At 36.6% G+C, this 123,117-nt stretch overlaps 2 protein-coding genes and 2 pseudogenes across 9 annotated transcripts; 3 read left to right on the forward strand and 1 right to left on the reverse strand.

The window, feature by feature from the left end:
* Nucleotides 1-17,618: 17,618 nt before the first annotated feature.
* Nucleotides 17,619-72,771, forward strand: ACMSD (aminocarboxymuconate semialdehyde decarboxylase). Its single transcript, XM_039874533.1, is given in 10 exon segments — nucleotides 17,619-17,801; nucleotides 24,123-24,167; nucleotides 36,184-36,280; nucleotides 41,725-41,958; nucleotides 45,282-45,326; nucleotides 45,328-45,379; nucleotides 47,907-48,002; nucleotides 49,146-49,318; nucleotides 68,932-69,030; nucleotides 71,676-72,771. Coding segments are annotated over 8 exon segments (837 nt in total). The 5' UTR covers nucleotides 17,619-17,801; nucleotides 24,123-24,167; nucleotides 36,184-36,205; the 3' UTR covers nucleotides 71,739-72,771.
* LOC120611931 (pterin-4-alpha-carbinolamine dehydratase 2-like) lies at nucleotides 57,946-58,324 on the reverse strand (annotated as a pseudogene).
* On the forward strand, nucleotides 63,099-64,014 carry LOC120611930 (KRAB domain-containing protein 1-like; annotated as a pseudogene).
* A 7,180-nt stretch (nucleotides 72,772-79,951) lies between the features above and the next one.
* Nucleotides 79,952-117,634, forward strand: CCNT2 (cyclin T2). 8 transcript variants are annotated; one of them, XR_005655325.1, is made up of 10 exons: nucleotides 79,952-80,457; nucleotides 81,241-81,322; nucleotides 101,119-101,247; nucleotides 103,034-103,094; nucleotides 104,837-104,899; nucleotides 107,805-107,891; nucleotides 108,016-108,380; nucleotides 109,680-109,843; nucleotides 112,952-113,022; nucleotides 113,450-117,634. XR_005655325.1 is itself a non-coding variant. In XM_039874526.1 (10 exons), exons 1-10 carry the CDS (start codon nucleotides 80,300-80,302, stop codon nucleotides 114,772-114,774), a joined length of 1,998 nt encoding a protein of 665 aa, XP_039730460.1. In that variant the 5' UTR covers nucleotides 80,263-80,299; the 3' UTR covers nucleotides 114,775-117,634. The 8 variants fall into 8 exon arrangements, 6 of the variants coding, with proteins under 6 accessions (XP_039730460.1, XP_039730459.1, XP_039730463.1 ...); XM_039874526.1 differs by lacking the exon at nucleotides 107,805-107,891 and having other exon boundaries at nucleotides 80,263-80,457; nucleotides 108,016-108,061; nucleotides 113,450-114,605; nucleotides 114,707-117,634; XM_039874529.1 differs by having other exon boundaries at nucleotides 80,267-80,457; nucleotides 107,805-107,898; nucleotides 108,016-108,061.
* Nucleotides 117,635-123,117: the final 5,483 nt, after the last annotated feature.

Raw genomic sequence — 123,117 nt, forward strand, 5'->3', positions numbered from 1 at the left:
TATTTGTGAGGTGATGAGAAGAAAACACCATGGTGAAACCTAGACAGGCAGATAAGAGGTGGCCACACATGGCGATTTACCTAGAGGTGCTATCACCTCCAATTTTTCCTGCAATAGTTGCTTCTTTTCAATGCATGAAGCTGAATTATTCCCTGTTTGTGTATTCTTAGCTCTATTCCAGTCTGTTCTTCAGTCCATGGACATGTGACTCAGTGACATGAGCCTGGAGAAAGTGGGACAGACTATTTGCATGTTAATTTGACATTGAAAAATTGAAAATCTTTTTTTTAAGATATGGGCAGATGCATTTTTTTCATTGCGAGATAAAACATATGTTTTTGAATAAGAACAGATTGTATTACTGATTCACAAAATTTGAGAAAATAACAGCTCAAGAATTTACAGTTGTCTTTACCACCATTCTTTGTCCAGTGAGACAAGCTTTCTTTCCAAACTCCCTTTTGTAAAAAAAAAAAAAAGAAGAAGCTTTTTGCATAACGCTTTATATTTTTTCAAAGAATTTCATTCATTCTTTCATACATTAAAACTTAAATATAAGTATAAAATATATAACATACAAAACAATTCTATAGAAGGTCTGCTCTGACCAAATGGTATCAGACAGACACTAAAGAACTGAACCAAACAGAGTACCTCTAATCTAATATTCTAGTTGGGGAGATAGATAAGGAAATAGCACGCTAGATAACTTTTCACAGGTAATTTCTCTCTCTTGACTCTCTCAACACCCTGCGCAGTAGGGTAGTTATGGTAGAATGACTCCCCAAAGAAGTCTATACCCTAATCCCAAAACCTGTGATTATGTTACCTTACACAGCAAAAGGAACTTTATGTATGTGACTAAGTTAAGAATCTTGAAATGGGGAAATCATCCTGGATAATCTGGATTGGCTCAATGTAATCACAAAGGTATATATAAGAGGGAGACAATAGAGTCGAAGTTGAAGATGTGGCAATGCAAGCAGAGGTTGGAGTGATGCAGGGCTGTGGACCAAGGAATGTGGGAACCTTGAGATCCTGGAAGAGTCAAAGAAGCAAATTCTCTCCCATGCCTCTGGAAAAAGTGCAACCCTGCCGACACCTCCATTTTAACCCACTGAGACCCATCTTGGACTTCTGCCTTCCGAAGTTAAAAGAAAATAAATTTTTGCTGTTTAAAGTTACTAAGTCTGAGGTAATTTATTATAGCAGCAACTGGAAACAAGATAGTCAAGCATCATTATCAGTCCTATTTAACAGATGAAAAAATGAGTGAAAAGTTCGCATGACTTAAACCTCACATTCTAGAGGAGTACAAAATAATATAACCCCATGGAGGATACTCTGGCACTAACAAAATCACCAATGCATTTACTCCACTTACCCCAATCCTACAGATTTACCTACTTGCATGAAATGACACATATTCAAGTTCATTCGCAGAAGCATTGTTCATTAGAGCAAAATATAAGAACAATCCAATTCTTTATCTTTAGGGGCATAATAAAATAAACTCCATGGTGGAATAGTATGTAGCTGTGAAAAAGAATGAAGAAGCTCTTTACATCGTGATATGAGATATATTAAGTGAAAAAAAGCACAGTCCACAAATATATATAGTATATATGTATAGTGTACCTCCTTTTCTGTATGGAAGAGGAAAAATAAGAATATATTCATATTTGCTTATATTTGAATAAAGAAATACCACAAGAATATACACAAATTAACAAAAATGGTTACCTATAGAAGATAAGGCTGTGTGAAATGAGGTGGACAGGAAAAGGGGTGAGAGAAAGATTTTTCAGTATATATCTTTTCACATTTGATTTTTTAACTATGTGAATGTGCTACCCTATTTTTTTCTAATTCATTTTAAAATGAGTTTAAGTAACTTGTTGGTCTAAGGTAGCACAACCAATTATACCAGTAGCAATAAGAGTAAGAACAGCAGTAGCGGCAGCAGCTACCCCTGATTGAGCACATATTGTATGACAGGCAATTTCAGGTCTCCCTTATTAAATCCTTACACTACTCATGCAAGGCTGGGATCATTATCTTCTTTATAGATAAAGAAACTGAAGCTCAGAGAGGTTGAGAATTGCTTGAAGTTGCTCAGCTTGTTAGTAGAATAGTTGAACTCCTAGCCTGGGACTCTGACTCCAGAGCCTATGCTCATGGCCACCAGGTTACAGAGCCTAGAAACTACATCTTTGATGTCTAGAGTTAGTGCTCTTCATACCACAACACAGTATATCACATACAAGTCGTTGACAGACTAAAGTGAGAGCCAAGCTAGCTAAGTGAAGTCTGAGCTCTTTTTATTTATTTATTTGTTTTTTTGTTTGTTTGTTTGTTTGTTTTGGCTAGGCTCTTTTGTAAGGCTTTGGAGAACTTACTTTTTAAATATGTAATATTAGATAGTCAAAGTAGTATCATTAATGTTTGCAACATGAAATTAAATTCACAGCTTCCTCCTTTTAAAAAATTTTTTTTTAGTTTTTCAATTAAAGTTGTTATACAATATTACATTAGTTTCAGGCACACAACGTAATGATTAGACATTTATATAACTTACAAAGTGATCACCCCCGATAAATTTAGTACCCATCTGACACCATACATAGTTATTATAATATTATTGACTCTATGCCTTATGCTATACTTCACATCCCCACAACTCTTTCGTAACTACCAATTTGTACTTCTTAATTTCCTTCCAATTTTTCACCCATCCTCCAACCCCCTCCTATCTGGCAACCATCAAAATGTTCTTTATATCTATGAATCTGTTTCTATTTTGTTTGTTCATTTATTTTGTTCTTTGGATTCCACATATAAGTGAAATCATGTGATATTTGACTTTTTCTGTCTAATTTACTCCACTCAGCACAATATCCTCTGGGTCCATCCATGTTGTTGCGGATGGCAAGATTTCCCTCTTTTTTATGGCTCAGTAATATTTCATTGTATATATGCACCATCTCTTCTCTATCCATTCATCCATTGATGGACACCCATGGTGCCTTCATATTTTGACTAATAATGCTGTAATTAACATATGGATGCACATGTCCCTTCAAAGTAGTGTTTTTGGGTTTCTTTGGTTAAATACCCAGAAGTGGGATAACTGGGTCCTTCTTTGTCCCTTTGTTATCACCTTTGTTTTAAAGTCTATGTGTGTCTTTTGATCTGAAGTGAGTCTCTTGCAGGCTGCATATGTAAGGGTCTTATTTTCTCATCCATTCAGCCACCTTATTTCTTGATTGGAGTACCAAATCCATTTACAAAGTAACTGTTGATAGATTTATAGTTATTGACATTTTATTATTCATATTTTTTATCTTTCTTCTTCTCCTTCTTCTTCTTCAAGTCCCTTTGATGTTTCTTGTAACATTGGTTTGGTGGTGATGAACTCCTTTAGCTTTTTCTTGCCTGGAAAATTCATCTGTCCGTTGATTCTAAATGATAGCCTTGCTGAGTAGAGTAATCTTGAGACTCTGGTACCTGCCCAGTCTGCCCTTTGGGTGTGCTGCTTGTGGAGGTGGTTGGGTGGTGTTCTGCTGTGGTCTAAAGCTGTCCCCTGGGTGTGTTGGTTCTGGGGCCTCTTGGGAGGAGCTCTGTTGTAGGTAAAATTCAGCTGTTGTCTGTGCCCTGCTGGGAGGCCACTTAGTATGAGCTTGAGCACCATGCTGGCACCAACACTGTGCACCTGGAAGTGTGCAGCAAGCTTGACATCAGGCTCAGCTACCTTGTCAGGTCTTTGGTAGCTTTTACTTTATGTGTGGCTTGTTTTCTTAGCTATTCAGCCACCTTATCTTTTGATTGGAGCATTTAATCCATTTGGTAGCTGAAATAGGCATGGGCGATGTCTAAGTGGCCTAGTGGAAGCGCATCCTGCAAACTCTTCGAAGTAGCAGAGGTAGCAACTGCACGTTGAACACAAAACAGCATGCCCTTGCCTGACAGCTTCTGCAAGTAGCTGCACAACCCCACTGGCTTCTGCCCTAGGCCCACGCCCCTGCCTCCTCCATGGCCCTTGTCCCTGCGGCCCAGGGTCCTGCATCACCTGCTGTGTGCGCACTGCAGCCCCGACAGATTTTTTTATTCCCAGGCCAAGATCAGCCTCTTGAATTTTTTACCTGCCCACCAGCCCACATCAGTTCAGGGTCTGGGGCAAGGATATAAATGGAGACCTATGTGCCACATGTACGACTATAAGTTGTAAGCCAAAGAAACTGTCAAGATATATTTTACCTACCTACCTTGACAAATACACCTTCCAAACTATGTAGAAGGCCAAGTTTGAATTTAAAATTCTTGAGCCCCTAGATATTCTGTGCCTAAACATGATATTGCAAAGAGCTCAGGTCCCTGGCCCATAAACTATGCTTTTCCTCTCCTCACTCCTAGTTCCCCCTTCCATGCCACAATGGGCCTCAAACCCCCAGCCCATGTATCTAAGCTCCATTTACACACTCCCATACAACCAACCATTTGCCACTCTTTGGGCTTAGGGATGTGCATTCAGTGGCACATTCTGTCTTTGGGAAGATGGACCAAGACAAAGCCCACACAGACTCCAGAAGCAGATCCAGGGAGTTCCAAATGGTCTAAATGATGACGGAGAAGGCTACGTGTGGGTACAGTCCCTTGGCCTCTGGGACTCCTCACCCTGCGGGGAGGTCTAAGACCAGAGGAGAGGTAGAGCCAAAGTCCGCTAAGCAGTGGTCCCCAACCTTTTTGACACCAAGGACCAGTGTTCCTATGAGAATCTAATGCCTGATGATCTGAGGTGGAGCTGAGGCGGTGATGTGAGCACTGGGGAGTGGCTGCAAATATAGATGATGCTTCGCTCACTGGCCTGCCACTCACCTCCTGGTGTGTGGCCTGGTTCCTAATAGGCCACTGACTGGTACCAAAGCATGGGGCCCAGAAAAGGGAGCCCTCTACTCCAGCCCAAGAGAAATACTGCCTACCCCTAAAAGTGTTCACAAAAGCAATCCTGGGAGATGGACAAAATTCATGGCTGAAGCCCAATCGATCACTTAGTGAACAGGAAAGAGTAGTAAGGAGAAAGAATCACATGGTTCATGATAAATTCATGTGTTAGACAAGCAAACAGTGGGATAAGCAGTTAGACTAGATCCAAAATTCCAGAGCAGTTGGGGTGTTTTGGATATATCTAAGCTCAAATGAAAATTTACCATCTGCTTTTCTATTGTTAATGTTATCAGAATATTTACGTTCCTTCCGCCTCACATTTTTCACCTTAGAAATCATTTACTCCTGGTACGAAAGTCCACGTCCAAGTTGTTTGGACTCTGTTGATTACAAAGAACTGAATGTTCTTCGGGTACCTAAAGAAATAGGGGTTTGTTGTGACGCTGTAGTGAGTCAGATTATTAACAGAGGATCCAGTCTGGGCCTGCTCAGGCTGGTCCTCACCACTGTTCTGCTAAATCGGACCTTTTGAATTCTGTAATGCACAAGTGGAAAAAAAGGAAGAGGAGAAAAACTAGAAATCCAAAAGCTGGTGCTGGGGAAGAACTAGGGGCATGGGGCTTTATGTGAAAAAATATATATATTTAAAGAAATTTTGGGTCTATGTGTTCACTTCATGGGGTTTTTGAGAAATACAAGTGGGAGACTCGAGTTACTTTGAAATTACATTTTTTGCTGGGATACATTCTGTAGGTAGTGACTTGGTAATGCGATGCCATGGGGGAAGGTTTCAGGAGCTTATAGGTGTATGTGGGAATAAAGATCTTAGGAATCTCATAGGGATGTGGGAACAGTCATAGCAACACATCCATGGTGAACAGAACATAATGCAACATCCTTAGATGTGTTTCAGGACCAAAAGCAGCTTCAACAACCATCAACGACCATTGTCAACCATTATAAGACTATATACATCTCTGTCTCTAATTGCTCTTGCCACTACTAACCAACCAGCCAGAGTTTCCTAGTTCACAAGTCTGATGTTCTCATGCCCTTTGCGTGCTATTCTCTTTCTGTGTTTCTTTTTTAGTTTCAGCTTCTGTGTTGTCTTCAAAGAAAGACTTCTGACTCTTTTTCTAAGAAAATGATGATTGTTTTTACCTGCTCCACTAGAAGTTATATGTGAGCATATGATATTTTTTGGCCAGAGAAACTGAGTAGAAGTGACACATTTCGCTTCCAGTGGAAACTTTAAGAATCAGGGTGTGCTTCACCCTGGTCTCCCCATTCCTTCTGACCTGGTAGCCAAAATGTTCCAGAGAGTGGCTACTCCATCGGTCTGGGTCTTGGGGAAAGGAAACTGGCATTGTACAGTAGAGTGCCCAGCTATGTTCGCCAAACATGTGGCCCAAACAAGAAATAAACTTTTGTTTCCTTCATCCATTGGAGCTTGTTTGTTACTGTAGCATAATCTAACCCAGTAATCCTCAAAGTGTGGTCCCTGAATCTAAAGCAGCAGCAACACCTGGAAATATGTTAGAAATGAAAATTCTTGTGTTGCAGCCCAGACCTACTGAATCAGAAACTCTGGGGTGGGGCACAGAATTCTCTGTTTTAATCAGCTCTGCAAATTATTCTACCTCTTATTGAAGTTTGAGAGCCACCGATCTAACCAATTTTGATTGATTCTGCTTCCATTGCCAATCATCTGACTCTCTGTATCCAGAAATAAAATATACACAAAGAGAATTTGTCTGGTCTAATTTAATTACCATAAACTACTGGACAGAACTCTTGTACCACACCACCTCATAGTCCATTGTCCAGACTATAAATTGACAGTCTTGGGCCATGTGCCTCCCTCAAGTTCAGTCAATCCTGGCCCTAGTAGCCAAAGTTTGGAAGGGGGCAAGGAGGGGCACTGATGCAGAGCATGGCTACACAGGCCTGCATAACCGCCTAGAATTGCCCACTCAGCATCAGCCAAGGGTATGGTTCAGAAGTGGCTGTGGATTAGGAGGCACCATGTTCTCAATAAGTTATAACAAATATAGAATAATATATAGAATATAGGACAACAAAAGAGAAGACTTTAAAGGAGTTGCAATGGGTTCTACTGACCCGTTTCAACAATTATTTCCCATCCTCCTTCCTGTTTTTAGTTTGTATTCTGTCAACCTGTCTATGGAGGAGGCCTTTTAAGGTTTAGCTCAGTGTTTCTGAATTTTGGTGCACATTAAAATCACCTGCAGAATTTTTAAAAAATAGCAGACCTGTTAATTCCAATTCTATTGGGAGTTGGGAGCTGCCAAATTTAATAAGTAAAAATACAGGATGCACAGTTACCTTTGAATTTCAGATAAATAATGATTTTTTTAAGCATAAGTATGTCCCATGCAATATCTGAGAGATACTTATACTAAAAATATTATTCATTGTTATGATTTTAAGTAGGAGTCCCTGGACAGGTGGCGCAGGAACAGGGACTGGGGAAGTGGGGAAGAACATCAGTATTTTTCAATTCCCCCAAGTGATTGTTATTTGGGGTTTAAAATTGAGGATGCCTGGTTTTGCCCAACCCATCCTCAATCCCACAGGAAAAAAGTTATTATTTTCTATCATCAGAGCTCTAAATCTAGAGCGGAATTGGTTCTTTTTAAAATACACTTTAGGTAATGGAATTTCACATTCACTTATTTCTGATTCTCTCCATAGCACTGTAAGAGCGTACAATGACCGACAACCCTAGCATTGCGATTATGAGTGAATAACCATAACCCATAATCCCCCATTATGTAAATACCTACCACCTCATTTCTGATTTAGGCATCAATTATGGCAAAAATGAGTGAAGAGTCTTAGTCAAAGAGGAGAGCTGATCTCTGATTCAAAGTTACAGTGGAAAAATAAATAAAATTCAAGTTTACCACTAGCTTTTAGGTTGCCCCTTATAAATCTAATTTAGAGTAAGCCAATCATATTTTTCCTGAGTTCCAGTAGGCATAGTGCTTTCTACCAGTATAGAATCTTTTCAGGTTACTTTGATGTGGCAAATGCTAATGTAATCAGAAGAGATCCTGGATTGAATCTTACTTCTTTTTTTTTTTTTCCCTTGCAGCAAAGAAAGTGGAAGTTTATTTAAGGAAATGGAGCCAAGCCTGGAGACATAGGTGAGCTAGTGCTCAAAGACCTGGCTCCTGAATCTTAATTCTTGGTTGCTGCATTTGATTTTATATAATATGGCCTATACATGGTGGGATTATCAATCCCAACCTTCCCTCAAAACCTCCCTATCTATATAATAACACCTCGGGTTCCTAGTCACGCTTGCAAAATTTTCAGGTGTGTCACTATACAAAAGAATGAAAAAAATCTAAGTTTTTTACTTTTCCATAATGCCTCTTAATTATTCATATAAGTCCTTATGCCATCAGATGGCAAAAACTTAATTTCAGTTATTCCAGGATTTCTCTTAGCCATAACATTTTCTTTGAAATTTTATCTAAATTCTGGTAGGCTTACATGACAATAATAATATGGAAAACAAAAACTGACTCTTACATACCACTTACTCTGTGCTAGGCATTTTTTATGTGCCTTCCATGTCTTAACCCATTTAATTCTTACAACAGCCCGAGGTAGTTTTTACCATTCTCCTATTTTACATATGAAGAGATGAGTACATAGAGATTTAAGTAATTTGCTCAAGGAGACAAAGTTCGTAAATCTATGTGATAGTCCATGCTCTCAACCATTACCTCAGACTCCCCTTAATCGCCTTTGTAGCCTAAGGCACTAGCAGGCAGAGGCAGTATCTGGTTTGGGTCCCTATCTATGCTGGTATCTATTGAAACAGCTTCCTTCCATCATCAGTACACACAGATACCTGCTGACTCAGCCCTCATCCCTCACTCACACCAAGGCTCCTTCATGACTGGCTTGCTTTTGTGCCACTTCAATCCTCCCTTTGGGATGACTCTGTAGCTCCTTTGCCTTGCTAAACTTTGAGTACTCTGCCTACCTATCTAAAGCCTTCTCTGTCCAGGTGCAACTTTCAACCACATTTCCTTGCCACCTTCCCAGGCACTGACTGGGAACTAAGGCACAGGTCCCCTCTAAAACCATATCAACATCTCAAGACCAATCTGGGGTCTTCCCCCATCTCACCCCAGGCTTGACTGTGGAAGGCAGGGCATATGGGTGTCTTCCTCAGGACCCTGTAGTATCAGCACACTCCCCTGTCTTTCTCTGACACCCCTCTGCTTGACCTGGGAGGTCTTTCCTCAGTCAGGAGTGGGTAAAAATTTATATCAGCATGGATCCTCTTAAGTCTATGGCTTAAAGACTTTTCATCAACCACTGAGGCTGAGGCTTTTAAAACTCAAAATTCAAGATCTTGCTTCTGTTATTACCCTTGAACACCTAATTTTCCAAATATAAAAAGGGTCACAGTGTTCATAAAAATACTGAGAATGGCAGCTGTTGCTACATGATATTGAATAAAGATTGAAATCTATCACATAACAGTTTCACATGAGACTTAGATAGAAATGTTCCTGAAAAAGACATTTTATCCACTTATTCATATTTATTTATTTATTTATTTATTTATTTATTTATTTGGGCATCAAGTATTTATGAAACATTTATAAAGCATTGTATTAGTCAAGGTTTCCTGAGAAATAGAACCAATAAAATGTGTGTGTGTGTGTGTGTGTGTGTGTGTGTGTGCGTGTGTGTGTGTGTAGAAGAAAGGGGGAGAGAGGGAGAGGGACAGGAGGGGTGGGGAGGGGGAGGGAGAGGGAGAGGAAGAGGGAGATAAAGACATTTCTGGGTGCCAAAAGCTAGAGGCTGGGGAAAAGGTAGCAGAAAGGGACTCTGTTATCTTTAAAGATGAACTTGAAATCATTCACAGCTTTGTCAGAGTCATTCCTGCTCACTCATACTCACAACTTACTCTTCCAGGAAGGGGTGGTTCCCTTTTACCATTTGGCGGTGGATAGTCAAGGGAGGCTTCACGGAGGAGGTGATGTTTAGGCTGAATGTTCAGTGATGAATAGGTATACACTTGGCACAAAAGACAGGGAAAAGTCCCTCTAGGCATTAAAGGTCAAAGAATCCATAAATAAAGACAAAAAGGAAAAATGCATTACATTTGGGGAGACACCAAGTATTCCCTGTGGCTGGGGCACATAGCACAGTGGCAAAGCACAGAGACCAATGAGGTAGACAAGTATATATGAGGCCTTGTTTCCCATGCATACTTGGAGTTGGCAGTGAGAAATCATGAAAAGTATTAAACTGGAAGGGGATGTGGTCATTTTGTGTTTTAGAAAGGTCACACTGGCCAAGAGTCCTCAGAATGGATCATAGCAGACCAAGACTGGAGTCAGAGACCATTGAGATATAATTGGATTATGTGTCATGGTATAATTCATTAAACGACCCTGGAGAGAGATGATAAGGCCTAAAAGTGAGATTAGAAAAGTAAGAATAAGGTTGGGAGATGCAATGGGATTAGAATTAAATCAATCAATCAATCAATCAATCTGGTGATTTATTGGTTGTGGCAGGGAAGCAGGTGGGAGAGAGAAAGAAAGAGAGAGAGGTAGGGAGGAGAGAAGTTTGGCTTGTCATTCACTGATAGAAAACACAAGAACAGGAGCAAATGCAGGGAGAAAGAATTCCATTTTGGAATGAGGGCCTCCAGGAGTGGTCCTTTCAACCACTGGAGCTGCCCACCTTCAAAGGGCAGGCCTGGCCAAGGAGACACATAATCACGGTGACTACCACAGTCTCCCATGCCCCATGCCATGCCCCCACCCCACAGTCTGGGATCACATAAAACCAGGCTTCTTATATAATCCATGAAAGAGAGAGCAAGGTCCCTCAAATTAATACCAGACTTCCTGCCAGTCTTTGCGTATGATAGACTAAGATATAATTGGATTATGTGTCATGGTATATTTCATAGATGATAGTTTTTTTATCATTCAAGCTAATACAATAACTCTATGAGATCAGTTCTCTTATCATCCCTATTTTACAGAGAGACCACATAACTTTCCCAGAGCCATCTAGCTAATTAGCAGTAGAGTCAGGGTTGAACCTTGGTATTTGAGCTGATTCATGGCTAGCAGATCAGAGCCAGGAGGAAGGAGCTACTCAGACTTAGTCTAAACTATTTTTATTCTTATATAATTCAACTGCTCAATAATTTAAGGATCTCTTGCTTTTTCCACAAAGAAATGCCAGTATAAAGCTCATCCAATTTATAATTCGTTTTTTTAAGTGTGAACATGAGATCTTATACAATTTTCCTTTTTGTTGTCACTTTTCCTAGTGCTGTAGTGGGAACTGAAAGAGTGTTACCTGTTTGCTCGCGAGGAACCTATGACTTCCTACCCATTTAGCCAAAAAGTTTGCCTTTATAAGCAAAATTAAAAGCACTGCTCTCTTCTTCTGTTATAGGTACATAGAACATTCACGACTCATTAGACGTCATTACATATGCAACATTTAAAATTTTCCACTTTCTCTTCAGTACTGTGTGGTGAAGGTCATCTTTCTCCTCCCTTTGGATGAAGACCTGTGCAGCCTCCATGACATTTCTACCCACTTTTAGACAATAAAAATGTGTCAGTTAGCTTTAAATTGCAAGCCCAGTCTCAGTTAAAATAGTAAAAATGCCCAGTATAATATATTAATAATTCTTTTCAATCCTCATTGAAAGGTAAGGCTTCTCTCCCTGAAGGTAGGCACCCGGCCTTTTCTTCTCCTTTCCCAACTGGAATCTCTCCTACTCCCTGAGCTTGATCTCCTTCCCTGGTAGGGTCAAAGCAGAGAGAGGGAAGAAATGTTAGGGCTATAGGCCAGTTGTTATTTGAATGACCCCATGGTAAAGTGGCTTAGAGCTCTGTGGGTAGGCTGGACTTAAAACGTTCTCTTTTTCTTTCTCTTATGGAATGCATTTGAGGTTTTTTAGTGATTCCCCAGCATTGGGGCTCTCCTCTGCAGCTTCCTGCAGATAATTTGTCTGATTGACCTGTTAATAATTGAGAGCCACATATTGGAAGATTCGTCAAGTATATATATATATATACTATATGTGTGTGTATATATGTGTGTGTGTGTGTGTGTGTGTATATATTCACACACACACACACACATACACACACACACACACACACACACATATATATACATACATATATATATATATATGTATGCAATGTGTGTGTGCATTATATAGTTTGAGGCAATTTGTTGTACCAAATATTATGGCTTTGTACTTAGTTGAACGTTTTATTATTATATAGTGATCCTCTATTGCCCTAATATTTTTTGTTTCGTAGTCTCTTTTATTTAAACTCCCCTAAAGTGTTTATGATACACATGGCTATCATTGCTTTATTTTGGTTAGAATTTGCTTCTTTTCTTTTCTTTTACCTTTTTACTTCAAAATTTATGTATCCTTACAGTTTAAATATGTTTCTTATAAACAACAAATAGCTTGATTTTGTTATTTCTGCCATTTTATTTTTGTGCTTTCTATTATATTAGCCTATTTTTTGTTTCTTTTTTTACTTCATTGCTTTCTTTTAAATTGTTTTTTTTTTTCTTATCTAGATTAACTAGATTGGAAGTTATATACTATATGTGTATTCTTTTGTTGTTACTTTGAAAATTTTACCATGACTAATTGTAGCAGGCTGAATAATGACCCTAACTCAACCACGTCCTAATCTCCAGAACCCGTGAAAATGCTATCTTACATGGTAAAAAGGACCTTGAAAATGTGATTATGTTAAAAATCTTGAGATGGGGAAATTATCCTGAGTTATCTGGGTGGGCCCATTTTCATTACATGAGTCCTTATAAGAGACAGATGGGAGGCTTAGAGTCAAAAAAAAAAAAAGTGATATGATGACAGAAGCACAGAGGATTGTAAGATGTTACACTGCTGGCTTTGAAGATGGAAGATGTGGTCCAAGCCAAGGATGCAGGCGGTCTATTGAAGATATAAAAGGCAAGGAAACAGATTCTTTTCTAAAGCCTTCCTCAGGAATATGGCTCTGCTGACTCACTGTAAACTTCTTACTTCCAGGACTATAAGAAAATAAATTTGTGTTGGTTTAAACCACTATATTGCAGCAGTAATTAGAAACTAATACAGATTTTGGTACCTGAAAGTGGTCCGCTGCTGTAACAAATAAAAAATGTGAAAGTGGTTCTGGAATTGGTCAGTGGGCAGAGGGTGCAAGAACTTTGAGGTATGTGACAGAAAAATCCTAGGTTGCCTTGAATAGACTATTGGTAGAAATATGCATGTTAAAGACACTGCTGGTGAGAACTCAGAAGGAAATGAGTAACAGGACAGCAAGTGGAGGAAAGGAGATCCTTGCTACGTAGTGGCAGAAAATTTAGCTCGGTGGTGTGTCCTACAGCTGCGTGAAAATCAGAACTTATAAGGGATGAAATTGAATATTTAGCTGAGGAGATTTCCAAGCAAAGTGTTAAAGGTTCATCCCGGTTCCTTCTTGCTGCTTATAGTAAAATACAAGAGGAAAAAGACTGAAAAACTGGTAAGAAAAAAAAAAACAGGACTTGATAATTTAAGAAATTCTCAACTTATCCAGATTGCAAAAGATATTAAAATTACAAGATTCACTGTCAGGAGAGCATGCCTTGGAGAGAAAAGCCAAGAGTATGGCTGGACAACGTTTTGCTAGTGCTTTAACTCCTTAAAACAGACACTATTACTATTTTAAATATTTAATGTTATTTAGATTTACTTATGATTATTAGTTTCTCTGATCGCCACTCAATCTTACATTTCAGACCTTCTTTCTCGAGTCATTATCCTCCTTTCTGGAGTACAGGCATAACTTGCTTTACTGAGCTTCACTTTATTGTGCTTCTAAGATACAAATTGAAGGTAAGACCCACAAACAGCAAAAAGATTATAATTCACTGAAGGCTGAGATGATAGTATTTTTTTAGCAATAAAGTATTTTTAACTAAGGTAAATGCATTGCTTTTTCAGACATAATGCTATTTATTGCACACTTAACAGACTATAGTATATTGAAAACATAACTTTTACATGCACTGGGAAACAAACAAAAAAATCCGTGTGACTCACTTTATTGTGATATTCTCTTTACTGTGGTGGTCTGGAACCAAAACCACATTATCTCCAAGATATGCCTGTACATTATTAGAAATTCCTTCAGGGAGTGTACATTAATAGCAAACTTAGTTTTTATCTGAAAATATCTTTACTTCTCCCACATTGTTAAAATAAAATTTTACAAGGTATATAATTCCAGGTTGACAGTAATGTCTCAGCCTTTTGAGCACATTTTCTATTGTCCTATGGCTCCCATCATTGCTGTGAGAAGTTGGCTGTGAGTCTAATTACTGAGTTTTGAAGGCATTCTCTTTTCACCTAGCAGTTTATAGTATCTAATCTTTATTATCTGTGTTCTATAGTTTTACTACAAGGTTTCTAAAAAATGGAGCTTCTTTTGTTAATCTTTCATGATATAGGTTTTGAGTTTTGGATTTGTTGGCTCATCAGGATTAAAAAATTCTCAGCTATTATCTCTTGGAATATCTCTCCTCCAATTTCTCTCTCCTCTCTTTTAACACTTTGATTAGACTCTTTTTAGACTTTTTTATTCTATTTTTTGTACTTTGTGGCACTTTTATATATGCTCAATCTCCTCATCACTCTGTGCAAGTCTCTCTTCCAGTTTATTAATTCTCTTTTCAACTATGTCTATTCTGTTGTTGAACCCATCCATTGAGTTTTTAATTTAAATTATTATGGTTTCATTTATAAAAGTTCTGTTTTGTTATTTTTCAAACTTGGCCAATAATTTGATAGTTTCTCTGTTAATTTTTAAATAGTACTTTTCAAAGAAATTCTCAAGGAAAAAAAAAACCCTGTAATGTCTTCTCTTCTTTTTCTTCTTTTCTCTTCACCATAGTGAAGACATTTCCTTACAGACTCCCTTTGTTTGACCAGTGGATTTTATTTTTCTAATCTACATTTTTACTAGGAGTTTAGCCCCTTCAAGAATTTTAGCTTAAAAAAATAAATGAATGGGACTATATCAAACTAAAAAGCCTCTGCACAGCAAAAGAAACCATCAACAAGACAAAGAGGCAACCAACTGAATGGGAGAATGTACTTGCAAATAAAGCCTCCGATAAGGACCTAATATTCAAAATATACAAAGAACCCATACAACTCAACAACAAAAAATGAACAACCCAATTAAAAACGGGCAGAGGACCTGAATAGACACTTCTTCCATGAGGACATACAAATGGCCAACAGACATATGAAAGGATGCTCATCTTTACTAGCTATCAGGAAAATGCAAACCAAAATCACAATGAGATACCATCTCACACCTGTTAGAATGGCTATAATCAACAAGACAAGTAATAACAAGTGTTGGAGAGGATGTGGAAAAAAGGAACCCTCTTACACTGCTGGTGAGACTGCAAATTAATACAGCCACTATGGAAAACAGAATGGAGGGTCCTCAAAAAACTAAGAATTGATCTATCATATGATCCAGCAATCCCTCTACTGCGTATTTACTCAAAAAGCTCGAAAACATCTATCCAAAAATATATGTGCACATCGATGTTAATACCAGCGTTATTCATGGTGGCCAGGACATGGAAGCAACCAAAGTGTCCTATGATAGATGACGGGATAAAGAAGCTGTGGAATGGAATATGACTCAGCCATAAGAAGAGATGAAATACTGCCATTCGTGAAAACATAGATGGATCTTAAGATAATTATGCCAAGTGAAATAAGCCAGACAGAAAAAGTTGAAAACCGTATGATATCACTCATATGTGGGATATAAATCTAAAAACAACAAACGAACAAAGAGAAACTCATAGACATGGACAGTGGACTAGTGGTTACCAGAGGGAAGGGGCAGGGGAGGAGAAAGGTAAGATAGAGGTAAAAGGGGTCAAATATTTCGTGAGAGAAAGAAATCTAACTATGGTGGTGAACACACAATGCAATACATATACAACATACTGTTGAATTGTACACTTGAAACTTATGGGATTTTGTTGATCAATGTCATAAAATAATAATAATAATAATAATAATAATAATATTAATAGAATTCTAGCTTAATGAGGGAATCAGAGTTTTGATCTACCACATGCATGTGAAATTTTAATCCTCAAAGCTCTAGGATGCTGCATCCACACTGCCTGGTTTCAAATTCTAGCTCTACCCCTTATTGTGTGACTTGGATAAGTTGCCTAACTTCTCTGTGCTTCAGTTTCTCGTCTATAAAATGGATATTAGTAGTTCTTTCCTCTCGGGACTGTTATGAGAAATAAATGAACTGATGTGAGTAAAATGCTTGGAACAGTGCCTGGCTCATATTCCTATGCTCTAAACGTGCTTAAACTGACTTTAGGTATTGGTATGTGCCTCCAGGTTAGTTTAAGTCTCATTTCATTCAATTTTATCTCATTGAACCTTTTTTTAAAAAATAATCTTGAGGATTTCATTTTCTTTCAAGCTGAGCAGCATTTAAAATATTTGTTATAACTTATCTAGAATCTAGTTGAATACCCTTGTTGGAAGGCTTTTTAAAACTACTTAGTCTCTGTATTGTGGATAGTGAGCTGAAGAAGGAGGCTTCCAAAAGTAGGTTCAGGGCTTGCCAGGCCCCTGCATCCCTTGAACATTTGAAGGTTTCCAGGAATAGAAAGGGGGTAAATATAGAACAATAAAGGGCTGCTTTGTTGCGAGCTCTTTTAAGGCATGACCATGAGCCCCACTTTAGGCTCCAATGGAAGCCCTCCCCAAATTGCTCTGAGAACTCTTGATGGAAATGGCTACTTTCTTTTTTCTCTCCACACTTACGGCTGTGTACAATTATCCATTAAAACATGTGTATCAATTTATCTCATTCGACCTTTATCCTCCTCAAGTAGCGGTTCTCAATAAATGTTTGTTAAAGGCCTGAATTAACGAATGAAAAAAAAAAAAGGCAATGGAGGAAACATGTATAATGAAAGGGCTCTTTCTATGATTTTAAAGTAAAGTTAAAAACTTCCCCTTCAGAGCAACTGAAATCTTCTTGCTCCCTGGCATAGGTCGTCAGTTTGGCTCAAATAAACTCTAATAAAAAATTTAAAAAAACTTCCCCCACAACTTTTCGACATGCCAAATTTTCATGAACAAGACAACTGCTAAGTATTGTTTAAAGACATGGGGGTAACTAACTGAACAAAACAAAAACGTTAAAGTTGTTTGCTTCGGGGGAATGAAACCAAGAGTAATAAGTGATGAGTCAGGGATCGGTTATTTTTCTTTAAAAACCTTCTGTACTACTTGATTTTTAAATGTGTATTATTTGATTTTTTACTATGTATATCTTGATAAAAATTGAAATATTTGAAAATAAACATTAGTCCATTTGGGGCCTGCAATGACTTAAAAGCAGCCTGTAATATGTTTGACCTCATAGCATTTAGTAGTCTTTTTTTTTTAATTTTGCGCTTAGTCCTGATTACCACAGTTGTTGACCCAAAGCAAAGTTCACACATAATAACAAACAGAAGTTTGAACTTTAATATGGCAGTTCCAAGGGACCTAGAGTGGGCCGTGCAGGTCGATGACCAGTGCCTGAGGGTAGCCATAAAGGGACAAAATAAATCAATTAACTCCATGGTTTTCATGGAGATCTCTTGATAACAAAACTTCTTTTCTTATGTGCTTCTCCTCTGATCCTGTGGAGATGAAAATTGACATCCATAGTCATATTCTACCAAAAGAATGGCCAGATCTAAATAAGGTAAGGGCGATTAATTTGCTGAACTATTTCTGGAACGTCTCTGGGGCTTCTCAAAGCCTCTGTTATAAAACTCTCTTCTTTTGCAAATTAGATGCTAAGTTTCTCTGCTTCGGAAGTGGTTTAAAATTATTTGGTAGCTCTGATTTCCAATTTTTTTTTTAAAATAACTTTTATATTAATTTCGAAAGAACATTGATCAAAGAAATACTTTCTCAAAACCCCCTTTTCCCCTTAAATTAAGCATTCTTTAAATTTTCTGGACAATTTAAGTCAGGCAGTTCTACTTCCATTTAAATCTCATATTCTGAGAAGATATGTGCCAACAGAATTCAAAGTTACAGTTTCCAGTAAGAGACTATTAAAAAATAGAACGTGATAGGTTTCCAGGATTTCTAAAACATCTCCTATCCAAAATGTTTAAAATAAGTTTTAGAAGCACCAAGAGGTAGAGGAATTTTTTTTAGTCTATTTTAGGACACTGTCTGAAACCTTTCCTTTTTGATGTTGTTTAAGCTGTAAATCCTTGTTATGAACTAGAGAGAAAGAAGGAACATCAAAAAAACCCTAGAGGAAATGACATGAATCCTTTGCACAATGAGTGTCTCTCAAGACTAGTCTCTGTATTTCTTATAAGATGGAAATTTTCTCTTGTCATTAAGAATCGTTGAATGAATACTAAAAGAGGACGGTGGGAAACATGAAAGAAATTTAAAATTGGCTTGAGCTTTGTTCAGGCTAAGTGTCAGCTTTAAGCCAATCTTCAGCCTTCTCTAGAACTTTCACACCACTGATGTTTCATCTTTTTTCTCCCATGTAAGGAAAAATGAATTAACCTAAACTCTCATTAAATAGTGGTTCATTGTGCAAGTACCTAAACCTATTTTCTTCTCATTGTTGTCTCCTGGGAAAATGTTCATCTTGTTTCTTTGTTCATTGGTATTTTAGGTAAGATGGGTAGTACACATTGTAGATTGAAAAATACAAATGATGCTGAAACATCTCTGAAAGGCTTGCCAATACAGCTCATAGTGAAAGCTAATCCCATCAAACTAGCTCCTCCGAAAGGAGTCTAAGTGCCTACATGGGAACTTGCTGTTCTGAATACTGTTGTCCTCATCATATTTTATTAAAGTGTAAACACCACTTCACAATGTTAGTGATGAAGATCCAGAGCAACCTAAAAAAGTGCCTTTTCTTTGCCTTCTCTATGATGCTGCCTAGTATCCTGTGCTACAATCCCAACTCTCATTTCTTGCCTCCCACCCTAAAGCCTGCCTCCAGTTTGAACAGAGAAATGGTCACCAAGAGCTGACAAATTATATATATAGACATTGTTAAAACTGCTTAGGTAGCTTAGGGATGCAGAGCATGAGGAGGCTATAGCCATAAATGTGTGCCCTGGAGACTTCCCAAGCACACAGAACATGTTCTACTGGCTCTTTATCCCACCTCCCTTTCCTATCTTCCAGCTGTCACCTCAAAATAGGGGAGGGGTATTTTGTCCTGATATACCAGGCTTCGATCTAGCAGTTTCACATGCTGCAAGCAGATAACTGATACACCTAATGATGATGATGAAGATGAGAGTAATAATAATCAAAATGCTCTTATACTTCCAGGGAGATAGATAGATACTATATTTATATATCTATATATATAATTTGATTTACGTAAAATCTTGTGAATTGCAGATAGGATTTATATTACTAACCTTGATGGACAGATGAGGTACCTGAGACTCAGAAGTAAGCCTAGGATCCCAGAGCGACATGGGACTGTGATAACCTCTCTCCAGCACTACCACCACACCCAACTAAGAGCTGGCCCAAGAGAATGCCACTATTATAAGAGATGTCCCCACTTTCTTCTGTCCCGCCAGTGTCTCCCTGGACACTGGCCTGCTTCCAACTCCCCAAATCCCCTGAAGGCTGCATCGTGGGGTCATTAGAACCTGGCTTCCAACCCACAAATCAAGCATTTGAATCTGTTGTACAGCAGAAGTTTTCATCTGAGTGTAGGCAAGCCAGTGATGAAACGACCAGTATAAAGCAGTTCTGTGTTTTCAAACTGGGAGGAGCGAGGTAAATAAAAACATTATATGGTGCTGTGATCCTTCTCCCTCTCTCCCATTTCCAGCTTATATGGTCAGAGTAAAGTGAGTAGCGACAGTAGTTAATAGCAGACTTTTGGAGGCGTTCACAGAATAGCAGATTTTCCTTGTCTTCAAATTGTTTCTTAGTGGGTAAAATATTATCTCAAAACGACAATCTCTGATCTTTTCTCACCATTTTTTTTTCAAATTTTCTAATAAAAGAATTAAAAGAATAAGCCAATACTAGTTTTATATTAGAAGATAAAGCCTGTTGGGAAGAACTAATATTTCTTTTCAAACTCGCCTTTCTTTATTGAATATTACTAGACACACCTCAATAACCTTGACCTCCTTATGTGACTAAGAAACAAAAATAGAATCAGTATGCCTGGCTTGAGGATTAATTAATAAATACAAAGGACTGAGATTTGAGAAAGCTTTTCATTCTCACTTGCCAATAATGATTTTAGTCAGAGTTACAGTTAAGATCTCTGGAGGGAAATCTATCTGAGGTGGAAAGAGAGCAGATTCAGGGGGCACTTTATCAAACTGTTTTTATTAAATCAGGACTCATATTCTCTGCCATCACAAATAGGAGGATGGTGGTCCAAGAAGCCATGGTGAAAGTTGTTTCAGGTTGATCCACAATGAGGTAGTCATAGCAACAATGATGACAATAAGGTTTCGGCTTTATTGACCACCTATTATACACCCAATAGTAGGTCTTAAAAAAGATTCTTCTATTTTTAAATGGGGTCAAAAATTCTTTAGCGAATCTTTAGGCCTTTAGGCCTTTAGTGAAAATTTTATACATTTATATCTTCTTCTGTTAGCAATAATTTAATTGTACTTGATCACTGCATGATTTTAGGAGACAAAATCCCAGACATAACTTACTTTTAAACAACCTCTCTGAGGAAATAGACACTATCTTTCATCACCCCGGAGGTTCATTATTCACCTCATAAAAGTGTGAGGTCCCCAAGACATTAAAGATGTCATTCAGTTCATCAACCTCTGATTCATATATACTCATTTCAGAAACACATCTTTCAAACATAGAACTGACTTCCCTTAAATTTTTAATTTTTTTATTTGTCACCCTCATAAATGCCTATAGAACACTGGTCATTGTCAGTCAAACATTTGCAGACTCTATGCCTCCTGGCATATGCTCTGATGAAAACTACTCTCAGGGTCACAAATTTCAGAAGCCAAGTTTCATTCGACCTAGGATGAGAACTGGGGGACTGTGTAGATCCCAGACTTCACGCAGAATTAAACTGACCCAAATAGGTTAGGTTTTTGCAAGGGGACCAGGGGAAGCACAAAGTTTTCAAATTTTGTGCTTGCCAAGAAAGGGAAGGGAGGAACACGGAGAGACAAAGGACTCCTTCCTTCATAGCTCTCCTTCTCTCCTCATGATCCCAAGGTATGTCTTATTTCACCACATAAGGATGGAATAGGCTGTCATCTCTATCCTACCCCCACTGCCATCACTGCCTATCACCACCATCACTATCATTGGTACCACCACTGCCACCAAACTCACTACCACAACCATCGCCACTACCAGCTCACAACCTCCACCATTGCCATTACCACCACCACCATCCCTACCAAAACCACCATCACAATCACCATTGTTGCCACTACCACATCCACCTCCACCATCATCACTGCCACCATCGCCATCATCATCACTGTTAGCACTGATGAGGTCCTTTCTATAAAATAGGTCTGGTGTCAACAGCTTTCTATGAATTGTTTCAGTTAATTCCCATAAAATCCTATGTCACAGCTACTGCTGTTAGCCTCATTTTACACATAAGGAAACAGTGACTTCGAGATGTTAAGCTATCCCAACAAAGTCAAATATCTTGTAAGTGGTTTGTCATATGTGACAAGAGCCCCCTGTTCTGCCTCTGTGCCTTTCCCCTGATAGAATACTCTCTAACATGCTAACTTATGAGTTAAAATCCCATAGGAAATTAAGAAAAAGTAAGAAAGAAAGAGAATGAGGAAGGAAGGGAGGAAAGAATGAAATAAAGAAAGTAGGAAGCAAAATACAACCTTTTCTTCTACATTAAGGTAAGATTTCAATGGCGAATTTTCAGTTTGAGAGAGAGTTTAAGTTTACTCTCAAGGGTAACGATCAAGGCCATATTCCACACCCTCCTCCAGCATACATCTCTGGGCAGCCTTATCCAGAGGAAGAGAGGGAAAAAGCACGAGGGCATTGAATGCATGAAGGGAGGAGAGTGGGAGGCCACAGGCAAAGGAGAAATTGGGTGCAGGGGGGAGGAGTTGGGCCCCTGGTCCACAATTTCCCTTGCATGCCCAGCCTACCAAGCCTAGTCCTCTGATGTCACTTGGGGGTAGACAGATAGATTTCCAGAGTTAAGATGATTATTTGGAGCTATAACTCAAGAACAAACCTTATGCTCAGGTAGAATAAGGCTGCTATAAAACTGACCCAAATCTTCGAAAGTCTGTTGGGGCACACCCTGGGCAAAAAAACACAGAGACACACAAACGCCACTGTGCTGCAGACCCAGACCACCCTTCTCAGTATGGAGGGGAGAGCTGAGCAAGGAAGACCTTCTAAGACCTGACTTCCTCAAGACAACCTCACTGTCATGACCTAAGAACCAATCACAGTCAGCTGGTCTCATCCAACTATAACACGTGAGAAGTTGTGCCTGTCTTCAGCTTCTTTAACTCATCTACCCATCATTACTGACATGAGCTGTTGGGGAACTAGTTGTGGCCCCTAGCCCTTTCCTTACATCACACTTTGAGAGCCCCTGCTTTGGAACATGAGAACACTGAGCACTGGAAGTTCCTCTCCAATATGACCATGGACGACCATTTCAACTTCTCTCCCCCAATACCACCTACCCCTCCTCCAGGCTCCCAGAGAATTTGTGCATCATTCTATCACAGCATGTCTCACACACGATTACAGCTCTTCAATTACTTTCTCGCCCCAGCCCCACTCTCTCCAGATTGTGCTCCACACAGGCTGGAACTGTTCTTCACTTTTATTTATTTTCTGTGCCCTAGTAAGGCCCGCCATGGGTGGGACTCCAGGAGGGTTTGAGGAATGAGTGAATGAAATGAGATTTAAAAACCTATAGTTACATAAGTCATATATACCTGTGTTGTTAGGCAGAGACTTTTTATTCATAGCCCACCAAAAGAAATATATTTTATATTGTGACTCAGTACAAACATCCATATATAATGGAAACAAGAGTTTCATAAAACAAATAATTACTACATGGGAGGTATTCTAATCTATTCTATTCCATTCCATTCCATTCCTTTGCTATCTTAGTTTGGGTTTTCCAAAAAAACAGACCTTGAGACAAAGATTCAAGTGCAAATAGTTTACTTTGGAGGCGATCTCAGTGAACACCAATAGGGAGAGTGGGGAAGCGAGACAGGGAAAATAAGGCAGCCAAAGAAAGTATAGAATATGCGCCTCGTCTCAGCATCTTGCTGAACTAGTGTATTCAGTGTATTTATATACAAACATCATCAGTCATTGATTTGGGACTGCTGAGGGAAGGCGGGACATGAATTTCCTGGTACTTCTGACCTGCTAGAAGGGCCTGACCAAAGCAAGTTCCTGTGGCAAGAGGGAAACCTTTGTCAAAGAAAGGCAGGTGCTGGCTCTAGGAGGACTGATGTGCACAGAAGTGTTAAGGGGAAGGACTACAGGAGAAACACCAACACCATCTGCTACACATAATATCTCATGTTTTTAGAACATCTGGGTCACTGTGCACTAAACTGATTTCATGATCTACTTGTGGATCACAACCCATAGTTAATGAGCAGTGTTCTAAGATGGCATTTCCTAAAGAGTGGTCCTTACAGTCCACGTACTCCTGGTGGTCTGTGAAATGATTTAGGTGGTATGTGAACAAATACTTTTTAATGTAAATCCTCATTTCGAAATTGCAACCTGAATGAGGAGACAAGGTAAAACTAGCACTTCTATGATATAGAATTTTCTTCCTGAATAAATACATTTAAAGAAAGAAATATATCTAAATTGATTTAAATATAAATATTGAATAAGCAATATATGGGTATGAAGGGAAAATGGGAAGGCGATGCTTGAAAGGCTGGAGCTCAGGATCCTTTGCTCTAGAAATGCCCCTTTATCACAGTTCTCTCCACTTTGCTCTTCCAGTCTAACTGTGCCTTCCCCCCAGCAGAGATTCAGCTACGGAGGCTGGGTACAGCTCCAACATCACAGCAAGGTGAGTTCTTCCCGAAGCATGAGCATGTCTGGGACCCAGGGACATCTTGAGACGCCAGGGAGCTCAACATTTCTGCTCTCCTATGGACTTTGCAGTAGTCAAGAAAGTAGCACTGAAGTTTCTCAAAATTATTAGAAAAAATAAAGGTAACTTCAAAAAGCAGTATTTAGGAGAGTAAAATTAGAATTTGAGAAGTCATTAAGAAATCTTTTTTTTTTTTTTTGGTCCTAGATTTTAGCATTTATTACTCTGCTTCAAGGAAGTGACCTGGCCTTCTCCACCAATCATTACAGTATATTAAAGCCAACCAAATAAACAGAGCAGTTTAGGTTTGAGCACAAGCTAGAGAAATTAAACATCAGAGACAACAGGGAGAAGAAGCTACTGTTATTAAGGATTAAGTTTGGTAAGAGAAAAAAGTGTAAGGAGGCCTGAGAGTGAGCTCAAAGTCTAGGGCTGCACAGAGGTGGGAAGTGATCAGGTCTGACTTCATTTTCAGAGGTAGCATATGCCTTTGTGGAGTTCAGAAGAAACATTTTTGAGCTTCCAGCTATAACACAGACATGAGTAAGGCAGGCCCTGGAGGACTTGTGGTCTGGAAAGACGCAGTTACTATGTGTAGGGGTAATGCAATGCAGTGTGGTAAGGTTAGGACTGCTTTTGCACCAGGTGCTGGGATACATAGATTTGGGCACTAAGGATTGGAGAAGGCCTCTTGGAGGATTTATCCCCATTCTGAGTCTTGAAGCAGGGTGAAGGCTTGCCCAAGGAATAAAGAAAGCAAGTTCCAGAAAGAGAAGACAGGTAGAAAAAGCATAGAGATAATAAATACATGTGAGCCCAGAATATAAGCACCTGGCTATGGCTGGTACCAGCATTTCTCAAAGAGTGGTCCCCAGACCAGCAAGTTCAGCTTCACCTGGGAACTTGGGAGAAATGTAAATTCTTGGGTCTCACCCCAAATCTACCAAATCAGGAACTCTGAGGATCTGGCCAGCTGTGTTTTGACAAGCTTCCAGGTGATTCTGATGCTCACTTAAGTTTGAAAACCACTCACTGGCTATATTCATTCACTCACTCACTGATTTTTTATTGAGACCAGTTTTATGCCAGGCCCACCAGTCTAGACACGGAGAATATGCTTGTGAACAAAAAAGACATGCTTCATGCCATCATGGTGCTCACATTCTAGGGGGAGACAAACAAATGTGATCGCTTTAGAGAACAGAATGAAAAATGGTGCTGTAATAGGGAGTGACTAGGGTAGATTCATTCAGGCCAGCTGTACAGGCAGCTAGTTAAGACTTGGAAGAAAGGAAGGAATGACTAGAATAGGTCCCTGGCTGAGGGAACAGTTGCAAAGCCTACCATATGAGCAGTTGCAAAGCCTACCACATGAGAAAGAGCTGTGTTCAAGGAGCAGAAAGGAGGGCAATATAGTTGAGATGTATGAAAGGCGGAGATGGTAGAACACAAGGCTAGTGAAGTAGGCAGGGGCCAGCTCATGGAGGAACCTGAAGCACGTGCTAAGGAGTCCAGACTTTATTTTTAATGCAATACAAATTCTTTGGAGTATCTTAATGGCTTAAAAAGATCACTTCAGCTGTAAAGAAGGGAGAGAGGCAGTCAAGAGTTTGGAGAGCAAAGTGATGGGAAGAAGTTGGAGAAGTGGGCAGAAGCCTCATCAGATGGAACCTTGGAGAATGTGGTTTAAGCCTTTGTCCTTGACCCTGAAGGCAGAGGTAAATCATTACAGAGCTTTCAACATCAGAGTCTCTGAGGCAGCTCATTCTCACCTTCATCACAGAATACCCACCAGGCACAGATTTAGATTCTGGGCTGTACTCAGCCCATGAAAACTGCTAATTCCAAGCATGAGAGCTTGTGATCTAAACTGGCCTCAAGTCTCCTCAAGAGAGAACGATCTGAGTGCAGCTGATTACAAGGCTACAAGGAAGCCCCAAATGAAGGGATGAGCAGCCTATGATTTTTTTTTTAACTTCATGTCCCAGGCTTCAGTTTTTAACCTTGCTTTGAAGGGCCTTCATTTCATTTTGCTTTCATGTCAAGGGATCGCATAAACTTAACAGTAAATCTCAAGGAAAATATTGCCAATCAAATCTACCACCTACATATTTCCAGCAAAACTGGATATAATGGTAGTGTAATAGAACGAAACAGCAATTCTCTCCTACCCTCTCTCTCTAAAACAAAACAAAACAAAACAAAACGGAATCAAATCTGTATTTTTCACAATTACAGTGGTCAGGGATTATAGTCACTGGACCATAACATACAAATAGTACACAACTATTCAAATTAGGCTAAGAGCAATGAGAAAATCCAGTATTTAGAGGTTGAAATTTCTTTTTATTCTCCTATATTCCTTTGGTAAACAAATATTTTCTGTCCTATGTCTGATTTATCTTAGAGATTCCTGTTCTCTGAAAGGTCTTTCCAAAACATCTTTGATATGCCCTATTTGTTTCTCTTCTTAACCTTTGTTTTTTTCAATGCTTTTGGAATGAATAAAGGGGTATTTGTTTGTCACAGTAAACAAATTCGTTTGGAATTGAAAAACACCATTTGTCCTTTGGTTGAATATTTATAAAAGTTTAGGCAGCAAGCCAGTTTGTATGGACTCCTCTCAGGAGATGCACGGGGTGGGGGAGAACTGAGTCCTGATGCCGAGAACACTTAGGAGCATTTCAAAGAAGGGTAGACACAGGGCCGTTTCAAATCTGTGGGTCGGCAGCATCTAGAAATATCCAGTGAGTGTTTTCCAGGCCCTTGGGAATACGAAACACACACACACACACACACACACACAGACACACACACACACACACACAAATTCCATCACGCTTAGCATTTTCACATATACACTATTCTGTGTAATCTCCAATCACTGGTTTCAAAATTATTTCTCCCTCACTAGGGAGCCAAACAGACACCTAAAAGGATAAAGAACATACGGATTGTGAGAATTTTGTACTGGGCAAAAGACACAATAAATAGTAAGGGAGTTCAGAAGAGATGGAAAGCCCAAGGCAGGGGGCAGTTTTCATGAAGCTAAAGAATCATTCAACTATAGGGCAAATGATCGTCTACGCCAGTGTTTGAAAATATGAGTTAAAACCCAATAGTGAGTCATTATAACAATTCAGTAAGTTAGGACAGCTTTAAAAATAAAATAGATGATGAAAGAAAATAGCAGAATGCATTGTTCATGGTAAGAGTAAATACTGATTCATGAAACCTCTGTCCCAGTTTGTAGCTGTATTAATAGATGCATATAGGTCTACTGGATCACAGCGGAAAATAAATTTCTTCATGTGGGGGTCACAGTCAAAATTGATTGAAAGCCATTAATCTAATCCAGTGCTGTCATTTCATATTTTCATTTTTAAGGTTAACTTTTCATTGCATAATACCAGAATAAATTCTACTTTTAAAATTTAAGCTACTGGAGATAAAGCTATAGTTCTTTGGAACTATAGCACTCCTCATCCTCAAAAGTAATATCAATAAACAGTCTGGTGGGTATCTTTCCAGCCCTTTTCCTATGACTTTATTTATATAAACATGCACCTATAGAAACACATAGCATTATTCAATATATTTACATACATGTTTTGCTAAATCAATCAGGTTCCAAATGGAATATAAACGGTGCGCTTAAATTATAATACTTTGAAAAAAGTTAACAAAGAGCCTATTGATAAAGGTGTAGGCATGTGATGCAGTTGTAGAGGTAAGTAGGGGTTAGGTCATGCAGGGTTTGACAGACCAGCTTAAAAAGTTTGGACCGTACCTTCGGGGCAAAGGGAATCCATTCAAGAGTTCTAAGTGGGGCAGCGGCAAGATCTGATTTTGGGTTTTAAAAGTTTTACCCTGTCTGCTTTGTGGAGGCTGGTCTGGAGAGGAGCAAGAGTGAAAGCAGTAAGAGATTGGGCTGGAGGCTGAAGCAGTCCTTCAGGTGAGAGAGAGTGGAGCTTGGACCAGGGCTAGAGTAGTGGAGATGGAGGGAAGAGGACCACTGAAGGATCTACTTTGGAAGTTGAATTAATGGTATTGGGAAATGGACTAGATGGACTAGATGTCAGACAGAAGGAAGTAGAAAACTGATATTGTCTCAGAGGAATGAAAAAGATAATGCAGGCCTCAAGGAAAGAAACAGTCATGCCAGGAGGACAAGTAGATCTGGGAGAGAGATGGTCCTAGTAGGATCTCATGTGGAGCTGTCCTTCAGAACCTTAGAATGTGAAAATTGAGAGGGATAACAGGTTGTTTCCTGGTGACAGTGTCTGGGCATTTCTGACAACTCTGCACCCCAAACCCGACCAGCATGATAGCTTGCATGGTCTAGAGGGATAGCCTGAGCGGGCACTGGGGGTAAGGAGACAAGGATGGAAATCTGATGTGAAGTACTGAGTTTGAAAATAATTTTTAGCATGCAGTATCGGACATTCGAAAGACTAGCCACATTTGAACTTATTTGCAGATAGAATTAGAACTAGAACTTAAGGATCACAAGTTACTTTCTCTGGGAAGCAGACTCTGAGACAGAGATTAGTATGCAGGAGGTCTGTTAGGAAATATTCTTAGAATGGGCACCAGTAGAAGGAAAAAAAAAAAAGGAAGCATGATAGAACATATGGCAAGGTTAAGCTGTGATGTAGTCTCAACAGAGGCCTCAGCTGACCCTACGAGGATCTCTAAAGCTTCAGAGTTGTCCCAAGTTAGGGAGAGGTTGGGGGGCCAATGTAGAAAGGCCTTTACGTTTCCATGTCAGCCAATCATTGGAAGTGGGCTGCCCAAAAAACGAGGCAGGTCCTTGAGGGAAGTGGCTATCTTTGGCCAATGCAGTCTTCTTATCTCCCCATAGAGGCATACCGCCAAGGTCTGTCTGCCAACAAAACACCCAGAAGCTGGGAGAGTAAGTCCTTTATTCCTAAAGGGAGATATAAATGGCATATCACACTATCTTGGGAAGGAATTTAGATATCACTTACTCAAAGCCCTTCTAGTTGTACTCTGAGGTTCTGGAATAGTAAGTGGCTTACACATAGGATCCAGGTTTCCTGACTCCTGTAGTACCACGACTTCCACTACACCATGCTGTTCTGGCTTTAAAAATATTTGAAACAGGTTATCTTAGTGACAAAGGTGGGTTGAGGAATTCTTTAATTAAAAATAAAAACTTTAAGAGGGAAAAAAATGGCATAGATGATAGAGAGTCTGTTTATCTGGTGACCTCTGGTGACCAAATCAAAGTTGTGACAGAAACAAGGAGCAAGCAGCAAGGAAAAATCGCCTGGGATCTTGAAGTCACACAACTAGGGAGAAATCCAAGAAACCACCCTGCAATGGCAGAAAGTAGGATGGGGCGAGGACACGGGGCTGCCCAGTCTCGAGCGGCTGAGTGAAACAGAGGCTGCAGCAGCAGCAGCAGCAGAAGCCTCTTAAAGGGGCTGTATCTTCGAGTGGATTGTCATGGACCTGCTCGCTCTGAGCACCAGGGCTGATTAGGCTGTGGGCAGGGGGCACCAGGGGCTTACAGGGAGACATTGTCAGAGTGAGGGTCAAGGAGAGAGTGCCCTATACAGAAGTGCCAGCGGTATCCATTGTTCCTCATTGAGCCCTCCCCCCTCCCATGTGCAGACACAGTGCCGCCATAGCTGTGACTTCATCAAACTGGATGACAGAGGTTGCTCTGCCCAGAGCATTCTATGAAACCCTGCCTCACCCAACTCGTGGCCCCACCCAAGCCACATCCAGGTATATCCTCAGCGAGTCAGGTGCTCCTCGCTGAGCAGTGCCTAGACTCACACTGGAGGCAGCTGGCCTCAGTTTCTGGTGTGGCCTTTTAAGTAACTATAAGCACAGTATCTGTGGATTACTTGCAGAATCTTAACAGGTGGCTCCAGAGGAGTAGAGGCTTAGGCTAAATTTGGCCTGCAGCTGAACCCCTCTCAGAACTGTGCCACTGGACACTTACTTCACAAATCCACACTAATAAGACCGAGAGACTTAGGAGTTTTGCTTGGTACATAGAAACAGACACGGAAAGGTAGCCAAAATGGAAAGACAAAGAAGCAGAAACCATATGAGAGAACAGAACAGAGATCCAGATATAATGGAGTCAAGTAATCTAACAGATGCAGAGTTCAAGATGCTGGTTATAAAGATGCTCGATGAACTTTTGGGAAGTGTAGATAAATTCAGTGAGAACTTCAACAAAGATAAAAAAACATAAAAATGGAAATTGAAATTATAAAGGGGAACCAGTTTTAAATGAAGAACACATTATCTGAGATAAGAAGTATATTAAATGGAATAAACAAAAGAATAAACAGAGTGAATAAAGAAAAGGATCAAAAGCCGTATCTAGAGGACAGGAAAGCCAAGGGCATTCAATCAGAATGGCAAGAGACAAGATGCCGAGACTATAAAAATAATTTAAGGAGCATATGGGACGCTACTAAGGGTCCAAATATCCATCTGAAGAAAATCAAGATGTTGAACAGCTGTTTGAAGAAATAATGATGGAAAACTTCTCTAACCTGGTGAAGGAAATGGACATAAAACCCCAGCAAACTCAGAGAATCCCAAAAACCAGGGATCCAAAGAGTCCCATACCAAGACACATCATAATTAAAATGCCAAAGGTTAAATACAAAGAAAGAATATTAAAAGCAGCAAGAGAAAAACAGATAGTTACCTATAAGGGAACACTCATAAGACTGGCAGCTGAATTCTCAAAACAAACTATGCAGGACAAAAGGGCTTGGCAAAAAATATTTGATGTGATGAAGACCCAGGATCTACAACCAAGAATACTTTATCCAGCACAACTATCATTTGGAGTTGAAGGACAGATAAAGAGCTTTCCAGACGAAAATAAGCTAAAGGAACTTATTACCACTAAGCCAGTATTACAGGAAATGTTAGAGGGACTTCTTTAAGAAGAAAAAACATATATCAAAAACAAGAATAAAGAATGGTAACAACTACATTCCTATGAATAAGTACCTCAAATGGAAAAGAATTAAGTGTTCCAACTAAAAGATAGAGTGGATGAATAGAAAGGAAAACAAGACCCCTACATGTTGCCTATAAGAGATTAACTTCAGATTAAAAGACACACACAGACTAAAAGGAAGGAGATGGACAAAGATATTGCTTTGATGGACCTAGAAGGTATTTAAGTCAGACATAGAAATATAAACACTATATGATTTTGCTTGTGTGTGGAATCTAAGGAATAAAAAGAACAAACTAGTCGAAAACAGACTTACAAATATAGTGGACAATTTGGTGATGGACAAAGGGGAGGTGGGGTTGGGGAGCTGGGAGAATGGGGTATAGGGTTAAAGAAGTACAAATTAGTAGCTGATGGATGGTCATGGGGATGGGGAGCGCGGCATAGGGAATGCAGTTAGCATTAATATGTTGGCTAGGTGGAGGGTCAGGGGACAGAGGGAGCAATTGGGGAGATCGTTTTATGATCTATATAGATGTCTAACCAATACACTGTATACTTGAAACTAATTAAAATAAATTATAAAAAAGAAAAAAGAAAAAAGAAAAAGAAATAAAAACTTTGTTTTGAGAGTTTAGGAAAAAAACCAATTTGTTTCTGGGCTGAATAAATTATTGCAGCTTGCTCAAATTACTTGGTTATTATTTTAGTTTAAGATGTTGGTTGATATTGAGGTAAACATTAAAAATAGAACCTAAGAGAGACACATCCTAGTTCTTCTCCCAGCAGCACATGCTGACCTCTGAGGCACCTTTTCCCTGTATGGATATGGGGTTCCTGACTATAAAGTAAAAGGGATCAGGAACTGATTCTCTACGATGGCTATCAGGTCCCAAAATTCTGGCTGAATAAACAACAAGAATTGGGAGCCTATTATAGGGGCATAGCTGGTCTGTGATAATTTTCACTGAGAGTTCCACTGACAGTTGCTGTCATTCATTTGCCCTACTATAATAGATCCAGCATTAAGGCTATGGAGAGAGAAATTCAGTGAGTCTGATTCTCCTGCCACATAATGAGGGCGACCCTTGTAAAAGACTAGACTCTTTAGGAAATTATAGTAATTAAACTTTGCCTATTAGATAAACACTAATTACCAAATATCAGCCTGGTGGGATGGAAATGGCTTCATAAACCTGAGTTCTTATCCCAGTTCTATACCAACTATAATAAGTATATGACCTTGGACAAGTTATTGCACCTCATGGACTCACTGGTAAACGCAAGAGTTGAACTAAATGATCCATTTCTGCTTAAACATGCTCTGCTTTATCTGAAGCCAAAACTTACTCATGCATATCCAAGAGCAATTTTTCCCTTGCGTGAATATAATAGCCTCTCCTTATCCACAGTCACCTGTGGTCAACCACAGTCTGAAAATATTATATGGAAAATTCCTGAAATAAACAATTTATAAGTTTTAAATTGTGCAATGTTCTGAGTAGCATGATGAAATCTTGAGCAGTCCCACTCCATCCTGCCTTGGACGTGAATCATTCCTTTGTCCAGCATCTCCACACTATTGCATATGCTCCCCGCCCATTAGTCATTTAGTAATATTCTTGGTTATCAGATCGACTGTCTAGATATTACAGTGCTTGTGTTCAAGTCACCCTTATTTTACTTAAGTATGGCCCCAAATTGCAAGATTAGTGATGCTGGCAATTCAGACATGCCAAAGAGTAGCCATAAAGTACTTCCTTTAAGTGAAAAAGTACAAGTTCTAGACTTAATAAAGAAAGAAAAAAAATCATATGCTGAAGTTGTTAAGATCTATGGTAAGAACAAATGTTCTATCTATGAAATTGTGAAGGAAAAAGAAATCTGTGCTAATTTTGCTGTCGCATCTCAAACTGCAAAAGTTGCAGCCCCAGTGCATGATAAGTGCTTAGTTAAGATGGAAAAGGCAATACATTTATGAGTGGAAGACAGGAACGGAAAGAGATGACATTCATATAACTTTTATTACAATATATTGTTATAATTCTTCTATTTTATGTTATTTTTGTTAATTTCTTACTATGCCTAATTTATAAATTAAACTTTATCATAGGTGTGTATATATAGGGAAAATATAGTATTTATAGGGTTTAGTACTATCCTTAGTTTCAGGCAACCACTTGGGGTGGGGAGCGGTCTTGAACCGTATCTCCCATGGATAAGGAGGGGAATACTGTATATGGTGAAATCTGGCCATAATTGATTAAGCATGTTCTCTGGTCTAGCGTTAAGTTCTTTAGAAACATTCTATCACTTAATCTTCTGAACCACTCGGTGTTCTTAGTTGCAAACAGAATCCACTCTAGCTAGTTTAATCAGAAAAGCAGTTCACAGGCTTCCTGGAAGAGTTACAGATCAAGCTCAGAGGCCATGCTAACATGCACAATGCCCAGCGGTACCTAGGGGGATGCTCCAGCAAAGACTCGAGTGCTGCCACTCCTGGTCACACACAGGAAGCTCATGCTCACGCTGATGCTGCTGAGACTGCAGACCAAAGCATTGCCATTTCTTCTCCAGCCATGTCTGACATTTCAAACAACACCCTGACCAAAAAGTACAGTCTCCTCACAGTGCTCACTGCTTCCTCACAGTGCTCACTTCCAAATCAAAGTCACACGTGGGGGCCTCTGACAGAGCCTAAAGCACTTGTCAGTTCCCTCACTACAAGGGAGGCTGGGAAAATGAATTCAGGATTTTCTCTCAGAAAGGGGGGAATCATAATGTGAAAATTTCTTCACATATAGAATATGTTCCAAGGATGTTAGGTGGCCACAAACATGGCAATATAATGGTCCACATTTTACAGATAGAAAAAGTGAGGCTTAAACTCAGAAGGCCCATAACTTAGCCACTTATACTGCTAGGAAGTAATTTAATGAGATTTAAACCCAGTTCTGTCAGTATGCAAAGACAACTCTCTTCAGCACTCTGTTATTCTGGGTATTTTACAGTGATTAAGCTTTCCTATTCAGGAGCAAAAGAAAAATAAAACTCCTAATTTGGCAAATGAAAGTTTGTTTCCTGACTTTTTCTCTTTTCACTCCCTTCTTCATCAATAGCAAGATGTGTTCCTATATTCTACTTATGCAATCAGTGTCATTCAGGACTCCCTGCAAACAGCAGAAACCAACAATGGTTAGTTAAGCAGAAAATGAATTTGTTGCAAGTATTTTAAGCCCCTCAAGAATTACAAAATGCCACACTCATAGGGAACCACACTCATAAAATGTACAGGCAATTGAAGCCACAGCCAAGGACACACCACAGGAACAGCCTTCTAGGAAACCACTGCCTCCAAGCTAGACACTGGACACTGCCACCACACCAATACCACTGACAACAGACACAGCACATGGTCACTGCTGGAATCAATGGCAGAATATATTTGCTGATCCTGTCTTTTTGCATCACTTGTTCTTGATTAAAAACCAAGCATCGATTAGCCAAACTTGGGTCAAAGAGAGCAAATAGTTGGGCTTTGGGGCTTTATTAGAGGGAGGATGGGCCCTGCCTCCATCAAGACTCTCGCAGGAGGTTGTTCAGATGCTGGCAGGATCAGCAAAGGATGAGAACTGAGGCAAATCAATCCTGATGTCCTGATGTCAGAGACTTGGCTAGGCTTGGATGTAGACACCTGTCACAGTTACACAAGTCTCTCATTTACTGACTTTTTCTCCCAGTCCATGAAAACTGAAAACGTGGATCTGAGGTCTTCCTCATGCAGGCCAGATGTGAATGGGCTGCCAAACCCGAAGGTGAAAAGTAGTCTGCTTTCTCCATGCAGGAGATATAAAAGGTCTTGTCCAGAGAATTGAAGGATAAAGAAGGAAGCTTTGTCAAGGCCTGGGTGCAACCCATGATTAAGCCAAGAGGAAGAAGAGATGGGCAGAGGGCTCCACCAAGCACAGCTCAAGGGCTTTGATCACCACATGCCCACTTGGCGATCCCATCGGGCCCATGGGCAATCTTGAGGCTCTGAAGCACCACTGGAGGTGGTGTGCCCTCAAAGCAGGGGAACATCAGGAGATACTCTAGTCTCTAATTAGCCATACATCATTCACAACTAATACTTAGACACTTAACATGTGTCAGCTACTCCACTAATTGTTCTATGTGGATTATTCCATTTCATGCTCACAAGATCTCTTTAAGGTAAGTTGTATTATTATCCCTATTTTAAATATGAGCAAACTGAGACTCAGAGATGTTGTTTAACTTGCTAAAGACCACACAGTAAGTGAGAGCATTCAGGGATTCGGACCTGAGCAGTCTGATTTCAGGGCCCCTGGTCAGAACTTTTCCCTTTTCTTTAGGGAATCACAAACTAGAGGTCCAATTTAGAGGTCACTGCCATGCTTTGTACAGCCATTTAGTTTAGCCCCCTCCACTGAGTATTAAAAGGTTGTATACACAGGTGGGCATGCTGCCTGGTGGCACTGAATTTCATACATGCTGCTAGACCAATTCATTTTATTCCTCCTGCAGGTGTTAGACAGGGCCCTGCTCTGTTAGACAAATCACTTATTCTCACTATTCATCTGTTGCTTCTCTATAAAACAAGAGGGTTAGACTAGATGGTCTATCTCAGAGGTCCTTTTCAATTCTAAAATGTTACAGATCTATAGTTTTCCAGACACTGGGCCTTCCTCCTAGGGCTTATATTAGCCAGTGGTTCAGGTCAGCAAGGTGACCAGCCATCTTCAGTCATGCACCCCCAAAAGGTCATGACCATGACCTTGTTCTCTGTGTCCAGCCACTGACACCCACAGAGTACAACCTGTAACTCCAGGCCAATATTAAGTCATGAGGATGAAAAGTTGAGTTCCAGTAAATGAACATTTTTCTACTTCTTTGAGAATTAAGTAAAAACTCCTAAAAATATTAGGGCAAACCACATTCCAAAGCATACAAGGAAGAATTAATCTAAGTAAGCTTAGGTTGTCTTTTGTTGATGTGCATTTTCTGCCCTAGGGAGAAGCAAAGATGCTGAAGGATGGAAAGGTCTTCAGAGTGGTGCAAAAGAGCTGCTGGGATCCAGAAATCCGTGTTAGAGAAATGGACTAAACAGGTACTTATGACAAGAAATGCTACCAATGACTGCGTCTGCTATAAAAGCCATGTCTGCCCCTAAAGTCCATTGACCACTAGACATGATTTATGTGATGGCGACCTCCAATCGCCTTTATCCACTGAGCCAGGCTGCTCTGCCTTCATTGAGGGAAGGATGGGACCTTCCACTACAATGCTTTTAGAGTGTGGATGAAAAAAATTTTTTTTAATTAGGTACACCCTGTTTTAAAGTAGAATGCTATATCATCAAAAATATAAAAGTGGCATTATATTATTTTTAAGTTCGACTGCATAATATTTACTTATTATAGAGTCAATCAAAACAGTTAAAATTAGAATATAGAGTAAGGATGCCAATTTCCTGCTTAGTCAGATTCAAGATCCAATTTCTTTCTGTAGTTTGTCTCAGTGCACAGTACACAGAACATCTCCACTGACACATAAGGGATGGAAATGGGAGCAGTTAGAAAAAAAAAGTTAATTGTGAATCTCAGAATACTCCACAATAAAACTAATTTAGAAATTTGAAAGAAGAGAATTAGAAAATTTTTATTTCAAAAATGAATCACCAATGATTTATAAGAACTGCTTGCATTCCTTATATTTAAAAAGCAAACAAGTCTCCACAATTATAAGAATTTCAAAGACTATCTAAAATATGGCATGATGGCAATGTTGCGCTTGTGCTTGTTACTGCCTGGCCAACTGTGCTGCCCAAGGACAATGTGCTCCAAGAAGAAGCATGGAGCCTTCTGGATGCCTGTGGGCTGTTCTTAAGGGGAACTCACCACTGTGATGGGGAACTCACCACTATGACACTGTCAGGCCTAAATTTTGACATCATTGGTCTAGATTTAAACTAAAAAACAGACAATTAATACAAATAAATGAAAGAGCGTTAGAACTCTTTCTTAGAACTACAACCTTTTTAATCAAAAACAAATTTATAAGCTCACAGAGATGGCAGAAGACATTTTATTCCAAAGTCTGCACAAAATGAGTTAACCTGTCAGCCCCAAATGAGGAGGTAGTCTTCTGGCATTTTAGAATTTGGTCTAGGATACTTTGGGCCAGGTATTGCTTTATAGTTTTTTAAATAATTAGAAGTATATTTAAATGGCATTTAAATCGAACTTGCAGAAGGCCTGAAGCACCTCTGCAGACCATCTGACAGAACACAGTAGGTATGTCCCTGTTCTAGAAGTATTTGGGGGTGGGAGAGGAGCTGGAGAAAGAAAGAGCTTCTCAGACCTACAGCAAAGAGCAAGGTTTTACTCTAAATGTGAAGCTCAAACAAGAACTTCCCCTTTCAAGAAGAAAATTAGTGGAAATGAGATTCGGATAAGTGGTATCAGTTTATATGAATTGTGTCTCCTCTAGTTTTTGCTGTGTGTTTTATTCCATGGTTATCCTTGAAAAAGCAGTCATGACTAACCCTTGCTGAACACTTACTTTGTGCCAGGCACTGTTCTCAGCACCTAACATGTATTACTCGCTTGATCCCTATAACAACCCTATAGTAAGGTAGCAACTATTATTATGCCCATTTTACAGATGAAGAAACAGAAGAACAGAGAGTAAGCAATTTGTCCAAGATCGCACAGCTTGTAGGGAGCAGAACCATCATTTGAACCCAGGCAGTCTGGGCTCAAAGGCTTAACAACTACATACTATCACCTCTGTGGCAGTAAGAAAATAAAATGATGATGGTTCAACACAGATTTTGGCAATCCATACAACCTCTGCAGGGAGGGAAGTGTAACTGGTAGCTTCCGGGTCACTTCATCACAAAATCCAACATAAGAGCTAAGAAAGACCAAAATAATAAATAACAACGAGATGATATACCTGTGTCTCTTAAGTCCTAAACTAGGTTGAGTTCCTATTGAAGCTGGTTCTGTAGCAGACCCAGAAAGGTCAGAATTGGTGAGAGATCCAGACCTGGTGAGGGCTGGGGTTGGGAGCTCAGTTCTTTATGCAGGAAGGAAACTAAGAGGCCCCACAGGAGTCAGAGAGATGGTGTTTCACAAACCTGCTCACATTTAATCCTCTCTCAACACGTCTATGTGGCAGGCATTGTTACACCTATTGTTACCCTTTTAAGGGGGCAAGGAGGTTAAGGTATTTGCTCAGGATCACACAGCTAGTAAATGGCAGAGCCAAAATTATAGGTAGGGTTCTCTTATTCCATCACAAAAGTGTCTCCCTCAGGATAAAGATCGCCTGGAGTACTCATTAAAAATTTTTTTCAAGTCCCATCTACTGAACAATTTCCAAAAGAGGGCCTAGGAATTTGTTTAATTATGTTCTTCCCTCAACCCCTGATTTTAATCAACAAAAGTAAGTTTGAGGAACATTATGCTATGTCATATTATTAAAACCCCCTCTTTTAAAAAATACAAGCTCTAATTGCATTAGCCTTGTTCCTAGAGATCAAAGAATACGTATCCAAACTATCTAACACAGAAATAACTCAATTTACTATGTCAGTATGAAATGTGGTGACAAGTGATGGCCACTGGGATGTAGGAAAGGAGCAAGGCTGGACAGGAGCCTCCTTTCACCACTTTCAAACCATATAACCTTTGATCTAATCTATAGAGAAATGAAATAGAGTAATGTAAGTGAAAGTATTTACATAAAATGTAAAGATTTTACAACTGAAAGATATTCATTTGTTTGATACTAATCATTGAATGTAAGTATCTTGGGACAATGTTTAACACTCTCTAATCAAAAGCTGTAGTCTTTAGTCCTTACTAAACAATGATTCATTTTTTTATTGGGTATTTTTCATGCGCCAGGCACCACTCTGGACGCTGGCAATATGGCATGGACAGACAGGCTCATTCAGTGTTTACATTCAAACAGGGAAAGGCATAGAATAAACAAATAAACACAGTGATGACAGACTATAATAAGTATTAGAAAAGGAAAAAACAAAACAATAGGATAGAGAGTGGCTGGAGTTGGGGAAGGCCTTTCTAAGAAGGTGACATTTGAACCGAGACAGTAGAGTAAAATGGAGCCCATCCTGTGATGAACCAAAAGAAGAGCATTCCAGGCAGGTGGAACAGCAGTGCAAAGGTCCTGGGGCAGAAAAGGGCTACAAAGTACAGATAGGAGGCCAAGAAAGAATTATGTGAGCCCTGGGAGAGACAATGTGGGGCCACATAGACCATGTTCAAGTCTGGATTTTACTCTTAAGTGTGAAAGAAAGTCCTTGAAGTTTTGAGAAAAAAAAAAAAATGACGACCTCAGTTTTAACACCTTACTCTGACTTCCAAGTGGAGAACAAGCTATAGAAGGACAAGAATGGTAATGAGACCAGCTTGGAGGCTTCTGCAGTTGTCCACATAGGAGACACTGGTGGCCTGGGTCAAGTAGTGGCAGGGGATGGGGAGATGTGGGCAGGTGAAAGGAATTGGAATAGATCTAACAGGATTGGATGTGGGTATGAGAGGAAAAGGGGCCACCCCCAGTTTGGGAGCCTCTCTCCTAACACCCTGGCTTCGAGAGCTTGAAAGCAAGAGATTCTAGGCATGCTGGATGCTAGATTCTGGAGCCAAATCCGGAGTCCCTAAGCATTCCAGACAGTGGGTACCAGACCCACTTAGGAGCTGAATTAAAAGGGTGGGGAAGGTGGCCGAGAACTACACTTTATCACATGTGACCTAAGATGAAGAGCCCTGAAAAAATTAGTGGGGAAATGTCTTACCTCAATAAAACTTCACAAGATGGAGGGTAGAAATTGGGTCAATTAGTTTTTCTTGAATTATTTGACTTTTGTCCAGCCTTTATTCCTCCTCCTAGAATCTGATGCTAAAGGTTGAGGGAGGCCTGGGACAGAGAGCCTGAGAGAAGGGAGACAGGGAGGAACAGCGAGGGAGGGGAGAACAGGAGAGGAGTTTGGAGACTTGCTGGGCTCCTTGGCCCTGGGAAATGCAGGAGTGTCCAGGCTATTCTTCTCGCCAGCTTTGCTTTTCTTTGTGTCTGTCTCTAGGAGTGACAGTGCAAGCCCTTTCAACAGTTCCCATCATGTTTAGCTACTGGGTGAGCGTGAAACTTCAAACCATCTCTTTGGTGGGCAAAGGCTCATGTCTAGCTCCCTAGCAAGTAGGTAGATGACTCAAGTCTTGATACTGCCTCCTCCACATCTCCTCCTTTTTAGAGATCAGTGGGGTTTCACAGCACCTCACACTGCAGTGTGCAATCCCAGGCCTGTCTTCTAAGTTCTGTCCTTGCTCTAGACCCACACGGTCCAGTATGGTAGCCAATAGTTGTACGCTGCTATGTGACTGGCGTTATATTTCTACTGAACAGCGCAGTTCTAGACCCAACTTTAATCTCCATCAGAATTTACCTTTCTGATGACTCATTCCTGCAGTGCCTTACTCAGTAACTGATAAGCCAATTTATTGTGAGGTGATAATTATTTTGAGGTGGGAATGATAATAATAGCCTAATATAGTACCTCTCCCAGGGAAATGATACAATTCAAAATGATTTCTGGAGTTGGTGGCCTTTCCCCCAGTGATTAAGTCTCGATTGTTAAAAGTACATAGCTGGGGGTGCGCTAAGCACCTGATGAAACCAGTAAATGTTCATGCATGTTGTGATTTTAGGAGCAATGGATATGCCACCTGCTCACACACACTTCCCACCTGTGCTCATAATTCCAGTACGAGTAATTCAATCTTTATCTGTTCCTGTGATTAGATTCACTACTTAAAATAAAAATGCTCTAAGACCTCAATATGCCTGAATTTATCAGATTGAGTGTCATTCTGACTAGACAACTGGGATTGCAGGAGAGTATCAAATTCCTGGCAGCCCAGGGTGGGATGATGTTGAAAGGAAAGAAAATAATGAAGATGGAAAATTTAGGGGAACAAAAAGCAAACTTCATCTGCATCAGCATTTTGCTAAAGTAACTCTGAGTGTCACTGCCAACAGGAAGGACAAGGAGAAGGACAAACAGGGACAGGAAAGGTGCATGAGTATCCTTGGCATCCTGCAGTGAGGCATGACAAGGAGGTGCCCTGAGGTTCTCTGATGGTGACGTCAGACACTCCTGTGTGGGAGGTAGCTCAGGTGCATAGGTGTGCAGCCCTGCAAGCTCCTGTCTGCAGGTGGTGAGGCAACCCACCCTCATTCCACCTCCACCACAGGATGTCAGCCCAGTAATTGTGTCCGTCCCATTAGATTACAGCCTCAAATTTTCTATTTGAGCAGCAATATTAGCAGTTTTCTTTGCATTTGCAATGGTTGGCTTCTGGGTCTCCTGAGGCCAATGCCTATCTCAATCTGTTCCTCAGCTTTCTGAGGGTTAAAGCCACCGATAGTGACAAATGATTTTGCCCAGGGGAGATGTTGTTCAGAATAGATATCTAGAGAAGTAAGTTTTGAATGATGTGATTTTCCCTTACCTGTCTCCACTAGGCCAAACCTCAGGACACTTTAAACCTGTGCCAGCTTTTAAACGACCTAGCTGCAACCATTGCAAGCCACCCCAAGAGGTCCGTGGGTCTGGGGACGTTGCCCTTGCAAGCCCCAGAGCTGGTTATTAAGGAGATGGAGTACTGTGTGAAGGAGCTGGGCTTCCCAGGGGTCCAGATCAGCTCCCACATCAATGAATGCGACCTGAACGTGCAAGAACTCTTCCCTGTCTATGCAGTGAGTAGGCGGTACTTGTTCAGGGAACACATAGCAAGGCTGGGCAGTGGCTGGGTGCTAGCAGGAAGAAGATAAACGTGCCTACTTTACTGGAAGGGAGAAAGAGATGCCTGATGACATGGTAGACATTGGAGGAAATGTGGAAAGAGCTCCCCAAAAGGAGTGGATCATTTCACTAGACAAGGGACAGGTAGAAATGCTTCCTAGGCCAGCTTTGAGTTAACTCAGTGAAATCTCTCTTCTTTCTATTCCCTATACTCTCTTTTTAATCTTTCATTTGGATGCCAAAGTATTACACTCATTGCAGACACTACAAAACAACCATGTTAATGACATACAAAAAAAGAAAAGCATTTTTGGAAAATACAGAAAAGTATAGAGAGAAAAACAAAATAACCTATAACCCACCACCCAAAGATAACTAACCACTGGTATAGTATATTTCATTTATATTTCATTTGTTTTTTATTTGCATATATCTGCATATAATTACATTTTAATGAAATAATTCTATTATATACATGATTTCATATCCTAATTGAGAATTTTCAATCTAAATGAAAATTCTCAGTGATTTTTAAATAACTGCATAATACTCTAACATATGCATATGTTTTATTTAATCAATCCTCAATTAAGATAAATTTTAAGCCACGTATTTTGAAAATGTATAATAAAAATATATAACAAAAAATGCCATCCGAATGTTAACATTTGATGCAACTAGATAGTGAGTATATGAATGTTCACTGTACTATTATAAATAACTTTCTATATTTGAAATATAGCATAACAAAATATATTTTCAAAAATTCAGTGCCAGGTATTTCACAGTCCCATGGTCCTCTCCACCAGTCTTCCTCTACCTTCCGTTCTTTCTGCTACTAAACCTGGCTTTCATTAGTACCAGGATTCAAGATGCATAATTCTATATTTGATTACATTTTCTACATCCCTCCTAGAATTATAACAGCATTGTTTCCTATCATTTTCACTGTAAACGCAAACTCTTCAATAATGAATTAAATAGATGTTGGTAGACTCACTATGCACTGTAATCACCGATCGTTTTATTCATTTAATCTTTATTGAGCTCTGACTACATGCAAAATTTTTCCCATGTTTGTTTCTATGGACACTGCCCACTAGTTGGGGGATTGCCTGTTAAATTGCCTCCTAATAACCTGAAAGATTTAATGTTCCTCTAAATATTGAACTTCCTCAAGCTTATTGGCTGCAGTGACTGAGCTGATGCAGTGTATGTTTTCTAGAAATTTTAATGAGCTTTGAAAGAGGATTTACTTACTGGGCATCCGAGTTGTTTCAGCACAGTGTGAGCAAACCTTCAGCTGCAATTCATTTTATTATTCACTGGAATTGGAATTATGAATTACTAAGGGTCTCAGAAAGCAACTGGTTGGGGTCCAAATGGATGGTATTTTCATTTGTTTGACTAGCTCGACCCATCCATCATTCTAACTAGGCTGTTTGTGGGCTGCAGTCTCTGAGGGGATTCAGGAGAGCATCCTGGCCCCATTTGATTTGTGATGTCCTGGGACTGACAGCACATTTGTTTGGTTAGCAAGACTTGCCAGCCGCACTACTCTGTAAACTGCGTCAGTAAAGTGCTGAAACAGGTGAGACGGTTACCATGAGCCAAGTTGGCTTTGTCATTTCAAAGCTGTCCCCTTTATCTCCTAGACTTCGCTTTTCAGTGAGTGAACCCAACAATACGCATTCAGGTCAGTTCAGTTTTCAGGCACAAAAATGACTTTGTTAGGAGTATGAGGCAGACAGAGTAGTAGTGGCAGACTGCCTATTTCTACCATTTATCAGCCACAAGACCTGAGAAAGTTACTTAGCATCTATCTGCCTTAGTTCTCCTCTTTCTAAGATGGAAGTAATACGAGTGCTCATCTCATAAAGTATTAAACTAGTTAATAATTGTAAAATTCGTATAACAGCTTTGGCACATAAGTTCTCAGTTAATGTGAGTTATAATTTTGAGAGTATAAGTGATTGCTTTTTGTTTTCTCTACAATGCCTCATATACAGAAGGTAACCAAAAATATTTGTTAATTTCATTTGAATAGACATGAACCAGCATAGGCTATAGAATCAAGTTTGGTCCTAAAGAAAAATCAAGTCTCATTGAGATACTGTGATCAGTGCCTTTGTCAAGCCCAACCATCCCGAGAAGCCAATATTCTCTTTCTAGCTTGCATCCACTATCAGAAACCAATTAGTTCCTCTCCTGTTAAAAGATTTGCATATCTCCTGCTCCTCAGAACCCATTAAATTAGAAGTCCTTTCTCTGATCTACCTTTGGCCTGCCACTTCCAGAATCCCTTGTTGTCCCAGAATTGTTTCTACCTTTTAAAAATGCTTATGTACAGAAGTTGTATTGCATCAGCCTAGTTAGCCCACATATTAATATGTAAGTCACTCCTGGACCCCAGTATATTTGGAAAAGAAATGTGCTAAGGAAAATCTGTTTTGAACCTAGATAAGTACTAATAATACTCAATGCCTGTTGAGGGGACTTTTTTGAATAAAGGTCATTTCATCCAGATGGTATTTCCATTTCTCAGAAGGCCCTGGAGCAGGTTTGCCCATGACATTTATCTCAGTACCTGCCTGCCTGAGGCATTAAGAGCTCTTTCCTTTCTAAAGTCATTTCATTCACACAAGACTATTCAGGAACTAAGCTGGGCTCCTGAGGCATTGTGAGAGCTTGCAGACCCCAGAAATTGCCACCCAGTATCAGGCTCTGAGTAACTGGAGGTCTTGGGCCAGGCCAGCCTACTCCAGCCTGGTCCTGAACCCCTGGCTCTCAGCACATCACTTCCTTGCTTTCCATATCCTCAGGATTCCAGGTGGAGGAAAGGAGGGAATACTCCAGTTCTGACTCCAAAGATACAAAATTAGCAGTTGTTCTGAAAGAGTGGACCAAGTAGGTACCCACAGGAGAAATGCCCCCATGCATTTGAGATGCAGGATCAGTCCTTAAGCATTTTGCTCTCAGCCAAAACATTTGAATGATGGATGTTTCCTGTGACTTTTTTTGCCAAACAGTATATTAAGTTAATCAACTTCAATGGTAACTCCACCGATCCCCTTGTTAAATCTAAGTGTCCTTTTTATTTTACAAGCACAAGCAGAGTTTATCAATGACTCTCACAGTGATCAAGAAACAACTTCGAAAATATTTAAGTTTATTTATTCAGATCAATGCAGACCTAGAGAAAAGCAATTTCCCAAAATCAGGACCCTGTATTTGCTGGCTCATCCAAGTAACTCTCTCTCTCACTGTTTCTTTGAAGGCAGCTGAAAAGCTGAACTGTTCCCTATTGGTGCACCCGTGGGACATGCATGCAGATGGATGGGCGAATGGCCAAATACTGGCTCCCTTGGCTTATAGGTTTGTGTCAGACCAGGGGTCTAGAAAAAGATGAGAAAGTCTTTGTTTTTTTCCAATTATCTGGAAAAAGTATAAATTAACAGGACTGTGAGTTATTGAGCTCTTACTCAGATAAGTGCTGCATATATTGCTTGTTTTGTATGGATTATGATTCTAATCATATCCACACAAAAGTCTACAAGGTTGACATTATAATAACCATTTTACAGATAGAGAAACTGAGTCTCAGAGTGGTTAAAAAAGTTGTCTAAGTCACACAGTGAACAAGCACAAATAGAATTTACACAGATCTGTCTGTCTCCAAAACCCCCTCACTACACATACCTTAAAAAAGCTCCAAAAATAAGTAGCCATGCTTATGTAATAGATTTTTTTAAGAAACCAATAACAGTATCAGCTCTTACAAATAAAAACCCTGGAGTTATGAGTAGTAGGTCACCTTCTACCATCCAAGGAACTGAGGCCTTACATTATAGATGACCCAGGCTTTCAATTTGCTGGGTATCTGCTCCTCTCTTCTGCTGTTTGCCTCCTGGTCTAGTCATTCATGGTGCCACATGAGGGTAAAAGGAAAAGAGGAGACACCTCATTTTGGCCTATCCAATCTCTCATATCATCTCTGATAAGAAGAAGAAATGGAGACAAATGTAAAATTCTGGGGTCACAAGTGAAAAGTGGAGCTCATATACAAACCCAAGGAAAAGTGGTCCCCAAATGAATAGCATTGGATTTACTCTGGGGAGGCCATCATCCATTCTCTTCTCAGCCCAATTAATACAAGTAATTATGAAGTAACCATCATGAAGAATTAAATGGAGTAATATATTGAAAGTCAATCAACTGAATTTCAGTTCCAGCTAGTCTCTATTTTTCTGTATAACCTGTGGCAAATCACTTTACTTCCCTGGGCCCAAGTTCCTCAACTGTAAAATGACAGAGTTGGTCTGGATTCTCTTTCTGCTCTGATAGTTTATGTCCCTGGTATTGCTTTTGAAGACCAGTGTATATAGTAAGGCATCTTCCTATCCATCCCCTATCAAATTTTTGAACAACGATTAGTAGAAAGAGATAATCTAATAAGCCCAATGCTTTCCAGCTTCCTAATTCATACAACACTTCGATAAGTAAAACAAACTTATTTACATTGCAACTTCTCAGAAAGCATTTGCAAAAAGGGTCATTTCATCATGCATTTATGCAGCATATATCTCCACCAGCATGTCAGGCCTGTACGAGACATTGAGGATATTGACACAAACACAACCTCTGCCCTTCTGAAGCCTACATTCTGGTTAGAGGAAAAAGAGGATAAACAAGTGTATAGATCATAAACAAACAAACAAACAGGCTAATTTCAAAATTCTATTCTGGATGCGAAAGTGGTCACTGGCAGATTGGAGAATTCTCAGCAAGGGAGAGCCATAACCCAATTTACATTGTATATTCTACTTTGGCTCCTGTATGGAGAATGGATAGTGGGGTTATAGTCCAAGTAATTAATGGAAAGCAGAATCATGGGACCAAAAAGAGTTGATGCTGTCCTTCTCCCTGTCTCAGGAAGCTTGGCCCACTTCCAGATGCATATGAGTCCATCATGCTTCTAAGAGGTCAAGGAGCCAAGTCATCTCTGTCCATGTTGCAACAGGGCAGGATGAGCATTCAGTAAGCCCCACCTGGCAGCCAGAGGGTCAGGCCTTTCCAGAGGTGCAAGGCTCTGCTGTGGAGCCCCCAGAGACTTTGTAATCATAGTCTGAAAAGCAGTAATCTGAAAATGTAGCCCGGACTGACTCCGTGGAGGTAAAGGAAGGCATTGAGTATTAAATATCTCCTTCTTCTAGGAGCACAACACACTTGAAATAATTCATTTTAATCCAGTTATTTTCAACCTCAGCTCTAAGAAGCAAAATTTTGGAATGAATAATAATATTACTATTTATTGAGCACTAACTAAGTGGCAAAACTAATCATTATTATCCCCCATTCTACAGATGAGGAAATGGAGGCACAGGGAAGCAACTAATATTTGTTCAGCACATCCACTGTGAAGTTCTGGCCAAGAACTTTCTGACATAATTATTTGCAAGGCTCTACATTACCCTTGCAAGATGGGCAATACTGTCCACGTTTCACAGGTGAAGAAGCACAGGCTCTGGGGCATTACACCTTATCAAAGGCTGGAAAGCAAAAAACTGGAACAGTTAGGGTTCAGCCCAGACTCAGTGTACTCTCTTGCCCCCTTGCATCCAAAACTGAAGCTGGGGGAATCAAGACAAAAGCCAGGTCCTCTGGCTCCTTGACTATTCTAGCTGTTAGATGACTCCACCTGCAAGCGGCAAATAGGAAGCGTCAGATTGTCCTGCTTGCCAAAGTAATAGCTGTATACAACCAAGCCATGCTGGGACACAGAGACCCCACGTTTCTCAGCACTGACAATTACAGCAGGCTGCTTCTCCCCAGCCATCAGCATCACTGAACTTCTTGTTTGAGGTGACAAGCCCTGTATCTTGTGACCATTTCGTCTTTTCAGGAGTTCCAGCAGAGACCATCATAGCCATTTGCTCCATGATCATGGGTGGAGTGTTCAAGAAGTTTCCTAAACTGCAGGTATGTTTTGCACATGGAGGTAAGACTCCATCTATATTGGTCAGCTCAGCTGCCGTAACAAAATACCGCAGACTGGGTGGCTTACACAACAGAAATGATGTTTTCACAGTTCTAAGAGTTCTAGGATTATGGTGCTGTCAGAATTGGTTTCTAGTGAGGCTTCTCTGCCTGGATTGTAGAAAGCTACCTTCTCACTGTGTCCTCGCATGGGCTTTACTCTGCATGCACAGATTAGGGTCCCACTTTAAGACCTCATTTAACCTTAATTATCTCCTTAAAGGCCCTGTCTCTAAATACAGTCACCTTGGAAATTAGGGCTTCAAGATGTGAATTTTAGAGGGACATAATTCAATCCATAACATTCTTCCAGTCATCATTGTAATCATAAAGTATTTGATGGTTCAGGAACCAAATTCCATTTTTACAGACAAGTTGTTTGGTTGGCACAGTTTTTGCTTTATTTTGTTTTGTTTTTTATTTAAATCTCTCATTTTATTTGATTTTATTTAAATTTTATTTATTTTATTTAAATCACCAGATCACAAGCCCTCCAGTTTGCAATAGTCTCCACTATTCACCTTGTTAATAAGTAGACCTATTTCATTCATTTAATTTCCTGCTTGGTCCCTGTAGGTAATAGAGTTCATGACTCTTAGACATATATAGGCACAAACAGAAACACAGACACACACACACATAGATACACACAAACATACACAGTCAAACTCAACATGCTGTTATCAGATCTGTTTTTCCTTCTCACCAGCATATGAAGACATCTTTCCATGTAAGTACAGAGCTCCTGATTTTTGATGGTTGCTTGCATGGCAATACATTTATGAATATGCCAAAATTATTTAGATATTCCCCGACTGATAGGTTGCCTCAGTAATTTGTTATTACAACCATGCTACATTTGAAAACTTTGACTACATAACTTTACACACTCGTCTTCTCTCTTTAGGATAAATTCTTCGAATCTGAATTTCTAGATGAGTTCATGTTGTTTCTTCTGGGTCACCTCTCAGCATTTGGAACCCAGTCCTTTGTAAATACTGCTAACCAGCTGGACTATAGTAACTTCTCTTTGCACACAATATGAGGATTAAAAGGAATCCTTTACAATCAAAGCCAGACCTTCAGTAATAGGTTTTATTTGCAGGTGGAGTCTTCCCCTTCACAGTAGGAAGAATCTCCCGTGGATTCAGCATGCACCCAGATCTGTGTGCCCAAGACAATCCAATCAACCCAAAGAAATACCTTGGTTCCTTTTACATAGACTCCTTGGTTCATGATCCTCTGGCCCTCAAGCTGTTAACATATGTCATAGGAAAGGTAAGCCGGGTCTGCCATTTAGATGGCTTGTAGGGAGCAGAGTACAGGTTCAGCAACCAGTCACTTAATCTCTCTTCAAAAAAAGGGGATGGAAGAAAAGGCATTAGAAGAAAGGAGAGGGACAGTGAGGTTTGGGATTAGGTTTGCTTGTACAAGGAGGGGATCGCATGTAGAACATCCTTCAACATAGAGTGTGTATCACCAGGGAACCATTATATATGCCAGAGAAATCCTAGATAATCCACATGACTGAATAGTTCCCCAGGTAAGATCCTCTTCCTCTGGGTCATCTCTGTATCTATCAAAAATGATATATTGTGATGTGGTAAGCAGAAAAAGCCACCAGTTTTGAAGTCAAATTGACCTGGGTAAAAATCCAGATTCTACCACTTTCTAACAGAATAAATTGTGAACCTAATTGTCCTCATCCACTAAATAAAGAAAATTGGAACATTAAAGAGGTAGGAAATGGCACCAGACAGGGAGGCAAAGGAGGATAATGAAGAGTTTTGTGTACCACCTGAAATTTCTTTCTGGAATAACTCAGCCTTTGTTTTGAAAATGATTCTTTCACCAGGCAAAAAAAGACCAGCATGGTAGTACTTTAAACTTCATAGGTACTTCTTTCCTCTGTTGTGGTCTGCTAGCAGGTCTCCCTGTTGATGGTATTTCCACCTTTAAGTACTCTTTGAAAATACTAACTCAGCAAGTTAAGACAATTTTTAGAGCAAAGGCCAGCCTGATTTGTGAAAAGTCTAAAATATTTAGTATTTCAATTCCATTTTATTACAGACAGATAACCATAGAAGTTGTCTAAATTTTTGCAAAGGAAAAAATATCTGAGGTTTTCTAAAAGAATATGGACATCCTTAAAGATTTGCAATAAGGTACTTGGATTGAGAGTAGACACAAAGGCATGAATAATCTTGTTTGGAAGAAAAAGAGGTCCACCATTTGAAAGGTACAAGTAGTGTTCTATCTCCAGAATGGAAGTTTCATCCCACTTTAACGCTGACTGCCTCTCTGATTTGAGAAACTCAGTGATGTTAAACATTCTGGTTTGGTAATACATTATGTGACTGAGATGTGTTTCTGAGGCTTCAAGCTTTTGTGTCATTCCTGCCAAAATGAGTGTTTGCCAGTTGGTCATGACCTTTAATTGTTTTTGGTTTGGACAAAGGGACTATGGCAAGTATGTAAGCAGGAAACTGCACAGAGTTTGAGAAGCTGAAAGAGACTGTGAGCTCTGGACTTTGAGCTATGAAGAAGGGGGAGTGGGAAAGTAGCATGGAATTGGAGAAAGGTTCATTCTTATTACCTCTCATCAAGCCTAGTACCCCTGGTTTTCTTGGAAATGGCAAAACCAGGAGAAAACATCCTTGGCAAATACAACACCAACCTTATGAGGGATACCATCAGCAGCGAGGAGTATTATCGGCACCTTCAAACAGCATTCAGGACAATACACATCCACCACAGGGTAAGAGCGAAAGCAAAAGAAGGTGGCACAAGCCTTGTGGATAGACTAGTTAGTAAGCACATGTGAGTATACCCCTTTTAGGGATCCCTCAGAAAAACTCAGAGAGAACTCTGCAAAGTTAGTGGTGCTGAGATCTTCATTCAAACTGTGAAGACTTGAGCCATTATATGACCAAAGCAAATGTGACCTCATTTTATGTGACCTCACAGGCTGGTAAATCCAGAACATATAAACAGTATAGATTAATAATTTAGGATTCGCTTTAAAATATTAATGCCTCCTCATTCTAGTTACATTCACATGAGCAAATTCTCTCAAAAACAATCCACAAAGCAGAATGGCTAAGTAAAGTCCTAGCATGGTGGCCAGGCTACAGAGCAACTGTCCAGATGAGAGCAAGAGGACAGAATGCTGTGGAGGGAGGTCTCTAGGACAGGAAAAATGGAACTGATTGAATATTTGATATGTTTGAGAAGTTGAAACTACGACTGCTAGGAATTCAACACATCTGCTGATGCATTAGGAATAAGCAGTACATATATAGAAAATTAAGCAAATGAAAGAAAAGGAAATAATTAACTCCAAGAACACAAACATCCATATAAAGGCATATAATCATCGTACATTACTTAATCAGCAGTAAATAATATCTATAGTGTAAATACTAAGTACTGGTTTAACTGAAAATTGTAATTCTACTGAGAAAATGGAGGAGAGAAGTTGAGGTAGTAAAGAAGTTGTCAGTGATCATAATGGGAAGTCAGTAAACACTCTTTAAAGCTAATAAATCAAGAAACAATTGTATATGCTTTTTATCTGGAGTTATGAAGGTAATTACCAAAAAATGCAGGTTAAAAAAATCAAAGTAGCTGCCTTGTAGGACAAGAGTTGGGAAACTGGGCACAGGACTGCTTTTGATAAGAAAGGTATAATATTTAATTAACTATGTATAGGAATTACTTTGATAAATCAAAATTTTAAATACTATAATAGACATCTCATATATATATAAACCAAAATCATTTGTTGAACACTTACTCTTTCTAATACACTGTGCTAAACAGAGAACTTAAATTACATAATCTCTTAGCTTCCTTCCATCTTAATATGCATTGCTTTTAATTTATGTCTACTCATTTTTAAAGACTAATACAAAGAGTGCTAGTTCTATGTGATCACTCTATCACTGTGAAAACTATGAAAAAAAGAAAACCTATTGCCTCCCTATATTAACATGAACATAGAAAATTCCCTTTACATATTTAGGTGAATAATTTTTGAGAGGTCAGTCATCCTCCCATTATGATTTTATCATAATTTTGGCTGGATCCACTGGTAATCTATTGTTGCATAAGTACTTGTGCCAACTCATGGCTTAAAATAATAATAAGCACTAATTATTTCTTGCAGCCTCTGTGTGTCAGGAGTTTAGAAACAGCTGTTTCAGGATCTCTCATGAGGTTACAGGCAAGTTGTCAGTCAAGGCTGCAATCACCTGAAGGCTTGACTAGGGCTGAAGGATTTATTTCTAAGGTGGCTTTTACACATGACTGGCATATGCTGGGTTTTGGCAGGAGGACTCAGTTTCTCCCCAGCTGGGACTTTCTTCTCTCCACAAAGCTGCTCGAGTGTCCTTACAACAAGGCAGTTGGCTTCCCCCTAGAATGAGTGATCTGAGAGAGAGAGACAGGGGAGGGAGGGAGGAAGGGAGGGAGGAAAGGAGAAAAGACAGTGGAGGGGAAGAGAGGGAAGAGAGGAGAGGAGGGAGGGAAGGGGAGAGAGGGGAGGAGAGGGGAGAGGAGAGGAGAGGAGAGGAGAGAATATCAGACAGAAGCTACCCTTCTTTTTATGACCTAGCCTCAAAAATCATGTAGTATCATTTCTGCCTCATTTTATTCATTAGAAGCAAGTTGCTATCTGGCTCACATTCAAGAAGTGGAATGTCAAAGAATTTAAAGACATGTTTTAAAACCACTGCATTCCACACATTGGCCACAAATTATTTCCATTCCTCCTAAATGCAAAATATCCTCACCCCTCCTATGATCACCCCAAAAGTCTCATCCATTTATAGCATCAGCTTAAAGTCTAGTATCTCATCATTTAAATTAACTTATGGATGATGCTCCCCATGTACAGTTTTTCTCAATCTGAAGACCTATTAACTGAAAAGTTCTTTGCTTAACATACAGACAGGCAAAAGATAGTTGCTATAGTATCGCCATTCCAAAGAGGAGATAATGGGAGGTTCAGAGACATCACTAGTCCCTAGCAAATCTGAAATCCATCAGACACATGTTGGCAGTTCCTTGATTAGAGCTCAAAGCATAGGAGTAATTCTCCATTGCTCTTGGTTCAACCCTCTGAGTCATCCCTCTTTTTTCTATGAAAGGTAGCCTATGTTTGTGGCTAAGTAGTTTTTACAGACTGCTTCATGACGGTACAAGTTTTGAAGTCCAAAGGTTTCTTTTCATTTTGTTCTATCTGTTCTTTTCAATCCAACCTGGTGGTGTTTCTGCTAATACAAATGTCTTAAAAACTTTGTGAGTCTTTTATGAATCTTATTAGGTTTCACACCATTAGGCAAAAGCCTTATCCACAAATCTCTGAGAAAGCCCTTCTCTACGCTAGGTTTCTTAAAAGGCTGCTGAGAGACAACATTCTTAAGCCATCTACAAGTCCTTATTGATTAACAGAATAGTTCTCTAAGGCACTGCCTTAAATCTTTTGAGGTCATAACAAAGATATTACAGTCACATCTTGACTTCATTTTCAGACTATAGTTTTTCTAATTGTTTCCTGGATTTAATCTTTGCCAGAAATCGAGCTCTAATTTTTAGCATTATTTGTCATTAGAGGGGTTGGGGATTTTCAAACCCAACAATTCTTGGCTCCTTTATATTTAATAATCCTTCCATTAAGGTACTTCCCTTGCATTTTACTATAAATAGGAAGAAGCAGCCAGTTAGTACTTTCAATACTCTGTAAACTTCCTTAGCCATATCACCCAGTACATTAAATATGTTTTCTGCTTTTCATATTACTCTGACAGTGTTGCTAAAATTTTTGCCACTACAGAGCAAAGATATCCTTTCCTCTAGTTTCCAAAAACATTTTACTCATTCTCCCTAACGTCCTTACTGATAGCCTTCCCACAGGCCAGCAGGCTTCTAATAAGTCTTTACAAGGATCTTTAGTCTTTCACTATTTTCAAGGTCTTTCCAACTTCCTCCCACTAATCAGTTCCAAATTCATTCCTACATTATGTTTTCAATATGGCAACATCATGCTTCCTGGTACCAAAATCTGTATTATTTGTCTATTATTACATAACAAATTAACCTAAAACTTAGTGGTTTTATCAACAATGAGCATTTATTATCTCATTCAGAAATTCAGGTAACCCATAGTTGGGCAAATTCTGGTTCAGAGTTTCTCATGAGATTCAATGAGATGACTGCAGTCCACCAATATCTATCTATCTATCCATCCATCCATCCATCCATCCACCCACCTACCTACCTACCTACCTATCATCTATTTTTCATCCATTTGTTCTTTCACTCTTTTTTTGCACACTACTTACACTAGCTTAACTCTAAACTCTCCACCAATTTTATAACTCTCCTCTCAGTACATTCAAAGACATTGGGTACAGCAGTCTATTAATTCTATCTTCTTGAAGAAATACCTTCAGAAGTCATTTGACTTGCTCCAATCTAGACTAGCTTGCTATTAAGATCTGCGGCACAGCTGTCATCTTGAAATTTCCCTTTGCCCGCTTGTGCTCGTGTGTGCTCTCTCGCGCTCTCGCTCTCTCTCATTGAATTCGTTGTTTCCTGAATCCTTTGATTTTCCAGTTTCTTGGTGGAGAACATCGCCAATAACTTTCTGAAAAAAGGTGTATAGGAGATGAAATTTTTGAAACTTCTATAAATGTCTTTATTCTTTTTTCACAATGAGTTGTTTAGCTAGGTATATAATTCTAGCTTAAAAACTGTTTTCCTCTATTAATTATAAAGATATTTTTCCATTGTATTCTGACTTCTATTGTTGCTGTTGAGTAATGTAATGCCATTCTAATCTTTGAACCTTCATATAAAACATGCTTGTCTCTCCTCCTCTCCCAAATCTCAAAAACTAAGATTTTCTTTTTGTCCTGAAGTTTCACAACAATGTTACTTGATACAGGTCTATTTTCACCCATTATGCTAGCCACTTGGTAAGCCCTTTCATTCTGTAAATTTCCTTAATTTGTTGCTTTAATGACCTCCTTCTATTTTCTCTTTCTGGAATTCCTATTATCTTAAAATTCAACCTTATTTTTTTCTTCTTTGATCTTTTGCTTTACTTTCTTGGAGATTGCTTGAACTTCATTAGTAAATCCTTCTATTCAATTGGATTTGTTTAATTTCCAAGAGCTGCTGTTATTGTTCTTGTTCTCTAAACTTTTTTTTTTCACATCTTTTCTTGTTGGGTGGATACAATATATTTTCTTACCTTGCTGAATATATGAATAATTTTGAGAAATTTATTTCTCTCTGCAAATCTTCTTCCAATTGGCTTTTTTCTCCTTTTAAAAAATCTATGTTTTTCATATTAAATGCTTTCATCAAATGCCTGTAATCCTTTGCTGTCTGCTTATATTTAAGTGTGGTCACAAAAAATAAGATTGGAAGTCTCTGCATACTTATGGGCCTATCAAATATAATCTTCTCTTCACTGCTGCTGCTAGTCTTTGTTTGTAGTTTGTATTTTTTAGTGGTTTCAGTTAGTTTGTTGATTTGTTTCTGCATGCCTGAGAAATATGCTGGAAAATGATAATACAATTAAGTGTAGAAACAAAAATAAGAGTGAAGATGACATGAAAAAAAAAAAAGTCCTGGAAATTCCGTTCTTCTGAAGCAAACAGTGAATGATGCTTAAAAATTTAATGCTGCACTACTTAGTCATAGTTATGAAAAATAGATCTTAAGTAAATTATTTGATTTGGTTAAGCCTCAGTTTCCTAATCAATAAAATAGAGATGATAATAATAGTACCTAACTCTTAGGGTTGTTGACAGGGTAAAATAAGATAATCATGTAAAGTATATAGCAATATTCCAGTTCCACAGAAAGTGCTCAATAAAGTATTTGATAAAGGTGCATATAGACTTTGAAGAATGAAACTATAGTGAAAACCACTGTGACAATATCAATTAATTTACAAGATTTTTCAATCATTTTGAAATGTTAGCAACTTTATAACTATAAAATCACGAAAATTTGAGATAAAGGAAAAACTCCATCTAGATTAAACTTCAGAACAAGCAAAACGTGTCGCTGTTTGAAGCAATGTTGTAAAAATAATGCTTGGATCCTCTATGGAGATTTAATTAAAAGTGAAGAGGGAGAGAGTAAAAAGAGAAAAGAATCTAGAAAGTCATGCACATGTCCAGAGAAAGATGCATGCTCAGAAAAGCCATGATAAGACTCTAAGCTTTAATCTCTAGTGGATCAGTAGAGATCAGCAGGAAGTAAACACTAAGGCATAGTTGTAAATGGCCTGGCTAAGTGCTAAAGGAATGATCAACACAGAACCAATCTGCAAAGACTGGGAGAGTATTTTTTCCTTTTCTTTTTTCTTTTTCTTTTCCACTTTTTTTTTCTTTTTGTTCTCTTTTTGCTTTAGGCATTTAAGGAAATCTTTATCAAAACGTGAGCTGATCACATGTTTAAGGAACAGAGACTTCAGAGGCCACATATGACAAAGAATAAGTCTTTTAAAAAAATAGTTTAGAAAAGTTACTAAATAAACAACCACAAAGCATAGCAAGGAACAACAAACACTGAGGAGAAGGAAACATCTGGTTACCAAAGTTAATACATTACGATGTGGTATTCAAAATGTCTAGTTTTCAACAAAAAATTAAAAGGCATGCAAAGAAACAAGAAAGGGTGGCCCATTCACATGAAAAAATATCAAAAGAAATTGTCACTGGAGAAACATTGGACTTACCAGAAAAAAAAAACTTTAAATCAACAGTTCAAAGAGATAAAGAAAATCAACTAAGAACTAAAGAAAACCAGGAGAACAACTATTGAACAAAAAGAGACTATTAATAAATATAAAGAAATTATAAAAAAGGAACCAAATAGAAATTCTGGAGCTGAAAAGTACAATAACTTTAATGAAAAATTCACTAACGAGTCACGTACCTAATAAGGAACTTGTATCCAAATACATAAAAAATTATTACGATTCAATAATAAAGACATATAACCCAATTAAATTATGCCAAGGATCTGAATAAACTTTTCTCCAAGAAAGACATATAAATGGTCAATAAGCACTTGAAAAGATGCTCAACATTAGTGGTCATTAGAGAAATGCAAATCTAAACTACAATGAGATACCAATTCATTCTCACTAGGATGACTATAATAAAAAAAAAAAAAAAGTTGACAAGGATGTGAAAAAATTGGAATTCTTGCTGGTTGAAATATAAAATATCCACAGTGCAACCACTGTGGAAAACAGTTTGGTGGGTCTACAAAAAGTTAACGATAGAATTAGCATGCGTCCCAATAATGCCATTCCTGGGTATATATCCAAAAGAATTGGGAACAAGTATTCAAACAAATGCTCATATACACGTTTGTAACAGCATTATTTGTGATAGCCAATAGGTAGAAACAACCCAAATATCCATCAACAGATGAATGAATAAGCAAAATGTGGTATATCTGTACAAAGGGATATCATATTCAGCCATAAAAAGAAATGAAATACTGATACATGCTACGAGTGAATGGACCTTGAAAACATGCTAAGTCAGACACACAGGTCACATATTATATGATTCTATTTATATGAAATATCCAGTATAGGTAAATCAACAGAGACAAAAAGCAGAAAAGTGGTTGCCAGAGGCTGGGGGCAGACTGGACAGGCAGGAGAAGAGGGAATGGGAAGTGACTGTTTAATGTGCACAGGATCTTCTTCGGGGGTGTGAAATGTTTTAGAACCAGGAACTAGATAGAGGTGATGGCTGCACCAAAGTGTACACTTTATTTTTTTTCAAAATTAAATCATTTTGTATTTGAGCACTGATTTTACAAAATGTGGCATAAAGGTGAACTAAATTTACACCTTAATGTGTTCATGTAAATTGCTTTCAAAATACATTGCACCTAAGATGTATATAAGATTTTACATGCATTTTGGAAGAAATCACACAGAAGCAGCTGCTTTTTCAATAAACTTGGCCAGTTTCACATCTCTTTTGGTCAGTCCACCACAGTCATGAGAGGTAAGAGTTATCTGGACCTTGTTTTACACGTTGAACCATTCCAGGTAATGATTCATCTTCTCTGCTTGTAAGGCAACTCGGGACATAAAGCCAAATGCCCCAACTTCCCAAAATGTCTTTAAAGCCAGCTACTAGTTTATAGGCAGATGCAGTGGCTCAGTCAGGCACAGGCAGCGGAATCAACAGTTACGTTCAAACAAGCAAAGGCAAAACGCTCCATAATTTACAACCCCCAAAGTGTACACTTTAAAATGGTTAATTTCATGTACGTGAATTTCACCTCAAGTTTTAAAAAAAGTGAAGAGGCTTTTCTCGGCAAGTTAGCCTTTCAATCACTCTAACCAAAATATCTATTCATATGTCCTTTTCTTTATTTTTAAAGAGAAACCAGAAATTCCTGTTCTGCAAAATACAAAGTATATCTCACTGTAAAAGAAAAGGTTCACTTTCAGAAGTAACAATGTCATTTTAGGCATTTTATGCCTCAAATTTTTATAATAAGCATAAATGTGATCTTGTGTTGGGCATTTGATCTGTTAGATGGGTTAGAATATGAACCTAAGCTGGAAACCAGTCAGGCCCAAAGGCCAAAGCTTCTTCATCCCTTTTCCATGCCTTCTTTAACAATCAGACTACTCTATTCAGGGGCTCTAAAAGTTTAGGATGATCTAGAAGCAATAAAAACGTCTTTCATCACCAAAGACAGATTTTGTGATTTATTGTAAGCAGTGGAGCATACCAAATCTATTAAAAATATTTCCACCTGATTTGGAATTTAAATAGATTTTAATACTTTTGTTAGTAGCAACTTCTCCAATCTGTATTCTGGTAAATGATGTTTTCCTGTGCACTGCTGTCTTCAATAGAGTGGATTCCTTTTTGGTGCCTATAAGCTTCCTGGGAAGATTACTACCTCCTCAAGAAGTTGTGATAAATGAGAGAAAGTTCAAGTCCTGGCTCTTCCACTTGTTAGCTGGGTGACCTTCAATATCAAGTCATTTTCTGCCTGTTTCCTCAATTGGAAAATGAAGATGATAACCAGGCATAGTTGATGTGAGGAGCTAATACAGTACGATGCCAAAGGACTATACAAGTATCAGTAATTTATATTTTCCAGTGCTTTACAGATAGTAGGTGTTAAGTTAATGTTTGTTTAATTGAATTGTGTGATCTTGTGGCTATAAGGCTAATCTTATTTTGCACTGATTGAGTTAAATCAGGCTCTTTCTGTAGGAAATCATGTCTCGGAACAAACTGAATCCTTGGTATACTAGAATTTTTTTAGTTAGCTATGTTATAACAGAGTTATGTTGTATTTACTGCAAAAGCTACTAATGGAATATGCTAATGATAAGATAGCTAATTGTTCATTTTCCAGAAGACAAATGAATTCTTTTCCAGTATTTGAAGTTATTTAGTAAGCCACATCTTGCAGTGTTCAAAGCATTCCCTGAACATGTGAAAGAGTTAATGCATCCCAGCAGGTGAGCGGTTTATTTTCCTTTCCTGGCAGGAATATTAATCACTATTATTATCAGCTCAGTAAGTCTTTGGCCTCATAGGGAATGTGTGCTGCTGGCTTTGGAAAGGGAAAGATATGTTGGGGCAGTGTTGGTGCTGAGAAATCAATCAGGATTATCCACCACTCTATTGCCTAATAAGGAAAGCTAGTGTCTGTCTAGGAAGTATAATTTCAGAATCTCAGAAGAGGCAGCCACAGTACCCAACATGCCCACTGTTAGAATTACTCCTTTGGATTTAATAGAGTCTTTAGAAATGTCCTCCTAAAATGTAGCTATTGTCAAGTGTTACGTTTGCACTTTGTGAAAATGGCTTTGTGATCATGGTCGATCCCAAGGGAACAGATTTCTAGATCACAGACAAGAAGACAGGAGAAAGTTCCAGCTTTTGGGGGGCAGGATCAGGTATGTTACTTGATGAACCTGAGATGTCACCAAGAGTCTTAGGTACCCCAGGTAGCTTGAATCAGTGGGAAATAGGCAACTGTCATCTCAGACCACGTTCTATGCCTCTTTAAGCAGGATTCTGCATGTAATCCATTGAAAACATAATCAATTTGCAGTTAAGAGATAATAGGTCGTAAAAATAGCAATACAAAAAGTATTTTTAACTTAAGAAGTATTTATTAAGCATCAACCAAGTAGAAACTGGTATTAGGCAATGGAGTATGTGACCTTCATCCTACAGGACCATATGACTCTTGAGGAATCTGTTCTCTTTGCCTTTTCCCTGTACATCCCTCCTCCCTCTGAAAAAGAAAAGCAATTAATAAGAACTTCATTTCCAGTTCTTTTATGCCTACATCCCTCTCCCTTATGAAACTATTAACAAGTTAAAAATAGGCAAAAGTTTACCAGAGTTATCAATAAAAAGTGCACAGATAGGAGTATAAAAAATTTACAAACCAGATTATTGCAAGAGGATAATACTCTCCTGTAGAGAGGAGTTGTGAACAATAGCTACAAATAATAATGAAATACTGTCAAACCATGAGTTTGGTGTTCTGCAAAAGGCATCCAAAATCAAGTTAGGAAAGAGAGCAGGAAAGTACCTTAACCAGGAAGGATGAATTGATGAGGAGCCATTTTCATTTCTTATTTAAAATCATTTGCTTTCTCCACATTAAAACAGAACAGATCCCTCTCCCTCTTAAAATGTTTTTATGTCCTAGAAGGCCATAACACTGGGAATGAAATAATTCCAGACAAGAAGAATTAATTTCTAGATTTCAATTTCATGTTAATGTAGTTTACAAATGTAAAGTAAGCATGGGACTTTTAAAAATTATGTTGTCTTTTGGAATTGTAAAAAATTAGCAAGAAGAGTAGAGATGCAGACAAATGAACCTCCAGTGAATACCAAGCAGGCAGTTCAGAAAGAGATCAGCTGTTGGCACAGATGTGAGTACATAACTTTGTGTCTTTAGAGCCTCTATCGGCAGATATAGTTGCTTGGTTTTATAAAGTAATGAATATAGGAATCTAGAAATAGTTGTTAGTCTATCATGTCCTTCCTCTAAACTTTATCATACATTTTCCCATACTATTTCATGTAAATGTATTCATAAAACCTAGGAAATTTTTTTGTGTGTAGAAATCAAAATGTAGAAATCAAAACTTATCCCCAAAACAGTTTGAATTTAGAGTATATAAAATACATTTAATATTTAAGGCCTAGTAACAATCAGACTTCTCTCTTTCATACATTCAAGCATTCATTCCTTCAACACATACATTTGTTACAGCAACTCTCAGATTGATTATAAGCATATGTCAAGAGTTTAATTTCCAACTTGTTTCAAAAGAAGCAGCTTTCTGAAAAGTCAAAGTCAAATATTCTGTCTTAGCAGAAACATTTTATAGGGGAAAATGGTTATTGTAAGACTGGAAAGAAGAAGGAAGTAGAGGAGGAGAGGGGGAAGGAAGAGAATAAGAGGACGAAGTAGCGGTAGTAGCAGAAGTAGCAAAGGACAAATCGCCTCTTTATATTATTGGTTAAAGTTCTTAGACTAGTTTCAAAACTAATAGTTAACTGAATGGGTTTCCTAAGAAGGATTCTTAAGCTCATTAAAGTCTATAAAATATTGCTCAAATATTTTATCAAAAATGCTAATTATTCCACAGGAAAAGCAGCTAGACACATCAGACCACAAAGTTCTGCCCTAGCTCAGGTTTGGGACAACTTTCTTTCTCACATTTATTGGGGGCAATTAATGCCATGCTAAGGAATTTGGGCTTTACTTTCTGTACAATGAGAAATTATTGAAGGATTTTAAGCAGAGATGTGGCATGATCAGATTTGTATTTTTAAAATAGCATTCTCTCCAGTGTTAGGTATTGGTAGAAATGGATGAAACTAGAGAAATCAATTAGAAAACAATAGTAGCAGCCCAGTTTAATTCAATAAAAATCCACTGTATACCAGGCCTTTGGCTCAGAGCTTGAAAGACATTGTTTCTGTCCCAGTTCTTAGCTGAGTGGATGAGATGGAGACACAGCCTACTTCCACCACATACTAGCTGTGCGACTCTAGGCAAGTTAGTTATCATCTGTTTCTTCATCTGTTGAACGGAAATAATAATAATAGATCCTATTTCATAGTAAGGCTGTGAGGATTAAATGAGTTAAGGAATGCAAATGGCTTATAACAGCATCCTGTACATAGTAAGCAATTAATAAATGTTAGATACTACTATTATAATAAGAAATTACCTCATAGCGATATAAGAAGTGCTGTGAATCAAAGTATACATAGAGTGCTTCAGAAGTACAGAGGTCACACTTGGCTGAGCTAAGAGATAAGAGCTCAAGTTAAGGGAGGAACTAGAAAAGTGGACAGCGAGTGATGGAAGCAAGAAATGATACAGAGGTAGAAGCAAAAGGCTTAGTGACTCATAAGATCCAGGCCCAGACATATCCATGTTTATGGATCAAAAAACTCTATATTGTTAAGATGTCAATTCTCTCCAAATTAATCTATCGATTCAACATAATCTAAGCTTAGTCTAAAATTTGTAGAGAAATGCAGAGGACCAGGGAGCCAAAATAATGTTGAAAAAGAAAAATGAGTTGGCAACTTGCACTATCGGACTTCAAGAGCTGCTATAAAACTATAGCAATCAATACAATGTGGTATCAGCATATTGACAAATAGGTTGATGGAACAGACTGGAAAGTTCAGAAATAGACTCACTCTTATATGGTCAATTGATTTCGACAAAGGTGCAAAAGCAATTAAATTGGGCTAAGAAAGCCTTTTCATGCTGAAACTAGCAGATATCCATTTGGGGTTTAAATAACGAACCTTGACTCTACTTCACACTATACATGAAACTTAATTAGAGGTTGTTTTTAATGCGTGAGGGTTTGGTTTGTAAGGACCAGCAAGTGGTGCCCAAAACCTCTGTTCACTAGAATGCAAGGCCACCCAGATCTCACGTTCCTGAGACTTTCACCTTTTCTCAAGAAGGGAATAAAAGAAGTCAGATGATAACAGCAGTGTCCTTAAAACCAGGCCCCAGAAATCAGTGACTTTTGAGGACATGACTGTGTACTGCACTGAGAAGGAATGGGCCAGCCCAGTGCCTGCTCAGAGGGTTGTGTACAGGGATGGGATGCTGGAGAACTATCCAGCTGTAGCTTTCCTAACATCACCCACTTCCAAACCTGCTCTGATCTCTCAGCTGCAGCAAGGGAAAGAGCCATGTTTCATCCAGACACAGGGAGCCCCAAGGCAGAGAAGCAGGACAGCAGGCCCTCCCTATAGAATACATCTCAAAAATAAGATTTACCTTCTTAGCTAAAATAATGTCATATGCAATATTTAAAGTTCCTCAGAATCATCAGTTTGGGGAAGACAATACAAAGGCTTAATTCTTTACTTTTTAATACCAGTTTTCAAAGTAAGTAGCAAGTAGATTTAAGAGCCATCTTAAATGATATCAGATACAAATTTTCTTTTTCTGTAGACTAATGGATTTCCATAGATTTGATATTTTTCAATAAAGTTGTTCATTCTGACGTACCAAAAAAAGTTAATTTGAGAAGGATCATACACCTAAACATGAAGCTGAAACTATAAAGCTTCAAGAAGAAAATATAAGAGAATATCTGCTCAAACTGGAATCCAGCAAAAATTTATTGAGCAAGACACAGAAAGCAATAAGCATTTTAAAAAGTTAACAAATTAAAGTACATCAAATTAAATACTTCAGCTCCTCATAAGAAAATTTAATTAAATGAATAGGCAAGCCACAGAATGGTAGAAAACATTCATAAAAACATATATATGATGAACGACTTATACCCAAATAACTACTACAATTCAATAATAAAAAGACAAACAACCCAATTTAAAAATGGACAAAAGACTTAAATAGTCACTTTCCAAAAAATATACAACTAGCCAATAAACATGTTTAAAGATGCAAGGGGAAATGAGTAAAGGTGGTCAAAAGGAACAAACTTCCAGTTATAAGATAAATAAGTTCTGGGGGTGTAATATACAGCATGATGACTATAGTTAACAATACTATATTGTATATTTGAAAGTTGTTAAGAGTACATCTTAGTAGTTCTCATCACAAGAAGAAAATCTATAACTATGTGAGGTGATGTATTTCAACTAAACTTACTGTGGTGATCATTTCACAATATATGCACAGTAGTTCCCCTTTATCCTCATTTTCAATTTCCACAGTTTCAGTTGCCCATGGTCAACCATGGTCTGAAAATATTAAATGAAAAATTCCAGAAATAAATAATTCATAAGTTTTAAATTACACACAGTTCTGAGTAACATGATGAAATTTTGCACCATCCTTCTCTATCCCCCCCGGGAAGTGAATCATCCCTTTGTCCAGTGTATCCGTGCTGTACATACAGTATAATAAGATATTTTGAGTGAGACAGAGAGAAAGAGACCACATTCACATAATCTTTATTACAGTATATTGTTTTATTATTCTATTTTATTAGTTATTATTGTTAATATCTTACTGTACATAATTTGTAAGTTAAACTTTATCATATATATGATATATCTCTCCAACGTAGATAGATTGTTAGATAGATAGATAGATAGATAGATAGATAGATAGATAGATAGATACTGTGATATATATGGGAAAAAAAACATAATATAATACAGTTTGGTACTATTTGCAGTTTCAGGCACCCAATGGGGGTCCTGGAATGTATTCCCAGCAGATAAGGGAGGGAGGACTACTGTATATATCAAACATCATTATGTTATACACCTAAAACTAATACAATGTTATGTTAATTATATCTCAATAAAACTTAAAAAAAAAAGAAAAAACTAAATGGAAATATGTTTTTTTAAATGGTAAAAATAAAAAAACAAAGATGGTCTTCATCATTAGTCATCAGGGAAAGGCAATTTAAACAACAATGAGAAACCACTACCTATCACTAAAGTGGCTAAAAACAAAAAGATTAAAAACTCTGTTGGGAAGGTTGTGGAGCAACTAGAACTCTCATACATTGTTAGTAGAAGATACTACTACCCTATGACCCAGAAGTTTTACTCTTAGGTATTCACCTAAGAGAAGTGAAAATATATGTTCACAAAAAGACTTTATAAGAAAGGATAGGAGCTTTACTCAAAATAGCCAAAAACTGTAAATAATTCTAAATAAAAGAAAAAGAGAAAATTTTCTGGAGTGATGGAAATGTACTATACCTTGATAGGGGTGTGAGTAACACACATGTATGCATTTGTCAAAACTTATCAAATTGAACACTTAAGAATTTTACATTTACTCTATGTAATTATTACACTAATATTGAATTCTAGCTAGTAATTTTGGTTTTTGCAGCAGTATGTGTTAGCAATTCTAAAAATACTTCCTGTGCATGCTAGGCTCAAGCAAAATGAGTAAATAAATTTAATAAAATGCAGCTGTCTCGCTGTTGGAGAAGGTAGATATATATATATATATATATATATATATATATATATATATATATATATATATATATATATATATATATACACACACACACATACATAAATATAGAAATATAAATGTGTCTATGTGTATATACACACACATATAGTTTCACATCAGCAATAATTATCACATCTAGTGCCCAGATCTTGATTTCTAGATCCCATTTTCCACTGTGAAGAAGCTGGGCTGCTTGGAGTAAAGGCTGATTTCAGGACAAAGAAAGTACAAAATGAGCTAGAACAACTTCTTGTGCATGAGAATAAGGAAGTATTCAGAATAATGGTATCCTGCTTAATGGCAAAAGACTGAAAGATTCTGTCCTCACCGCTTCTATTCAAAATTGTACTGGAGGTTTTAGCCAGGGTGATTAGGCAAGAAATATAAATAAAAGGCATACAGATTAGAAAGGAAGAAGCAAAATTATTTGCAGATGTCATGACCTTGAATATAGAAAATTCTAAGGAATCCACAAATAAACTATTAAGGCTAATAAACAGATTCAGCAAGGTTGTAGGATACAAAATAAAATATAAATTTTATAAATATAAATTATTTATATATAAATATTAATAGGTAAAATCAACTATTTATATATACTAGCAATGAATAATTTATAAATGAATTTGAGGAAACAATTTCATTTACAATAGCATCAAAAAGAATAAAATACTGAGGAATAAATTCAACTAGAGAAGTACAAGATTTAGATACTAAACTACAAAACATTGTTGAAAAAAATAAATGGAAGAAGACCTAAATAAATGAAAAGATATCCCATCGATTGGAAAACAATATTGCTAAACGACAACACTCCTCACATCAATTTACAGATTCAGTGCAATCCTTATCAGAAACCCAGGTGCCTTTTTAATTTTTTTTGCAAGAATTGACAAGCTAATCTTAAAATTCATATGAAAGTGCAAAATAGCCAAAACAACCTTGAAAAAGAAGAATAAAATTGGAGGACTCAAAACTCCCAATTTTTAAACTTTCTACAGAGATACAGTAATCCAAACTGTGATACTGGCATAAGAACAGACATAAAGATCAACTGATTTTGAATTGAAAAAAATCAAATGATTGTCAATACAATTCAATGAGGAAAAAATAGTCTTTCTGTACTATTTAGTCTTTCTGTACTATTTAGTCTTTCTGTACTAATAGTCTTTCTGTAAAATAAAGTTGGACTCCTTCTTTACACCATACACAAAAATAAACTCAATGTGGATCAAAGACCTAGCTAAAATACAAACTCTTAGGGAAAAAAAAATAGTTGTAAATCTTAGCGACCTAGGATTTGGCAATAATTTTTTAAATGTGACACCAAAAGCACAAGCAACCAAAGGAAAAAATAGATAAATTAAACTTCGTCGGTATTAAAAAATTTTGTGCTTCAGAAAACACAACCAATAAAGTAAAGAAACAAACTACAAAATGAAGAAAGTATTTGCAAATCATATACCCTATAAGTCTCTAGTATTCAGAAAATATAAACTCTTACAACTAATAAAAAGAAAACAAATGGGCTTGAATAGAAACAAGAGATCTGAATAGATATTTTTCCAAAAACATTCAAATGGCCAATGAGTACATCTGTTCAACACAGTCATTAGAAAAACACAAACCAATGTCAAACATGGACTTACCATATGATGCTACAATTCCACTCTTAGATATATACCTAGGAGAAATGAAAACATATGTTCACATAAAAGCTTGCACACAAATGTTCAGAGCAGCATTAACATAATAGCTAAAAAATGGAAACAACCCAAATGTCCATTACCTGATGAGAGGATAAACAAAATGTGGTATATCTATACAATGGAATATCATTCAGCCTAAAAAGAACTGACTCAGGCTACAACATGAATAAACCTTGAAATCATTATACTAAATAAAAGAAGGCAACCCATTACCTGATTTCACTTATATGAAATGTCCAAAATAGGCAACTGCATAGACACGGAGGGTAAATTAGTGTTTTCCACAGAGCTGGAGGGAGGAGGTAATGGAGAGTATGTGCTAATGGGTATGGGGTTTACTTTGGAGATGATAAAGTTCTGGAATTAGATAGTGGGAAGGATGATAGTGACACAAATTCATGAATATACTAAAGACCACTGTATTGTATACTTTCAAAAGGTTAATTTTATGGTATGTGAATTAGATATCAAAAAAAGAAGGGGGATCTCCTGCACCCCCAAATCCTACTCTTCTTTCCTGGAGGCAACTGTTACTTGTTCCTTGGGTACCGTTCCTAAAGTGGACTATATACATACAAACATGTATTTGTGCATCTATACTAATTCAGGCTACAACATGAATGTTAAAGACAGAAATATGAGTATAGCAGATACATTGTCCTAGACTTTTTTTCTCTCTTTACAATATAACTTCAAGATCATTCCACTTTACAATATAATTTGGCGATTGTTCTATTTCAGCATAAGTATCCCTCATTCCTTTTTATTTTTGGACATGAAATAATTTAGTTTGCCAGTATTCTGCTGCTACAAATAACATTGTGATTAATTTCCTTGCATATATTTCCATTACTGCATATAAGTGGGACACGTTTCTAGAAGTAAAATTCTAGTTGAAAATATACTTTTCTCATTTTATTTCGATAGACTACCATTAATTTAATGTAGCCCTTTCATACTAGATTATGAGTTCCCTGGGGACAGGAACCATTTCCCTTTTGTTGGCCAAGGTAATCTAGGTTCTAGCACATTGCCTGACATACTGCTTTATATATTTGTAGATGGACAAGGCTGTGTGCTTTAATGTACAAAGTATCAAAAGGATATCTGAAGTTACATCGTACAAAGAACAGACATTGATCATCCAGTTTATAGAGATAGGAATTGTTTGGGGGTTGGTATTTTGCTTGTTTTGTTTTTTTTCTTTTTATCCAATTTTCATTTTTTCCTTTTCAACTCTTGTATGTTTTCAAAAATTGTGGGATCGACTGCAATGTACCATTTTAAGAAATACAGAATCCTTAATTTCATCTGACGACAATAGCATGTTTTATTAAATATATGCCTACTTTTTATATTTGAGTATCTTTTACTTCAGTTATTGAAAAAAAAAAGGGAGAGTGGGGGTTTATTTCCAATTTTAAGAGACCTAATAGCGACACCTGCTGGAGAAAATGTCAGAATAAGTTCTGAATCCATTAAAACTTTTAACATTTTAGATGTTTATTTCTATTAATCAGGAAGAAATTTGATATTTTACCATAGAACTGCTTGTAATAATTAAATACAATTAAGTTTACAGGAGGTTCTTTGATGTTCTACAAAATTATGGATAAGAAATATATGTTTTTTCTTCAGGATAAAGTCATTTTGGGAATGGACTACCCCTTTCCACTAGGTGAGCTGGAACCTGGAAAATTGATAGAATCCATAGAAGAATTTGATGCAGAAACAAAGGTATATGCCTTTTACTTCATGGTCTTCTTTCTTAGTTTTCCTGCTCTAATTATGTTTGGTTTCAGAGCACTTTGATACATAACAAAGAATAGAAATATTATACTTAATATTCCTAGAATTGTTACTAGATCTCTAGAAATAGCTGAACTATTAAGGAGAAAAAAAGTTAAAAAGCTTAAAGTCAACCTAATACAACTAAATTCATGAACCCAAGAAAGAAAACTATAAAGATGCATATCATAATAATATATTTGTTTTCACGTTAGATGAATAAAAAAAGTCTAATTTTTTCCCTTTAATATTTGCTGCAAATCTACCATTCTCAAAAATTGTAATGATTCTAGTAATATGAATATTGAGACTAAAGTCTTGATTAACAAGAACCCAAGAAACCAGAACCCTCATGTAACTGGAATTTTTTTCTTTTGACATTTGACTTTTAGGGTGGGTAAGTGTGCCATCATGCTGCCACTGCCTATTCTACTCCATAGGCTCCTGAACCAAGATGAGTTAAAATGAGATGCATTGTCTTCAGATTCCCTTTCCTTTGCTCCCTTTCCCATCTCACCCCCGTGTCTCAACAAAACAAGTTCTTCCTGAGAACTTTACCACCAGTCACTACCAGGCGCCGAGGATGGCCAAAAATAAAAACGTGAATATATAAACTCTTAACAAATTTAACAAAAGTCTTAGTCATAATTCTTTTGCATAATTCTTGCTTTCTTCTAAACTAGAATCCAAAAGTTCTCTTGCACTCTAATTCTCTGCTTTAATCATTAAGGATATAGCCCATCGAATCTTCTCAGCAAGCTTGAAGCACATCAACAGATTGCCAAGAAGAGTCCCTTCTGATGTTTACTAGTTGCAAGTTATTAACTGGGAAACCTCTGACTGCTTTATATAGGATGTGTTCTCTTTGGCACTTAACCACTGTAAGGCACTGAAAGTCTTGAACTGTTAAATATTTACTCATTAAAGTAGGAAGCTGTAACAAGAATCGAAATTAAACTGAAACCAGATACCCCAAGTATTCTAAGAGTTCAATGGGATAATAATTATTTTATGCCTTTTAATTTTATGCGTTATCACTTTCAAGTTTTAAAAAATCTTGCATAAAAGTTTTACACTGTCACAAATTCAAAATGACATTTTGTACAAAGTTACTCACTGTAACACCGTTTATAATAAAAGACTGAAAACAAAATACAGGGGAATAGTTACATAATACATCCATACAATGGAAACTATACAGCCATAAAAAAATACAAAAGATCAATTTTTGTATTTTTGTATAGTGAGTTAAAAAGCAAGGTGCTAAACAATGTGTATAGTATACTTCCATTTGTGTATAGTATACTACCCATCTGTGAAAAAAAAAACTACATACCTAAATATAAGTATTTGCTGATATATGCTTAAAATATCTCTGGAAGAACAGACAAGAAACTGATAACTCTGGGAAAACAGTATCCATTTTACACCTTTCAAATTTTGAGCTACATGAAGGTAAACTGCACAAAAAATTTTTTTTTTAATGAAATAAATCTACTTGAAGAGCACAACACTTGGAGATAGACGGATGCCTTCCACAACGTAGATACAGAGTAGGAAAACAAGACTTTGTAGTTCAGTGATTTGCCAAAAGTGAAACAACTGTTGGACTCAACCCCAAATCTCCTGACTTCAGGAACAGGTCTTCAACCAACACACCAAAGAGTCTCTCCTTCAAAGGGTATTTGGCACCAACCTATTTTTAAAAGTTAAGGGAATGGTCTCTAAGAACAGCAAGTCGCTTCCAAAATCTTCCTTTAGAGATGGCCCAGGTGTGAATGAGGGAAAATCCAGAATAAAAAGTCCCTACCTCAAATCACCCATTCTTCAAGGATATGTAAAAATCCTGAATTGATTATGATATATAGATATGTGTTAACGGTATAGATGTTATACAATCCTCTATGTGTTTCCTTCCACCCTCAACTACATGCCTGCCCTTTGCAAGCTGGACATATATCAATTAGGGTATCACAAAATTACCCCTCAAATCACAGAACTGCTTTCTGTAAAACTGATCTAGTCTTTAGCTGGGGAGAAAGTGAAATTTTGGCAGTCCGTCTCTCATGCAAAATTGATAAATATACATATTTATATAATATCCTTAGACACTTCACCTATGTTACATTTCTTGCTCCAAAAGAGCTTACTTTTTATTTGGAGCCATGTGAAAGGAAAAAACATATGCCTAGAAGCTGGCGGGCAGCTAGATGACTTCTGGGCACTTTTCCCAGCTCTCTTGTCCCACAGTCCTAAAACGTACCTTTTCTGTTTTGGCTCCAAATAGTCCTTAAAATCCACTGGAGAGTCTTGCAGAGGTTTCCAAAGACGGGCATTTTCCACTGGGGCTCTATCCCATGATAATTCTCCTTTCCTCCTATCGCCAAGTTTCAAACTTAGATTTCAAATAATGGGGCAAAAAAATGGGTCAGGAGGATTTTGGTAAAAGATTTATTGTTTAACCTGTTAATGTTTTTTCTCTCACATTGGGAAATTGATTTTTTTTAAAAACCTGATAAAGACACTCAGTAAAGTACTTAAAAACAACCACTAAATAATGCTTTAAAAATAAAACCTTTTCTTTTCTTTTTCAGGATAAACTCAAAGCTGGCAATGCCCTAGCATTTTTGGGTCTTGAGAGAAAACAATTTGAATGACTGAATTTACTACAAAGGCAATCTTTCAAGAAGATATTTTATTTTTGTTTTTAAACATGTATCCAACATGCATTACTAAAATCGTATTTTGAACTATTTTATCCAGAAATAGAATATTCCTGAGTATCTTAAATTATTCAAAACAAAAATTACTCACATGTGCTTTTACTCTGAAAAGCAGTATATTATTTCATGTACAAATCAAAAATGATTTTCTCAGCACTTTAAAAATTAATGGCAGGAATGAAAATCAAGATGTCACTAATGCTTTATATGGAGAAAGACCAAAACCAGATTCATCTTCCTAGAGGGCTCAAGTAGGTTCTCTACTTTGAGCAAGTATTTGTGAATAGGGCCCAAAGAACCTGTTTTTATTTACTTCAAACACCTTTCACTAGCCCAAAACTGGGCTGGAAATGCTTTAGATTCCATAAAATAAATGATGTACATATTCCATAAACTCTAGAAAAGTATAATCCAATTAAGGAGGCAAGACACCTGTTCATTCATAATTACTAAGCAATACAATATGAGTGTCACCAAAGTTTCAGTAAGAAAAATTCATCTGGACTCAAACTGTTAGGAAGATCTCCCCAGAAGGTGGAACTTGGGCTGAGTTTAGAAGGCTAAACAAGGCTTGTTTAGAGTTGGAGATGGTAAATATATAGAAAGGCAAAACTATATTAACATAGGTTTCAGACTGAATGAGAACTTTTCTATTCTGGGGAAAAGTTCTAGTCTATAATTTACTTTTTATCGGAAGCTCTTTTAATTTCATATACGGAGTGGAATGTGTAAAGAAAGCTATGGAGATGCAGCAGGGCAATACCAAAGTAGCCTGTTCTACTCACTTCATTAATGGTCCTACCTGGGCTGCTGAAAGTGAACTTGGTCCTAGGAGTGGTGATGAACATTTGTGGTTCATGTACATCTGGCTGAATTCTAATATCAAATATAATTTTTCAAAATCACTCTCTTGCCTTAGATTCATTATTACTTCTTTTCCCTTCCATTAGCCCAAAAAATCAAGAGAATTGGTATACAATTTGTGCTTTTGCCAAATTATGCCCATCTCATTATTTTCACTTTAGTTCATTACTTTTTTCTTGCTCCTCCTGTTGCTTTCTAGAACTTTATCCACCCAATACTCTGCTTATTATTCAAATCTGCTTAAAAAGAAAAACAAAGTTGAACAAAACAGTGACATATTCATAGAGTGTTTATGTAAAGTGCCAGAGCTGAAGGACTTACTGGTCCAGGTACTGAGGATATAGGAGTAAATAAAAAGGATAAAATTCCTTCTCTCAGAAGCCTACAATCTGGAGGGTAAGAAAAATAAAGGAGGTAGGGAGGAAAAAGAAAGGAGGAATAGAGAGAAGAGAAAGAGCAAAGAAAGAAGGAAATTTTTCTTATATTAATAAACACTATGAAAAAAATTAGAAACAGAACTGTATAGAGTGGCTAGGGGAAGGGTAGGGAATAAAACCTTAAATAGTGGGGCCAGAGAAAACCTCTTTGAAAAGAATTTTGACCTAAGACTTAAGTGATAGGAAAGTCATAGTTAGAAAGCCTTTTTCTACATCTAGATTAAGGATGAATTTACTCAGCTTTTCTTCTAGTGCCTGCATTGTTTAATTTTCTTATGGTTAAATCTTTGATTCAATCGATGATGAAGTTGTCCTTATGTATGATGTGGGAAATTACATGATTTTATTGCAGCATTATTTGTAATTGTAAAATTTTGAAAATTATATGTATTGTCCAAATATAGGAGATTGATGGAACAAACTATAGTGCACACACATGCACCCACATGCACACACATATGCAGATAACTAGGAGTCAACGTGGATTTATTTCTTTCCTTTCCTCCCTCTTTCTTAAATTCATTCAATCAAGTGCTGTCGGTTCTACGTACCACATCTCACATCCCCATCCTACCAATCGTACTCAAGTCACCATCATTTCTTGCCTAATCTTCCTACTACCATTCTTGACCCCCTTAGGTAATTCTCTACAGAACTGCTAATACGGTTTTTTTAAAAAAATAAATAAGTTGGGGCATATCGCAAATCTATTTTAAAAACTCCAATGGCTTCTTATGAAACTGAATATAAAAATCTAAACTCTTGACCATAGCCTACTTATTCAGCTTCATCTCCTACCTCTTTCCTCTTGGCCACAAACTCTGCCGCAAGCTTTTTCCTGCCTAAGGTCAATAAGGAAACATTGGCCTTAAACAACACATTACACCAGATATACACCGAACATTCCATCCAAAAGCAATGTGTTTACAGAATACACATTCTTCTCAAGTGTACATGGAATATTCTCCAGGAAAGATCGTATGTTCAGCCACAAAACAAGTCTTAATAAATTTAATAAGATTTAAATCATGTCAAGAACCTTTTCCAAACACAATGGTACGAAACTAGAAATTAATTACAAGAAGAAAACCAGGAAATTCACAAATGTATGGTGATTAACAACATGCTATTGAACAACCAATGGTTCAAAGAAGAAATCAAAAGAGAAATCTAAAACTACTTTGAGACAAATAAAATGGAAATACAATATACCAAAACTTGAGATGCAGCAAAAGCAGTTCTAAGAGGGAAATTCATAGCGATAAATGCCTACATTAACAAATAAGAAACATGTCAAATAAACAACCTAACTTTACATCTCAGGAAACTAGAAAAAGACTAAAACCCAAAGTTAGTAGAAAGAAGGAAATAACAAAGATTAGAGTGGAAATAAGTGAAATAGAGACTAAAGACAATAGAAAAGATCAATGAAACTATAACTTTTCTGTGCACATAATCCTGAGGACATTTAACCTCTGAGATGTGGTTAATGGTATTCAACTCATCCATACTTTTGACATAGATGCTTTGATTCTCAGTTTTTTTACTTGAGCAACTGGGTAGATGTACTACCATTTACTATGATGAAAAAGACTATAGCATAAACAGGCTTAGAAGAAAATCAACAGTTCTATTGTTGGACTTCTTGTATTCCAGATGCCTCTTGGACATTTAAGTAGCAATGTACAGTAAGCAGTTGGATATACCAGTCTGGAAAGTTCAAGAGAGAGGCTGGGGAGAGGCCATCAATATATATAAAGTATTTAAAGAAACGAGACGATAAAATTACCTGGAGAAAAAGTAGAGGAGAGACCCAAAAGAATCCAGGAATAATTCCTGGGATTTGGCAATACTCTGAGGTCAAATGGTTAGGAGCCAGCATTGGGCAGTGAGTAGTATCCAGTGAAAAAGGAGGAAAACCAGAATAATATGGCATTCTGAAGTCAGGAGAACACAATGTTTCAAGAAGTCCTAATGGCTTTAGGCATAAAAAAAAAAAATCAAAGCTATAATACTATGGTCCTTTACAGAATCATATGCCCCAAATGTAACTCAATCCCTTTATTCCAAAAGTTAGTTCCACTTCCTATACTATTAACTGATTAACAGCATCACCCACCCACCTAAATCCTCCCCTTTACCCATATAAAACCTGTCATAAATCCAGTAGATTCTACCACTGTTATACCTTTAATTTCTTATACAGTCTTTCTTCCTTATGGTTTCTAACAAAATTCAGATCCTCATCTCTCACCAGGACTACTAAAATAATCTCTTTTTTATACCCCTAACTCTGGGCTTAGTTGATACAACCCACCTTCCAGCCCGTTGCCAGGGGAAATTTTCCAAAGTATATATCTGATCATATTATTCTCTCTCTCTCAAAATTCCTCAGGACCTAAAATGGTGGTCTCTAGCTTTTGGGGTTTCATTGATCAGTATCTACACCTTTAAAATTGTACTGATATCTCTAATAGAGCACAATTCTCATTTTGAATTGCAATTACTATCTTCGCACTAGACTGGGACTTCCTTGAGAACAGGAACTATGCCTTCATTCACTCATTCACATGCTTTCAACAATATGTTTTAAGCGCCTGTTATGTACCAAGAAGCATACTAGGGACTGGGATAACATAAAAGCAAACATGGTTCCTACCCTCAATGGCGTTTATAATCTAGTTAGGGAGACAGGTATCAAATAAGCAACTATATTTATATCAATATAAAATTGCTATAAAGATAAGAGCTATGAAGGAGCACACAGTGTATAGACAGCTTATAATAAGGGATTTGGCCTAGTCAGAGTTGGAGAAAAACTTTTCAAAAAAAAAGCGGTGCTTAAGCTAGGATTAGAAAAAGCAAATAAGAGCTAAAAGTAAAAGAGGCAAGGAGAGGGAAGAGTATTCAACACAAAGAGAATAGCATAAATGAAAGCCTTGTGGCAAGAGAGAACACAGAAAGAAATAAGACCACTGAAGCTAATGGTAAGAAAGGAAGGCATTCTTGGTATAAATTGGTGAAATCGTGTGGGGTCATAGGTTAGTTGAGGAATTTTGTCTATCCAAAAGTAATGAAGTTTTTAAGTAGGGGATGACATACTAGAGTTGAATTTTGAAAACACCCTGTGACACTAAAATAGTACTGCTTACACCAAGAATCTCAAAAAATCTCCCCCCCGCCCAAAATCACTTTTCTAGCCTTTCCTCTCCTTTGTTACCTAGTACAAACACTTCTCCAAAATATACCCCTGGAAAAAAGTCCCAGCACCATCAGATTCCAAAGGACAACCACTTATAGCCATTCACAGCATTTCTCTTCCTGTTTCAGTACCCTTTTCCATCTCTCCTAAAAAGGAAGCCAGCTTTGACTCGATCCAGTTTATATTATCCAACCAGAAAACTTGAACCTGTATTCAAGGAAATTACTTAAGATTAACTTAATTAAAATAAACACCCACTTTATATTTAACTTAGAGACCATTCTGATGCTTTTTCTCAATCGAAACTGAACAAAAGTGAATTGAAATTTCCATTTCTGAAAATACTGCTTGCGACCTAATAAAAATTGTAAAGTTCATGAACACATAAGAGTTCAAAAATATCAAATTCAACCTGTCTCCCAAAAGGAACCAATTGTGTGTGTGTGTGTGTGTGTGTGTGTGTGTGTGTGTGTGTAATTTTGCAAAAGATAGTCTACGATTTCACAAATACTTACATGTGCATATTCCTTTGTTCGTTTTATCCAAACAGTAGCATCTTGCTTTTTTTTTTTTCCTATTTAATACCTTGGTGATCATTCCACATACAAGCTGCCTTCTTCTTTCTATAGCAGTTTATTTTAGGTTGATAACCTAAGTTTGGACACATTCTAAAGTTCTACATTTTTACTTCTTCCCCTACCCCATTTTACGTTTTTGATGTCACAGGTTATATCTTTTTGTGTAACCCTTAACAAATTATTGTAGTTTTGTCTTTTAACCTTCATACTAACTTTATAAGTGATTAACCCACCACCTTTACAAAAATCAGATTATTCTGACTTATACTACATTTTTACCTTTACCTGTAAGATTTACACTTTCATGTTTTCCTGTTACTAATTTAACACCCTTTCGTTTCTGGAGGACTTTGCCAGGTAGAATATTCTTGGTTAAAAGTTTTTTTCTTACAGCACTTTGATGCCTTCTTTTCACTGGCCAAATAGTATTTCATTGCATGGATGTATCATAATCATAAAATCCTCAATTCATGAACAGTCATGCTTCCAGTCTTGCAATTATAAATGGCTACAGAGAATACACTTATGACATGATGTTGAACATGTGCTTATTTGCCATCTGTAAATCTTCATGTTCACCTCTTTTGCCCATTTTTAAAGTGGGTTGTTTTCTTTGTTGAGTTTTATGAGTTCTTTGCATATTTTGAATACAAGTTCTTTAACAAAGAATGCAAGATTTTCTGCTTGCATTTTCACTCTCTTAAGTGTCTTTCTTAGATCTTTAATTTTAATGAAGTCCAACTTAGTTTTTTCTTCCTTGGATTATGCTTTTGGTGTTGTATCTAAAACCTCATTGCCAAACACAAAGTTGCCTAGATGAGGGGTCCCCAATCCCAGGCCATGGACCAGTACCATCCTGTAGCCAGTTAGGAATTGGGTCGTACAGCAAGTGAGCAGGGGGACAGGAGAGCAAAACTTCATCTGTATTTGCAGCCGCTTCCCAGTGCTAGCGGTGGCCTCAGCTCCACCTCAGATCATTAGGCATTACCTCCTCATAGAGGCACCGGTCCCTGGTACCAAAGAGTTTCGGGACCGCTGGCCTAGATTATCTTCTATGTTTTCTTCCAGAAGTTTTATAGTTTCACATTTTACATTTAGGGCTATGATCCATTTAGAATTAAGTTTTGTGAAAGATGTTAAGGTCTACGCCTTTTTTTTTTTTTTTTGCATATGAACGTCCAGTTAGTCTAGCATTTGTTGAAGAGACTATCCTTTCTCAAATTGCCTTTATTCCTTTGTCAAAGATCAGTTAACTATATTCGTGCAGGTCTAGTCCTGGAATCTCTACTCTCATCCATTGATTGCTGTGTCTTTTCTTTTGCCAATATATGCTATCTTTATTACTATAGCTTTGAGGTTGGGAGATTTCAGTCCAAGTTTTTGACAGTGTTGGATATTTTGGTTCTTTGGCCTTTCCACATAAACTTTAGAATCAATTTCTTGATAACTACAAAATTACTTGCTAAAATTTTGATTGGGATTGAATCTGTGGGTCAAGCTGGAAAGAATTAACATCCAAAGATATTGTTTTCTAATCCATGAACCCAGAATAGCCCTTCCATTTATTATTTTTTCATTTCCTTAATCAATGTTTTATAGTTTTTTACATATAGGTCCAGTACATATTTTAGGTTCATATCTAAATATTACTTCTTGTAAAGGGTACTGTTTTTAATTTCTAACTTCAATTGTACATTGCTCTTATATAGGAAAACAATTGACTCTTCTGCATTAAGCTTGTATCTTAGTCTTGTTGTAATCACTTATTAGTTTCAGCTTTTTTTATACTTTTGAGACTTTCTACATAAACAATTGTCAACTGTGAACAAAGTCAGTTTTATTTCTGCCTTCCCAATTTGTTTACCTTTTATTTCCTTTTCTTATTGTATTGGCTAGGACTTCCAGTATCATGTTGAAAAGAGTGGTGAAAAGGGACATCCTTGACTTTGAAGGAAAGCTAGTTTTCTTCACCACCAAATATGATGCTAGCTGCAAGGTTTTTATAAATGTTCTTTTATCAAGTTGAGGAAGTTCTTTGATTCCTAATTTGTTCAGTTATCATAAATGAGGGTTGGAGAAAGACACTTTATAAACTTTGCTTTAAATCAATCTTTAAACTTCTAAGCAGCATAAGACGTGAGACAAGCAATGCAGGTAGGAAACGAGGTTATACAGACAAGCTGTTCACGATAATAGCCTGCTACAGCCAAATCAATAGCTCACTTCTGTAGCGTTAGGGGTACATAGCCAAGATGCAGCAGTGCACTGAGCCCAAAACGATTTTAAAAGCCTGCCGTTTTAATGATGAACTCACTTAAAAATGATATCATTTGCCCTTTAGAAGTATGTCTTCCAATACTCTTAGGTCTTTGACAAAGTTAAAAAAATTAGAAATAGAAACTTTTTTGATACACAATAAACGCTGGCTCAGAGCCACAAACCTACCAATTTCCCAGTTACAAAAACAGGCGAAAAGGTTAGTCAACCAATATGCGCAGTTACTGTATCAAATGCTAAAAATAAAATTTGTACTCGGTGCCTCTTGAATTGTCTTTTTCTAACCTTTTAAGTCGTGGAGGGGTTTAAAAACAGTATTGATAGGAACTCAAAACCTAGCTTAGAAACTCAGTTCCACTAGTTACTAATTAGATAACTCTTGGCAAGTAATGAAAAAAGAAAATAAACCTACGGCCTGTGTGGTTGTGAGATTCAAATAAGACAACGGGGGATTAAAAAAAAGCACTCAACGGCGACACAAACGTGGAGTGTTCTTACGCACTTTCCCAGGTACGTCCTTCTCACAGCCGCCCGTTGGGCGGAGGGTATTTATCGTTGACACGAGAGTCAAAAGCCTACGACATTTAGCAGACCACTGTTATAGCAACCTGGAGGTAGTGGCATGCGGCGGCGACAAAAAGCAGGCTTTTTTTCTTTTTGAAGCGCCGCCATACTACCGGCGCAAGAACCCGCCCGAACTTCACAGACCACACCCAGGCCCAGGGCGCAGCCGCGCCCCGCCCCCCCGCCTCCCTCTCACCACCGGGCCCCAGGCCAGCCTCCTCCTTCTTCTCCTCCCCGCCCCTTTGCCCCACTAATCCCAGGCCCGGCATGCACCGCGCCGACCTTTTCCTTCCGCCTAGCCCCGCCTTCGGGCGCCTCCAAATGACAAGCGGCGCGGAGCATTGTGGTCCCGTGCGCGAGAGCGCGGTCCGAGACAGGAAAAAGAAAGCAAAAGACTAGCGCGAGCCGGCAGGGCGGCCCCCGCGCACGCGCACGGGCGGTGGCGGGGGGTGAAAGGGGGCGGTGCGTGGTCTACGGCAAGCGGAGTGGGGCGGGGTCGCGCGGCCTTGGCGGGGAGTCCGCGAGCCGGGAGGGGCGGGGGTGGGTGAGGGAGCGGGCGGAGGAGGAAGTGTCATGGCGTCGGGCCGTAGAGCTTCTTCTCGCTGGTTCTTTACTCGGGAACAGCTGGAGAACACGCCGAGCCGCCGCTGCGGAGTGGAGGCGGATGAAGAGCTCTCGTGCCGCCAGCAGGCGGCCAACCTCATCCAGGACATGGGACAGCGTCTCAATGTGTATCCTTTCCTATTCTTGGCTCTCTGTTGCTCACGCCCTGTCCCCCTCGCTACCTGCCCGGTCGCCGGGCCTGGTGTCCCGCGAATATGGCGCCGCTGCTACGACCTTCGGTGGGCCTCGACCGCGCTGTAAGGGAAGACAGGCTCGGGCTCGGAAGGCCGCTCGCGGCCAATGGAGGAAAGGAGAGGAGTCCGGGAATGCGGGCTGGGAGGCTGCGTTGTGTAATCTGTTTGGGGCCGCGCATGGTGGCGGCGGGGGATGGGAGTGCCGCCGAGGCGAGAGAGGATTAGGAATTATAGCAGGAAAGAAGCGGCTGCTTGGAATTCTTATCCGAGAAGGATTTGAGAAGTAGGAGTGTTAGCGATGCCGAAAGGCGTAAGTGTTCGCAATCTTTCCCCGAGCTCCCTGCCTGTTTGATGGCTCTAGTACCTTGGGAGCGCACTGGAGGTCTTTATGTTCTTGGCGTGGTTTTGTAGGAGTGTGCGCGCGCGTTTCAACTGTTTCAGTCGTAGACACTGATAAATCCTCCTGGGCTCGCGTTAATAGCAATATTAGAATGAAATGCTCAGCGGTCGTTATTGCTACTATTTATTTGACGTCGAGCCTCCCTACCCTATCACTACCACCCTGCGGGGTTTTGTTTATTTTCTTACGGGTTTCGGTTTGTTTTTGTGTTAATGGCAAACATTGGAAAAGAACCGTAGATTGGGAATTTTCCATCAAAATTGTTTTGGAAATGAGATCATGTTTTCCTCAGATATTTCCTAAATGTTATGTTTCAGTTCTCAGCTTACAATAAACACTGCGATCGTTTATATGCACAGGTTTTATATGTACCATTCTTTCACCAAATTCAATAAAAATGTAAGTACTGTTTTATTTTCTGTTTTTACTACAACCAAATTTTAAGTAAACCGTTATATAGAGAAAACTTGATTATGGATTTTACCATTGGATTCAGGGCTCTAAATAAACAGTGAAAGTAAATCTCATGATGAACGTTTTGCTTCAAAACTTTCTGGTTTGTTTTTTTCATTTGTAGCAAGGTGCCAGGGACTGTGTAAGGCTCTGCCAGGTCTTTTGAGCTAAAAGATAAATAAGAAACGTTTCTTTACACAAAGGATTATTGTATTGGTAGTCACTTAAATTTTATATTTAACATTTGTGTAATTTCACATAGTAACATACAGTGTATTTGTGCAAGCCTAGTCATTTTGTTGTACACCTTAACTGCGTTAGACTCATTTCAAAAAGTGTGAATTGGGTTTAGTTGTAACAGTTTGAAATGACCTTTTAAAAGAGTTAAATGTTTAGCAGAAATATTTCATTTGGTAACAATAATTTCTTAAGATGACAAACTTTCCTGTTTATTACATATTAGCATTAGTCATCTACTTAAATTTTTGGTGATTGAAACACCAAATCTTGCTCAGATCTATGTCAGAGGCTTGCATATGTGTATAGAATTAGTTTTAAAGTAAAATTTACCTTTCAGTGCTAAGGCACTGACTTTGAACATAACCTGTAAATCTTGGCAAATTGAGTTATGGTGTTCAGTTGAATTTTTTAAGTTATGAAAGGTGAATTTGGTCTGTTCTTTTGAGAATAACATCTGTACTGTGTTCCATCTGCTAACAAAGAAGATTGCGTATTTTTTAGAAATATTCATTACCACCTTAATTCCTATTGTATTTTGGTCTTTTTATCACGGCTATTTTAAGAATCCTATTCTGAAAGGTGAGTGTAGAGAAATGGACCACAGAAGACTACTATTTGTGGATTGTCATTAAGACCTTTTTGCTAAGAAAACGGTCTTTGAAAAGATCCTTAAAATATTTTTGAATTGGAAAGAAAAGCTTTATAACTTTGATTTGGATTCTAGTCTCTTCTGATTATAAGTCTAATTTGGTTTATTAGATTGGCATATAGGTTTATCTTAAACAGTTTTTTAAAATATATTTTGGTCTCTTGAAGTCTTGGTTGCTTCTACTCTCGAATCTGCATGATTCTTGATCCATTTTCTTAGTTATTTCTTGTGCACAGAAGGTAGGTCAGTGATGATGTTATGGAGGAGAGAGGAGGCCTTTTTGGTATTAACATTTACATTGAGTTACATTTTTATTTAAATTGTCTCCAATGGCGGTACTGAACTAATGAATACTAATGGGGCTTTCCTTAAGCAGTCCTGGAAAATGCTGGTAGAAATCACGAGTCAGAATAGTTCTGTAAATTCATTATGTGGCTACAGATGTCCCATTTGCTGAATCAGGCTTACTCTTCTACTTCCAGTAAATGACCTCACCACGGGACTGCACGTCTCATTGGAACTTTCTCTCTTTCATAATTTGCCTCTATGGCCTGGTCGGTGTGCTTTGGAATACATACCTTGCTCACAACCAAAATTCACAGTTTTAACTTTAAGTTGACTGATGAAGTCCAGATCACTTGCATTCAAACTTTCGCTATTTTATTTAAATGCCATTCGTCAATAAAGAGCTAGAGTATTGTCTTACATCTGTGTGAAGGGAAATTTCAGCGTTTCACATTGACTCGTTAATTAGGATCATTGAAATCTGGTGTTAATTTCTATGTTGAAAAGTAACATTGCATCCTTTATATCTAACTGTTGTCCTTTTGCCTTTGCTGTTATGTGGGAAGTGGTTTTGATAATTGTATTATAGCTCTTGCATCAATTGCACAGCCTCACTGTTTTTTTCCCCCTATTCCTTTAGGGTGAAGGGGGTGATCTCAAATTGAATGTGAGTCACTTTTAAATTCATACTCCCCCACATTATTGGGGGAAAAATTTTTATAGGATTATAATGGAATGTCATAGAAAACTTACAAAAAGCATGAGTCAAGTGCTGTTGTATTGAATAATAAAATTAGTGTCAACATGTTGGGTGACCCAGAAACTATCTTTTATCATTGAGTTCTATTGTCGTTTTCTCTTGGAGAGTTGGATCACTATCAACAGTAAATAACTTTTATGTATAACCTAGTTAGATTGTTGCTCCCTGAATGTAGTGAGATTTATGTAATTGGGATTAGTAAATAAAGAATGGCCTTGCTGGGTTAAGTTCAGGATAAATCTAGTAAAATATAAAGGCCCTGGAACTAACAGTGCCTCCAAGGTATGTACAGTGAGAGAGCATCCTCCCCAAGGTCAGTCTTAGAATAGATATTGGTCCAGCTTCTCTTAGACACTCTGTTCATTAATTTGGTTAGACAAGTTTATGATGCATTTGTTTCTTATATTCTAAGTCTAATGGTTTCTCGTATGATCAGGTTGTAAAGAGCACACACTCTTTTCTGTTTTCTTGGTCATGGTCTATTCTCACAGCACCTCTCCAGTTCACATGGTCATTTTAATCTTCTCTTTCCTTTCTTTAGCACCTTTGCCTCTTTTTTTGAGCTGCATCAGTCAGAACAGTATATATGAAATGCTAAATTTAAATGTATTGCAATTCTGTTTAAGGTCCCAAGAGCACATGAATAATTAAGGACAGTATTCAGAACTAGTGATATTAAGGAATGAGTATAATGACTTCTAAGAATGCATCATATATCTCATATCTGAGTTTGATTTTTTGCGTCTAAGTTAGATTGGTCAGCTGCTACGCATAAGCAAACTTGTATTTGCTTGTGCTAAAATTTTATTACCACTTTTTGCTTACAGTCTTAATTTTTCTCATTTGACTTGGCTCTTGACTAGTAGATATCTGAAAACTTGAGGATGTTCTTTTGCATTCCTTTCTTCCTCTATAAAGACTTAAATCATTTAAAAGAAAGTTATTTTTTTCTGTCTGGAGAAGTGCCCTATTTATCTGATAATGTAGCATTCTGCCATTATTATTTTTAATAATCTTTGCAATAGAAATTTATTCAAGACTTTTTTAAAAGTAGATTTTACCTAGTTTACACTGTGCTTGTTTATACTCAAATTGCTCATGAAATTGTCATGCGTAATTGCCTTTTGTAAAAGAAAACCAACATTTGGGAGAAATTGTTTGGCTAAAGGGTCTTGTTTAATTTTTTATTGTGAAAGCCTGAAATTTCTCTCAAACATGGCAATGCAGATAAAGTTAAATGTAAAAACACCCACCCCCGACACACATGTATTCAAACTAGAAAGTAAGCACTGTAAGGGGGCGGGGGGCAGGTGTCTTATTGGCTTTACTTACTGTTGTGTTACCAGTACTCCTTATGGAGCAGATATTCAGCAACTATTTGTCAATAGAATGGATCAGACTGTTGCGCATAGCTGTATTGAATGAGAATCCTTAAACATTTTCTGTTATGTATGTCCTCCCCACATAGACAAACTTGTAATGTTTTCTTTTATTGAAAGCTAATGCAGGCATATGGTAAATGAAAACGGTAAGAAAAAAGTGTATGATATACCTCCCTCCACTCCAAGTGTCTAAGCCCCTGCCCTACAACATTTGCTGTTAAGAATTTGTGTGCCCTTTTCAGAAATACTTTATGCTTGTGCACAGAAAACGATTCACACACACACACACACACACACACAGTTCTTAGATGTAGCACGCAGCAAATGAGAACATACAGAATTGGACTGGTCTTATTTGGGGTTAGGTGTGGCTACTTCTAGGGAGGTAATTTTTAAGATGGCATCAGAAGAGATAATATAGCTTGACCCAGTAGATCTTAACAGGGGGCAGTTTTGCCCACCAAAGGACATTTGACAGTGCCTAGAGACGTTTTTAGTTTCCATAGTTGGGGGAGGGGGTGCTGCTGGCATCTCATGGATAGAAGCCAGGGATGCTGCTAAACATCCCACAATGCACAAGACAGTACCTCTAACAAAAAGTTACCTGGTCAAAATGTCAGTAGTGGGTGAGGTTGTTAACCTGAAAAGATAAGTGAGTAAAGGAGACTAAAGCCATATTATTTTTGCTAGATTAATTTTTGAGTGTTTGGTGAGTTTCATCTGTTCTGGTAAGAAATCAGCCTGTTCATCTGCAATTCCCCAGGACCTTAAGAACAAAGAACACATTTGTAATCTTTTTAATTGAAAGCTTTAGGGAAACTTTTTGATATTTTTAAAATTTAAAGTTTAAATTTAGTTTATTAATGAGTGTTGCCTTTCTGTGAAATATTAATGTTTCTTAGTCACTAGTTTGAGCTTATTATGACTTTGAAATCATATTTTTCTAGTTTGTCTTCAAATTTGTTTATGGTGGTTTTTTTGTTGATCAAATCTAACAGTCTTTAATTTTGTTTTATTTCACTACTTTTGTGTTTATCTGGAGGTAAGTGCCCACCTATATTTATTTACTGATTTCATGGGAAGAGTTTCTTGGTTTTTTGTTTTTCTTTCTGAAGTTTATTTTGGTATGAGATTCCTAAAGGTTTGTTTGAAGGTGATCTGTTCTTTCTTAATTCAGATAAGGAAGATAAGAATCATAAAGTCTAAATACTTTGTCTAAAGTCACACTGCAACAGTGACAAAAGCAAAAATCACACCCGGATCTAGACTCTGTAGCTCATGCAGTTGTCATTTATCTGTTACTAGAAATCTCTTCATAGCCCTGAAATTTCTCCCTGAAGGCAATATGTATAAAGTTTTTGTGATTCACCAACTACTTGCATCAGAACTATCAGAATATTCATTAAAAATGTGCTTTACTGGACTGTGCTTTAAACCGGCGGTACCCAACCTTTATGGTACCAGAAACTGGTGCTCCTATGAGAATCTAATGCCTGATGATCTGAGGTGGTGCTGAAGGAGTGATGCTAGCGCAGGGGAGCAGCTGCAATTACAGATGAAGCTTCGCTCACTGGCTTACTGCTCACCTCTTGCTGTGCAGCCCTGTTCTTAACAGGCCGCAGACCAAGAGTTGGGGGCCTATGCTTTTGATTTGTGTAATCAGAATATATGTGGTGGGAACTGGGATTCTTTACCTTAACAAGCTTTCCAGGTGATACTAATGTCTCTTAAACTTGAAGACCATTGGTTTAAATTTTGTTTTTCCCCTTGTGTTTCTCATGATCCATTGTTAATCTCTGGTCATGTTTTTTAGGAGTCAGATCAGCATGTGTTTCATTCCTTTACTTTTTAAAGTAAATTGTCTTGTGAAATCTGAGTGGTTGTTTATATATTATAGCTCACTTCTACTTCTGCCTTTTAATTTAATAAAACAATTAGTGCAAGAATCTTATGTTCAAAATCCATTAATAGTACTGGGAAATACTGCAGCGTTGTCCAGTAGACCTTTCTGCAATAATGGAAGTATTCTGTGTCTTTGCTGTTCACAATGATAGATACTAATCAAAGACATGTTTCTTGGATTATAATTTGAGATTATTAGCCTAAATGATTTCTGTTTTTTTCCCAACTATAAATTACATTGATGAAAATTATATTAAGATCACACTATGTAACAGGCCCTTGACTCATCTCAGCTAGAGTGTTATGCTCCTAAGGAAACAGATGTAGTTCCTACGAGACTTGTCCAAAATCCAAGCAGTCATTATGTGATTGGTATTCGAACTCAGATCTGTTGCCTAATTCCATACTTTAGTTCTCACTTTTGTCCTATTTTATTACATTTAAGAAATAGAGAACACCAGCAGTTGATGCCAGTGATTTCTAAGTAGACAAGTGGACAAATAACAATGAAAATACTCTCGGATTTTGATTTGCTTACCTCATTGGATAAAATCCAGTGAAGTCCCTTTTTTTTTTTTTAATTAGGCCATACGTACAAATTTCGCTTTCAGCTATACATCAGTCTTAATATTTATGCATCGTATATCTGTGCTTTTTTTTTCTTTCTTTTTTCCCCTATATGGTGCTTGCTTTTTGCTTTTCGTATGACCGTGATCTGTCAGGGTTTAAGACTCAGCTAAAGTTCCAGCTCTTCATAAAGCATTCCCCAGATAACTCCACTCTTTCACTTCTGAATTTTTATATCTGATCTTACATTTGGGTCCTTTTCACATCCTGTCGTAATCCATCTATTGGATGTCCTTTAGTGGTGCAGCATAACTGCATGTATGAAGTGTTCTTTTTGTTACAAAATAAAAAAAAAAATACAAAGCCACCAAACAAACATATAGCTTAGTGAATTATTATAAGCCAACCCACCTGATAACTCCCACTCAAGTCAAAAAAGCGAACTTTGTTAACTACCCCAGAAATGCCTCTCTGTGCCCCATCCCACCATCAACCCCTTGCCTCTCCACAAAATAGCCAGCATTCTTATGATAATCACTTTTTTCAGTTCTTTATAGTTTTACCACCCAATTCTGTATTCCTAAATACCACAATGTAGTCTTGCCAATTATTAAAATTTTGTTAGGTCTTTTAAATTTCTCAGTATACTGGTTTTCCTTTCATCCCTTTCATCTAAATCGTACCTGTTGAAGGACATAGGGCATTAGACCTAACTTGTCTGGAATTTGCTGATTGTATATCCTTGGTGTAATTTATCATGTTCCTTTGTTCTTGTAGTCCCTGCAAATTGCCAGTTTTCAAAATTTGATCAGACTCATGTTACATCCCATTAGCAGAAATGCAGGTGGTGGTATGTTCTTTCATCAGGAGGCACCTAATGTCTGATTGTCTCTCTTTTTGTGGTGTCAGCAGCTGTTGATATTCAGTGCCTAGATTCTTTCATTGTGATGCTCTCATTCTATCATTTCTTTTATTTATTGGAATATTTTTATAATGAAATGCTATGATTCATTTACTACTTAGACACCCAGTGGTACAGTTCATATAGGAAAGGAAGGATAAATACTAGTTTCTTGCCCTATATTTACCACCTTTGTTGAGATACAATTTCATATATCATACATTTCACCCATAGAAAATATACGATTGAATGGTTTTTTTAGTGTACTCACAAGAGTTGTGCATCGATTTTAGAAATTTTCATTACCCAAAGAAGAAATCCTTTGTACATTTTCTGCTCCACAGCTGGAATTACCATTTCTTTAAGAAACTTGCTTTTTTTCAGTAGCAAGTGGTATTTCAAGATCACAACCTGGACACTAGGGGTACTTATTGTTACTATGTTGGACTTGTTTCTAGGCATCTTTAATGGGCAGTTAGGAAATATAGTACAGTCAATTTGTATTCACTGTACACATCAATATAGTAAATGTTTATTCATTTACATGTTAAATATATGTTACCAGACCTTGTTTTATATATATTTGAAATATATAAAGTACTTCAGGAGTTCATTCTGATTCAAAACATCATTTTTTAGTTAACCTCGTGTGTATTACATCTCTGTGACTTTTCTTTCACACCAGAAATCTTAGTTCTCAAGAATGTGGGATGATAGAATTTAAATATCCCATGGTCACTTATTTACTTAATCCCACATTACACAAATGTTTCAGAATAACAGTACTACCACCACCAATATATTTACAGAGAACAGTTAAGTATTTATGCTTTGCTCTCACCTCTTACTCCTGGTTTTTAAAAGTTGTATACATTGTCTTAAATTGCCATTAGAAAAACTTTTTTTAATCCTCGTTTAATTTTCTGCACATGACAATATATATATAATGAATTATATATATATAGTTCATTACCAGTGCTCATGTTGAAGTCTCTACAGTCTTTTTGACTCTTTGAAGTTTTGAAAACCAGAGAAACCGTGTTCTTTATAGTCAAGGTTAGTTTTGCTAGATATAAAATTTGGGGCTCATGCTTTCTTTCCTTGAGTATCTTAAACATATAACAACTTTTTTCTGGCATAAAGCACTGCTGGCAGTTTGGGTGGTGATCTAATTTTTTAAAAATTTATTGTTGCCTAAATGGCCAAAAGACTTTTTTTTCCTTTAAAATCCAGTAATTTTATTATAATATATGTTAATATTGGTTGTTCTGCATTGATATAGTAAGATGTGATGAGCTCTTTCAGTATGTGATATTTTCTACTTTTGTGTTTTGAATCATTTTCTCGATATATTATTAGCTTGGAGGTATGTTACTGTCTTAATTTTCTGTTTTTTATTGTAAAATGTAACAAAATGTATCCCGTTAACCATTTTTAATTGTATAGTCTAGTGGCATTAAGTATATTTACATTGTAGTGCAACCATCACAACCATCCAACTCCAGAACTTCTCATACTGAAGCGCTGTAGTCATTAAACTCTCCATTTTCCCCTCCCCCATTTTACTTTGTGAATTTCAGTATTCCTGGTACCTTGTATAAGTGGAATCATATAACATTTGTTCTTTCGTGTTTGACTTCTTTCATTTAACGTAATTTCTTCAAGATTCATTCATGTTATAGCATGTGTCAGAATTTCCTTTTTAAGGCTGAATAATATTCCATTGTATGTATATACCACATTTTGTTAATCTATTTATCTAACAGTGGACAGTTGGATTACTTTCACCTTTTGGCTATTCCTATGAATGTGAGCATACAAATACCTGTTCAAGTCCTTGTTTTCAATTCTTTTGGGTATATATCCAGAAGTGGAATTACTGGATCACATTGTAATTCTGTGTTTAAGTTTTTGAGGAACTGCTATATTGTTTTCTACAGCAACAGCACCGTCTTAATATGCCCACTAGCATAAAGGTTCCAGTTTCTCCTAATACTTGCTCTTTTCTGGTTTTCTGATAACCATCCTAATGGCTGTGAAGTGGTTATTTCATCGTAGTTTTGATGCATTTCTCGGATGGCTGCTGATATTGAGCATCTTTTCACATACTTGTGTATCTTCTTTGGGCTTTTATGTATTTTCATTTGGAAAGCTATTTGTCCATTTTTAATTCTTTATTGTTAAGTTGTAATTCTTTATTCTGGATATTCCTTATCAGATACATGATTTGCAACTATTTTCTTCCATTCTGTATGCTGTCTTTTCACTTTTTTAACGCACGAAAGTTTTTAATTTTGATAAAGTTCAGTTTACCTATTTTTTTCTTCCTTTGCTTTCTGCCTGTGCTTTTGGTGTTGTATCCAAAAAACCATTGCCAAATCCAAAGTCATGAAGCTTTTCCCATTTTCTTCTAAGAGTTTTAAAGTTGGTTAGTTCTTATATTTAGGTTTGATCCATTATGAGTTAATTTTTGTACATGGTTTAAGATAAGGATTAGATTTCATTCTAATGCATGTGGATATCCAATTTCCCCATTACTGTTTGTCAAAAAAAACTTTTAAGCAATTCTTTCTAGTGTGATTTTGTTGATTGGGGACAACTTTTCTAATTTTTTCTTAGAGTATTTTTATATGACCTAAATACTCTTCTGGTACTCACTTCCGTGAGATATTAGTTTTCCTGAGCTTTAAGCACTTCAGAGAAGCATTTCTAACTTCACTGAGCTCCCTTTTCTGTCATTTCACATAACATTCAGAAATGTAGTAGCTTGCTTTCTGAGGTTTCCTGGGTGTGTTCCCCTCCCTCACTGTTATCTTCTCTTTGCCTTTCAACTATCCTGACAATTGTGCTTTTGTTCCCAGACTTTTCTCTTCAGCATGGAATCTTGAAATAGAGCTTTGGGAGTTGAATTTCAAAAGTTCATAAAAGTTAGCTTCAGTCCTTTAAGGCTTACTCTAGGCCTCTTGCATCCACTCACTCATTGGACTTGACAATTCCTCTTAGGTTTAGCTGCTGTTCTCAAATTGGCCCGCCACGATTTCTAATCTTTAGTTTTTGCATCTGGCTTCTTTGAGATTCTTCTCTTATCAAGTCAAGCACATGCCCCATTAACTTTCCTTTGCTTCTGGTTATGTAGATGCTGATACTGTATAGATATTGTGGTTGTACAGAAGCCTGTTTTGTCCTCATCCATTTTTATTTCTGGATTTCCTATAAATGCCTTGTCAAATGGTTTGGTTGTTAACATGCAGGGGATTTTGGTTTTGTTATCTTGTACTCCAGTTTTCTGTGGGGATTTGGATATCAACTGCCACTGTCTTCTCAGATTCTTCACATGAGACATTAAAAATGTTATCTTTAATCACTTTAGGAGATGATACACTAATTTCCAATCTCTACAATGTGCTTAGTATGTATAACTTCTAAGAAGATAAGGATGATTTTTTTAGGAATAATTAAAGTCACTTGCAGTTCATTCTGTTAAACCAGGAGGATGATCTATCTGCAATCGTTTATCGATAGATGTTAAAAAGTATATAATATATTTTTGACTTTTTTCAAAATTAATTCTGAAAAGAACTCTAGAAAGTTTTCCAAAAAGCTTTAATGTTATTTTAAAACATAGTGCTCTATCTGCCTGATTACACGTATGTTGGCTGATTCTGTTAATTGACTATATAATACATAAGTTTTATAAAATCTTTACGAAGCACCTTTTTTTATTTTTCAAAATTTGATGGTTGCAAAATACTAAAAGAATTCATAGCTTTTCTGTGCGCACACACATATATGTGTGTCTGTTAGTATTGATAGTTCATATGCTTTGATGGTGGCTTTATAGTTCATTTGTCCCAGAACTAAGACAGCATTTTGTACAGTATAGTAATGTAGTGATTCTAAACTAAGTGTGGTCTTGGAGTGCATTGGCCAAGGCACACAAAGATCTCTCTGTAAAGACTTTTTTTGTCATTTATAAACTGACTTTGAAGGCAGAACAGGAATTCTCAAGATTTTTTAGTACATAAAATTGGTTACGGAAATTTTTTTAAGTGAAGAACAAATTAAATTACAATACATTCTATTATAAACATATATACACATTCTAGGGAATGGGGAAAAGGAAGAGAAAAGGATGGAAAACTTACTTCCTTACAATATTCGAGGAATTTAAGTTAAGGCTTTAATGGCTTATACTTAGTGATAGTGCTGTATGTTTACACAACGGTTTTCCACAAACATTAATTGCATATTTTATGACAAGCTGTATGCAAAATTGGTATTTATTGTTTTTTATAAATAAATGAAACTGCTTTTTTTTTTTAAGAGGGAGAAGAGAAAGAAACTTAGGTCTAATGTGGAATGACTAGGAACAGAAATCAATTTGAGCTATTTTGTGATGCCTATGACAATTTAATACCTTTAAATCTGTTTTATATAATTTTAATGAATTTTCTCTTCAGAATGACAACAGTGTATTTAAAATTGTGCAAACATTATATATGTCTTTATAACCACTACCTAGAAATGGTTAATTTCCTGCTTCATTACTGTGTTAACATGGTTACTAGAAAAATCTTAATTACATTTGTGGCTCATATTACATTTCTATTTGACAAGATGGCTTGGGCTATAGACTCTTAAAAGTAATACCAGTTAACTAATGGAAAGTATAGACATTTGTATCTATCAACAAAAAAATTATAGTGGAATTCACACTAGTACTGGGTTATGTAGGGAAGTGTGCACATTCAAACTAATTTTAAATTGAGGACTCATTTAGAATTTGAAAAAACAAAATGGTAATGATTATTTTCAGGTCAAGAATCTTAAGATCATGAAAACTGACAGAATTCCATGCTTGAAAAAACAGAGAACAAGGAAAGGAAGTTCTGATAATTTGGTAGCAGTCTTTAAATGGCGCATTCATTCAGAGAGGATATCATACCCTTAGATAGATGTTGTAGATATTTTGTATTGCTTTAATTCAGTGATTGGTGTTTTGAGTGCCTAATGTGGGTACCTATTTGAATTAATGATATGGTTCACTTTATGTAGACTTAAACATCTGTTCAATTTATTTTTGTTAACCAAACAAGGAAACTAATGGTTTTCTGAAATAATCGCATAATTTAAATGTCAGAGTGAATCATTCTTTAGGAAATGGATTTATACCTTCTGAAAATGAAACCTAATTCTACTTTTAAATTAACAAATGTGCAGTAAAGTTATACATGCTTAATATGAACATTGTTTACCAGTATTTGTTATACTATAATTGGGCTTTTGGTTTCCTTGGAATTTCCTTTGTTGGTATGCATACACTAAATATTTAAAATCAGTGACTTTAACATTAACTCTTTTTTAAAAAGCATCTATTGAGATGTAATTCACATACCATAAAATTCCCCCATTTAGAATGTACAGTTCAATGGGTATATTTACAGAGTTATACAACCACCATCACAATCTAAGTTTATAATATTTTCATCACCCCAAATAGAAACCCTGTATCTGTTAGCTGTTCACAATTTCTCCCCTTCTCTCAACTTTGGATGACCATTCTCTGTTTCTATAGCTTTGCATATTCTAGACATTGCATATAAATGAAATTATGCAATATGGTCTTAGCATAATGTTTCCAAAGACCCATACATGGTGCAGCATGCATGTATCAGTACATCATTACTTTTTACTGCTGAATATAACAACATTCCATCCATCGTGGGGACATAGCTCATTTTATTTATCCATTTATCAGTTGATGGATATTTGGGTTGTTTCCATTTTGGGACTGTTGTGAATAATGCAACTGTGAACTTTCATGTACACTTTTCTGTACAGAAAAGTGTACATGAAAGTTCACAGTTGCATTATTCACAACAGTCCCAAAATGGAAACAAACAAAATGGAAAACAAGACATATGTTTGCATTTCTCTTGGGTATATACCAGGGAGTGGAATTGCTGGTTTGAATGGTAACTCTAGACCTCTATAACCTTGGATAGCTTTTTATTTAAAAACATTTTGAGAAACCTCCTAACTTTTCCAAAGCAATGTATAAGGGTTCCAGTGTCCCACTTCATATTGTCTTTTTTTTTTTTCAGTTATAGCCATCTTATTATGGCCATCCTGCTGAGTGTAACGTAGTTTCTCATTGTGGTTTTGATTTGCATTTCCATAATGACTAATGGTATTGAGCATTTTTTCATGTGTTTATTGGCCATTTTTGAATCTTCTCTGGAGAAATGTCTACTTGGATCCTTTTCTCATTTTTTAAATTGTGTTGTCCTTTTATTATTAAGTTATAAAAGTTCTTTACATATTCTGGATACCAGTCCCTTATCAGATAAATCTCCTCCTATTCTGTGGGTTTTCTGTTTTATTTTCTTGATGGTATCATTTGTAGCGCATGCGTCCAATTTATTCATATTTTTCTTTTGTCACTTGTGCTTTGATGTCATGTCTAAGGTATTGTCTGATCCAAGTTTATGAAAATATATTACTGTTTTCTTCTAATAAGTTCTATAGTTTTAGCTCTGATATTTAGGTCTGTGATCCATTTTGAGTTAGTTTTTATGGTGTAAAGAAGGGGGCCAACTTCATTTTTGTGCATGTGGATATACGGTTTTATACGGCTTGTTTCTCAGTGAATTATCTTGACACACTTGTTGAAAAATGAGTTGGCCATAAATATAAGTGTTTGTTTTGAACTCTACTACTCCATGATTTATATGTCTTTCTTTATGTCAGTACCACATCATCTTGATTACTGTGGCTTTGTGGTAAGTTTTCAATTCAGGAAGTATGAGTCTTCACATTATTCTTTTTTAAGATTGTTTTGGCTGTTCTGGGTCCCTTACATTTCCATATGAATTTTAGGATCAACTTGTCATTTTCTAGAAAACAGAAGCTGAGATTTTGACAGGCATTTTGTGATTCTGTAGATAAATCTGGGGAATACTGCCATCTTTACAATATTAAGTCTTCTGTAATATTAGTAATTATTTGTTTAGCTATCTGACTGAAATTTTCAGATTTATGTAAAATATTTGAATACCTATGCAATGTTAATGTTCTTATGTCACAGTACTGTATGACTATTTGGGAGATGGCAGGGGCTGAAGAAGAATAGAGACTGAAATGAAATGCTAAGTGTACTTTAAAGTATAAGTTTTTTCATTTTTGTAGCAAATTCATAATATTGAGGTACTCTTCAATAAATGTTAAAATGCCAGGCAATATTAAGCATATTTAATATGTTTAAATATAGTATAATTATGGAAATCAAGCCTTATTCTCTGAATCGGTACTGCTTTTCAACAATACTGAAGGCTGGCATTTTTCAGTCTTATTAAGCCAACTCTCTTTTAAATGTAATTAAATGTCCCAAATAACATCCAGCCTGAAGATTTTTTAAATTCTCAATATAAATTATCTTATGTTGACAGTATTAACACTCATTCAAAAAAAAATTTTTTTTAACAGTAAGGTATATATGTATTTACACTATGTGTTCACCTCCCATAGTTAGATGTCTTCCTGTCACCACATATTTTACCCCCTTTTCCCCATCTACCTCCCCCCTACCCTCTGGTAACCACTAGTCTATAGTCCATGTCCATGAGTCTCTTGTTTGTTTGTCCTGTTCATTTGTTGCTTTTAGGTTTATATCCCACATATAAGTGATGATATGTGATTTTCAAATTTTCTGTCTGGCTCATTTTGCTTAGCATGATTATCTCGATGTCCATCCATGTTGTCGCAAATGGCAGTATTTCATCTCTTATGGCTGAGTAATATTCCATTGTATAATGTACCACAGCTTCTTGAGCCAGTCATCTATCGTAGGATACTTTGGTTGCTTCCATGTCCTGGCTTACTGTAAATAATGCTGCTATGAACATCGATGTGCAAATATTTGTTTGGATATGGGTTTTCAAGTCTTCGGTGTAAATACCCAGTAGAGAGATTGCTGGGTCATATTGTAGGTCAATTCTTAGTTTTTTGAGGAACCTCCATACTGTTTTCCATAATGGCTGTACCAGTTTGCAGTCCCACCAGTAGTGTATGAGGGTTCCCTTTACTCCACATCCTCTCCAACATTTGTTATTACTTGTCCTGTTGATTTTAGCTATTCTAACAGGTGTGAGATAGTATCTCATTGTGGTTTTGATTTGCATTTTCCTAATAGCTAGTGATGTTGAGCATCTTTTCAAATATTTGTTGGCCATTTGTATGTCGTCTAGGGAGAAGCGTGTGTTCAGGTCCTCTGCCCATTTTTGATTGGATCATTTGTTTTTCTTTTGTTGAGTTGTATGAGTTCTTTGTATATTTTGGATATTAGGCCCTTATTGGAGGCATTGCTTGCAAATATATTTTCTCATTCAGATTGTTGTCTCTTTACCTTGTTGACAGTTTCTTTTGCTGTGTAGAAACTTTTTACTTTGATGTAGTTATATCGGTAGGAAAATAACTAAAATATTAGACTGAGTTGATGACATTTTCTGTAGTACTGTAATGCCAGTCTTTTCAACAGAATCAAGGGTTTAAATCACTTTTTAACATTGTACTGGAATTTTGGTTTAATTTGTTTGAGCTTGGTGATCTTTCTTATAAACAAACGGACATTTTGACCTATCCCATTTTCTTCTCTGTTAGGGACTGTACCCTCCCCCCACCTTGTTTTTCTTATATCTAAGTTTCTACTTTCTTTGTCTTGTTCTAGGAGCTTCTTTGTATGAGTCTTTGCTAAAGTTATGACATTACCACTTTTCCTTAACTATAGCCTTAAGCAAGTGATTTCCAAATACATAGAACTAGCGAGGTATTTATTAATGAAGTCCTTTTCGGGACACACAAAATAGTTATCCTAGTCTTACTTGGTGGTGTTGGTGTTGGTGGTGGTGATGTCGAGTTTGAGGCAGAGGCAGTTAAGGAACAGGAGAAATGGTTTCACCAGCCTGTAGGACCTAAAGGTAAAACATAAGAACAGTTTTAGGAGCCCGTTGATACTGTATTAGCAAATAGAAAGCAAACTTGGAAGCCTTTTCTTTGCCTTTTTTAGGGCTTTTTTGGATTAGGAGGTATAAAATTGAAGGGTAATAAATCAGCTATGGATAATTCTTTAATACAAATGTACACACAAAGTGTGCACAAAATTAATTTCTGAAAAAATAAAGACTGGAATGATTTGCTTGCAAATGGCTGATACTGCGGTGACAGAAATTACCCAGGCTTTTTGTTAATTCAGATTCAAACTAACCTTGCTTCCAACTATCAAGGTTGAAGCCAGCAATGCAGAATGAAGAATGTCAGCAGTGAGGGCATCATGAGCAGAAAGGGGGAGATGGCGGCCAGGAATAGGCAGGAGGAGAAAAAAATGGAGAAGGAAGGGAGTCGGAAAAAGAGGTGGTAATGGAAACGTGTAAAAGAGTAGAAAATGAGAAGGGAGTGCAAACAACTGGAGGGAAAAAAGAAGAAAGGAATATGAGTAACCACTGAATTAAGTACCATAATTTCAGTGTTTGAATCTGCTTAGTTAGGACTTAGAACCTTAAAGAACTGAGTTTAACTATGAAAGGAAAAAGTTGAGCAAAGAAGGGAATTCTAAAAAGTACTTAAAATTCATTTAAGACAAACACAATACACAATTGTTTAATTTTTCAACATCGTAATAATATGTGAGTCATATTACTATGGGGCACTAGTCTAAAGTGCTTTACTTATATTGTTTCATTTAATCCCCACCACAACTTTATAAGCAGATACTGTTTTTCCCATTTTACAAATGTGGAAACTGAGCCACAGAGGGAATAAGTAATTTGCCTAGGCTACTCAGATAACAGAACCAGCATCCACTGAGACAGTGACTACTGTGGTACAGCTGGCTTCATCACCTCTACCTCCCCTTCTCCATGATTTCTATGGTATATTTCTGTAGAAATTTTTCTTGTTTTGAGAATGTAATATCCCCTTGAAATAGTTGTACATTTGCTAGAGTGACAAACTCTGGACTATTTAAAAATCAATTTTTCTTTCCTTTAGTTATAATAATTGGAGAGAGTTTATTACTAAACAAGGTACCAGAATGCAAAGATGGATAGTGCATGATCCCTGTCCCCAATGCACTGAATCTCAGTTTGTAATTGCTTGAACCAACTTGAACCAAGTACTGTAGTATCTGTGTGAATTTTTTGACCTTGAACCAAGTTTACATGTGTTTGTTGCCTCAAAAGTGTGCTCTCTGTTAAGAGCCACAGGCTAAATCTAATATTGCCATTACTTAAAACTTTTGGAATTTTTTTCCTTTTAATAAGCCCAACAATAGAATCAGCTTTCCGTACAAAAAGCAGTAGTACCTAGTTTGATGACTTTCCTTAGTCAGCCTTAAATTAAAGCCTCACATGGATATTCACAGAGTATTTATCTTTAAAGGTGTTTTGTTTTGTTATGTTTTGTTTTTACAGCCCTGAATGCATAAAATGTTTGCAGGCTGTAGAGGAGGAAATGTGAATGGAGTTAGTGGATTTCACCAGGAACTTTGGAAGAGTGTTGGGTATTAGTCACACTGGAGGAAGAGAATTGAGCCCTATTTAGAGGGTACAGAAGACTTCTGTGAGGAGAGTGGGTAAATACACCAGGAATCTACCCTGAAGATCATTGCTTAGCTTTCTGAATACGTAATTTTTAAAATTATTTGTAGAATTTTAGGATCATTCACTAGTACACATACTTTTTTTTCCCATTGAAACTGTCTTCTAAGGAGAAAAGCTGTGTGGTTTGAAAGTACCTCTTGATATTGAGGGTGGAGCTCTGATAAGGAATGCTAAAATGGTTTACCAACCAAAACTCATAGGAGACTCTTAGAAGTGCCTTTTAGACAAGAGAAATTCTAGGTCATCTTGCAGTTAGGAAGAAGTTTAAATATTAAGTTCAGTCTAATTCGACTTTTGACTTGATTCTCTCTTGCTTCACTCTTTGATAAATAGTTGCAGCATTTGAAGGCTAGCGTAGCATTCCCTTAGGCATGAATGAGATAGTAAATGAGAGGTAGGAAACTGAGTGTGTTTTCATTTTATTGTTTCTTGAATTTCCTACATTGGTATTGGCTCTTAGATTTTTATTGTGGCATTTGGAATACTGAGAATTTAATAGTAGTGGCTTCATGTTTATATAGAGATCATCCACATATTCAAATATATTGAACAGCAGATATTGGGAACATGAATGAATAATTTAGTTTCTGTGTGCAAGCTGCTTCTAGACTGGCAGGACAGACAAAATTAGTAAACCAGAAGTTAGAATACAGCATAAGTACAAATGGTAGAGGGATGCACAATTTCCTATTTAATAGAGAAGGATACTTTGACTCAAGAATTTTACCTTATGAGGAGGTGATATTTTGAGCTAAACCTTTAAATAGAAAAGGAATTAGAAAATGTAGATAGCAGTGGAAGGAAATTTTAAGTGTGTGGGAAAAAATAACATATAGGAATTATTGTCTGGTCTTAGTTATCTTATACTTTGTACATCTCAGAAAAACCCTCGCCTGGATGACTGCTATTTAACTGATATTTCAAGAATATTAACCAATTTCGATGCTGTTTAATTAAATTTGTTATAAAGAAAAATAAAAGTTTATTCTAAATCTATGAAAACTAAGAATAAGTTGCTTTTTTGGGCATTCTCAATTTTCAAAATATTTTCCTTGTAATTTTAGTTTTAAAAGATAGAAATAAGTTGTAAGTCCAGATTGAAATTATTCAGTCCTTTTAAGGTAACATTATTTCTGGTTGCTTGGAGTCAAACTCGCTTAATTTTAGATCTGTTTTAAAGATTTATTCACCAGGAGGAGAGCTTGAAGTCATTTTTATTCCATTTACTCATTTGCAAATGCATTTGGACTAGAAAGATCTCTTTCAGATCCAAAATCTACTGATTGAATTTCATGTCTCAACAGTGATATTTATAAGCTGTTATAAAAGTTTTCAGAGGAAGGGGTCCACCTTCCCTGTATCGGAAAATTTCCCCTTATGTTACCTACCCAAATCACATCATATGCTTTGTGCCCCACCCCCTTTCCTCTTTGGCATTGTTTCTGTGTAGTGTTTGATGACCCCCCTGAGATACAGTGAGACTCATGTTTATCTCTTGAAAAATAATGTACCTGAATCTTGACATTTAGAAATTATCTTTCTATGAGATTATTTTTTTAATTAAAATCATTGGGTTAACATTGGTTAATAACTTTATGTAAGTTTCTTTATAATACAAAATCAGTATACTCCATTGTAAGCTCACCACCTAAAGTCTAGTCTCTTTCCATCACCATGAAATATTTCTTGTATGTAACCTTACAGTATTGAATTTAAAGTATGCCTATTTTCTGAGTCAGTAATATTTGGTTTATTAGTAATATTTGCTCAAAATTGATGATTCTCTGTCTTCATCAATGTCTTTGTATTAGTGCTGTGTTCTTAATACTTCCCTCTGAATAATATAACTCACTAAAGCTAAAAAAAAAATTGCTAATTCCTCGATCTTTATTTGGCATTATTTCTACTCTATTGGTTTATATTATGCGTTCCTTGTTTTTTTAGCTACTTTTAATATTGCTGTAGTAAAGTCATAGAGGTGTTAGGTAGCAGTTTAATATGAAGAATCTTCTCACTTTGCCTTGTAGATCCTTTTCCTGTCTCTTCAGCAAGGTTGTATGACCCTTAGCTACACAGTGAATCATTGATTAATTTAAAAGAACTTTAGGAAGTGGTGACTGCCATAAAAGAGGGAAAATCTGGGCATATAGATAAAGTATAAGTCTTTTTCCTTTTTCTCTTTAGGATTCTACTTGCAAAACAAGTAAAACAGATTTTATAGACTGGGATAACTAGTTTTATTTAATGAATAACTTTATTAGAACTCTTACATAAATCTTGTAGCCCAACTAGCAATTCATACTATTAATATTTCTTTCCTTCCTTGTATACCCCTCCCCTTTATAAAGTAGTATTTTCTAAAATTTGTTTTTAAATCACCAAATTTTTATCTTTTCTGCAGATAATATCACCTACTGCATTATTTTTGGCTGCAAAAGTGGAAGAACAGGCTCGAAAACTTGAACATGTTATCAAAGTAGCACATACTTGTCTTCATCCCCTAGAGCCACTGCTGGATACTAAATGTGATGTATGTAAAAATGGTTTGGTTTTGGTTTTGGTTTTTTTTTTTTGGTTTTGGTTTTTCTTTGTAAATTTGAAACCTTTTCATTGTTTGGACCTAATAAAAATGTAATTCAATTAGTGTTGCTTTCCAAATGCTACTTATTTCTGTTACCACTTAGGAATGTAGTACCAGGAAGCAATCTGGCAGAAACGTATTTCATGTTATGTTCATAAATTATATATCATTCTGAATCATGTAAGGCTTTGATTCAAAGGTTCCTTTGACTTACTTTCTAAGTGTTTCACATTTTGTTATTTATCTTCACAGTAAGCTTGTGATATATGTAGAGTGTAAATCATATCGCCTCCATTGTTTGGGTGTATTAAAGACCAGAGATAAATAAATTGTCAGCAAATGAAAGAATAGGAAAATCTTTAGATTTACCTCCAGACCATTAATTAGTCTTTTTACAGAATTGTTCCTTATTAATATATATATTTACTACTACTTATCTCTCTGATGCATAAAGATATATTAAGATACATTTTACCATGCTTTCATGAACAGCATTTTTTTTAATATTTTAATTTCCCTAAAGAGTAATGCTAGTTTCCAAACAACTTGTTCATCATCAGTACTTTACTGACTTTATTTGAAAGCACCATTTAAAAATGTACTGACATCTTAAAATATGCCAGCATCCTGGGCCTTTAAAAATTCCAAGGTATAAGGAGGATTGGACAGGTGTTTTTCTATCACTGTTGTTATAGGTGAGTTTACTTTATCAAGAACTTTTAACTACTGATTGACTACCAGATTGTATTAATTTAGTTTGATTTGGATTGAGTTTAAGGTCCAAATTAAGTACATCTGATTTTATTAATGACAAGTTTTATCTTAGATGTTGGCTTCAAGGGAGTAAAATATTAATGTAACCATTTGATAATAGCGAATATGTGATTGTTCAAAAACGGTTCTTCTGTCTGCTAACTTTACAAATTCAGAATTATTTCTTGTTATTAGGCTATTTTTCAAATAATAGAAACCTATGTTTTAAAAGTCAATTCAGTGACCTTTTCAACTTTGAGCATAAATAAAATGAAAGGTGTTTATCACCTTAGTCACTTGTCATGATCTAAGGATGAGATGGCAGAAAATTTTTCATACATAGAGTAATGGCAGTAGGGGAATAATTTACTGATCTCAAGGGAGAAGGTCCTCTATGTCCCCGTGGGCATTTGATACATTATTTTGGTATTTTATAGCTAAAAAAATTTTTTTTTTTTTTTTGGTCAAAAAATTATAGGGCTTGTTTTGATTTTGCCTTTTTTGAAGAGAGGAAGTTAATTCTAAAAATAATTGACTTACTGACTGACTGTCAAGGAATTACCACATGAAGTATCCTAGATTAAGTTAATAAGCCTTTTCTTTAAAGGCAGGTTTGAATTTGCTGTTTTTACTGGGTTTGTGCTTCCTGTCCTTAATATGTCTTGAAGTACAAGTAATACCTGGGTAAAGTTTTATGTTACAGACTGGAGATCTTTTTTGTTTATATTAACCCACCCCCTTTCATATTATCATTATCTTTAAGTTGTTTTTGATTTTTATTCTGTTTACATTTCCTATATTAGAAGTAATTCAGTTTAGACTTATCACAGAATACAGATTTTTCTGTCACCCTCATCTCCTTCATATTTATAAACTACTCTGGTTCTTTAGTAATCAATTTATAATGCTCATGAGATATAATGGTCCCAGTCTAGTAGTGTTAGTTTATCTTAAACATTTTAATATTACTTTTACCTGGCAGGCTTACCTTCAACAAACTCAAGAACTGGTTTTACTTGAAACCATAATGCTACAAACCTTAGGTATGTACTTTTGTCGTGTATTATTTTGTGTGTGTTCTTCATTACAGTACAGTAAGTCCTCACTTAACGTCATTAATAGGTTCTGTGATTCTAAGTGAAACAACATATAACAAACCCAATTTTACCATTGATACAAACAAGAGTTATGTTCCTATGATATAAAGGATATTGAACGACATTATTTGAGGACCGCTGTATCCTAAATAAAGGAAAAATTTCTGGAGTAATTTTATCATCAAAGAAAGTTTCATTTTAAAACAAAGTTTTGGGCCAGAATGTTATTGCCTAGTTGTAAGGAAACCATTTTTAAAAAATTTAATTTCATTTGGCATAATTTAATTGAATGGTAAACATAGACGTTAGTGTGATTTTTATGTTATCAGAAAGTTGAGACATTATGTTTCAATCCGGATTAGCATTGGAGAGTAAAATATTTCTTTAGGGCTGTGGATATGGTTGTAATGTATATAAACATGCATGGTAGTTCTTGTTCTAGAGCTTGTCTGCAAAGTTTGTGCAACTCAAGTGTTTTCTAAAGATCATTTATTCCAATCTTTCACTTTACTAATGAAGAAATTGAGGTCTGAGAAGATTTTGACTGGTGTAAAGTCATATATTACTTCTGGAAGAACGTAGGCTTTATGAAGATATAAGTTTAAATCTGTAGGCCTTTGACTTGCTTTGTAATCTTGGGCAAAGTTCCTGTACCTTGCATATCTCCATTCTGTATATAGGAGGTGGAATAATAATGCCTCCCATAACATAGTGAATTTGAAGCTAAAAGATAATGTATTTAAAAAATTGCCACGTAATGTATGTGTTATAAATAATTATTATAAATAATAATTATTTATTATTAAAAAGTTATACTATAAAAATATCATTTAAAAATAATATAGTTATTGAAAATCATTGTACCGTATTTGTATTGTTTATGACGGATTCTTAAGCACAGAGAATGAATAGAATAAGATGAACATTAGAATTTACAAGGTATAACCTCTTTGGCTTTGATTCAAGTCTGATTTTGCAGGTTTAATTACAGTAGAAAAATGTAACTAGACTATACACTAACTTTATAAATCCAAATTATCTGTTTATTAAGATGTTATTCATTTACTACATCTGAAGACACTAGATGTGACCTTCACTTTTTTAAAAAAGCAAAACCCTGCCCTGCTAAAGGGTTGATTGAACATTGAAAACTTTTTATCTTTGGTTTTAGAAACAGTGATTTAATGAATCAAGGCCTGTAAGATTTACTTACCTTAACAATTTTATTTTATTAATGAAATGAAGTTATACGCTAACTAGCTGAAACCCCTTAATCTAAGGCGTACTAAGAAAATAAGAAGACTTTATCATTTAAAAGGTCACTTCTCACACTGTGGCCCAAAGGTTATATTTATGAAAAATATTCTTTTTCACATCTTCTGAAAGAGTTGGAATACATTGAAGAAACTTTATTTTTAACTTGAGGATAATCTCAAACTAATTGTAATTCAGAATTTCAAATGAATATTACCCCCTTTGATATCAATTTTCATAACTGGAACATTGTTTTTTAGAAGAAATTATTTTTCATCGTCAGAAGTATAATGAGCATATCTGATGAGAAACTTTGTCTTTGGATTTTTATAATAATTTTAAAAATATATATTTATGGTCGTATGATGAATGGCATTTCTCAGGCAAGTATTGTAGTGGCAAGTGCTTGGGAAAAAAAGTGCTTTTCATTTCAGGTTTTGAGATCACCGTTGAGCACCCACACACAGATGTGGTGAAATGTACCCAGTTAGTAAGAGGTAAGTGATCTGTGAAACTTTTAAATTAAGTACAGTCCGAATGCTTTTTTATTATTTATCATTGATTTGAATGCTGTTTTGTTCTTTCTCTTGAATTTTATTAAAATGGAATTATCATTTTGAAGCATTACTTTTTAAAAGTGTTCTACATCTACCTATTTATATACTTCTATTTGTGGTTCTACCAGTCAAATAACTTCCTTTAAACTTTGATGAGAGTCTCATTTCACTGAAAAATTGGAAGGTTTCCAAATATTTAGTACCTTCTCTACCTTTCCGTTGGGCTATGCCAGTTCTGTTTCAAATGTTAAGATGTAGGCCATTAACGCATAGGTGCAGAAAATAGTATTAATTTTTGACTTTTCATTGACTTTTTGAAAATATCACAATATAAGAATTTAGAGGTCATCCTCAAATTTTTCATATAAAAATTGCCTTTCTTAGCAGATTTGTCATTTTTGGAAATGTTTTTGCCCATGTTTATTTAAACAAAATTGACTTAATGCATTTTGCACAGTTCTTTATCATTACTAACAATGGTTTCCTTTTTATGTATAATGGAGAAATAATATAGCACGGTACATACAGTATGTAATGTGCCTATTAAACCTTTTATAAACAGGAATAGGACGTTTTTTGTGGGGGTTTTTTGCTTTACTGCTTATAAAGCATGTGGTGCATATTTTTCTGCTCTTGTTAATTCTATGTATCTGTTATATCCCTAGAAATACTTTTTACATAGTTGCATGTTATACTATTTTCCTGTTTCCCATTTGAAGTTATGTACTAATAGCACCCACTTACAACCTTTAGTGTGCCTTTTTCTGTTACTTCCTTTTTGAAAATGAAATTTTGCAGTTTCATTCTTTTACCACTACATTTTAGGTTTATTCTAAACGAAATAGGTAAGACTTTTGAAGGCCTTGTTTTGTTTTTAGTGTTTACCTAAATATTCTCACATTTTATTCATTCTAAATTGACTTCATTTTATACCTAGGTAGAATTTTATTATGTTGTAGCTACATTTAATAAAAAAGAAAAAAAGATTTTTCTGATACCACATGTTTTTATTAAAATTGGACTTCAGAAAATGCCATTTATACTTTTTTGATCTTAATAGCACATTATCATATGTAAACTATAACACAGTCTTGTCCCCAGTGTTACAGTATAGTATAGAATTGTATTGCTAACTAGTATAGATGTTGAATTTTAAAAAGCTGCGTAGTAGCTCTTTTCCTGAAAACCTGAAAGCGTGATAAATTAAAATGTTTTGTCAGATAATGGAGAGCCATATAATTTGTTTTAAATTGAGCCTAGTGAAGATATTGAAGGAAGATGTTAATATAGGTTAAAGTATATATATTTTAGTAGAAAATTAAACTGGATTTTCAGTTTAGCATTAAATGTGAAATTTTGGTCATCTTTTAAATCCTATTTATGGTTGTATGATGAATGGCAAAGTTTAATATTTTTGTACATGTTCTGTATCTAAAGCTAGAGACATAAAGACCATTCATTTGCAAAATTGAATAGTAAATTTTAAAATATTTACCAGAATACAAATTAAATATATCATCTAAAGCAAAAAATTTAAATACAATTTTTTTTAATGTTTAAAATGTGACTGGTAAATTTTAGTGCAGATCTTATATATGTTTAACCTCATTTTGTCTGACTAACATTTCAGGTAACTATAGTTTGTGTCTCACTCTATTTAAAAATGTTCTTTCATGTTTTGGTGTCTTTTTCCTTTGCTCTATTACAACTTTAAGCTAACAAAAGAACATTTTCCCTACATTCTTCCTCTGTTGCAGTAAGTGTTGATAGGTTATTGAATTTAGATATATGCGAAAGTAAAAACTGCTATAGCAATTTAAAATTATTTTTACTTTCTTTACATATTTTGAGTCTTGTTGGGGGAGGGTAAATGGTTTGGCTTCTTTGAGTCCCCCCTCCCCTTTGAGAAAATTGATATTATGCTACTTTGCGGCAGAATTGGCTAATATCGTGTTACAGGGACCTTTCACTTCTGTGATTTCTCCTTCCCTCCCCACCAGGAAAGAATGCCATACTTAAGTCCCACTGCCTCCAAGACATCTGATGCTTTGACACTCTTCCTTAGCACAACTCTGCTAAGCCCAAATCCCTTTTTGTAAACCTTTATGTTATGATTCATATGGGGCAGCAGGGATTACAGGTGCTACACATAAAAATAGGAGGCGGCAAGGAATTTGAGGCCTCTTAGAGAGGGGTGAGTTGAGGGGAACCTGATCTAGGTGAGCAGAGGGGAAAGGTATGTCAGTGATTATTAATGTAATTGGAAAAAAGGGGGAAACCATAGCAAAAGGCATCCTTGTTGGGAAGAATAAGAAACTGAAGAAGGGAGGGGGAACTGTTTTCAATTTCAATGTCTTAATTTCAATTTTTGCTTTACTATTGGGGACCAGTGCTGAAGCATCCTGATTCCCTCTAGAGTGCTCTTATCATTTCTAAACTTGTCGTTAATTGGATTCTATAAATTAAAAAATTGTACAGTGGTGGTTCCTATATTTGTCCTTATGATGTTTCTAGGCTATTTATTCTCTGATGTTTACTTAGCATGATGAAAAATGGAGCATTTGTGCTCTCTGACTTTGGGGGGGGTGGGGGTTTGTTTTGTTTTGTTTTGTTTTGATGGAAGTACTTAAGCCAATTTAAATATGATGATTGAGGATTAAGTCTGGCAGGCAACTTTTCGTATTTTGTATTAGACTTCAAAATCTTTTCTTCTTCTTCTTCTTTTTTTTTTTTTTAAATCCAGGAGAATGCTTTATTGCAACTTTTAGCTGACTAGATGCTTAACTTAGTAACAAGTTTAGCCCTTGTAACTGGCTAGCTAAAAGCAAATCGGCTTGTTTCTCAGATCTTTGGGGGATAGCAAGAAACATTTGAGTGAATGTTGTTGAAGATTTTCAGTAGTATAGAAAATGATGGCGCTCTTGTGATATTTGTAAGTAGTAAGTAAAATTTACTTTTTGTGTATACATCTTTGAAGTTTTTGTTGTGTTGAGAACTTTTTGATGGTAGCATGTTAAAGCTGATAGTATTGTCTTCGTGTTTTTTTTTTCTTACAGCAAGCAAGGATTTGGCACAGACATCCTATTTCATGGCTACCAACAGGTTGTTATCCTGACCCTCTTTGTTGCACTGTTGTAGCACACTATAGCTTCCTTTAATGCAGGGCCCCCTCAATGTGTCTCTTACCCTTGTTGCAACAGGAGACTGGACCATCTACTGTGGTGGTACCTTCCTGTCTGCTTTGCGGTGTATTGTACAAGGGCCTTTGGGCACAGAGGGGTTAAATGCACAATGTGAAGTGTAGTGGTGCTTTCTGATGACATATTCTCGATTTGTGAGTGCATAAGTCTAAAATTGGTAGCCTGAATAGCAGCTAAAGATTACAAAGAGCTAAACTTAACGTAGAAATTCGAGCAACTTGGTAAGTATAAAGCTATTTCTAGTTTACAATTATAGTTAAATGACAATTTTTTAAATTTCACATTGATCCAATCTTAACTTAATCATTAAAGTTTTTTAATAAAGAAAATTTATGTAACTTGGGTTTTTTTTTTCCAGATAATACCCCCTAGTAGTAAATTAGAAGTAGTCAAATTCTATCAGTGCTTTGATTTTCATAAGTACGATTTTACTTTTAAAAAAACTTACTTCCTTTTCAGTTTATATAAATAAAAAATGGTGTCGATCAATAAACATTTTTCGTCACTTCTGAAACTGAAGTGGAGGAATAGTTTTTAAAAGCCTGTAATATCTAATATAAAATTCTGTTCTATATTGATTATATTAATGATTTAAATTTATTTTTTAAATGGGTAATTGGGGAAAAGGGGCCCGAACCAACTTTGTGTCGTCCTTAATTTATTGTGACACTGTTAAGTTTTATTTAATACTTTGGATTGTCAAATATCAATATATTTTCTTAGATATATGTCGTTGGGATTTAACCTTTATCCCTAGGAATTCTGAACAATAGCAACAACAACAACAAAAACTTTAAATTTAAACCTTTGGTTAAAAAAGCCTAGTTGTGACATGGCTCATGACCAGTATAGTAGAAGGAGAAGAGTAGTATTTTTGTAGTATTTAGCAGCATTGGGACTTGAAGCTGTTGAGCAAAAGGTAAGTTTTCTCTGTGGCTTTGCTGAAAAGAAGACAGAGGTTTACATAAATAATTGTTAAATTCTCTTTGACTTACTTCAGAATTATGTTTGCTAAGCTACATCAAATAGTAGAATCCCTGATTATAATGAAGTGTTGAAATTACTTTGTCAGATTTACAAAGTCTGCTTTTTCTTATTTGCCACAAATATTACCCAAAAAATGCCACCAAAAAAGTTTAAAGTGTTATGCTTGTAAATAGTGATTATTTGAAATATATCAAGTATATCTCTCCTCCTTTTATAAAGAAATAAAAATTTATTTGAATTTAGTTATAAATGCAAAATTTAGAAAATAATATATTGTATTAATAAAGTATTAGTATAATATTCTGGGAAGTAAGAGTGTGGGGAATGTTCATAATCTATGTAGGTTGTTTTAATACTAGACTTTTATAACTATAGTTTTAGCTTTTAATTTAACGAAATAAGGTTTGTACTCGACTTACAGAAGAAAACCTTTATGATTCTATTTTTGCTTTAATCTTACTGGTAAATGTTTTTCTTTGTTTTACATATTTGAATTTCTATGGCTCTTCATTTTCAAACCTGCTTCAAAACAGCCTGCATCTTACAACCTTCTGTCTTCAGTACAAACCAACAGTGATAGCATGTGTATGCATTCATTTGGCTTGCAAATGGTCCAATTGGGAGATTCCTGTGTCGACCGATGGAAAACATTGGTGGGAATATGTGGATCCTACAGTTACTTTAGAATTACTAGATGGTAAGTAGATAAAATAAATCTTTTTTTACATTAAAACTTTTTCATTACAAAAAAATTCTATCATATTCTATGCTTCTGCATAGGTTTGAAAACTAGTGAATCGCATGTACTCATTCCCAACTAAACAGTTATCAATTCTGGCCAAACCAACATACTCTCTTCCCCTGTAGTTATTTTGATGCTAATCCCAGATGATATTTCATCTATTAGTATTTCAGTTTGTATTTCAAAAGATAAAGATTGTTTAAAAACATAACTATAATTCCATTTTAACAATTTGATAATAGAATTTAAAAGTATAATTACATAATCAAATGAACAGAATGAAAATAAGGATTCATTAGCCTTAAAAAAATGAAAAATATATAAACCACCACTGATTATTTAGCCCTTTCAGGACTTTTCAGACTTGAAAGTATATTAATTTTGTTGAGTTTCAAATGTCTCAGTCAGGTATTAAGTTACTACAGAAGATGTGAAGCAATGACTAAAGTTGTCTTCCAAGTAACATTTCTTGCTCTGTAGTTCTACTGATGAAGGTGTGTCATTATTGCCTTGAGTTATTAACTATCAATTGACAAGGTTAATTAGGGGTACGAGTACTATGTATTATGAACCTGGTATTTGGGGGGTTTCCTGATAAGAAATTTTCTAGTCGAGAAATTAGCTGGCCAGAGGTAGGAGATTTTAAGAGATTAAGACATTTTAACCAGAAGGGAAATTGGTAACACTCTTACCTAATAGATACTCCTAAATTGGTATGTTAGGTTTTTTTTTTTTTTTTTTTTTTTTTTTTGACATTTTATTTCAGCTTATTCTTTTTTGGTTTTTTTTGTGGGCTTTTTGAAACGACAAAGTTGAAACTAATGGGGAAATAGGATTTACATGTGTTGCTACTGAGGACATCTATCACGTAAAGTGAGACACATCTATGGTTTTGAAATGTGGTCTTCCAATAAAATCTTAGATTTTTCTTTAAAATAGATGTTTCTTTAAGAGTTTGTACCCTTTTCTGTGAAGTAACAATTTTGGGGTTTGTGGGCTATACTATCTATGCAACTACACAACTCTGCTTATGTAGCTGGAAAGCAGCCATAGGCAATTTGTAAATGAATGGGTGTGGGTGTGTTCCAGTAAAACTTTATTTACAAAAATAGGATGCAGGTCATATTTGGCCCACTGGTGATTTTGCCTACCCTATTTGTAAAATATGCTTCTTTGTTAGATCTCTTGATTTTCTGATTTTTTTTCTTCTCTGAAAAATTTCTCCCAGAGTATATACAAAAACTAGTGTGAGCGTATTTGTAATATGAGGTATTTGCGTAATTCATACATTAAAGCAAAATTTAACAGCAAAAAATATAAAGTGAAAACCGGTGGCGACTTATTTTCTTCTAGGACTTGAAGATTAGGTTATTTATACTGCCATCTTAAGCAGTCAGTAATAGGATAAAATTGGCATAATGTTAATAAAAATAGTTTATATACAGAGTGCTAAAATAAAGCTCACCAAATATTTTAAGTATCATACTGTGATTTTTGTGCATATAGTTACTTGCTTATGTTAGTAGTGATTAACAGATTCTTTTGTTCCTTAACTCTGAAATTTAAGAATAGGATACTTAAGGAAAACCAAAGCTTAAATAATTTAATAAAATAAAGACCAGAAACATGCATTTAGTCTTTGGCAACCAAGCTGTTAAAGAAATAGAGTCAAACAATTTTTTGTTAATGTTGTACCCAAAAGTATTATGTATCTGCTAGATTTATTAGTGTCCAAATAGAAAAGAGGTCTTTTTTCAAATGAGGAAGTGGTAGTCCAGGCATTAGATTTTTTTCATCCAAACTAGCTCAGAAAGCTCTGAGACTTTAGCAGGAGTTAGTTGTCAGAGTTTGTGAATGTATAGTGGCGCCAAGACTAATGTTAATATTTGTCTTGAGAGTTGCCAATAACGTTATTAAGAACATCATTTTGGAGTAGAAAACTATAATTCTATTTGGAAAAGTGAGTCATCTCATTTTAATCCTAAATTTAAGATTAAAAATTAGGATTAAAAATATGACCAGTGGTTTACCAATACGTTAATAGTGTTGATTTCTAGGAAGTTAGGATAAAGGTGGAGGAATTTTTTTTCTTTTAACTTCAAAATAATTCTAAACTTAAAGAAATTGCAAAATAGTACAAAGGTTCTGTATAGATTTCATCCAGTTTTTCTAATTTTAACATTTTATATAATACATGATTATCAAAACCAGGAAATTAATATTGGCATAATACTATTAGCTAAACTAAAGATTTTATCAGGTTTCTTCACTTGTTCTGTTCTAGGATCCCACATTCTGTTTGGTTGACATGCCCCTTTAATCTCTTCCAATCTACGACAGTTTTTTAATCTTTCCTTTTCTTTCATGACATTGACACTTTGAAAAATAGCGGTCCATTATTTTATAGAATGTTTTTCAGTTGGAGTTTGTCTGATATTTTTTCACTGTTAGATTGAAGTTATAGTTTTGACAAGTATACCACAGGAATGCGTTGCGCCCTATTCAGTGCATCTTACAGGGGATACATGACGTTGATATATCTTATTGCTAGTAATGATAACCATGATCACTAGGTTAAGGTGGTATCTGTTGGGTTCCTTCATTGTAAAGTTACTATTTTTCTCTTTGTAATTAATATCTTGAGGAAGACATATTGGAATTACACAAATGCCCTTTTTTCCCCAAACTGTTGCCCACTAATTTTAAAGAATCTATAAATGGTTCTTGCCTGCAATGCCACTTGTTACTGTGGTGCTTGCCTAATGGAGATTTTCTATTTGGGGTTATTTTTTTTTAATACTACTAAATTTTCCAGAGATTCTGACTGAGTAAGCATGTAAAATCGGGGATGGGTGGGGTAGGAGAGCGATTTTCTTTTTTTAAAGGATTCATCTTTAAAAATACTAGTTCAGAGCTGTGTCTACTTCTATAGATGCTGAAGATTAAATAGGAGGGTGATAGTGAAGTAGATGAACTCTTGAGATCTCTTTAATATTGCCCACTTGAGAGAAATTTAAGTCCTAAGGGCACCTTCTAAATTATACATTTAAATTTTATTTTTAGAGCTAACACATGAGTTTCTACAAATATTGGAGAAAACACCTAGTAGGTTGAAGAGGATTCGAAACTGGAGGGTAAGAGAATTGGCAGGGTTTAAGAGAATATCAATTTGTCATTTATTTAACAATTACATGGCTAGACAATTTGAATTTTTGTGGTTAAATATTATTTCCAGTATTCCTAAGTAAATCTCTTGTTTAATTCTCACAATAATGGAAATATTCTCCTTGTTTTACAAATGGAAAAGTTAAAGCCTAGACAAGTTAAATTACTTTCTCAAATGGCTGGGCTAGGATTTAACCTATATCTGATTCAAAAATTAGTACTTTTAGCTTTTTATAGCCTTCTATGCCAATAAATAAAACATTTATTTACTGGCAACATAAAGCATTAAACCCCAGGTGATTTTATTTCCATATATTTAATATAAAATTTTTATAAGCAAAGAAATGTTTTGAATTCCTTTGCTGTCATTGCTTCTTTTGTGTTTTATTTCAATAGGCTACTGAGGCAGCTAGGAAACCAAAAGTAGATGGACAAGTATCAGAAACGCCACTTCTTGGTTCATCTTTGGTCCAGAATTCCATTTTAGTAGATAGTGTAACTGGTGTACCTACTAACCCAAGTTTTCAGAAACCATCTACATCAGCATTTCCTGCACCAGTACCTCTAAATTCAGGAAATATTTCTGTTCAAGACAGCCATACATCTGATAATTTGTCAATGCTAGCAACAGGAATGCCAAGTACCTCATACAGTTTGTCGTCACACCAGGAATGGCCTCAACATCAAGAATCAGCAAGGACAAAACAGATATATTCACAAAAACAGGAGACATCTTTGTCTGGTAGCCAGTACAACATCAACTTCCAGCAGGGACCTTCCATATCACTACATTCAGGATTACATCACAGACCTGACAAAATTTCTGATCATTCCGTTAAGCAAGAATATACTCATAAAGCAGGGAGCAGTAAACACCATGGACCAATTTCTGCTGCTCCTGGAGTTATTCCTCAGAAAATGTCTTTAGATAAATATAGAGAAAAACGTAAGCTAGAAACCCTTGATCTGGATGTCAGGGACCATTATATAGCTGCCCAGGTAGAACAGCAACACAAACACGTGCAGTCACAGGCAACCAGCAGCAGTTCTGTAACTTCTCCCATTAAAATGAAAATTCCCATTACAAATGCAGAAAAACCTGAAAAATATGTGGCAGATAAGAAGGAAAAAAGTGGATCACTAAAACTACGAATTCCAATACCACCCACTGATAAAAGTGCCAGTAAAGAAGAACTGAAAATGAAGATAAAAGTTTCTTCCTCAGAAAGACACAGCTCTTCTGATGAAGGCAGTGGGAAAAGCAAGCATTCAAGCCCACATATTAGCAGAGACCATAAGGAGAAGCACAAGGAGCATCCCTCAAACCGCCACCATCCCAGCAGTCATAAGCATTCCCACTCACATAGTGGCAGCAGTAGTGGCGGCAGCAAACACAATGCTGATGGAATACCACCCACTGTTCTGAGGAGTCCCGTTGGCCTGAGCACTGATGGCATTTCCTCTAGTTCCAGCTCTTCAAGGAAGAAGCTGCATATCAATGATGCATCTCACAACCATCACTCCAAAATGAGCAAAAGTTCCAAAAGTTCAGGTAGTTCATCTAGTTCTTCCTCCTCTGTTAAGCAGTATATATCCTCTCACAACTCTGTTTTTAACCATCCCTTACCCCCTCCTCCCCCTGTCACATACCAGGTGGGCTACGGACATCTCAGCACCCTCGTGAAACTGGACAAGAAGCCAGTGGAGACCAACGGTCCTGATGTCAATCACGAGTACAGTACAAACAGCCAGCATATGGACTACAAAGACACATTCGACATGCTGGACTCGCTGTTAAGTGCCCAAGGAATGAACATGTAATCATTTGTTTAGGTCAATTTTTCCTTTACTTTTTTAATTTAAAAATTGTTAGAATGGAATCCTCCTGATCTAGCAGTGGTAACACCTGCTGTGCTGCCACTGTTTCAATATTTGTAAGTGCTGCTTTATTCTTCATTCTGAAAAGAAGAGATTATAGTAAACAAGTCTTTATCTCCACATATGATAGTGTTATAAATACTGTAAAAGCATGGAAGGTGCAAAACTCAGTATTTCTACAATTGCAGCTAAGAACATTAGGATGAGTGGCTGGCTGCTTCTAGGAATATAAGATGCCTCAAGCATTTGTTATTTATAATTTGAATACTGTAGCTATTTTGTTGCTTGGCTTTTGAATGAGTGTAAATTGTTTTCCTTTGTGTATTTATACTTGTATGTATGATTTGCATGTTTCAATGATAAAGGGATAAAACAGTATAAAAACTGTTTACAAGAAAGTGGAGAAAAATGTACATACATTTTTGTATGTTTAGATATTACCATAAATACTCAGGATTGGAGCTGCTTGTAAGTATAACAATATACAGAATAACTTTATTTTATCGTGTCAGAGTCCATCACTAATCTAAAACAAAGGTGGCACTTTTTCATATTAACCTTAAACTCTAGGCCTTACTGGAAGCCTCTGAAGGGGGACACTTCACTACCAGATGGGTATGCAGTGCCACAGATGGTCATTTACACTGTGAGGCACTGAACTTTTGCCTTCAGAGGTTCTGACCAGATTGGCTGCTTGAAATAGCCCCTAATTTTCTGAAGGCTTGAAGAGGAAAGAATAAAGTTTACATACTCTTGATGTGAAGTGCAGTTAAATGTTTGTTGACTTGTTGCAGTACTATAACAGAGCTGTTAATAATGGTCATGTAGATTACTGTGATTTGAAAACTAAATTCACAAAACTTACATAGTGAAAAATTAGTAAGTTTTTTTTTCTTAAAGAACTTTAACACTACATAGTTTAACAGTAAACAGGGATCGCTTTTTCTCTAGTATTCAGAATAACACCGTATTCTTAAACATACTCCTCCCCTGAAGCGTGTTTGTGTGTGATGCCATATTTCTTTTTCAGGTAAATGCAGTCTTCCTTATAAAAAAAAAAAAACCTATTGCTCTCTCAGTTATTTTATATTCTGACAATAAATAAAAAGAAAAGATCACTGACTGTGCATTGTACCTGTATTTATAGCTTATCATCAAGCTCTGTGAGAAAAAAAGGTCAGCCTCCAGGTAAACAGCTAGTGGAGGTTTTACATTTGTTCACACATCTCAGTATATTCCTATTGAGGTCAAATATGCACAGTCATCTGACTTCTGAATTAACAATAGACTTTGTTTAAAATTTGTCTTAAACACTAGTAATATGGCTCTGGTTTATCAGTGAGTCTTGAATTTATTCTGTGGTAAATCTTTGAGCTGTTGAGTATCTTTGAGATGGGTTGAATTCAACATCTGTTGAACTGAAAGTTGTCTTTTTCCCCTGTGTATATGAATTATTTTGTTAAAAAGCCACTGATATGTGCACAATTGTAATTTTACTCAAGTATGTTGCAGTTGTAAATATTAGAGTTTAATCTTGTGCTCTACTTTTATTTAGCAATTACCTAATTTGCTAGTAGCTTTATAATTTTTTAAAGATAATTGTTTATTATTTTGTCAATGTTATTTGAATTTAGGATTCTAGGAGCCTCTTTCTAGGGACTTTTCCTAGCTAGCATGTCCTAACATTTGTTCTTGTCTTGCATAACTTCAGTAATCTTTGTCATTACTTGTAACTTTGTTGTTCTGTATGGCATATTATTGTATCCACAAACATGCTAATTTTGATACAGTTATACTTTGACAGTGGTACATAATCCAAGGACTAGTGTAGAATTAAGCTGAGTGCAAAATGAGGGAGGGAAGGGTTTTGTTCTTGGTAATTTAGATGTGAAACCTCTAAAGAGCTATCATGTGAAACTACATGGGGTGGTCGTGCTACTGTATAATTGGGGATGATAATACCAGGAATTTTAATAAGATTTTGTAAAGGATATCCAGAAAAGTAGTGAACTTATTTTCAGTATGACATAGAAAACAATGTGAATATTTAAGGTCTGTGACTATACTTAAACTTCACAAAGAATTTGCAGAATTGTTTCGAGATGTGGGAATAAAGGTAATTTTGTTGAATCTTTATTGGTGCTAATGATGGACAGTTAAAAAGGTAGTTAGTGTATATTGTTATGGGTCAGTACTTATTAGTACTTCCAAAATTGAATTTGAAATGCTATGTATTCACTTTTCACTCTGTAAATGTAAATCTTTACAATGATTTTATTTATTAAAGGGCAGCCAGTTGTAATTTTTACAGGGTCGTGTGAGCTATTCAAACTCTTTAACCTCTGAACAAGATATTAGCTTCCCAAACCACAGTGGAGATAAATATGGAAATCCCTTTAAGTTTCGTTTCCATTAAATGAAAACCCTTATAATTCATATTATCATGAATTTGCTTTAGCCATCTCATTTGCATAAAATAGTTCATCAGCCTGGTCCCAATAGGCTCAACCAAAGAAAAAGACTCTAGCGAATGGACATTATTACTGAGTCTTCTTGTAAGTAGCCATAAGTAAACCAAAATAGTATCAGATTTAGATATGAAATTCCACATGTGCAAAGTACTGTTAAGGTGATACGTTTTTGATGAGATTTTTTAAAATATTTGAAATATTAAAAAGCATTATCTTTAAACAGCCTATAAAAGAGTGATTCATTTTTTAGTTGTGTTTTTCCCCTAGGTCATAGATCTCTTGTTACCTTTATACAGAAGCACATTGCATAGAAAGCTTTACTTCTACCTCTTGAACTAATCTTCCAGTATGAGCTGTGCCCCCTAAATATTTGCCTAGCTGTCTTAAAATACAATATTTTCAGAACCAAAGCAAAGGAGTATCTTTTCACAGAAATATTCTTGGAGGCCTACTTTACAAAACTGGCAGTATCTTTTATGGTAAGACCTTGTAAAATGTCCTCGTTCCTTTTTCTTGTTTAACCTGAGGTTCATTTCTTGTTGCAGATATTTAAATACTGACAAGTCATGAAATCAGACCTAGGTTTATCTTTGAATGTTTGTATAGATGCATCTTGCCCTTCCTCTGGGTATGCAGTTTATTCTGATTCGAGTTCTTAAAAGTCAGAAAATTTCTCCCGTAATGCATGGTCTCATGCAGAATTTCATGAGGGATGTTTAGATTACTTTGTACCAACACCTTACAAGTACGTCAAAAACCTCCAATGCCAAAACTTTTTCTGAAAGGGTTTATTGAGCAATATGCTAGCCAGTGTAAGGACCAGATCTGGGGCATGCAGTCTTAACCACCAGCAGCAGGTCTAGATGGAGAAGACAAACATGTTTGCTATCCTGAGATTGACACGGCTCTTATACAGTGAGTTTGGGGGAGAAAAACGAATTGTTTTGAAAGAATTTACATTGGCTGTAGATAAAAGGGGCAGGAAAAGGTAAAGTGGGAACACTTCTGGGATAGGTGCATATAGCCTGTAAAGTAAAGGTATTTGCTGCTTTTGGCCTGGTTATGAGCAGCAGTGTGGACTGTTAATGTGTAAGCTGGATGAGGTGTCACCTGGCAAACAGCTAGTTATTCTCTCTAGATAAGCATGGAAACAGCCACCTGCAAATTCAAAGTTTTCAACATACATTTAGGAACGCGAGTAGTCTTGTTGATACAGGCCTAAGGCTCTGTTAACTGATTAATTTCCCGTCTTTCCCTCCCACTCTGGCCTGCTGTAATTTAATTTAGGACATCTAAGAATTTTTCTCTTGTTTGTAGGATATCTTAATTTTTGGCCAGCCTTACCCCTTGAAACTAAAGAAATGACTAGTTGAGGTCAATTTTTAGATCACCCAATTTAAAATGTTTTTTAATTGAATGCCTTGCCTTCAAAGCATTTTTAGCACTTTTTTTATTTTATTTAATAATTTAAATAATGATTTTTATTTCATAACCAACCTTAAAAATAAACCATTGCTTTTATATGCATAACTATTATGTACTCTTTAAGTACCCTTGGTTGATTAAATATTTTAGGGTTTTGCATTACTATGGAAGTAAGAAATTTTTTTAAACATGATAATATCTATCAATTCTATTCCCAAGGTAATCTCATCATTCTGAAGTTTTGTCTAAACAAAAAGTAATTGTTTCTCACCCACTATTGTGCTTGAATTGCTAGGTAATTTTTATGATGTCTTTGCTGAGAAAAATTTGAGAGCTCTTGTTATGAAGAATTTTTGATTCAGCAGTTTCTCAGGCTTTCTTCAGAGGCAGGAGTCACTAAACTGCCTTTACCCAGACGAAGCATCGACAGATCCCACACTCAGGGAAACTTGCATTAATTGAGTGATACCTGCTAATCTCATGTGCCCATTTGTTTACGGTAGGTTGATTTAGACAGGGATTTTTACATTGGAAGATCAGCACATTCAGTCCCTAGTGACTTAAGATGCCAAGATAGTTTACTATACTAGAATGTTAATTTGAGAATTCACAGCTACATTAATATCCAAAATTTGATCACTGTAAGCTGACATATATAAGCCAAATAATCAGGAGTTTGCTTGTTTTGTAAGAAGTTTGCCTCTGAAACATCTTTACAGTAGTGATAATCTTGCCAGTGGGTCTGGAATACGCAGTGTTAGTGTCTGATACCATGCATCCATTTTTTATTACGCAATATATAGAGTTGGGCACAGCCAGCTTTTGCTTCGATGATCCCTCTTTATGTTCTGTATAATTTACCAGTATCTGTTCTACCTGACAGGTTCTTTAGGTTGGTAAGCAAGATACGTTGAAGGTTGTGTGGCTAGGGGTAATTTTCTTAAAAATATGACTTGACCCGTTCACTGTGATCCATTAATCTCAAAAGTGAATTCTGAGGGCTTTCTAGTTTCCTTTATTTCTAAGTTCTGGTAGGAACCCTCACTTAAAAACTGTTTAGTAGTTGGTTTAATTTCATTTGTCTATTGTTTGTTAATGAGTACATTCTTATTTTTAAAGTGCGTTTTTCAAGCAGTTTCACTTGGTTTGAAAAACTTAACATGTACTCATTTTTTGTCAGCAATGGTTGAGATTTCATTTTCTGGATGTACTCAAAACCCTGAAGGACTATTGAATAGGATGTTTGCTGATAGAAAAGCCAAAACAGGAATGTATATATATGGCATGAATTCATTTAGTTACTGAATTTCAGCTCAGTATCTATTACAAAGAATTAATAAAATTTGTATGTTGACAACGTAAATCCAAGGCTCTAACATGTCTTGTTAATGTGAATCAGAAAAAACTTTGAGTCCCTGGGAAATGTGGGAAATAAGGACTAAGTTATCTGATCTGAGTACTTCGTATATCATCAAGGAGTGGCCTCTAAGATCAGACTGTCCAAATTCCAATCTCAGCCCCACCACTTTGTACCTGTTGACTTTGGGTGACTTACTTCGTGCCTTGATTTCCTTCCCTACAAAATGTTGATAATAGTGCCTATTCATAGGTTTATGAAGTTTAAGGCTAGGGTGATTGGTGAAGGCTAAAAAGAATAGATGATGTGGGAGAGCATCCTAATGATAGTTATATATTTGGGTATTAGAGGGAATGATGAAGGCAAAGCCAGGTGCAGTAAACACAACATGCCTGCTGTTTTAATCTCTCACATCACCACAAAAAGCAGAGTAATTGCAATTATCTGGAAGGAGAATTATCCATGAAAAAATATTTAATCATAAGTTGCTTTAGTATTGCCACTCTTCTCCAACCCTCCTCTCTCCCACCTATTTTTTTGCACCTGCCACTTAGAAAATGGAAGCTTTGCAATGGCTTTAATAAAATAGAACTAAGATAGAAAAGTTACTTCCTTTAAAATACATTTTAAGCCTAAATGTAATGAATGTTTTGAAATCACATTAGATTTGTTTTTATCTTATGTTTATAACACTAGTAAAGGCTTATTTTATTAGCGTATATATAATGAGTTTCATTTAGGAATGTTAAAGAGTCGATAATTCCACTTGGCCAAATTTAGTCATTCCATTCGGTGATTCATCCTACTCCATTGTTACCTTTTCCCCCCTGCTGTTTTCAGTATAATGGAAAAATTTGTATATTTTTGTTTTACCTCTGCTATATGACCTGCTTGTCCTCTCCAACACCACCTCTCAAAGCAATGTAGGACCTCACTAATGAGGATTTACATTGCCATGAATTTAAGAGGCTTATGTATTTATATAGACCATACAAGGTCAGATTTCTTTAGTCTTTCAAGTTGTAATCTGTAGGAGCAACGGCTTTAGGGATGAATTCAGCCATAGTTTCTCACAAGTTTGAGCAGTCATGGCAACAAGACAACATACCATAGCCTTTCCTCGAGAGTGTTTGCTATTTTAACTTTCACAGTATAATGCCATACACAAGGACTCCTTGTTAACTGTTGATGACCAATGACGATGCAGACTGCCTACAGCATGTATTTTCAAATTGGCATCACCTGGCAAGACTTTTTAAATTCAAATTACATAGGCTGCTTTAAACTGAACAGTTTCAAGTGCAGCAAGTATGAGGAATAAAGATGGTGGAGGATTTTGGCTTCTCATTGAACAGGTTAAGTAAGTTCTTATCTTGGAGCTACTCATTACACCATGGAAGGCCCAGAACTATTGTAGTGGGCGTGCAAGGGATCTGGATAAAGCAAGTAAATGGAATACTGTACACTCTCCAATCCCATAGTTAAGAGCTCAACTCTTTTCCACAATGGCAACTCTCCTCATTCAGCCACTGAGAAATGGCCACAGTCTAAGAGCTAAAGTAGGTTAAATTAAGGAGATGCTGTAGAGTTGGAACTGCTTTTAGAAGTTTACTCATGGAGTTAAATTTCCTTTGGTTGAGCATACAGGAAGAATCAGTACGTAATGAAAAGCACTTCTGAATGTGAAAACGGGGCACTGTACTTGGTGAAAAGGGAGGTGGTCGTAGAGGGGAAGGAAGTTACTGCGGCTAGGTGAAAAATGAACAGCTTTTCACATCATTAATCAAAATCACTAGACTGGTGAATTTATAAACTACGAATCTGGGAGGTAGCAGAGAAAGAGCTCTAAAGTCAGAGCAATCTGGGTGGCAATTTCAACTCCCACCTACCAATTGGATGGCCTTGAGAAAGTTACTTAGCTCTGAGCCTTATTGTTCATTAATAAAATGAGAATAATATTACCAACCTGAACAGCAGCCAGAATTAAATGATGTGCCATTTTCTATTAAGAGCTCAATAAATGCTAGCCTTCCCATCCCCCACCTATCTGTCTTAATCTCCCAGACCTTCATAAAGGAAGCTATAAACGACAAATACCTAGGTGATGGTAAGCATAATTCCAACCTGTCATGTCATAAACACAATGACTAACAAAACAACAAAGCTCTTAGGACCAATGCTTGCCTATTGAAACAAGTTTTGAAGGCTCTATTTAATACTCTAAAACTGTATTCAGAATTTATCAATAGAAGGGTAAGTTTGTTAACACCAAAGTCTTATCCATTGCTGTGATTTGTATTCATAAACATATTCCCTGCCCTTTCCTCATAAGGTTTAATAGCCTTGAATGTAAATAGTTAATTGCTCCAAAATCACATTTAACCATTCAGATTTTAAAGAATACTGAAGATCCAAAATGATGTTTCAGGTTATGTTTATAGACAAGTGCAGGCCTACATTGGAGGTATTGCAGATATGCTTCCAAAGCACCACAAAAAAAACTGAGTCGTAATCTTTTTACTAATGGAGGGAGGGCCTTGCCTTTAATTTGTATTAAAAAAAAAAAAAAATCTGTGAAGCACAGTAAAGCAAAACACAATAAAATGAGGTATGCCTGTAGTAAAATAAGGGACGTATCCCTTAAATTCCTATCAAATATGAGAAAAGAACTACAAATTGGAGAGAAAGGGAAGGCATACCTATGAAGATTCATCAAAACACAGCCAAAGTAAAATCTGTTTTACCTCAGCTGGACCGCATGATTTCATATTTATTTCTCAAAAGCTTTAAGCAGCAACTTGATTTTAACAAAGCCTGACATAGGTGTTAGACTACACCTTAAGTTAGTTTGGAGTTGTACTGTCCGGAAATGATAGCAGCCAGTTTTTTTAAAGTCTGTAGATACAGCTTAAAACAATAGGTGTCAATGAAAT

The sequence above is a fragment of the Pteropus medius genome, unplaced genomic scaffold (assembly GCF_902729225.1).
Source record: "Pteropus medius unplaced genomic scaffold, Ma_sr-lr_union100, whole genome shotgun sequence".
NCBI classification, from domain to species: Eukaryota; Metazoa; Chordata; class Mammalia; order Chiroptera; family Pteropodidae; genus Pteropus; species Pteropus medius.

What these genes read in the sequence shown, in the direction of transcription:
- CCNT2 (XM_039874525.1), top strand. Translation starts at nt 80,300, where the DNA reads ATGGCGTCGGGCCGTAGAGCTTCTTCTCGCTGGTTCTTTACTCGGGAA. An exon ending in CATAATGCTACAAACCTTAG is followed by an intron (nt 103,095 to 104,836) that starts GTATGTACTTTT and finishes TTTTCATTTCAG; the next exon opens with GTTTTGAGATCACCGTTGAG. An exon ending in TACTTTAGAATTACTAGATG is followed by an intron (nt 109,844 to 112,951) that starts GTAAGTAGATAA and finishes TTTTATTTTTAG; the next exon opens with AGCTAACACATGAGTTTCTA.